At 43.7% G+C, this 102,278-nt stretch overlaps 1 protein-coding gene and 1 non-coding gene across 5 annotated transcripts; one reads left to right on the forward strand and one right to left on the reverse strand.

The window, feature by feature from the left end:
• Positions 1 to 6,195: 6,195 nt before the first annotated feature.
• Positions 6,196 to 89,577, forward strand: APLP2 (amyloid beta precursor like protein 2). 4 transcript variants are annotated; one of them, XM_044258206.1, is made up of 18 exons: positions 6,196 to 6,390; positions 51,447 to 51,620; positions 52,511 to 52,634; positions 65,109 to 65,221; positions 66,164 to 66,363; positions 66,700 to 66,914; positions 68,051 to 68,218; positions 71,466 to 71,596; positions 72,733 to 72,807; positions 74,196 to 74,354; positions 75,294 to 75,422; positions 78,976 to 79,075; positions 80,574 to 80,726; positions 82,213 to 82,248; positions 85,257 to 85,342; positions 86,246 to 86,320; positions 86,650 to 86,805; positions 88,040 to 89,577. In XM_044258206.1, exons 1-18 carry the CDS (start codon positions 6,286 to 6,288, stop codon positions 88,139 to 88,141), a joined length of 2,301 nt encoding a protein of 766 aa, XP_044114141.1. In that variant the 5' UTR covers positions 6,196 to 6,285; the 3' UTR covers positions 88,142 to 89,577. The 4 variants fall into 4 exon arrangements, with proteins under 4 accessions (XP_044114141.1, XP_044114142.1, XP_044114143.1 ...); XM_044258207.1 differs by lacking the exon at positions 82,213 to 82,248; XM_044258208.1 differs by lacking the exon at positions 68,051 to 68,218.
• On the reverse strand, positions 24,153 to 24,255 carry LOC122914808. The gene has a single exon (XR_006385882.1). It is a non-coding gene; the product is annotated as a U6 spliceosomal RNA (small nuclear RNA).
• Positions 89,578 to 102,278: the final 12,701 nt, after the last annotated feature.

Raw genomic sequence — 102,278 nt, forward strand, 5'->3', positions numbered from 1 at the left:
TAGCTCAGTATGTTAAGCATCTTCTTTCGGCTGGGGTCATCTGACCCAGCGTCCTGGGACTGAGTCCCTCACTGGGTTCCCCAGTCAGTGCAAAGTCTGCTTCTCCTTCTGCTCCCCTCTCAGCTCATGCTCTTTCTTCTCTCTTAGAATAAATAAATAAATTCTTTAAAAAAACAAAATGTCAGGGGAGTCCTGCTGACTCCTGGGGCCAATGACTTATCTCCTGCAGCTGTCTCCTTTCCAATCCTGCTGCATTTCTTGTAGTTCTGCCTCTATTTACTCTTTCCCCAATAGCACAATAGGCACCAAGTTGGCCTCCTTGCCTTTAGGCTCTAGCTTATTCCTTCTATGACCATCCTACTCAATTTGCCCGAGAGCCAACTCTACTTATATATTAATCCAAAGGCTTCTGTGGTTTCTCTTTTAGGTAAACCCATCTTACCTCTGCTGTTTTTTACAAACTCTGCTCTCTGATTAGTGAAATACTCACACATCCTCTTCATGTCTCGGGTTTTTCCTGAGCTGTGCCTTTGCTCACATGGTTCCTTCTATACTCTTGTTCTCTCCTGGTCCTGTATGTGCACATCCTGTGTCCATTCCAGGAAATCTCAGATATAACCTACTCTGTAAGCCTTGTCTGATGTCCCTAGTCAGATCTAACCAACTTCTTCCTTCTCTTCATTCCAGAAGAAAGACACGTTTTTCTCCTGTAGGTCATTTATGAGTTTCTATCGCTAAATGCATGCACATGTTTTATTGTCTCTTCTAGATTGTAAAGCTCATTTAATTCTGCATCCATTCAGCAAATATTTTTTGAATGCTTATTAATAGAAGTTCAAGTACTATGTTAGATGGTGGAGTTACAGAAATGAGGAGAACATAGTTCCTTCCCTCTAAGGACTCGTGATATAATTAAGATGACAGTAAAGAAAATAAATGATGAATATTGGGTTTACCAATTGTACGTCAGAGGTGTGTACAGAATATTCTGGGGAGCATAAAGGAGGTGCACAAACTGAGAAGAAGGGGAAGACCAAAAAACTTTCATGAACAGGTGATACTTGAACCAAATCGTAAATACTGAGTCAGTTATGGATGGGGTGGGGATTGTGTGTGTGTGGGGGGATGCATTCTGGATGTGACATATTTAAAGGCTATCAGTTTTGGCCAAGGACAAGACATATAACTGGTTCATATTTATTTTCAGTACTGCAACATCCCATCCTGTGTTGGACCGGGACTGCTCCATTATGAAATGTTCACCATTATGATTGTAATGAGAAAAACAAAGGCAATGTAGTGAGTTGTCTAAAAGTTCATTGTATCCAACTTCAAAATTTTTAATGTGACCATTCTTAGTTTTTTGTTATTAAATGTTCTTTTCTTGGGGTGCCCGAGTGTCTTGGTTTAGTGTCTGACTCTTGATTTCAGCTCGGATCATGATCTTGGGCTCATGGAATCCAGCCAGCGCTTCAGATTTTTTCTCCCTCTCCCTCTCCTTCCTCCTCTGCCCCTCCCTGCTTATGTGTTCTCTCTCTCTCTCTCTCACTTGCTCGCTAAATAAATAAATAATCTTTTTAGAGAAGTTTTTTTCCTTAATGAAACAGTGGTGATGATACAGAGTTGTATCTGGGGCTAGAAATCACAACCCCAAGATCAAGAGTCACATGCTTTACTGACTGAGCCAACCAGGTGCTCCATTTTAGTGTGTTTTTTTTTAAGATTTTTTAAAATTTTATTTTATTTTATTTTTTTAAGATTTTATTTATTTATTTGAGAGAGAGACAGTGAGAGAGAGCATGAGCGAGGAGAAGGTCAGAGAGAGAAGCAGACTCCCTGTGGAGCTGGGAGTCCGATGTGGGACTCGATCCTGGGACTCCGGGATCATGACCTGAGCCGAAGGCAGTCGTCCAACCAACTGAGCCACCCAGGCGTCCCTAAGATTTTTTTTTTTTTTTAATTTATTTGAGAGAGAGAGAGAATGAGAGAGAGAGCATGAGAGGGGAGAGGGCTGAGGGAGAAGCAAACTCCCTGCCAAGTAGAAAGCTGGATGTTGGGCTTGATCCTGGGATTCCAGGGTCATGACCTGAGCCAAAGGCAGTTGCTTAACCAACTGAGCCACCCAGGTGCCCCAAGATTTTACTTATTTGTTTGAGAGAAAGAGTGAGAGCACAAGCTGGGGGGAGAGGCATAGGGAGAGTGAGAAGCAGACTTCCCACTGAGCAGGGATCCTGATGTAGGGCTCCACACCAGGACCCTGGGATCACAACCTGAGTAGAAGGCTGACACTTCACCAACTGAACCACCCAGGCGCCCACCCAGGTTCTCTTAATCCCCTTCACTTATTTTACCCATCGCCCTACCCATCTCTTCTCTGGTAACCATCAGTTTATTCTCTATATTTAAGAGTCTGTTTTTTTTTATTGTCTCTTTTTTCTTTGTTTTGTTTCTTAAATTCTGCATATGAGGGAAATCCTATAATATTTGTCTTTCTCTGACTTATGTCACTTAGCATAGATCTACCCACGTTGTTGCAAACGGCAAGATTTCACATTTTATGGCTAAAATTCCACTGCGTGTGTATATGTGTGTGTGCATGCATATATACCATATCTTCATTCCTTCATCTATAGATGGACTTTTGGGCTGCTTCCACATTTTGGCTATTATAAATAATGCTTCAATAAACTTAGGGATGCATATATCTTTTTGAGTTAGTGTTTATAGGTAATACGTAGTGTATCTTAATTTAATGTTTTATTTGGAAAACACTGGCAATTTTAAATTACCTACTACACATAATTTAAAATTTTTTTTTTTTTTTTTTTTTACTAGTTCCAGTGATATTCAAGAGTCAAGCTCTCAAAAGTACTAGTGGATTCGGGGAGTCTGCTTCTCCCTCTGACCTTCTCCTCGCTCATGCTCTCTCTCACTGTCTCTCTATGTCAAATAAATAAATAAAATCTAAAAAAAAAAAAAAGTACTAGTGGATTACAATTCCCTGGAAAGCTTTAAGAAAAAAAAAAAGACTGATTTCCTTATGTCACTTAGGCTTAGTGATTCAGAATTTCTGAAGTAGGAGCTTAGGACTTTGCCTTTTTATAAATCTTCTTAGATGATTTGGAAAGCATCCTGATTTGGGAGCAACTGTTCTAGCCTGGCTTACCTCACCCTGAACAGGTGTGGGATAAATAAGTGTCAGATGAATGCAGTCACGATACTCATGGAAGTTTATACACTGAGGGACGTGAACTTTACTTTTTTCCACATCAGTGAAATGCACACATCTTAAGGGTACATGGAAGATACTTCTTTAAGCAAACATTTTTTTTTTTTTTTTTTTTTAACATTTTACTTTACCTCTACACCCAGTGTGGGACTTGAACTTAAAACAGCAAGATTCAGAGTCACAAGCTCCACCAACTGAGCCAGCCAGGCACTCCCAAGAATGTCTGATTCTTAAGAAGAGAGACACAAGAGGAGGTGGTTTTAGAGACTTTTCCTTTTGCGCACTAAGGGTAATAAAATGAAAACATAGCACTCCTCAAATAACTTGTCACTGACATGAGCAGGTTTAGGATGGAAAATTATTGCTTAAGAATTGTAGGACTAGGTATGCACCTAATAAAAAGAGGGTAGCATTTTAAAGTCAAAACCATTGACTTTGGGGCAATACACTCTTTTTTTTTTTTTTTAAAGATTTTATTTATTTATTTGACAGAGATCACAAGTAGGCAGAGGCAGGCAGAGAGAGAGGAGGAAGCAGGCTCCCTGCTGAGCAGAGAGCCCGATGCGGGCCTCGATCCCAGGACCCTGAGATCATGACCTGAGCCGAAGGCAGCGGCTTAACCCACTGAGCCACCCAGGCGCCCCAATACACTCTTTTTAATGATCCTTTGGTGACCGGAAAATGTAAACAAACTTCTTCCAGGACTTAATTTTGGATTGAAACTCCCTAAATCATTTTTCTTTATTTCCTGGTCCCATCCCATGCTATGAGAACTCAATCTTGAATATACAGTCCCAAGAGCGTGAAGAAGATCAAGCCCACTGTTCTGAATTCAGGTAATCTCATTTGCTTTTCTCTCAACATTTAAATTCATAGAAGTTTAGGGATCCTTCTGTGGGCAAGGAAACATACCCTAGAAGGACTAACTGACTCCCTGAGCCTGTTCCACAGAACTGGAACTTGCATAGTCACTTGATACTGTTTCCACACATACTTTCACAGAAACTTGCTCTTGGTAACATGTTGCTTCACACTGCTCTCACCTTTTAGGTGTAAATCTCTTCTTGCTTGTACCTCTTGTACATTCACTTTTCACTGAGTCACATAAATTGGTGAAGTGAGACAGGTTTGTAATATCCACACACGGCAGAGAAGAAAAGGGAGTCACCGGGTGGCTGAAATAACAGATGTTTCTTTTTGGGAGGCTGGGAAGTCTAAGATCATGGTGCCTGCTGATTTGGTTCCCGATGGAGGGCTCTCTCCTCTCCTCCTACTGCGGTATTACATGGGTGTCTCTCTGCCCATTCTTCTAAGGGCATTTATCCCATCATGAGGGCCCTCAGGACCCCATCCACCCTCAGGACCCCATCTAACCCTAATTACCTCCCAAAGGCCCCACCTCCTACTGCCATTACACTGGGGGTTAGGGCTTCAACATGTAGAAACTTTGTGGGAAGGACACAAATTGTTATAGCAACTGTTCCAAAACTGAGCCCAGAACCCAGCGTCATTGGTTTTAGTGTGGCTGCACAAACGTGTGTGGAGGTCTCTACTGCAGGAGGTCCCATACCTCAGTTCTTATCAGTGCCATAACTTGCTCCCCGTGGGAGCAAGTGGCCTAATGGAAAATAGCATTCAGAAGGTGACAATATTACATCCAGTGGAAGGAGAAAGAATGACAATGTTTTCAACAGGTAGGTATGGACAGAGGGCACTGCAGGCATACAAAGGGCTCTAAAATGAAAGGACGTGGGTTGTCTTTGGGAAATAGGGACAGACTCTGTTTAACCACCAAGAACTGGGCAGTCAGGCAATAAGGCTGGAAAATCCAGGGTACTTCTCACCCCTCCACTGTTTGTTCTGTGGACACTGTCTCTTTCTTTTTACTCTCTCTTTCCTAGGGTAGGGACCCTCTTCTCTATTATTTGGTTGAACCTAAAGGGACTAGCAAGGACTCTGCAAAGGGTGGTGTATAAATCACAGGGCTATTGAAAGGAAACAAAGCGAGACAGCGGCGAGACAGTGCCAGTTGTGAAATGAGGGCAGCAGAACGTTTTCCCAGTTGAAGTGGAAATGCCGTGGAGCAAGAAAGCGGAGAAGCAGGTCTTCTGCCAGTGATCTTAAACTGAGCAAGAAAGACAAACGATCTTACCCTAAAACACAGGAGGAAGGGCATCTGGGCTTTATGGTCAACGTGGTCCTTGCCCCACTGGGCTCCAGACAGAGGCAGCTATCCCTGGCTCTAGTAGCTGCTGGGAAGAAAGGGTAAGGATAAGGCCTAAGGAACAGAGGTCAAAAGCGTGGAAACACCGCCCATCACAGTCTCGGGGAAAGGGCAAACCCGGCTCTGGGCGAGCAGAGCTCTGACACTCGCACGCCTAGCGCAGGGGTCAGGAGAGGAGGAAAGCTCCCTCATTTAGCCGGTCGCCAGCCTCGGGGATGGCCTTCGGTTAACCTGCCTGGCCTCGGAACAACAACAAAATGTTTTAATTCTGTTTTTAATAAAACCATTTTCAGAACCTCAAAGAGGGCGGTACCCAAAGGAATCTGAAACAAACCCCGCAGGGCTAGGGGAGCTGGGCGTGTCCCCGAATCAGGAGGCTGCAGGCGGACACACCGGCGCAGCGCGGCCAGATAATCTCTTACGGTACGGGAGGCCAGTGCTATTCCCCAACCTCCGCGGAGCCGCTGGCCCCCACGCTCCCTGCGCACACCCCTCGCTACGCGGACGCGGGGTCCCAGGCGGGGGCGGGGCCGTTAGGGGCCGGAGGCGGGGCCTGGTGGGGCTCGCGGTTGGGGCGGGCGGGAGGTGCAGGCTCTTCTGTTCCTTGATTGGGCTTGGGTTGGACAAGGGGCGGTGTCTCGGAGAGGCTCTATGGGCCGGCATTGGGCTCCGAAAAAAGAGGGCGTGATCTTGTGAAGTCAGTTCCGGTTGGTGTAAAACCCCCGGGGCGGCGGCGAACAGGCTTCAGATGCTTCTGGGTTGCGGTGGGGAAGGGTTCTGAGTCCTCCGTGTGTGAGCTTGAGAGTCGAGCGCTAGAGCGACCCGGCGAGGGATGGCGGCCACCGGGACCGCGGCCGCCACGGCCACCGGCAAGCTCCTGGTCCTGCTGCTGCTCGGGCTCACGGCGCCTGCCGCGGCACTGGCCGGCTACATCGAGGTGGGGACCCGGCGAGCGCCGAAACGCAGTCTCCTTCGCCCGCTGTGCGAGCGCGGCCTGCGAGCGGACGGACTGGCGGACGGCGGGGTCCGGCCGGGCCGGGGGCGCGGCGTGGAGAGGGGGGAGTGGGGGTGGTCCGGCGCTGCGGCGGGTCTGGCGGCGCCTCCCCCGCCCGCCCCTGCTTGGCGCAGTGCTTAGCGCTGGAGGTCGAGCTGCCTCCGCCGCCGCAGAGGCCAAATGAAAGGCATCGGGGCTGCGGGGCGCGGGGGGCGGCGGGCAGCCTTGGCCGCCCCAGCCCCCATCCCGCCCGCGGCGCCGCCACCTCCTTTGGGGACCCTGCGCGGCTCAGACGCCCAGCCCGCCCTCCCCCGGGATACTGCGAGCCTCTGCGCCCTGCGGCCCCGGCGGCGGTCCTCAGCTCCGGACCTCGGTGCGGCGCGGCTCCCTCCGGGGGCGGCTCCGCGCAGACCTCGAGCTCCCGGGCTGCGGTGGGCAGCGCGCTCCCCGCCCCCGACGGCGGGGTTTCCCACCTGGAAGCAGCAGATGCAGCCTTTGTTGGCAGCGCGGGCTGGGCTGTGGGGATGCAGGCTTCCCGGGTTGGCGCTTGGAAAGTGCCGAGGTGCTGGGGCAAGCGCCGCTCTGGCTGCACCGGGAGAATGAATGCTCCTGCACCAAGCAGCGGGTGTGCCTTCTGCTTCCTGTGTGCCTTCCTCTCAAGAGATCCACCGCTCTGACATCAGGCCTTCGGGAGGAATTGTTAAATATAGCTATTTGCCTAAGTCTAATAAACAAGGGGAAACCCCTCTCTGGTGTTCGTGTTGCTCCCCTTTTCTTGTGGGTTCCAGCGAGGAGGAAGCGTACCGATGAATTTGGTGTAGGAACTCTTGCTTAATCATACTTTTTTTCGGTGTTAGGATTTAAGTAGCTGTTACGCATCTGACAGGCCCATAAACATCTTTTTGCTTCGAGGTGGTTAAGTGGCCTGGATTCGCGGCTGGTTCGCTGGAGCTAAGGCCGCTGGAAGGGGCAGAGTGGCCGGGGTCGGGGAGGGTTCTACCGCGCGGTCTGGACCCTGCCGCTCCATGAAAACCTTTTTCTGTTACTAAGAGAGACGTGGGACTTTATTTTTACTTGCCTTCTCGAAATAGTGCTTGAACTGTTGGACTGGAATGCGTAGTTTCGGGTGTAGTTATTTCTTTTTCCTCTTCACTATTTTTAAAGTTACAATGGATTTCTGCGGATTTAGCTAATTTCAGAGACAAGTGAGACTGGATTTGATTACATAGGCAGTGAGCGAGAAGTTTCTAGCAAAAACTCCGAGTTAGAATGTGTTCTACAGAATGTCCAGACATTTCCAGGATCAAATCTAATCAAGAACACACCTCCCCGATGGAACGGCTTAAAATGTTTGTATTCATCCTGCTTAAAGCTTTGTGATTCTTTGGAGGAAGGGGGGGAGGGAAGGAAGTTGTATTTTGAGTAGAGTTAATGTTTATATATACATGTTTTTAGATGACCATTATTTTAGTTTCCGCAAAATGGTTAGATTTGTGTCTGTGATTCCTGATAGGATGTTGCAAGCTAGATCAGCAGGATGGAAAAGAAGGAAAAAAAAAGGATTTTGTATGGAACATAGAACTTCTAGGTCAGGGTGTCAGAAACCATTTTGCACACTCTTTTACCTCACTCCCCAGGGGGATTCGTAATTTCAGGCACTAGTAGATTCACAATAAAGGATTCATCGGTTTTAAAGACTATTTTCCTTTCAAGTTTAAGCAGAACATTAACACTTGTATGTATGCCTGCAGAGAAAGAAAAACTAGCAATATCAGAATTAGTTGTAGATTGAATTTAGTTGTTACCCACTACATTGTTAAATTGCAGAGTCCGGTTAGACAGAAGGTAGGAATTAGACATTTCCCTAAAATGGTTTTTAAATGCTGTTTTGTGATTACTGTCCTTTCGAACTATATTTTTGACCACACTAAATTACCTTTCAGATCATTTTCCTTTTGTCAAATAGGCAAAATTCTATTTGTGTGTATAGCATTTCTTTTCATTTATTTGCTGTCAGGCAAAGGACTGCCTAAACCTTAATTTAGATGAGAATGGCCTAAATCAGGATGTCTTTGGGAAGGTCTTTATTGAGATTAGCCAAAGGGATTCTAGCCAAATCCCTGATCAAGTTGCTTGGCGCAGAATTATTGATTGTCGAATCTTTAGTGTTGCTTCGTGTTGACTGAATCAATCTCTTACACCTGTTTAAAAAGAAAAACCCACCTCTACTGAGGTCATTTCTTTTAAATCCAGGGTATGTTCTGTTGTGTGCATGCTCCCATTTGGGATTCTCAGACAGTATTTGTGCTGAAACTCTGCACTCTGTAACAATGGACATTGATGCTTCTGAGAGCCAGAACTCAGGTTCGTTTTGCTACATTTAAAAGGGGGCCATTTGACAGACAATTTTCAGAAATGACTACAGAGTATGACAATTGACTTAGAAGATAAAAAAGGTTTGGTTTGGTATTTCTGAGGGGTGGTATAGGGAATGTCTAATTATGACTTGGGAGATGCCAGAGCTTCTGACAGGATGATCAGTCATTATTTTATCATACTCTAAAGAATCTGTTGATAAGTATGAAAAACTAAGTCTTAGCAATCAGGTCCTTCTGTCATAGAGGGAATTTGTTTTGTCATCTAGAGCTGAGCCGTCTTACAGTGTAACCACATGTGGCTACTGACCTTGCAGTGTGGCTAGTGTGATTGAGGAAGGAGTTTTCCACTTTATTTAATTTTAATTTAAGTTGACATTTAAAACTGAAAGTTCAGGGATTGGAAAACTTTTAACTGTAAGTTGAAACAACTTGGTTATGTGGGTCTACTCATTTAATGAAGTCTAAACGCAGATCAGGTATTTCCTATGCAAACTTAACATCTAAATTGCGTTTTGGGTGCCTGGGTGGCTCAGTGGGTTAAGCTGCTGCTTTTGGCTCAGGTCATGATCTCAGGGTCCTGGGATCGAGGCCCGCATCGGGCTCTCTGCTCAGCAGGGAGCCTGCTTCCTCCCCTCTCTCTCTCTGCCTGCCTCTCTGCCTACTTGTGATCTCTCTCTGTCAAATAAATAAATAAATAATCTTTTTTTTTTATAAATAAATAATCTTAAAAAAAAAATAAACTGCGTTTTGCTGTAAGTGTAACATGCACACCAGATTGTAAAGACTTCAAATGAAAGAAATTGAGCAGTCGCATAAAAGTTTTTATATTGATTACATCAAAATGATAATTTTAAAACCTTGGCTAAATAAAATATGTTAAAATTAATTTTACCTGTTTCTTTAAAAATTTTCTTTTAAAGATTTTATTTATTTGACAGAGAGATCACAAGTAGGCAGAGAGGCACGCATAGAGAGAGGCGGGAAGCTCCCTGCCGAGCAGGGAGCCTGATTCAGCTCGACACTAGGACCCTGAGATTCTGACCTGAGCTGAAGGCAGAAGCCCAACCCACTGAGCCACCCAGGCGCCCCCTTTTAATTTTTTAAAAAAAGATTTTATTTATTAGAAAATGGTGTGAGGTCGGGGAGGGAGGGGCTGAAGGAGAAGGAGAAGCAGGCTCCTTGTTTGGGGGCTCCATCCCAGGACTCTGGGATTATGAATTGAGCGGAAGGCAGACACTTAACTGAGCCACCAGGGCTCCCTGTTTCTTTTAACTTTAATGCGGCCACCTGAAAACACAACATATATAGCTCATACTGTATTTCTTCTGGACAGTGTTAATGTCTTTTTTTTTTTTTTTTTAAAGATTCTATTTATTTATTTGACAGAGAGAGATCACAGTTAGGCAGAGAGGCAGGCAGGGAGTGGGGGGAAGCAGGCTCCCTGCTGAGGAGAGAGCCCGATGTGGGGATGTGGGGCTCAATCCCAGGACCCTGGGATCATGACCTGAGCTGAAGGCAGAGGCTGAGACACCCAGGCGCCCCTAATTTAATGTCTTGCTTTAAGTTGGTCCAGCATGCTCTTAAGTATTTTTTAGGACAGCTTTGACGACTGTTTTTTGTTACTTTTTTCAATTAAAAAATGTTATTTAGAAATAAGTTCAAGCTTAGAAAGGTAGCAAAAATCATACAAATGAGTCTCATACCCAGATTTACCCGTTGTTAATGTTTTTCCTGTTCAGCATTTGCTTTATCTTTCATTCTGTTATTATGTATTTTTTTTGAAGTATTTGAGTGAGTTGCATATATCCCGTCCCTTGATCCTTCACTGTGTATTTCCTAAGAACCAAGGACATTGTCTTACACATACCTTATTAGTACAGCTATCAATTTAAGGAAATTTAACATTGATACAATACTTTGATCAAATCTCCTGTCTGTATTCCAGTTGTCATTTGACCCACTAATGTTTTTTTTTTTTTAGCATTCAACAACATAGTTATTTTTAAAGCTGAAAAGCTTTAGAAGTCTTGGCAGTAAAATATGAAGGGTTATTAATGTTTTCCAAATATAAAAAACAGATTTTTGAAAAGGCTTTATTTATTATTTTAGAGGAGTATGGCATGGAGGGGAGAGGGAGAAACAGATAGCCTGCTGAGCTGGGAGCCCGTTGTGGGGTTCACTCTCACCACCTGCAGATCATGACCTGAGCCAAAATCAAGACTCAGAATTTGGTGGCTTAACCCATTGAGCCACCCAGGCACCCCTAAAAATCAGAGTTTTAACTTATATTGTTTTGACTTTGGGAAAATCAAAACTTAGACTTTTCAAGATTCTTTAATTATGTTAATCAATATTACTGAATTCTTGGGCTTCTGCACTTTTTTTTCTTAAAAGTTTTATTTTTAAGTAATGTCTACCCCCACCGTGGTGCTCAAATTGACAACCCTGCGATCAAGAGTCGCATGCTGTTCTGATTGAGCCAGCCAGGCACCCCATTCTGAATTTTCTTTTTAAAATAACAGAAAAAAGAAAAAAATATATGGTACACATGCATTATAAAAATTAAAAAAAACAGATAAAAATGAAAATAATCTCAAAACCTATTTTCCAGGGCAATCTCACTGTAAACATTTTGGTGGTATGTATCTTAGCAGATGTATCAAGTACCTATTTTTTTTTTTTTTTAAAGATTTTATTTATTTATTTGACAGAGATCACAAGCAGGCAGAGAGGCAGGCAGAGAGAGAGGGGAGGAAGCCGACTTCCTGCGGAGCAGAGAGCCCGATGCGGGGCTTGATCCCAGGACCCTGGGATCATGACCTGAGCAGAAGACAGAGGCTTTAACCCACTGAGCCACACAGGTGCCCCTCAAGTACCTATTTTTTATGAAACTGACGTATATTGGATATTGGAGGTGCTACCTAACAGTTACTATTTTGAATTGTCCTAAAATGAACTACTGAAAGAAAATGAAGTTTTCTGTGTGACAAAATGTAAGGATAAATCTTTGTACAGTAATTGTAGCTTCTATGGGAGGTTGTCATTTGAGAGAGAATTTGAAATTGTCTGTGATCCAATTTTCAAGAGTTTTTTAGTGAGATAAAGATTACCTTGATGCTTAATTAAATTTAGTATCATGTACCTTCATCTGTGGCTGTAGATGGAAAGTGAACCATATAGCCCCATTCAGATAGAAATAGGTTCCAGTCCCTACAACTACTAGTTGTAGTCCCACCTACAACTAATTATTATTTTTTTAAGATATATTTATTTGATACAGAGAGAGAGAAATCTCAAGTAGGCAGAAAGGCAGGCAGAGAGAGAGAAGGTGAACCAGGCTCCTCGCTGAGCAGAGAGCCCGATACGGGGCTCGATCCCAGGACCCTGAGACCATGACTTGAGCCCAAGGCAGAGGCTTAACCCACTGAGCCACCCAGGCGCCCCCAACTAATTATTTTTGCTTAGGGAATTTTTCTTACATAGGCCATCATGAAATTTCTAAAAATTTTTTAAATTTTTATTTTTTTAAAAATTTTTATTTATTTGACAGAGAGATAGCACAAGCAGGCAGAGCGTCAGGCAGAGGCAGAGGGAGAAGCAGACTCTCTTTGGAGCAGGGAACACAATGTGGGGGCTTGATCCCAGGACTCTGGGATCATGACATGAGCCAAAGGCAGAGGCTTTAACCCACTGAGCCACCCAGGGGCCCCTGTAATCTTTTTTTAAAATAAGACTTTTCATTTGTTATTTATCCTACTAGTGTTTGTTGAATCACTGTTGTGAGGTTGTTTTAGATGCTAAATGCTACAGTAGTAAAAACAGATATGCATAGTGCTCTTTACCAAATGCACTTGCCTGTGATTTCTAGACCCAACCCTCAGAGGATATCATTGAATACATCTGGGATTTTCAGTTTAAAATGTTCCCCAGGTGATGCTTGTGTGCAGGTACAGAAAAACAAAACTACAGCAAGCAAAAAACCCTAACAGAGCTTATTTGGGCACATTATCTTCAAAGTCTATACAAACAGCCTACTGAGGTAGGTATTATTATCCTCGCCTAAAAAAGGCCCTGCAGCAGGCCAGGGTATGAATCCATCTGTCCTCTTCTTAGTTTGTTGCTCTTTCTTTCCTCTGTGTCAGGGCGTTTCATAATGTTTCTCTTGCGGTTGCAGATTTCCTTTTTTAATCTTCCCCACTACCAAAAAATCTGATATAAGTATTTGCTTTAAAAGGAATTAGTTTCATAGAAGTTACAATGAATCATGAATCAGTATATACCAGTCTATTAACAGTGGTTATCTTTGGAGGATGTAATTGCAGGGGAGTTTGCCTTTCGGATTTTTAAAAAGTTTAATGCTTTTTCATATAATGTGCTAGTTCTCTCTCTCTCTCAAAATAGTAAGTTTGTTTAATCTTTGTATTTTGCAAAATTTAAGGAAAGGAAATTTGAAAAAGGCCCCTGTGTGTGTGTTGTGGATGGTGGGGGTGGGGGTGGGGAGGAGTCTAATGAGAATCAGGGTATGGGGATTATTTGGAAGAGAAAAGCCTGCCTTCACCAGATTTATAATCACTAGCCTAGTTGATAGGCAAACCATAGGACGAGGTTAACACTAATCACCATGACTGGGATAAGATTGTGGTCCAGAAAAAAGTTAATCGGCATTTATAGTGGGGCACCTGGGAGGCTGGTTAGTTGAGCAGCTCGGTGCAGCCTTTCCCGTGCTCCTTTCTCAGCTGAACACCTCTTGCAGTTGCAGATTGGATGGAATTCCAGAAGGCACGCTCCTGTATGATGTCCAGGGAAGAAAAAGAGACTGTTTTTTCTTGTATATCTCCCGAGCCTTAAGGTTGAAGAAATCTTTCTCAAAGCCCACCAGCACAATACCCCTCAAATCTCACTGGACAGAAGTATATCAGCTGCTTCTAGCTAATCCAGATGTCTGCAGGGGAATGGTGCTGTGGGTTGCATTCTGTTGGAAAAAAGTGCTGGTAGTTGGGTAGGTAGCACAGGCAAGGGCATTCTCTATTTGGGAGGTTATAGAATAGGTGGGCTGGCTGGAAGGAAAAAGAACTAATTCATTCTTACCTAATTATCTGCAAGTTAAATGTTTGCTGGCAAAATTGAGAAATCGAAGGAGCTTCACACAGGCCGTTGATTAGGATCTTGGCCCTTCATTTTGAGCGATATTGCTGTCTAGAACAGAATGGCTGGAATGAAGAATATGAAGAGTTTGACATGAAACATGAAGAACTGTAAGGGAGATACTTAGCCTGGAGAAGAAGAAAAGGTGGGATTTAGTGGCGGTGGCACTAACAATATGTTAGAATGTGTTAGACTATTTGATTGTTTGTTTCTGAAGGCTAAGTAGGAGACTGAAGCAGAGTTTCTCCGTGGAGAAATGAGGTGAATAAGAGTATAGGATGTTCTTTTATTTTACTTCCTTTAATTATGGATATTTCCGGGGCGCCTGGGTAGGTTAAAGTAGGTTAAAGCCTCTGCCGCGGGCTCAGGTCATGATCCCAGGGTCCTGGGATCGAGCCCCCATCCGGCTCTGCTCGGAGGAGAGCGTGCTTCCTCCTCTCTCTCTCCCTGCCTCTCTGCCAACTTGTGATCTTTCTCTGTCAAATAAATAAATAAAATCTTTAAAAAAAATTACGAATATTTCCAACATAGTATAGTAAAAATACAGATACTCCTCTATATACCACCCAGTTCTGTTAAGTTTTAACCCTTCCCATATTCGCTTTATCCTTTTTATTTATTTATTTTTTTTGAGTACTGAAGCATAGATATAGAAATAAAACATTACAGTAGAAAGGCCTCCTTTGAATGTTTTCCAGTCCCACTAACCTTCCTTTCCAGAAGTAACTCTTACCTTGAGTTGGGAATTGAGCATTCCCATTCATGTTTTCGTGCTGAGAGAGACCTCTTTCTTCTTTCTGGATTCCAAAGAAGTTTGTTCAGGCTCTTAGAGTGGTAATAAATATTTATCGATGCAGAGCATTAATTGTTTGAACATATTATGATTTAAAAGCTAAGATACTTGAAGTGGAAGTAGAGATAGCCAGATATTCATGAAGGTGCCAAGCAGGCATGGCACCATTGCAACCCTCCGTACATCAAAAGCCCTTGAGTATTTTTGAGCTTTTAGAAATTTATAGCTCAATGTGTTTTCATAAAGCACGTGCTTCCTATAACTATTGCCAGGGTTAAAAAAAAAAAAAATAGAACATTCCTACCCTAACCATCCCCTCTAACAATTATTAAACTGACCTTCGTGGTCATTATTTATTCTTTATAGTTTTACCATCCAACCATTTGTCCTTAACCACTGTAGTTTATCCTGTTTTCTAAATTTATATAAATGGAATCCTTCAGTATGTATTCTTAAGTATCTGGGCTCTCTCACTAATCATGGTGTTTTCCGTTTTTTTTTTTTTGGTAATCCCTATACCCCGTGTGGGGCTCAAACTCGTGACCCTGGGATCAAGAGCTGCTTGCGCTTCCATCTGAGTCAGTTAGGCACCTTTCTTTCACTAAATGTGTTTTTGAGAGTCATTGGTATTGTTGGGTGTGGCTGTGTAGTATATTACTGTGTTGGAAGAAACTGATTTGTTTTGCTGACGGACGTTTGGATTTCCAGGTTGAGGTTATTGGGATACTGTTGTTCTCTCTCGCTTGCCTTTTTACTCTCTTAATGATATCTCTGGAAGAAGTTTTTAATTTTAGGGTCTAACTTACCTCTTTCATGATGATGATGATGATGATGGATGCTTTTTGTGTGCTCTTTCAGAAGTCTTTTCTTACCCTGAGGACATAAAATTACTTTCCTTGATTGTCTGTTAGGAACTTCTTATTTTGCCTGGCACATTTAGAGCTACAGTTTACCTGGAACTGATTTTTGTGTAATAAGAAGCATGGTCTTTTTATTTTTATCTTTTCCATATGGGTATGTGGCCCATACCATATGGCTATCCAGCTTGCACCATTTATTGTCAAGGTCATCCTTTCCCTTCTGTTCTCCCATGGCACCTTTGTTGTTAATTAATATCTCTGTATGGGTGAATCTGTTTCTCGGCTCTCTTAATCATTGATATTGGTGTGTATCCTTACACCAAGTCTATACCCCCCCCTTTTTAAAAAGATATTTATTTATTTATTTGACAGAGGCATCACAAGTAGGCAGGGGATGGGGGAAGCGGGCTCCCCGCTGAGCAGAGAGTCTGACATGGGGCTCCATTCCAGGATCCTGAGATCATGAGCTGAAGGCAGAGGCCCAACCCATTGAGCCACCCAGGTGCCCCAAGTCTACACTTTCTTAATTACTGTACTTTATAATAAGGTTTTATATCTACTAGTAGAGTATGCCCTTCTACTTTTTTTTTTTTTTAAAGATTTTATTATTTATTTGACAGAGAGAGACCACAAGTAGGCAGAGAGGCAGGCAGAGAGAGAGGAGGAAGCAGGCTCCCTGCTGAGCAGAGAGCCCGATGCGGGACTCGATCTCAGAATCCTGAGATCATGACCTGAGCCGAAGGCAGCAGCTCAACCCACTGAGCCACCCAGGCGCCCAACTTTGGTTGTCTTTAATAGGGTTTGACTTTCTGTAATTATTTTCTTCCTAAATACATTTGCTGCATTTCACTGAAAACAGCTACTTTTGATTGGGATTGCATTTATTCTGTAGTTAATTGGGGAAAATTTTATTTATTTATTTATGTATTTTAAAATACTGAGTCTTCCAGGGTCGCCTGGGTGAGTGTCCAACTCTGATCTCAGAGTTGTGAGTTTGGGATCTGAGTTGGATTTGGTGCTGGGTGTGAAGCCTACTTTAAATAGTCTTCTAATCTAGAGACAGGGTGCATGCCTTTATTTAGGTCTTCCTTCATTGCCCTCGGTCATTTGTATAGCTTTCTGCCTAGAGATCTAGTACTATCTTGTCTTACGTTTATGCATAGGTATTTGATTATTTTTAATGCTGTTGTAAATTTATTGTTCTTTTGTGCTTGTGAAAACACAGTTGATATTTCCAAATTGTGCATCCAGAAGACATGCTAAACTTGTGCACTAATTACAATTTATCAGTAATTTTGGAAAATTTCTGAATATTCTACGGATTATGATAGTTTTGTTTTTTGCCTTCCAATTCTCACAGCTTTTATTTCTTTTTCTTGCTTTACTGCACTGGCTAAGACTCTAGGAAAATGTCTGAGAGATGTGGTAATAGCTGGTATCTCTGTTCAACTCCTGATTTCAAGGGGAAACTACATTTCACTGTTTCTATGATAATTGTAGGTTTCTTTGTAGATACCCTGTCCTTTATTAGAATAAGGAAGAGCTCTTTTATTCTGTCTGCTAAAGATTCTTTTCGTGACTGATTGTTGAATGTTCTTCACTGTTTCCCCAACTACTTAGGTGATCATATGATTTTTCTTTTTGATAGTATGAAATAGTAATTGATTTTTTAAATATGTAAGCAACTTCTGCATTCCTGAAATGAGCCAAACTTACTTATTTTTTGGATTTGGTTTGCTTAAATTTTGTTCAGGTTTTTTGCCTCTGTGCTCAAAAGTAGTTTTGGGGTGCCCAGGTGGCTCAGTTGATTGGACGGACTCTAGATTTTGGCTTAGTTCATACATGATCTCAAGGTTGTGAGATGAAGCCCAGCGTTGGGCTCCGTGCTCAGTGTAGTCTGCTTGAGATTTTCTCCTCCCCCTGCTTGCACTCTCTTTCTTGCTGTCCAAAATAAATGAAATCTTAAAAAATTATTAAAAATCATTTTAAAAAAGTCGGTTTGACTTGTAATTCTTCTCTCCCTCTTTTTAAAAAAAAAATTTGTCTGGTTTTGGTTTCAAAGTTTTAGGGCCTCAAAAGGACTTGGAGAGAGGAGATACTGCCTCTTTTTCTGTTCTCTGAAATATTTTACTTATGGCATTATTTTTCTTTAAATGTTTGGAAAACAGTTTGCCAGTAAAGCCATCTGGACTTTTCTTTGTGGTAAGATTTCTAATTATGCATTCAATTTATTTACTGATTGTAGGATTAGTCCTATCTTGTGTGAGTTTGGTTAAGTTTCCCTAGTAATCTATTTCATTAGATTTCTTTAATTGATATAGTTTGATCAAAGTTGTTTATAATATACTCTTTTTTTTTTTTTTTAAAGATTTTATTTATTTGTTTGACAGACAGAGATCACAAGTAGGCAGAGAGACAGGCAGAGAGAGAGAGAGAGGAGTTAGCAGGCTCCCCGCAGAACAGAGAGCCGCATGTGGGGCTCGATCCCAGGACCCTGGGATCATGACCTGAGCCGAAGGCAGAGGCTTTAACCCACTGAGCCACCCAGGCGCCCCTATAATATACTCTTAATGGTCTTTGTAATATGAGTAGAATCTGCAGTGATGTTACCTTTTTTCATTACTAACTTGGTTATTTTTTGTATTTTTGTTTTGTTGTAGTGGGTCTAACCAGGTGTTAAGTCTTTTTATCACCTTTGGGTTTTGTTGATCCTCTCTGTTGTCTGTTTATTTTACATTTTCTTTCTTTCTTTTTTTTTTTTTAAAGATTTTATGTTTAAGTTCTCTCTACATGGGGCTCAGACTCAGCAGTCCTGAGCTCAAGTGTCTGTGTGCCCTGCAGACTGAGCCAGCCTCCATTTTATTTCTGCTCATTGTAATTTTCTTCTTTCTACTTTCCAGAGGTTTAATTTATTCTAACAGTTTAATTTATTCTTTTTCTGACCACTTAAAATTTTTTTTGGCCTTTCTGCTTTTATATTAATTTAAAGCTATAAATTTTCCTCCAAACAGGGCTTTAGCTGCAGTGCACAAGGGATTTTTTTTTAGCTTTCTATTTAATTAATTAATTTTATTTTATTTTTAATTTTTAAGATTTTATTTATGTATTTGACAGAGAAACAACGAGAGAGGGAACCCAAGCAGCGGGAGTGGGGGAGGGAGAAGCAGACTCCCCACGAGCAGGGATCCCAGTGCAGGGCTTGATCCCAGGGCCCTAAGATCATGACCTGAGGCGAATGCAGATATTTAAGGACTAAGCCACCCAAGGTACCTCTGTTTTTGTTTTTTAAAATATTTTATTTGGGGGTGCCTGGTTGGCTCAGTGGGTTAAAGCCTTTGCCTTTAGCTCTGGTCCTGATCTCAGGATCCTGGGATCAAGCCTCATATCAGGCTCTCTGCTTGGCAGGGAGCCTGCTTCCTCCTCTCTCTCTGCCTACTTGTGATATCTGTCTGTCAAATAAATAAATAAAATCTTTAAAAAAAAATAAAAGATTTTTTTTATTTGAAAGAGAGAGAGAATGAGCAGGGGGAGGGGGGAGGGAAAGGAAGAAGCAGGCTCCCCGCTGAGCAGGGGGTACAACTCAGGGCGTGATTCCAGGACCCTGTGATCATGACCTCAGCCTAAGTCAGACACTTAACAATGACTGAGCCACCTGGTGCCCCAGCATGTAAGTTTTGATATGTTATGTTTTCATTATCATTCACTAGAAAAATTGGTTTTCCACTCTAATTCTGTTTTTTTCTCCCTGGGCTATTTAGAAGTACATTTGCTGGGGCACCTGGGTCGCTCAGTTGGTTAAGTGCCTGACTCTTGGCCTCAGCTCAGGTCTTGATCTCAGGGTTCAGTGTTCCAGCCCTGCATTTGGCTCCTTGGTGGGTTCCTCAGTGGGTATGGAGCCTACTTTAAAAAAAAAAAATAGTACATTTGTTAATTTTTTTTTTAGACTTCATTTCAGCTTGAGAGAGCTCACAGATCTCTCTCTGAGCATGAGAGAGAGAGAGAGATCACAAGCAGGGGGAGGGGTAGAGGGAAAAGCAGGCTCCCAGCTGAGCAGGGAGCCCCATGTGGGACTCCACCCCAGCACCCTGGGATCATGACCCGAGTGCTTAACTGAGCCACCCAAGTGCCCCCGTTTGTTAATTTCTAAATATAGGGATTTTTTCTGGTTGTCTTTTTGTTATTTCCAGTTTAACTGCATGGTGGTGAGAAAAGTAGTGTGTATGGTTTCAGTCCTTTGAAATTTGTTGAGACGTGTTCTATTACTGGTCTATGGTAAAATACTGATTATGTGAATGAAGAGAATGTATATTCTTCAGTTTTTACTTCTGATGTTTTATGTATGTGCTGATCCTGTTGTTTTTGTGTTGTTCAGATTTTTATCCTTAAAAGATTTTTATGATCATTTTTTCCCAGTTTTTGAGAAAAGTGTGTTAAAAATCTTTTTTTTTTTTTTAAACCTTTATTTATTTGACAGAGAAAGAGAGAAGAGAGCAAGCACAAGCAGGGGAGCCGAAGGGGGAGAAGGAGAAGCCGACTCCCTGCTGAGTAGGCAATCAGAAAAATTCCCTATATTTAGAAATTAACAAACAGGGGCACCTGGGTGGCTCAGTTAAGTTCTTGGGTCATGGTCAGGCTTGATCCCAGGACCCTGCAATCATGACCTGAGCTGAAGGCAGACACTTAACTGACTGAGCCACCCAGGCACCCTCTCCAGCTGTGATTTTGGGTAATTTTTTTTTCTTCCCGTAGTTTTGACAGTTTTTTGCTTTGTTTTGAGGCTGTTCGTAGGTGCATACAGATTTATTATTATTATCTTTTCCTGAAGAATTGAATCTCACAATTCTAGTTTCCCTTTTTATCTCCAGTACTTTTTTTGCCTTTACTAATATTTTATTTAATATTTCTATGTTTTATATGTGCTATGGTTTTTTCTTTTATTAACCTAGTACCTGTGTTTTCCTGGAGTGTTTAGTACATTTACATTTAATGTGGCTGTTGATATGCTTGAGTTCTCATCTACCTTCTTATTTAGTGCTTTTTGTTTGTTTTGCCAGTTCTGTCCCCCCCCCCCTTAGTTAATTCCTTTGGAATTTTTACTATTTGACTTCTCTTATTACTTTGGAACATATTTATAGTCTTTTATTACTGCTATAGGGGTTACTTTAGAAATTTCAGTATCTTTCACTTATTGGTGCCTTACGTTAATTGGTATTTTTATCCTCTTCCTGGACAATAGAAGACTTCAGAACACTTTTAACTCCATTTAACCCCATTTCATCTTTTCTTTTGCCATTGTTGTTATATATGTTAATTTCATTTTAAACCCCAGAAGATGTTATACAAACCATGTTCCATATTGTCAAATGAATTTAGGTCAGTGGCTGTTGACTCTGGAGGTGCACTGGTATTGTTTGGGGAACTTTTGCAGAACACAGATGGCTGGCTGCAGTTCAGACCAATGACATCTGGACCTCTGAATAGAGGGGGTCAAGCATTAGTATTTTCTAAAAACTCCTTAGGTAATTCAGTTTTGTGGTAAGATTGAGAGCCTCTAATTTAGTTTTCCATATTTATTGTTTTCATGATTTTGTTTATGCCTCTTGCATCTCTGACCTTTCTTGGGTAATTTTTTGTCTTCCAAAACATGTTAGAATTTTTTTAAGGGTAGGTTGGCTGTTGTCATATTCTTTTACCAAATACCTTTTTCACTATCTTTCTTGCAAGATAGGCTCATTGGAAATAGAATTTCTTTCATCATCTTTAAGTATTTAGTCCATTCCTGATACTTTGTTACCAATATCCCGATATTGAATGTTATCAATAACTGGAATTTGTTGTCAGTGTAATTATCTTCCTTTGAAAGTAACGTATTCCTAAGTCTCTACTTTTAAGCTTTTCTCTTTGAATCTGATTTTCAGCAATTTTGCTGTTCTATACTTAGAAGGAATTTTTTTTTTTTTAAAGATTTTATTTATTTATTTGACAGAGAGAAATCACAAGTAGATGGAGAGGCAGGCAGAGAGAGAGAGGGGAAGCAGGCTCCCTGCTGAGCAGAGAGCCCGATGCGGGACTCGATCCCAGGACCCTGAGATCATGACCTGAGCCGAAGGCAGCGGCTTAACCCACTGAGCCACCCAGGCGCCCCTAGAAGGAGTTTTTAAAAAAAATGTGTTCTCCTTGGAGCTCCTGGGTAGTTCAAATACCTGACTCTTGATTTTAGCCCAGGTCATGGTCTCTGGGTTGTGAGATTGAAACCTGCATCAGGCTCTGTTCTGGGTATGGACCCTACTTAATATTCTCTCTTGTCCTCTCCCTCTGCCCCTCCCCACTTGAGTGCTCTCTGTCTCTCAAAAAAAAAAAAAAAAGAAAAAAATTTAAAAAATTAAAAAAAAAGCTTCTTGAGTCTGTGGTTTGATGCCTTTCATCAGTTTTAGAAAATTCCCAGCCATTTTCTTTTAAAGCGTTTAAATATTGTTTCTGCCTGATTCTCTCCTTTCCTGTGGGACTCCAAAAACAAATACCTTAGATATCACTATGTCCACTGTGTCTCTCCAGGTCTCATTTGATAGATTTTCTTCTGGCTCATTTTTCTGCTTACTAATAATTTTTTCAGCTGTATCTGGTCTGCCTTGAAGCCCACCCATCAAGTTCTTAATTTCAGTTACTGTAGTTTCAGTTTTATAATTTAAAAAAACTTTAAAAAAGATTTTATTTATTTGCCAGAGAGAGAGTGAGAACACAAGCAGGGATAGTGGCAGGCAGAGGGAGAAAACCCCGCTGAGCATGGAGACTATTGGGGGACTCAGTCCTAGGATCCTGAGATCATGAGCTGAGCTGAAGGCAGGTGTGTAACCAACTGAATCATCCAGTACTGCATAATTAAAAATTGTTCTAATTGTTTCTAGATCATAGCTGAAATTCTCAGTTTTTGTTTCTGTGTCTTTGACCATGGAAAATACATAGATCTCTGTCTGATAATTCCAGTATCTTGGGGTCCCTGTTTTTTTTTTTTTTTTTTTTAAACTATGATCTATTTATTTTGGTTTTCATTCATGTCTCCTTTTTGTCAAATTAGTTTTGATTATGTGCCAGACACTTTATTTACACACATGCCCTATAGGCTAATTTGAGGCCTAAGCTAATGTTATACTGCAAGGAACATTCCATTCGCTTCTTCCTGAAGCTTGGGGATGGTAGCAGTCCAGGATCTCCTTTTCATTTCATGGATTTAGATTGTTAGAAGCTGAGCTGCAATCTCTGGGAAGGCCTGTCACCATTCTTGGTTTAGTCTGCTTTGTAGTATCAACTTCTAATTTTAGGCTCTCCAGGTATACTTCCCTTCCCCTGTTCCTCCAGCCCTGGACTCCAGTCCCTTTCCCTTTAGTCCTTCTGTGCATCAAAAGCACTACTTAGATACTCTCCTCAGAATCTTTCTGTTTCCTCAGAGAAGGAAAACTCTGCAAGCTGTGCCTGTCTGCCTGAGCCTTTATTCTCGTTAATTCTTTACTGTCTTTTTAGATCTCTGCTGCCTTTGAGCAGGTGATTTTCATATTTTGTACTGCTCTTCTGGTTGTCCTCATTAGGGTGGTTGGTATGAATTACCTAGTTGAGCATAACTGGAAGTTAATTCCCTTGAAATTAGATATTTCCTGGGAATTTAAGAGAGAACCTAAGTGAATTTACATAGTTAGGGAAGAACAGACAATCAGGAATAGAGTAGTAGATTCTAGTGATTGTTGGAGTAATAATAATGATCTGTTTATGGTGCAATTATTATGTATGTATAGTGTTTTAAAAAAATTTTTTTTTGACAGAGAAACTGAGAGAGGGACACAAGCAGGGGGAGTGGAATAGGGAGAAGCAGGCTTCCCATTGGGCAAGGAGCCGGATGTGGGGCTGGGTCCCTGGACCCTGAGATGATGACCTTAGCCAAAGGCAGACACTTAACCAACGGAGCCACCCAGGCGTCCCTCTGAATAGTGCTTTACATATATTCATTGAAACCTTGAAATGATCCCGAGAACGGGAACTGTGGTTATCCTTGTCTTACAGATTTAGGAACTGGGATGTGTTCAGGTAAAGTTACTTGACCAAGGTCATGACTCAGGAAGTGATGAACTGGTTCCCAAGTTTGTGCTGGCTGGTGGGACAGATGGCTTGGATCAGATCCCTGGGGAAAGGAAAGCCCAAGTTGGGAAAGCTCAAATGTCTCCAGAGAAGGTTATCAGATAGTCAACATTCATTTTTTTTTTTTTTTTAAAGATTTTATTTATTTATTTGAGAGAGAGAGACAGTGAGAGAGAGCATGAGCGAGGAGAAGGTCAGAGAGCAAAGCAGACTCCCCATGGAGCTGGGAGCCTGATGTGGGACTCGATCCCGGGACTCCAGGATCACGCCCTGAGCCGGAGGCAGTCGTCCCACCAACTGAGCCACCCAGGCGTCCCTCAACATTCATTTTTTAAAATTTGTTTATTTTTGTAAGGTTTTATTGTTATTCCCATTATCACACAGTATAATATTAGTTTCAGTGAAAATATGGAACGGTTCACAAATTTGTGTCATCCTGGTGCAGAGGCCGTGCTAATTCTCTCTATATTGTCCCAACTTTAGTGCATGTGTTGCCGAAGCAAGCTCCTGACAGCCAAAATTTAGGTAAAACATTATAGGAGATGATTCTTAGTAATCAGAAAGTCAAGGGAAACTGTCCTCAGGCTCGTAGTTTCTCCACCATCAAACCATTATCAGTAATTGTCCTAATGTTAGGTCTCGAATGTGTATGATCTGTCTCAGAAACCTATTTGTCAATTCTTAAAATCTTGAAAAATGTTTGAGGTTCTGGGGCACCTGGTTGGCTCAGTTGGAAGAACATGTGACTCTTGATCTTGCGGTCATGAGTTAAAGGCCCATGTTCGGTGTAGAGATTCCAAAAAAATAAACTATTAAAAAAAAAAAAGATTGAGGTTCTCAATTGACTCTTTACAAATGATTATTAAAAGTGATCCTTAGTGTGTGTATGTGTTAAAGAAAAAATTTTTCATTGTGAAAAATTTAGAAAAGACAGGTAAGGCAGAACAAATAAAAATAAAGAAATTAACCAATTAAAGAATTTACCAATTAGATAAATAACTTATTTTTCCCACTCTTGTTTTTTAAACATCTTAATTTTTAAAAAAGTAGATTCCCCTTTATATGTTTATAACCTGTTCCCCCCCCATTTCACGTATTGAGTAACTTTCCAGGGCGTTAAGTATTTTACATCACTTTTAGTTGAATCACCCTTCATGGTTTGGGGCTTTTGAACTCCCTGCATTTAAAAAAATTTTATTATTATTTTTAGCTGATGTTACTAAAAAGTAACATGATGTAAGATAGAGCAGAACATGCATTCTACATATTGGTGCATTTGGAAGGCAATTAAAGGAAAGGAGTTACAGTCACTTAGTGTTCAGTAAATGCCCCAGAACTCTCTCTGCTCGTGTCCTGGGGCCAGTACACTGAAGGGGACATTGCCTGGGCAGGGCCACCCTTCCAAGGCTTAGGAACTCTACAAGGGGGGAGTGGAGTAGGAGAAGGGTGCCAAGCAGACCAGCCTGTCACAGGGTCCTCTGTGCATTCTGGCAGCTAGACTTCACCACGGAGGTCCTGCCCTACGGGGGACAGTGTAGACCTGAAAACAGCAGAGGGCTTAGAGTGCTTGCTTTCTCTCTTTCTTTCTCTCTCTTTTCTTTCTTTCTTTCTTTTTAAATATTTAACTTATTAGAATCATTTGGAGGAGAGACAGAGAGAGAGGGAGAAGCAGGCTCCCCACTGAGCAGGGACCCTGATGGGGGACTCCCATTCCAGGATCCTGGAATCATGACCTGAGCTGAAGGCGGACGTTTAACCGATAAAGTCACCTGGACGCCCCCAGAGCATTTTCTTCATTGGGTGTGGCTCATCATGAAAGGGACGGCTGTCCATGTTGGGCTGGGACTTGGTACATCTGGTTTGGCCAGTCTTCACATCTAAGAAGTTGTTCATCCCAGCCACAGCTTGCTTTCGGGTGAGCTCCACCTGGAGTGCGCAGCTGCGGTACACGCCCTTGCTCACCTTGTTGAACTTGGCGAGGGTGAAGTTCAGCGTCTGCTGTACATCCTTCTCGTTGATGTGGTCAGCGTCCCATGGGGCTTCCACCATTGGAAACAGGCTCCTGCTCATACCAGGGCCAGAGTCAGGGCCAGGGTAGCCAGCAGGGTGCTCAGGGGCCCAGCCATGGTGTGCTCGGAGGTGGGTGAAGCTTAGAGGGGATTGATCCTGCAGCGGCCCTCCCTGCATTTTTAAATAAATATTTGAATATTTATATTTAATCCGCCCCCACAAGTTGCCTTCCATACCCTGAATACATAGTACTTAACGCTTACACTGCCGAAGAATACTGTTTACCAGTGGTTGGGTTATTTGCAGTATTGGCATTACAACTTGAATATATGATTGTATTTTGCCCTTATTTTATAAGAATGAGTGAAGAAAATGGGAAGCACAGTGCTTACTGTGTTGGTAAAAAGCGGATGGTATAATGTATTGGTACTTACTTGGTGCTTTCTGGAAAGTCTTTGAAGTTAGGTGAACATTCAGTGGGCTCAATTATGTTGGAAAGGTGAGGGAGTGTTTTTATGTATTAATCCTATTTAAAAAAAAAAAACATGTATTTGAGAGAGGGTGCATGTGCGAGAGAGTCAGGCGGGGGGTTAGGTGGGGGGAGTGCAGAGGAGGGCAGAGGAGGGATAGAGAGGGAGAAGTGGACTCCTCACAGAGCAGGGATGGGAGGCGGGGCTTGATCCCAGGACTCTGGGATCATGACCTGAACAGAAGGAAATGCTAAACCAACTGAGCCACGCAGGCACCCTTATTACGACTATTTTTTTTTATTTTAAGTAGCCTCCAGGCCCAGCCTGGTACTTGAACTCATGATCCTGAGACCAAGAGTCGCATGCTTCTATGACTGAGCCAGCTAGGCACCCCTATGATGGAATGTTTTTAGATTCTGGCATCAAGTTTTCAAGGATATTTTTTGTCCTGAAAGACTGGGAGTAATTGAGATTTGAATAAATCATTACTTTTCTAGTTGCAGAACCCCCAAATAATGTTCATATCTTTGAACTTGCCCACTTTTCCAAGAATTATATATAAAAGCAAGAATCTTCCTATTCTGTAAATTAGCTATAATTTATTGAATTCTTTCCTTTATAATTGGATATTCATATTTCTGTTTTTTTTCTAATATGCAGTGGATGTCGCCTTTTTTTTTTTAACCATTTTAGCTATATCTTAAGTTGACATTTAAAAGAACCTTTGTCATAACTTGTTCTAAATTTGAAGACTCTCCATGGGAATTGGTTTATTTGAAGTTCTTCATAGTCTTCATTAGCCCATATTTATTAAATTGCTATATGCAGGCACTGTGACATGACAGATAACACTATAGGTGAAAGCAGCATATAGTTACCAAAATGATAAATGAAAGAAGCCTTTTATGTTGTTGGAAAAATGATACTGCTTCTCCAGTCTTTTATTTATTTATTTAAAAGATTTTATTTATTTATTTGACAGAGAGAGAGATCACAAGTTGGCAGAGAGGCAGGCAGAGAGAGAGGGAGAAGCAGGCTCCCTGCCAAGCAGAGAGCCTGATGCGGGACTCGATCCTAGGACCCAGAGATCATGACCTGAGCCAAAGGCAGAGGCTTAACCCACTGAGCCACCCAGGCGCCCTTCCAGTCTTTTAAAATAGATGATTTTAGTCTAGTTTATCTTTTTTAAAAAACTTATTTCTAGGGCTTACTTCCAGATACGTTAAATATGTCAGCCTAAAGATACAGAAATTTCTCTGAACTGGACTATTGAAATTTCTTTTCCTTTTCCTCCCCCCTCCCTTTTTTTTTGGTAAGAGAGAGATTGTGCATTCATGTGTGTTGGTGGGGAAGGGTAGAGGGAGAGAGAAAATTAAGCAGGCTTTGCGCCCAGCATGGAGCCCGACATAGGGCTCCATCTCACAACCCTGAGATCATGACCAGAGCTGAAATCAAGAGCTGGATGCTTAATCAACTGAGCCACCCAAGTGCCCATACATTTTTTTTTTTTTTTTTGGTAATACATACATAACAAAATAGTTAAAGTGGTCAGTTTTAAGTGTATAGATCGGTGGCATTAAGTACATTCACAGTTCCCTGCAACCACCAGCATTGTCCATTTCCAGAACTTTTCAGCTTTGAAACAAATTCTGTACTCATTACACACTAACTCGCTGTCTCTCCCCCACCCGAAACCCCCCTGGAAACCTCTCTTATGAATTCTTATACATGGTCTTAGAAACATTATACTGTTTTCAAAGTAAATGTATCAGAATGGCATTCCTTTTTAAAGCTGAATAATATTCCATTGTGTGTATATATACCACATTCTGCTTATTCATTCATCTGTTGATGGTCATTTGGGATGTTTTTATTCTGGCTATTGTGAATACTGTTGCTGTGAACATGGGTATACTTGTATCGGAGTTCCTGTTTCAGTTCTTTTGGATATGTACTGAAAAGTGGAATTGCTGGCTCATATGGAAATTCTCTGTGGAGCTTTTTGGAAACTGAGCTGTTTTCCATAGTGGTTGCTCCATTTTAAATTCTCATCATCAACGTGCAAAGGTTCTAATTCCTCCACATTCTTGACACTGGTTGTTTCTGGTTTTTTGGATAATAGCTATCCTAATGGGTTTGAGATGGTATCTCATGGTGATTTTCATTTCCCTAAAGCTTAGTAATGTGGAGCATCTTTTCATGTTGGCCATTTTGTATATCTTTGGAGAAGTCTTTATTCAAGTCTTATGCATTTTTGAATTTGGCTTTTTGTTGTTGAGTTGTAGGAGTTCTTTATATGTTCTAAATATTCATCCCTTATCACATATGTGACTTGCGAATATTTTCTCCCATTCTTTGGGTTGTCTTTAGTCTCTTGATAGTGTCCTTTGTACAGAAGTTTTTTATTTTGATAAAGTCAGTTCAGCTGTTGTGTGTGTGTGTCTCTGTGTGTGTGTGTGTCTTTGTTTCTGGTGTCATTATCTAAGGGATCATTGCCAAATAAAACGTGAAGATTGCCCTTACGTTTTCTTTCTTTCTTTTTTTTTTTTTAAAGAGATTATTTATTTACAGAGATCACAAGTAGGCAGAGAGGCAGGCAGAGAGATGGGGGGGCAGGCTCCTTGCTGAGCAGAGAGCTTAATGCTGGGATCATGACCTGACCTGAAGGCAGAGGCTTTAACCTGCTGAACCACACTGGCGCCCCGCCCTTATGTTTTCTTATAAGATTTTTATCTTTTGGGGCGCCTGGGTGGCTCAGTCAGCTAAGTGTCTTACTTTGACTCAGCTAATAATTTCAGGGTTCTGCGATCGAGCCCCATGTCAGGCTCTACCCTCAGTTTTGTCTTTTTAGCTCTTGTGTTTAGGTCTTTGACCCATTTTTTTTTTTTTTAAAGATTTTATTTATTTATTTGACAGAGACAGATCACAAGTAGGCAGAGAGGCAGGCAGAGAGAGAGAGGAGGAAGCAGGCTCCCTGCCGAGCAGAGAGCCCGATGCGGGACTCGATCCCAGGACCCTGAGATCATGACCTGAGCCAAAGGCAGCGGCTTAACCCACTGAGCCACCCAGACGCCCTCTTTGACCCATTTTGAGTTCATTCTTGTTTGTGGTTTAAAGTAAGGATCCAGCTTCATTCTTTTGCAGGTGATTGTCCAGTTTTCCCATCAATATTTGTCAAAAAGCTGTCCTTTCCCTTTTGAATAGTTTTGGCACCCTTGTTAAAAATCATTTGGTTATATGTGCAGGCGTTTGTTTCTGAGTTCTCCATTCTGTATGTCCTTTTTTAATGCTAGTACCACACTGGTTTTATTACTAGAAGTCAGGAAGTTTAAATCTTCTAACTTTGGTCTTTTTTGAGAGAGTGAGGTTCCATATGAATTTTAAGATTTCTAAAAAAAATTTATGCAGAAAACACTTGAGAGTCTGATAGGGATTGCACTGACCTGGTAGATTACTTTGAGTAGTATTGTCATCTTAATATTAAGTCTTTAGGTCTCTAACATAAATTTCTGTAATCTGATTTTTTATAATCGACGTGGGATTAATTTTAGTTTGTACTATAACTTCTGGGTGTTAGGTGTTTGATGACTTTTAGGCTTCTGAAATTAACTGTCATCTCTACTAGCTGTGATTCCTGGTATCTAAGCACCAAATAGAGATGCAAAACCTGTGGTCAGCAGACAGCATGTGGCCTGGACTTCTGTTTTAATTGGCTGTCACCATGTTGGACTTCATTGTATTTTAAATTCAAATTGAACATCACCATTTCCAGGGCCCCTGGCTGGTTCAGCCAGTGGAGTATGTGACTCGATCTCAGGGTTGTGAGTTTGAGTCCCACATTGGGTGTAAAGAGCACTTGAAAATAAAATCACCAAAAAAAAAAAAAAAGAAAGAAAGAAAAGAAAAAATACTTCCAAATAACATGGATTTATATGTTAAAATTCCTTTCAGTTTTTGAGAAATTGGAAGATCAGGCAGCAGTGCTCAAGTAGCACCAGGCTTCCTTCAGATGGGAAGGAGACTGTGGTTTTCTTGAGGAGAGTTTAATATGGGTTGCCGTTTTTGTCCCTCATTCTTGTCTGCCACTATCACCTCTCTGTTCGTCCATAGGCAGAGAGTTTTCAACCCTTTTGAAAAGAGGAGAAAGAGAAAGTTGGATTGAAATTATCTCTTGGAATAAGTATTTATTGCTCATGGCATATTTTAAGTGACCTGAAAACTGCCTTTCATAACAGACTCTTTGATGGTCTGGTTGGACCTTGCCCTATCCCCACTCCCTTTGGAAGATGATTTATGCTTAATGCTATATAAATGTTTTTCCTTATAGCAGCTCCTTTTTTTTTTTTTTCTTTAATGTATGCACATAGTGTGGGGATCAAAGTCACGACCGAGATCAAGAGTTAACATGCTGTACTGACTGGGCGAGTCAGGCACCTCTTCTTATAGCAACTCTGAAGAAAAATGAGGCTTGGTTAGGTTCCTGAGAATCTACATTAATAAAATTCTGCTGAGCTATCATTATGAAAGATTAATTTTGTGAATTGATAAAAGTCATTGATAACTGATGATTGGTTAGTGTTATTTTTTAAAAATGTAAATAGTAATCAGAAGAGATAAAAATCAGGTTAAAATGTTTTAAGTATTGATTTTAAAAGATGCAAAACCTGATAAGCTCCTAGCCAAGTTAAGCCATTACATGTGGTTTTATTTATGTATATGTAATGAGTGAAGAAGTTGAACTTGTCACAGAATAATGGAAGTGAAAGCATATTGTAGCTCTAGTGGCAGACTGGATTTCATTAAAATATCCCTATGGTAATCTGATATTATGAGAGCAGCATTTATGTCTCCAAGAAGCTATAGGAAATGGAATATAAACTTCAAGTCCCATTTGAGGTAATGATGGTTGCTTCATATACATTATTATTTTTACTTTTATTAGAGATTTTATTTATTTATTTGAGAGCGAGAACAAGCGAGGAAGCAGGGAAATGGGCATAGTGAGAGGGAAAGAATCACAAGCAGACTGCACACGGAGCCTGATTCACGCTCGATCTTAAAACTCCAAAATCATGACTTGAGCCAAAACCAAGTCAGATGCTTAACCAACTGAGCCACACAGGTGCCCCTTATTAGAAGATAATATTATACCTATAGTATTTTTAGCATTCTTTTTACTTGGTAATTTGTGAGGATATATTTCATTGGATATCACATCAGTGCCATATCCAGTATGTGGGACAGTGTTTAATGGGAGCAAATGTTTGGAAGAAAGCAAAGAGATAAGTCATCAGAAGGTCAATAAGGTTGCATTATTTTATACTATCATAGGTTGAGTTCATTGTTGGCCAAGTAGATTATTCTGTTAAATATTACTGAGATTAACACAGGGCTTCTGTGATGTTGTGTAGACAGCTAGTAGCCTTACATACTTTTGGAAATGTTTGAATCCAGTTTTTTTCATAGGGCCAAAGAAGTTACTTTAACCTAATAGGAACACTTGCTTACATCCTGGCATTAAGTATTAGAGATGAGTTGCAAAAATTCTTTCATTGAGCTACTTAATAGCTGTTCCCAAGAGACAAGGAGAGTGAAAGGAGAGTCATTCTGATACATGCCAACCTGGATTGCTCAAATTTGGCTGAGGTACTAAGATACCAGATATTACTATACATAAATAGCTGCTTGACCTGCCAGTCCTTGAAGGGTTTAAGGTGAACTAGTTCTGATGACTTTGTAAGACTGTTTAGGAGAAAAACGAGAGATTTTTATAGACAAAGTATGTGTGCTATTCAAGTTCTCATATGTGCTGAAAATTACCTCTGTGCATAAATGCTGAGGAGATACTGTGTGGGGGTGGGTGTGTTATGGTGCGGGCACTGTGTTGGTAGAAATAATTTCCTTAGAGTGTTTGGGTTGACATCATTTTAGAGGCCAATCTACTAAGGACATATAAACACTTGTAGTAGAACTAGTGTTTCATACGGTGGTGTGGTTGTTGTTGCTCTCAAACTAGATTCAGTTTTCATTGGGTAAATTTTGAAGAACTGTTGAATTTGTGTATTCATACATATATATGTTTGTGTATACATAACATAGGTACACATATAAGATTGTGGCTTGTAGTGATACATTAAAGAATAAAGGCTTTTTACTATTTGGTGTGACTTTTTAACTATTTGGAAATACGTGAAATCAGTTTAGCAAGATGGTTGTCAATTTTTCATCCAAAATACAATAGTTTGGAAATTGCTGATGGTTGCCAAGCTGTCATCTGCCTTTTATGAATTTGCTTTTATGATGTGTTTGAATTAAAATTAAAATGGCACGTTATTATAAAGAGCAAGTAATTACGCTTCGTCTGGGCAATGTCTGTAAATCATCAAAGGAAAGAGGTTTTTTAGCCCAAGGAAAGGATGGTTTGATTGCTACAGGGAAAAAAAAAAGATTAGTTGGATTTTTTTTTTAAAGATTTTTATTTATTTATCAGAGAGAGAGAGGGGGAGAGAGCGAGCACAGGCATACAGAATGGCAGGCAGAGGCAGAGGGAGAAGCAGGCTCCCTGCTGAGCAAGGAGCCCGATGTGGGACTCGATCCCAGGACGCTGGGATCATGACCTGAGCCGAAGGCAGCTGCTTAACCAACTGAGCCACCCAGGCATCCCGATTAGTTGGATTTTTAAAAAAAATCAGCGCTCAGGGGAAGGCTAGAAGGGGTATGGAAATGCCCGAGTTTTCCGGAAAAGTTAGCTGAATTTAGAAGTAAGGAATAAATACACTAGGAATAAGGAAGGAATAGGTACGCTAAATATGTATCTTTGGAAAAATGCCTGCCTCCTTCCCCATATTGACTGACGCATACATGTGTAATGAATCATCCAGGTGTGTAAACTTGAAGGAAATACCCAAGTTTTTAGAGCCACAAAGGGTACTGTAGCTTGTTCCAGGGAAGTTTTCCAGGAAAAGATGTCATCTCTCTGTACTTCCGTAGATTTAAATATTTTAAGAAGCCTCAGCCACTCTTGCCCATGAAGGAAACACTCCAAAAGAACTTTTATGATTGAGATACTTAAGTTTATAATAGCACTTGTGTCTGCTCGTTTTTCTCTTATTTTCATAATTGTTCAGAAGTGGACTCCCAGTTTACAATATTACACCTGTAGAAACCAGGGGTACCATCACTGCCCCTTTTATTTCGGCTTAACTTTTTTTTTTTTAAGATTTTATTTATTTATATGACAGCGCGAGATCACAAGTAGGCTGAGAGGCAGGAAGAGAGAGAGAGAGAAAGAGAGGAAGGGAAGCAGGCTCCCTGCTGAGCAGAGAGCCCGATGCGGGGTTCCATCCCAGGACTCTGAGACCATGACCTGAGCCAAAGGCAGAGGCTTAAGCCACTGAGCCACCCAGGCGTCCAGGCTTAACTTTTAAAGATTTTTTTTTTTTTAAAATTTATTTGACAGAGAGAGATCACAAGTAGACAGAGAGGCAGGCAGAGAGAGAGGTAGAGGGAAGCAGGCTCCCCGCTGAGCAAAGAGCCCGATGCGGGACTCGATCCCAGGACCCTGAGATCATGACCCGAGCCGAAGGCAGCGGCTCAACCCACTGAGCAACCCAGGCACCCCAGGCTTAACTTTTAACTGTCATTTAGAAACCAGCCAGAAGTTGGGGACCTCTTATATGACATGACAAAGTTGAAGAAGCTTTCCTTCTTTATTAGGATCATTTTGTTTACAGAATTGTCTGCCCTACCAAGTGGAGCCTTTATGCATATGAGGACTTGTGACTTGTTCATTTTATTGTCTTTAGAGCCTGCTCCCTTGAAATGTTTACTGACTTAAAACAAAAATAACTGAATCAGCGATTCCTGTGGGACGTGAACATCGTATCATATATGCTCTATTCTGGTTATTTTTATAGTCTTTGGATGGCCCTTGGATTTTGTTCTGTGGTTGTCAGAAGCCTGGAAGAAGAGGGATTTGTTTGTTGATGTCTCAGTGACGGTTCCTTTCATAATTGTGGATCTAAGAAGCTTGGGGGATGAAGGAGAATGTCCACTCTTACTCCCACCCCCGCCCAGTTGGTTAAAATAAGAACTTTGGCTCTTGGCACTTAACCCACTTACATAACTTACTGAATCCTACACACACACACACACACACACACACCCTTGGCTTTTAATATTGAATCTCTTATAAGGAGAAATGTCTCAAGAAATGACTTCTTCCTATCTAATTCCTCTTCATTATTTTACTTGTAACCCTTGTCTCTTTTGAACTAGTCTAGCCTTTTCAGGGAAGCTTTGTGGCTCTTAACCCATTTAAGTCTTGACAACTTGAAGATTTCTGAAGGAACTCTCTGAGTACCTACCTCATTCTTCTGATCACTGGAAACTCTTGCTAGCCTTAGACTTCATGATGAAAGAAAGGAAAATGCATTTATATGGAATGAAAAAGGTCATTTGGGTCATACCTTCTAGCACAATGCTAACTGAACGTTGAGCACAGAACTGTCTCCCAGAAATAAATGCAAGGCATGTATATGTAGTTAAAATTGTTCTAGTTGACATTTAAAAAAAAAAATCATAAAATAGGTAGGGGAACCAGGCTGGCTTGTTCATAGAGCACGTGACTCTTGATCTCAGGGTTGTGAATTCAAACCCCATGTTGAATGTGGAGCCTACTTTAAAACAAAACAAAACAAAACTAGATGAAATTAGTTTGACCATTATATTTTATTTAACCCAGTATATCTGAGATATAATCATTTCAGTGTGTATAATCATGTTATAAAATCAACATGTAATAAAATTGAGTTATTTTGCATTTTAAAAATTTACACACTAAGTGTTTGAAGTTCTGCCTCTATTTATAGCCACATCTCAACTTGGATGGTACTCTTCATTGGAAATACTTGATTTTTATTTAGATTTCATGAAATTTACAGTTGGCAAAGTAGACATTCTCAAGTTGTTCCAGACATACACGTTTTCTAATAACTGGAGTTAAAAAAAAAAAAAAATCCTGTTCCTTTGATATTTGTGTCTTTGTTGACAAAACTGGTTCATGTTCTTTATTTTTTTTGAAAAATATTTATTTGAGCCTGAGTTGGTTAAGCAGTCATTTTCCGCTCAGGTCACAGTCTGGGAGTCCTAGGATCGAGTCCCCGTGTGGGGCTTCCTGCTCAGCATGGAGTCCGCTTCTACCTCCGCCTGCCCCTCCCCCTTCTGGTGCACATGTGCGTGTGTGCTCTCTCTCTCTCATTCTTTCTCTCTCAAATAAATAAATGAAATCTTAAAAAAAAAACAACAACTGTGTGTGAGTGGCAGAGGTTGTGGGGAGGAGCAGAGGGAGAGAGGGACAAGTGGACTCCATGCTAAGTGTGGAGCTCAACTCTGGGCTTGATCCCATGAGGTCAGTGACAGGAGCTGAAATCAAGAGTTGGGTGCTTAACTGATTGAGCAACCCAGGTGCCCTTAGAATCAGTGTCACCTTGAAACAGAAGTATGTAAATTCAGAACTATTATTTAAATAAATCCACTCATTCTTCTATCAGCTCAGTACTATTAATATCAACGCAGAGGAACATTGCAAATACTGAAAAGCAAGCCTAAATTTAATCCATATCAAACATCATTCTGCAGATTTTTCTTGTAGTTTTTGTAGCCAGTTCACATCACACTATGCTTTTAATTAAAGTCTTCTGCATATTCGTGTTACAAAGTGAGGAAATTATTAATTTGCATTGTAAAATATTTTAGTTTCAATATAAAATTTTTTTGTACTTATGTAGTAGCCAAGGCACAAACTTTCCTTTGAACACTCTATTCATATACAGTGTGATAGTGATGTGATTGTTTTAGGTTTGCTAGGGCCACCATCACAAAATACCATAGACTGGGTAGTTTACATGAAGAAATTTATTTTCTTGCATTTCTGGAGGCTGGAAGTCCAAGATCAGGGTGCCAGCAGGGTTGGTTTCTGCCTTTTCTCTGTGTCCTCACTTGGGCTTTCTTCTGTGTGCAGGAGGGAAAGATTGATTGATTTCTGGTGTATCTTCCTCTTCTTTTTTAAAAGATTTTATTTATTTGAGAGAGAGCGCACACATAAGCAGGAGGGAGATGGACAAGCAGACCCCCCGTTGAGTAGGAAGCCTGATGTGGGGCTCTATCCCAGGACCCTGAGATCATGACCTGAACTTAACCAACTGAGCCACCTGGTGCCTCTTCCTCCTTTTTAAATACAGTTGCCCCAGATGATCGTACCTATTCTCTGGGCTTAAAATTCTTTCAGCCTGTTATTAAATTGCAAATTCATGATTCCAGCTCACATTACCCTCTGGAGGTCCTGACCTGTATTTTTGTCTGGTAAGTATCTCCACTTTGGCCACTGTGGTGACGCTGGTGCCTTTTGAATACAGTGTATCCAGGTCTGAAGTCCACCCATCTCCAGCCCCCTCCTTCCAGCCCTTTTCAGTTCCTTTGGTTACTAGTTGCACTGCTTCCTAGTTGCCAAAATTAAAAAGTTGGCATTATTTTGATGCTTCTTTAATCTCTCTTATCCAAATCCTCTCGACATTTCTCTAGCCCCTTTCCTGCGCACTGCCCTGGTGTGTGTTCATCAGCCTTTCTCCTGGGGGAATGCAGTGGCATCCTAGCTGACCTCCTTATCTCTACCTAATCTTCCACATCACACCCTTCCACCTTCAAAAATACGCCTAGCAAGTCTTCCTCGAGTTGGAAGAGAGCCGGTGCCTAGTTTTTCTGGAGGAGAGGTTCTGAAGACTTGGCCCTTCCCCTCCCCCCAGAGCTGTTCTCTCCTGTGCCCTGCCCTGTACCTGTGTCGCTGTAGCTCTTCTCAGATTACACTGCACTCAGTTTCCACTTCCTCACCTCTCATTCATAATGCACGTGTTAGACTGTAGTTCTGGGTTTCTCTGTGCCTGGATCCTGTCTCTAAAAGACTGTTAGCTCCCCAGATGCGGATCTGGGGTCTTACTAGTTTGCCCAATGTACTCATTTGCTAGGGCTGCTGTAACAAGTCCCACAAACCGAGCGGCTGAAGGAAGAGCAATGTAGTGACTCTTCTGGAGGTTAGACGTCTGAGACCAAGTTGTTGGGAGGGTAAGATGGCGCTCCCTCTGAAAGTGCTTTTGAAAGGGTCTGTTCAGGCCTCTCTCCTAGCTTCTGGAGGTTCCATGACTTTTGGCAGCATGGCTTCAGTCACATGGCTTTCTGTGTGTGTGTGTGTGTGTGTGTGTGTGTGTCTGTCTGTCTGTCTTTACATTTCTGTTTTTATAAGGGCATCAGTCATATTGGATTAGGGGCCCACCATTCTCCAGTATGACCTCATCTTAATTACATCTGCCTGACCTGATTTCCGGATAACATCACATGTGGGGGTAGTGGGAGTTAGGACTTCAAATATGAGTTTGGTGGGGATATACTTCAACCAGTAGTATGTTGACTATAACATAATTCTAAAGTGATCCAGTGGAGTCATTTTTTTTTAAAGATATTATCTATTTGTCAGAGAGAGGAAGGCGCACACAAGCAGGGGGAGCAGCAGGCAGAGGGAGAAGCAGGCTCCCCACTGAGCAGGAAGCCCTATGTGGGACTCAGTGCCAGGACCCTGGGATCATGTCCTGAGCAGAAGGCAAATGCTTAACCCACTGAGCCATCCAGTCACCCCCAGTGAAATAATCTTTGAGTAAAAGTTCAGACTTTTATTTACTTAATGGGCATTATGTTTAAATAATCAAAAAAAGCTTATGATTTCATTGTTCATACTTATCTCTAGTTTTCAGGTACATCCATATTTGGCAGCTTTTGAATTGTTGCATCTCAAAAGATGCAAGTGGATGATTCTAGTTGTTCTGACTGTCCTGGTGAGAGAGAGAGAATGTGGCTTAGCTTTTGATGTATTTAATGTATGAATAAGCCAACAAGGACAAAGGAGTGGAAAGAAATTTCGAAGATGGAGAGCAGATGGACCCTGAGTAGCAGAGTTATTAGCAGACCAGAAGGAACTGAAATGTAAATGCAGGGGGAGAGACCAACTGAAAGCAAACTGATTTGCAGAGCAGGACTTGACTGAGGAACAGGAAGCGTCAGGGCTTCTGAGTGGGTGAGGGAAGGGGTTGAAACTAAGTGTGAATCAGCCCAGGAATACCCCTCTCACTGTGTCATTCTCCTTCCCACCCCCACACGGGGAGAGGACTTTTCCTGATTCTACCTGGGGACAGCAGGCCCAGCAGAAGATGAGAGGCTGAGAAGTGGCAGTCTCCTTAACTGGGCCACCAGTCTGCTGACAGCTAGGCTGGTGGGCACCAGGCAGTGAACTTGCTGCCTTCCGCTCTGGACAGGTAACTCATTGACTGGTCCTAACCACATACAGAAAACTTCTAGTCAGGAGCATCTGGGTGGTTCAGGCAGTTAGTTCAGTCAGAGCTAAAGCATCTGCCTGTAGTTCATGTCATGGTCCCAGGGTCCTGGGATCCAGCTCCCAGGTTGGGCTCCCCACTCAGCCGGAAGTCTGCTGTCCCTCTCCTTCTGTCTTTCCCCCAACCCCCTCCCACTTGTGTGCTCGCTTGCTCTCACGCCTTCTCTATAAATAAAGAATCTCTTTAAAAAACCCCAAACTTTCTAGCCAGCATTTTAGTGCCTCTTCCTAAATATTGAATCAGATGGCTTAGGAACACCAAGGAGTGCAGGAACGCCATGAACATGATCAAGAACAAAACAGATGAAGGGGGATAAAGCAACCTGAAGACAAGGCAGGGACAAATAACTTCCGATAAGTTCTTGATACTTACTTCAAGGAGGGGAGGGTATTCTTTCTGTGACATAATTTGTAGTAAAAGTAGGCAGAGAACGAGTAGGAGTTCTTGAAGATGAGAAACATTGACACCAGAAATTTGAAAATATAGTAGGAATCTTTCAGAGAGAACAGTGAGAACCTAGAAAGGAAAATTAAGAAAAGCAGGGGATTGATGTAGAGGCTCTGAGAAGCACGGAGTCGGAATTTCAGGAAGAGAACAGAGACGACATGTAGGACTGAGTGTGTCCAGGTTGACTTGGTTCGCAGAGAGCTCAGGTTGGGGCCAGAACCCCACTCACCAAAGGCACATTGTGTTGAAATGTCGGAAGAGCAGAGATTGGGAAGAATCTTAGAACTTACTTTCATACAGAAAGAAACAGCTGCACAGAAGATTCCAAATCAGATTTCCATTAGATTTATCAGCAGCAGTGCTGGAAGCTGGAAGATAGTAGCTTCATGCCTTAAATGTTGAGGGAAAATGGTGTCTGGCTTACATTTAGTTCTCATCCAGATTAGTGCTAAAGTGTGTATATAAAATAAAAACTTCATTTGAGACCCGTCGTGTTTGAAACTTCTGCCATGCACCCTTTCTTGGGCAGCTGTCAGAGTTCCAAGCCTCTAAGCTAGGCAGTAAGTCAAGACAGAGGAAAGGACGGAGTCAGGAACAGAAGGAAGGGGGAGGAAGTTTGTGATCCAAGCCCCAGGAATGGCAGCTGTGTGCAGGTCTAGAGAATAATCAGTGTCTCTGAAATAGGAAAATGACAGGCCTAGGGGAGGCCCGTCTTTAAGAGAAACGGAATGGAAACCACTGGATCACCTCTTGTGTCAGGCTGCCCTGAGGGAGCTTTGCAGACCTTTCTCACAGCCTCAGAGCCGGAGTGATGAGCCCCTGTGAAACCAAGCAAGTGAAAGAAACGGTGCAGTTGCTGTCTCTTAAGGGGGGAAATAGAGGCCCAAGAAAGGAACTGTAATCAAAGGACTTTTCTTTCCTATAATAGTGTAAGTAGGAGTATTGATTTGACCACCAGGGCAGGGGGATGTGAGTGCGTGAACATAGGGTATGGTGGTTTCTGAGTGAAGTCCCCCCACCTTTTTTTTTGAGAGAAAGGAGTGGGGAGGGGAGGGGCAGAGGGAGGGGCGGGGAGGCTCTCAACCAGGCTCTGCACTGAGCCTGGAGCCGGACCAGGGCTTGATCCCACCGCCCTGAGATCCTGACCAAAACCAAAATCAAGAATCTCATGCTTAACGGACTGAGCCACCCAGGTGCTCCTGAGAGACACCCTTTTTTACTAGGGAGTTACTAGGTAATGTCTGGACTGAAAAGGGTACAGGAATAAAGTGTGCTGGTCAGCATGTGGAGGTCAGTGGAGGAAAGGCTGGAAGTGCAGCCTCTCAGGAGTTTGGGCCCGTTGAGGTTGGGGGCTGCTCTTCTAGTACACGCCTTTGTTATGTGGCCTTTCAGCTTGTGTATGTGGATGTACTTAGCAAATTTTTTTTTGTTGTTTACAAATTGAAACTTTTGGGGGCGTCTGGCTGGCTCAGATCAGGAGTATGTGATCCCTGATCTCAGGGTCATGGGTTCAAGTCCCCACGTTGGGCACAGAGCTTACTTGGCGGGGGTGGGGGTGGGAAGGAAGCTTATTATACTGCATACGTTTTTTCTTTTCATTTAATTTATCATTATAGATCTTCTTCATTGGAACTTGTATATTGTTAATCGTTTAGAAATGGCTGAGAGATGGGCTGCCTGGGTGCCTTAGTTGGTTAAGCATCCAACTCTTGGTTTCGGCTCAGGTCATGACCTCAGCTTAGGGGCATGAGAGCGAGCCCTGCATTTGGCTCCTCTGTTGATCAAGGAGTGTGCTTGAGATTCTTAACCCCCCCCATTTCCCTCTCCTTCTGCCCCTCTCCCACTTGCATGTGTTCTCTTTCTCTAAAATAAATCTTAAAAAAAAAATGCTGAGTGATATCTGCTAATTAATACTAGTTTAAATGTCTTGGAAAAAAACCAAAAGTGTGCGGTTTCAAGTCAGTCACTTATTTGGCTCTGGATGACTACTTACTGTATCCTCGGTCCAGTTTCCAGATGTTTCCACATACCATGGGAAGAAAACCGTAGGAGGCCTTTCCCCTTGAGGACCTCACATTCTAGCAGAAGGGACCTGCCCGCAGGTGGCTTGGCAAGGGAGTTTAGATTGCTTGAGGGGAAGGGAAAACCACCAGTGGGGTGAGGACTGTCCTCAGGAAGGGCCTGCAGAGGGTGCACTTTTGAGAGGAGTCTTGATGGTTGAGAATGTGCCAGCTGGGGGAAGCACAGGGGACCGGAGTGCTTGAGGTGGAGAGCCCTGAGGCAGGAAAGGCCCTGCCGGGACCAGAAGGGTGGTGCTAGCCCGGAGCTGGGTGATGGAGCGGTTGAATCTCTCCTGGCACAGAGGAGTGATTGATGTATTCTGGCTTGTGCTGATTCAGAATGTTGGGGGATGGATCAGGCAGGGCAAGAGTGGACGCAGCTCCCCAGAGGCCCACCTGACAGGTGGCACAAAGTGGGGTCGTACTTCATGGTGGGGGTGCCTTCGTGTTCGTGTGTGTTCACACCCACACTTACTACGTCCTTTTTATTCGTTCTTTTTACTTGCACGGAGTTTCCCTTTCTCCTTGATGCAATTAGTTAGGAGTTCCAGTGGCTTGAACCCAGGAAGGTTAATTAATGGTCGAGGCAGTGAGCAGTAAACATACCGACCAGCAGCTCATACTAGCTTTATTACTTTATTTTTTTAAATTGCTGATAATTACAATAATGCACATGGGCACGGGTCCCAGACAGGAAGAATCATTGTCTGCAAGCACATCTGGTGTGAGCTGATAATCCAGTCTGTATTTACTTTTAAATTTAAATGCTACATAAATCATAGGAAAGATGCCTTTTTGACTTGCTTTGAACTTGGGGGGAGGGTGGAGCTCTTTTGTATTTTTGTTATTTTCACATTTGTTTTAATGGACATTAGAAGTTAAAGTAATCTGCTTCATCATGGCTGGTATCTGAGTATGGCTTGCACCTAGTAAACGTAGTAAAGTGGTTGGCAGAACAGCACATAAACAGTGCCATTCGTAATTTAAAATGTAATGTCCTCCCCCTCTGCTCTGTAGAAGTCATTTTGGCAAAATGTCTTATTTTCTGGTCTTAAACAGATATGGGTTACTCATCTAAGGATTGCTGCCCTTTATTGACTTTCAACATTACAGAACCTCAGAAATAAAGCACCAAGCCTTTGGTTTTCATGAAAAAGTAAAAAATTAAGAAATTTTTAGATTAAGCCATTAATTCTTAATAATACTATCAGCTTACTATTGCTATCATTTTATAAAAAATGTTAAAACAAAAGATAAAAATAATCATAGAATTCAGAGCACTCTTTCCTCAAGAGAAGACAGCAGTTCCATATCCTTATACATTCAGGTGCACGCACACACATGTGCACACCAGACCCTTATTTTTCTCATTTTTCAGGCCATTGAAAACTTGTCCAGAATCTTAATAGCCCTCTAATGAGTGTTAGGGAACCTCTACTTTAAAAGGCAAATAAAACCCATCTTACATATTAAGACATGAATGTTTTCAGTTGCATGGATTTGTTTTTGTTTTTGTTTTTAAGGATTGTAATTGATTTGAGAGCCAGCAAGAATAGGAGCCAGGGGGAGGGACATAGGGACAAGCAGACTCCCTGCTGAGCTGGCAGCCCATTGCGGGGCTCAATCCCAGGACTCCAAGATCATGACCTGAGCTCTTATCTTTCCTCGTTAACAGTACAGGAAGGGAGACCTAGTGGAATCAATTTCAGATCCCTGACATTAGCTATTCATGTTTGCGGTGGAAACTTCTGGAAGTCAGCGTTTTAGCCAAAGCTGACATGTGGATAGTTTCCCAACTTAGCTTTGGTAAAATCACTAAGTTGAGTATCTATTTTAGTGAAATAGAAATAGAATATTTTAAAGGAGATGCAATTTACTACATTAGGTACATGAGATAATTGAAAAATGCTAAAATAGTGCCTCATTTTTAATGGTTATGACTTAATACACTTGAAATAAACAGTATTATAAAAGCATTTGATTAGCCAGAGGAAGCATGTTTATAATTTCTGAGAATATTGCCGGCTCTGTGCTTGGGTAGCCTACAGAGCACTCCCTTACCCCACAGTCATTTGTATTGTTTCTTCTGTTGGTTTGGTTCTTTTTTGGTATTATTTCTATCATCCGTGAATTAGTAGGAATGATTTAGAATGGATGTTAATTATTAATATTTAATCAGTAGTACTTCCGGATGTTTGTTACTTAAAATCATTTCCCTCTTTTAAGGTTTAAGAAGCATATCCCTTACACATTCCCCTGACCCTGCACACGCTATTTATTTAGCACCCTCAGTGAAGAACCAACTAATGCTGGCCAGCGAGTTCAGAGGTTAAGCCCAAGTTCACACCCATTTAGATCATCTTATATTAATACTCGAGCCTGCTGGCTTTCTGGCCTCTGCAGTTAGCATGCCTTCAACATAGGACCGGAATATGGCCTGGCTCTGGAATCCTACAGATTCCTGTTCGTGAGGAAGCCGTCGTCTTCGTTTCCAAGCCGTGGTCCTTAGGCATCGGGAGTGTCAGGAAAGTAGAGTTTTGTCTGTTGTAGTGTTAACTGTGAACCAAAGTTCAAATACTGTGGGTGTCGTTTATTATAATACCCAAAATTTGGGTAGCACTGTATTTATGTTGCACAGAAGCGAAAACTAACACTGAGAGATGTTATTCCATGATGTTGGGTAGCTAGTAAGTTGAGGGGGAATATGCTCTCAATAATACAAATCCAGAGAAATAACTTTTACATCGTGCTGTTTTGATCACAGCAGTGTCTCAGTAGTAACTGCAGATTCATCTTGACCTGGCTTCCGTGCCAGCCGGAAGCTGGACCAGGGCCAGGAAGCCAGCAACTCCCGGTGATTTTCTTCTAAATGGTGGGGCGGTATTAAATTGTTCGTGTCAACCTGAATTCCCACAGAAGAAAATGTGGTGCATTACTGCAGCCTACTTGAAGTATGTCCAGATTTAATAGGCAAAGAAGGCCTGTGCAGTCTTTGAAGCCCATTTCATGCTGTCCTGGATTTGGGGAGGATGCCTAGTGCCAGGGGGACTTCAGGGGTTCTTCCCTGCACACTCGGAATTTCAGCCCCAGTGCTGCAGTGGTAGCTGGAGAGAACTGAATGTTGAGGAGCCACCAACAATAATGCGGTTACCCTCTGAGTGCTTGCTCTGTGGCAGGTACCAAGCTTCCTTGCTTCCGGGCAGTGTCTTCATTTAATCCCCAAACAAGCCGGAGAAGTGAAGGTATGTTAGCAGTCCCGTTTTCCAGATAAAGAAATTTAAAGCCTGATAACAATGGCCACCAATATTTGAAGAACTCTTTTCTATAGAACAAGGACTCTTTCCAGCACTTTGCATATCTTAACTCATTTACACATCAAGACAAGACTATGGTGAGCAGTTCTGTTGTCAGCTTCTTAGAGATGAGGAAACTGAGGGCCAGAGAAGTTAGGGGTCCTGCCAAAGGTGGCACAGCTCATCAGTGATGGGGCTGAAACGCAGTCATTGTCTGCCACATTGCCCTTGGGCACACCTCAGGCACTTCCCTGTGCGGTTGGGTGGAATGGGCTGAGGATGGATGGTTGGTCCAGGCATGTCTTCGTACCTTCTGAAATCAGTTTCTTATTGGAGTTCCTATTATGGGCAGTTGGAAAGAAACACAGGAGCCAGTGCAGAACCTGTACACTTGGGAATTTTAGATCCATAAATGCTATTCTTTTTTTTTAAACGTAAAATATTTTATGTCTTTATGTATTTTTCAATAACTTCCTTTATAGAAGGCTCTTTGTTCTCATCTCGGGGACACATAACAGACCTCTCTTGAATCTTGGGACTTGGATCCTTACCAACCAGTGTAATCCAGATGAACAAATTACTGTGTTCCTATAAAAAGCCTTGGAGACAGTCTAAACCATTTTAATCTTAGAAATGATACCTCATTTATACTTTAATATTTAAAGCTCTAATAAAGCAGAGATTATTTGTATAAATTACTGTCTATGAAAATAATACCTAACAGCTGGCATATGTCAGTGGAAGAATAATGGCTTTTTGCATTCAATTTTTTGCCCTAAACCTAATTCACCAGTTTCTAATTAGAATTAAGTCCAAATGTTAAAAAAAAAAACCAACCAAAAAACAGCTAAGGATTTTCAGTCGGTAATACAAACTGTCACTTTTAAGGACAGGTTTTCTCAGTTTGCTGCTAAAATTGGAAAATGCTTAATATGAATCCTGCTATTTTATTAAATAGTGGATTGAAATGTTTGAAGCTTGTTTTATATTGAAAGTTTCACTTCTTTACTGCTGATGAAGATATGCTAGAGGCTCCAAACTCCAGTCATCCTTTTGACAGTAACGAAAGTGGACTTTCATATGTATTAGGCTCTCTTCACCCACTGAAGAGATTTTATTATGTGTACACCTGGATTTTACTCTATTAGGATGTACGCTCGTGTGTTCAGAATAGTTTGTTTTTCAGGTATTGGCTACTCAGATCATAGCTTGCTAGTGGCCTAGCCTAGAAGTGTGTCTTCTCTTTGTGACAGATTGGAACCATGTAGCCAGAGACAAAATTCAGGCAGGTGATGAACAAGATTTTTTTTTAACAGTTTATTTATTTATTTGACAGACTGAGCTCACAAATAGGCAGAGAGGCAGGCAGATAGAGAGGAGGGAGCAGGCTCTCTGCTGAGCAGAGAGCTCCATCCCAGGACCCTGGGATCATGACCTGAGCTGAAGGCAGAGGCTTTAACCCACTGAGCCACCCAGGCATCCCATGAACAAGATTTTTAAAAACGCGAACCACTTTATTTTGAACTAACTTTAGAGTTTTCTCAAAGTTGCAGAAAGTCTAGAGTTCCCCCGTATGTACGCTTTTTGGACTTCCCCTAATCTTCACATCTGACACAATCGTGGTGCAATTGTTAAAACTGGGAAATTAACACTATTACACAATTACTAACTGACTCAGACCTTATCCATATAATTACTCCAGTTTTCTCACTAATGTCGCTTTCCTGTCCCAGGATCCTGTCTTGCTCTGGTGTTGAATTTACTTGTCATTTCTCCTTGGTCTTCCGAAATGGGAGAGCCCCGCCATTTTCCTCATCCGCTCTCTTACCAGCTAGCTTACTGCTGGTGAGGGAAGTGTCCCTGTGTCCACTGGGCAGTAATTTTTTTTTCCTTTTGTAGTCATAACAGTGTTTCAGGGATACCTTGAAACGATAACTTTTTAAAAACTTTGCTCAATTAAGTAAATCTTACGTGGAAGTTGGTGGACACAGATTTATGTCACTTTAACTTAGGAATCATGAAATGCCAGGCAGAACTTGAACAAACAGGAATGAATGTATAGGATCATGGCACCCTTTAAAGAATTGACTATCCTTTTGCTGACTTTTCCTTTACAAATGGAAGGTCTTTGATTACAATTGCTGTCGCCGCTGCGCAGGTGCTAACTAGATGTTACAAAGGCAAGCTTCAGTCAGTATCGATTCATACTGGGACTGTGTTAACAGGCTTTCCCAGGGCCGAGCTGGAGCGCTTGCCTGCTTGTAATGGGGCAACTTCCTGTCCGAGGAAACATGATTCACTCAGTAAGAGGGATAAAACCGCCCTCTTCAGAAGATGCTCCCTCTACAGCAGGCACTTCCCCAAACCCCAGAGCCAGATGAGATTCTGAGATGATTGCTTCAGTGAGGAAGGAAATAACGGGGCTTGCATTTCGCTCTGGACTAGGAATGCTGCTGCACGGGTCCTGAGCCCCTTAGTGAAAGGCGGTGGGGCTGAGGTGGGCCCAGGAGCTGCATCTCTTGAGATGATGATTAAAGGCCCTCATTTAAGTTAGGCTCAGATTTAGATTTACTTAAATTTATTTATAGCCTTAAGCCACACCAGGTTTTCAACCAAGTTACTAGAAGCACTTTTTACCAAGTTGAGTTTCTCTCCTTGTAAAGCTGAACTCTTTTCCCTGAACCAAATTAATAAAATGGAATTTCTTATTAAGAATGAATTATTAAGTTAAATGGAAGCACTGGGCTGGGAAGCAATTGATGCAATTTGTTTTCAAAGCCTTAAAAGTGCTGCAGTGTGCATAGATCACAAGGACTGGCTTAAGTGCCAAACGGGGCATTAATTTTCTTTCGTAGAGGATTCCAGGTTCACAGGATATCAGAAGTGCTGACTTGGCAGTGCAGTCCCATTTGTAACATGTTAGATCAGGAAACAGATTGATTTGTACATTGATGTAGTGGATCCACGCCCCATGTGTGCTTCAGAAAATGGAGGCACATTGAATAAGAGCGTTTTCAGAGGAAAGAAGTGCAAACATCAGGGAACAAAACCGATCTGCTGTAGTCTAGGTAAGGTTGGCATCTGTTTGATCGGTTGGTTCCTAGACATGGTCCACAGAGGCTTTTTATATTTCAGATGATACCTTCCTGAGAGTCTCTTATGACCACAAGGATTAATCTTTCTGAACTCAAAAGTGAATCACAGCCGCGTATTAGCTGTCTGGAGTGATGCCAGTTTTACTCTCCTTTCTTGGTGGTAACCGACGTGAGGGGCTGCTGCCGCTTCGCTGCCTCTTCCTGTTGCTTTAACCTCTGGCAGTTTCGACTCTCTTTAGGGAAGGCGATGCTGACCATCTCAGCACAAAGATCAAATGCACTCATCACTGATGTATTGACCTTCGTGGTTGACCCATAAACTGAACATTTATACAGTTGGAACTCTTGCGGTCTTTTAGCCAGCAGCCTTAGTGAGTAACATGTGGAACATAATCTTTGGTGCTGGTAAGTGGCTGCCGGCACACTTTGGACCACGCCACGTCTGTGGCTTGGGTGAGCTCACGTAACTAATAGACGCTGTTCCTTACAGCGTTTAAACATGATTTCATGTTTAGAATTTAAGAGGTTAGCCCTCCCTCCCCCAAGTTGTTCTGCCACACCCGAAATCCCATTTGTGTAATAGCTGCTTTTAATGTTAAAATATACAAGGCCAGGGGCTCCTGACTGACTCAATCAGTGGAGTGTGCGACTCTTGATCTCAGGGTTGTAGGTTCAAGCCTCATGCTGGGGGTAGAGATTACTTAAAATCTTAAAGGGATGCCTGGGTGGCTCAGTCATTTCAGTATCAGACTTTTGATTTCAACTCAGGTCATAATCTCAGAGTCATGAGATCGAGCCCTTTGTTAGCCTCTGCTCCGAGTATGGAACCTGCTTAAGACTGTCTCCCTCTGCCCCTTTAAAAAAGTCTTTTTAAAAATAAATAAAATATACAAAGCCATAGAGAGCCTTTAGGAATTCTTGTTCCACATCTTTTAGATTTAACTGTGATGGATTAATTATAGCAGATTTAGGAAATACTTTCCTTTTGGCCTATGCTTTGGCTTTTTTGCTTTTATTTTATCATCTCTCTCTCAGTTTTCTTTATTTCTGTCTGGGCTTTTGAAGTAGGAAGAAAAGAACTCAGGGAAACACTGGTTTTGGTTGATAAAAGTGTTCCTTGGGGTTTCCTTGACTTTTTCTCGGTATTAACACATTATGTATACCCATTTTCCTCCATATTGTAATCTAGCATTCTAGCCATAATCCTTCAATATGGCTCTCAAAAGCAGAACGGCCAATAGAAGAGGCATTTTGATACACGTATTGAACTCAGTGTGAGAATTAAACATACCTGTCTTGTGTGTCCTTACCCCTCTTAATGATTGGTTTGAATTAATACACCATTAGAGTATTGCCTATAAATAAATGTGTGTTCCTTTCCACAGGTATCCTTGAATGTTCTTTTTCTTTTTTCTAAAGATTTTATTTTTAAGTAATCTCTACACCCAGCATGGGGCCTGAACTCACAGCCCTGAGATCAGGAGTTGCTTGATTCTGCTGGCTGTGCCAGCCAGGCGCCCCTCTTCTCTTTTTCTTATCAGCCTATAGCTTTATATGCAGTTATCTGGAATCCTAAGATCTGCCTTCTCCTTTAATAAATGATTACTCGTCACAGTAGGGCTACAGTCAATTCCAATTGATAAAGTTGCTAATTGTTCTCTTCTTTGGATTTAATTGAGGTGTTTTTTTCAACCCTGATTGATCTTGGCAATATTTTCAACCCAAATTAGCTTTCTCCCAGTTACCCAACAAGTGTCTGTGCTTTCTTCTCTTGTCCTGGTCGAAAGTTGGCTTATTTTAATAAGCTCCTACGCTAAATGTGTGGAGGCTGGCGAATTTTCCCTGGAGATCGTAATGTATTTCAGAATCAGTCTCCTGATTGGAAGGACCATTAATGTCCATATCATCCATCAGCACAAATAAATGAGAGTTGCTTAGAAAGTGCATATTTTCTATATATTAAAAAAGTCAAAGCTACCCTTTCTGTTAATTGAAAAACCATTTTATGTTAATTGCTCATTTTAAAAAGAGCAACACAATAGACCATACAGTCTTTAACCCTATACACCAAGTTTTTATCATTTTATTTTCTTATGTTTTAAAGATTTCATTTATTAATTTGACAGAGACACCAGAGAGAGAGGGAACACAAGCAGGGGGAGCAGGGAGCCCAGTGTGGGCCTCGATCCCAGAACTCTGGGATCATGACCCAAGCAGAAGGCAGCTGCCTAACGACTGAGCCTCCCAGGTGCCCAGTTTTTAACATTTTAAAAAACTCTTTAATTTTGGGGCGCCTGGGTGGCTCAGTGGGTTGAGCCGCTGCCTTCGGCTCAGGTCATGATCTCGGGGTCCTGGGATCGAACCCCGCATCGGACTCTCTGCTCAGCAGGGAGCCTGCTTCCTCCTCTCTCTCCGCCTGCCTCTCTGCCTACTTGTGATCTCTCTCTGTCAAATAAATAAATAAAATCTTAAAAAAAAAAAAAACCTCTTTAATTTTTATTTTGAAAGAACATTTACATTAGGGGAGACTGCAAAACTCCATTGTGGATGTAGGCATCAGTATTGGCATAATTCTTGGTGCATCTGGGATGCCTGTTTTCTCTAGAAGAGGAGACTTTGTTAGGACCCTTACCTGTTATAATGCCTGAATGTTATTTCTCACCTGTAATTTGTGATCTGTTAGTGGCTATGATCTTTTCATTAAGAGGATACTAACCAAAGAAACATAATGGAATCATTGATTATTTTTATCTAATACAAGATAAAATTGTTCATGAAATCCTTTTTAGTGTTCTGCTTCCACAAATGATACTGTCCCTCACTGAGGGATGCAAGCCATGCTTGACCTCTTCCTCACCACCCCCCCCCCCCAAATGAATCTGTCGCCAAGTCTTGCCCCTTGTGCTGTCTCACCTCTCATATCTGTTTCTCTGCTGTACTGCCTTTAGTCCAAGGTACCATCTTCCCTCTCTCCCTCCTCCCTCTCCCCCTGCTCTCCCGAGTCTGCAACTCCAGCTTCCTGAGCCATCCCTTGCATATGCTTGTTCCCCTTCAATCTCTTTGCCATCCTGCAACCAGGAAAAAGTATTGCAGCTACATTTTGAATATACTAACTTTGTGCTTAAAACCTCCCAGCACCTCAGTGATAAAGACAGAAGTCCTTTTGTGGTTCACACACTGTGTAGGCTTGCCCCTGCGTGCCTCTCCGTCCTTCTACTTGCTGTCTGCCTCTGCTTTCTCTCCACATGGGAACCTCACAAGCACTGCTCTTCAGGAGGCTTCCCTGACCACCCCTGTACCCCACCCTAAGTTCAGTTGCCTTCCGGTCTGTGGCTTCAGTATTGGGTTCTTTTCCTTTGTAGGACATCTAGGAATGTGATCAAACTTTTCTTATGTGTGAGTATGGACTCTTGGGCTCGACTGTAAGCCCCATGAGAGCAGAGACCACAACTTTTTGCTCACTCTTGTGACCTAGGCATTTAGCATGTTGCTTTGCAAACTGGCAGCTGTTCAACAAAATTTTGTTGAGTGAGTGAATTACTGGAACTTTAGCCATTCTGCACTTTTGTGGCTTCCTAATCAAGGAATGGGAAGTAGATGAGCTCATATTAGTGCAGATCACGGTTGGGTTATAGGCTCCCAAGTTAGAAGTACCCAGGTGGGGAGTGGTGGTTAGATTTTCCATTGACCTTTTGCTTTGATCGTTTAAGTCCAACAGTTGTTTTTTCTGGCCTAACTCCTAGGAACATGATTTGTTTATGAAGATAAAAATAATAAATAATGAAATTTTAAAAGATCAGTTCTTGTCACACAAGCCATTGGATGACTGTGCCTTCGTGCCAGCTTTTTGGGAGTAAACATGGATATTTTCCCCCCTTCGGTAGGCTCTTGCAGCCAATGCCGGAACAGGATTTGCTGTCGCCGAGCCTCAAATTGCAATGTTTTGTGGGAAGTTAAATATGCATGTGAACATTCAGACTGGAAAATGGGAACCGGACCCAACAGGCACTAAGAGCTGCTTTGGAACAAAAGAAGAAGTTCTTCAGTACTGTCAGGAGGTAAGAGTGTTTCTGGAATGGGAAAGCGGCTTTTTTCTTCTGGGTCAAGCTTGAAACTCTACCTTAGAAGACCAACTTGCTGATGACAGAGCCCGGGCCTTTTATTTCTAAATATATATGATGGGACAGACTTGTCTCATGTGCGCTTCTAGCTCTTGGTTCTTTTGGGAGGGAAAATAGTACAGAGGCTGGGCGGGACCCATACAAGTAAAGCCTGGTTCTCTCTGCTTCCTACTTACTCCCAACAGTGAGGCCAGACATGTCAGCATGCCATGTGTATGCTAGTAAAGCCTGGTTCTCTTGGCTTTCCACTTGCTGATAGAAAGCCACAGTATTGGAAATGATAATCTCAGATCCGACTCAACTTACCTTTTGGGTCAAACCTTGACCTCGGAAGGGATGTGGGATGTTTTAGATTCTTACCAAGATTAGCATGGAGGGCCAGAGTTCAAGTATTATTCTCTAATTTCATCAGCAGACATGTCCATGGAAAATTGCCTTTTAATAGGTTTTTCTTCTCCACTATTTACGTGCATCCTACAAGTGGACTTGATACCTAATAGATTTATTTTGGGTTGAGAGCTTGCTGCTTTTACAAAAATAAATAAAAGATTTAATCCTTATTTAAACCTTAAATAAAGATTCCTTTTTATTATTTTTTTTTAGAGAACACATTAGAAGTGGTCAAAAATCAACCTGTCAAAAGGAAACTAATACTTAGAGTATTCTTTTATTGGATGAGTTCAGTTAGAACCAGGAGTAGGAGAGTGGAGGTTGAGATTTATAGAGCTTAATGATGACGTGACACCGGGCATCCTTACTTGCAAACGAATGTCCATTTATTATGGATCAAGTACATTTATTTTGTGTGTGTTTTCTTTTCTTTGCAGATGTATCCAGAGCTACAGATCACAAACGTGATGGAAGCAAATGAGCCTGTCAGTGTTGACAATTGGTGCCGGAGGGACAAAAAACAGTGCAAGACGCACATCGTGATCCCTTTCAAGTGTCTTGGTGAGTGTCGCTTAGATGCTTTTGGTTACAGGAACCTCCAGGAAGGCGACGTTGCTCATTTTTACATGTAATGTTCTCTGGCCTCACAGTGAAATTTCTACATTAGTTAAGAAGCCAAGGGCTGCAGGAGTGTATTGTGGGCCTCCTTTTTTGATTATTTACTGCTTTCTAGGGTAGATGGTTGATTTATCTTTGATGGTCATGAACTCTCCCATTGGTGGGCATCCTGTGTTTTAATGCTGGGCTTTTTGCACGGTGTGAGTCAGGGTGTTGTCCTGGGAGCAGCCCAGCTTTGCCTCACACTGATGTTTGAAATTCCTGTGTTCCAGTCGTAGTAGTGAGTTGTACTGAGTAGCCCAAGGAATGGAGGCTTCTCTTCCTCTTACTTCGTCCTACACACATTTGGCAAGGTACTGAGAGCCTGTATTGCTGGCGAGGCCAGACTTGTGGGAGTTTTCAGGAGAAGTGACTCAGCTCCCCATGCACACGATTAGGGAGGCCTGGGCTCTGCCCTGTGCTGCCTGCTGTTCTGAAGGGCCCATGACCACTGTGGAGTTGTCTGACCCTGTAGTTGGTGTAGTTGGAGCTAACTTGACTAAAACTGAGCAAGAAATTTTTATTCCCAGAAACAGTAGTTTCCAACGCTTGCCTAGTTACTGCCTGCCTAGTCCTAACCACGCGTCACTGAGGCATCCATACGTACTCACGTGTGTGTGTCGTCTGGGTGATTCAGGAGCAGACGTGGTCATAGAAGCTTAAAAGATCAAAGTAATTGATTTTTGATGATGCATGATAGGATTAATGTAGATACAGCATGAACGGGCATTCTGGGTAGTTCGTAGATGTATTTAATTTTAGCCATTAATTTAACTCCCTCTACTTCTTCCCTTCATTAAAGCCTTTCCTAAAATAGAATAAGTTGCTTTTCTCATTCTCACATGTATCAAAATAACAGGAAGAGTCCGCTAACAGGAAGAGTCCGCGCCTAAGTAACAGTGTTAAAAATTTGTAGCAGTTACTGTTTGAAAGTATCAGTAGAGGGGGAAAGAGGGACAGTGCCTGCGCTTACCACTGTTCACTTTAAAATGGAGGATCATGCAGTCTGGAGTGTGAGACCTAGAAACCTTTTGTGTGGTGTGGTTTTAAGGATGTTCTCCCATTCCATTTGGCTCTCAGAACTCTCCGGGAATGAAGTTTCATTCATTCTCTATAAAATTCATGAAACAGGAGTGTATTTTTGAGTATTTGTAGACAAGAGATAGAGAGTACTTGCTTTCGTTTCTTCCCTTTGCATTGTTCCCCCACTGTACCCCACCGGGACTTGGCAGCTGGTTGCCCCTCCTGCATGCTTTTTGTTGTGGCTCCACTCCTCACCCAGAGCTTTGGTCTGGAGATCTGGGAGACCTTGCTCTCCCCACATCCAGTCAGTTTTGAAGCCTGATTCGTACCTCTTCAGTATGGCTTCTCTGCCTGGTTCCCAGACTGCACACTTAGGCACCAAGAGCATTGGTGTAAACTCAGGGTGTGGGCATTGTGGGGTATTTTTGGTTTTCAAGGGATGCACCTCTCAGACATACCGTGAACTACTAGCTGGAGGTATTCACAGTTGCAGCATCCTATGGCTCCATTCCTTCAGTGACCTCCTGTCTTTCTGGACTGGTATCTTAGTGGTTCCTGAGTTGAAGAGCCAGGCTCACACTAACGTAACTGGAGGGGGAGGAGAAGGAAGCGTGCTGGAATTCAGGCAGTTGCAATGCTGGAGGAGTTTTGTGGTGCCCAGCAAGCACTAAGGGCATGAGGACTTAATAAGTAGTTGGACCTAACTACTTAGCTTTTGGGTGTTCTTTTGGCCTGGAAGTGCTATGAAAACATTACCGAGACACGCAGGGTGCTGTGACTTGAAAGTTGGGAATGTCTGGCTTATATCCTTTTCCTCCCATCGGATTCCTGCCCGTTCGTCCTTACTTGCCTGGATGGTGACAGCGGCCTCCTTGGGTGCTTCTCTGTTCTGTTACCTAGTCTGTTGCCCTCTGACCTCAAATGAGATTGAGTTGTTTTTCTTGTACCTAAAAGCCTTTAGTAGCTCTTCTTCCCCTATAAGATAGATTGGTTTAAGCTCCCTAGCTTAGTTAAAAACTCCATGATGTGGCCTTTGCTCAGGCCTTCTAGGTTGTCTGCCACCCCTGCTCTGCATGCCGCTCCTCGTCACCGTGGCATTCACATGCACGCACCATCCAACTTTCATTGCTGGAATGCCTTTGCTCTACTTCCTTTGCTTGGGAAGTTCTCCCTTCAAGGCTTATTACTTAAGGGGCTGCCTCCCTCGTATTTATTTTATTTTTAAATATTTATTTATTTGAGAGAGAGAGAGAGACAGACACACACGCACACACACGAGCCAATACACGGGTGGAGGGAAGTCAGAGGAAGAGGGAGAATCTTAAGCAGATACTCGCCTGAGCACAGAACCCAACGGGGCATTGGGGGTTGGGGGTTGGCGCTTGATCTCATGATGCCATGATCGTGACTCGAGCAGAAATCAAGAGTCAGACACTCAGCTGACTGAGCCGCCCAGGTGAGGGGCTTCCCTTTAACGAAAACTTTTCATCCTGGTTATATTTTCTGTCCAGATACGTGGATTTCTGAAATTCTTCCATTGTTGCCATTGCATCTGTCACCCTGTACAGTGATGATCTGTTTCAGGATCTTTCTCCAACTTTGCTGTAAACACTGTGAAACTAGGGACCTGCTTTCATCCTCTTTGTCCTCTAGTACAGTGACCGTGTCTAGAACAGAGGATACACTTTTTAATGATAATTAGAAGACAAGACTGGGGCGCCTGGGTGGCTCAGTGGGTTGGGCCGCTGCCTTCGGCTCAGGTCATGATCTCGGGGTCCTGGGATAGAGTCCCACATCGGGCTCTCTGCTCAGCGGGGAGCCTGCTTCCCTCTCTCTCTCTCTGCCTGCCTCTCCGTCTACTTGTGATTTCTCTCTGTCAAATAAATAAATAAAATCTTAAAAAATAAAAAAGAATAATTTAAAAATAATCTCAAGTTTATGAAATGCTTAGAAAATTGTACAAAGAGTCCTATATACTCTTTCCTCAGATTTTCCGACTATTACCATTTGACTGATACGGTAAAATTAACTCTATTTACTCCCCCAACACCCTCAACCCTTGCCCTCCGTTGCTGGGTTTTTGCATTTGAGTCATTTAAGTGATGTCTTTTTATTCCTTAGTACCTCAGTGTAGATTTTCTAGAAACAAGGACATTCTCCTATGTAACCATATCATCAAAATCAGGAAATTATCATTGATCTAAATCTAATCTACAGACCTTATTCAAGTTTCACCTTTTATCCAGTAATGTCAGGATCTAATTCAAGATCACACATTGCATTTAGTCTCTCTTTGTCTTTTATAACCTTGGCATTTTTTAAGAGTACAAATTACTTTGTGGAAATGCTTTGCATTTTGGGTTTGTCTTATGATCCTTTTATTCATTTTTTTAAAAAAGTAGGCTCCATGCCTAACACGGGTTGAACTCATGACCCTGAGATTGAGAGTCAGACATTTAACTGACTGAGTCAGGCAGGCGCCTCTTACAATTCTTTTGATTTCTGTATTTTTGAGGAGGCTACGCCAGATGCGTCATTCGTGCTGCATGATACTAGGAGTTACAGGTTGTCCATGGTAACTTTATCACCTGGTTCAGATGTTGTCTGCATTCACTGATTTCCTTACGAACTCATTGTCCAGATTTGACACAAAGATGATCCAGGCTGATCCTATGCTTTCCTGCTTCTACCCCTGGAGTGTGCCTTTTCTCCAGGATGCCCTGGTTTCTTTCAGTGGAGAATGTATTTAGAAACAGGTCTGGGCATTATGAGTACTAGGATATTGTTGCTTCTAGGCCCACTCAGCACACAGAGTTAAGAAATACATGTGTATATACATATACACGTACACATAAATCCATAGTTCTATAGCTACATGTGTATATTAGAAATATTAGCTCATATTGATGCCTCCAGTTCCGTTATCCTCAGTATATATATGTACTCAGCACCTCCTATAAATAATCAGTCTTTGCTTTTTTTGATAGAAAGAGAAGGAAAGGCAGGGAGGGGTGGAGGCAGAAGCAGAGGCAAAGGGAGAGAGAATCCTGGGGATCGGGCTCCATGCCCAGTGCAGAGCTTGATGTGGGGCTCGTTCTCACGACCCTGAGATCATGACCTGAGCTGAAATCAGGAGTCAGACGTTCAACAGGCTGAGCCACCCATGCTCCCCAGTCAGTCTCTGCTTTAAAAAAATACCAAGTTTGTTGAGCTGTAATTCACATTCTATATAACTCACCCATTTAAAAGTCTATAGTTTAATGATTTATAGTATATTCAGGGAGTTACACAACCATACAGAATTCTTTTAACATACGGGCTGTACTAAATATGGATGCAGTAGAAAGTAAGAGTTCTTTACATTTTATTCACCAGAAGAACCACAGTAACTCTTCCTGTGCATAGTAAGATGAATACCACATGTTGGAACAAAGTGATGGTAGAAGTATGGTTAGCTTCGGCCCTGAGACCCCCTTGAAGATAATACTAGCTAATGGGGCACCTGGATGGCTCAGTCACTAGAGCATGCAGCTCTTGATCTCGGGGTTGTGAGTTTGATTCCCATGTTAGGTGTAGAGCTTCCTTTAAAAGATAACAGTAAAAAAGAGAATTACTGCCTGGCAGACCTCAAGTGTTCATGTAACTCAGCTCTGCCCCCCCCTTTTTAAGATTTTATTTATTTATATGACAGAGAGAGATCACAAGTAGGCAGAGAGGCAGGCAGAGAGAGAGAGAGAGAGAGAGAGGAGGAAGCAGGCTCCCTGCTGAGCAGAGAGCCCGACTCGGAACTCGATCCCAGGACCCTGAGATCATGACCCAAGCCGAAGGCAGCGGCCTAACCCACTGAGCCACCCAGGCGCCCCAGCTCTGCCCTCTTTTGATGCTTAAGGACCCATCAGTGTGACCTGTTTGAGTTCAGTCTCTCGCTTCTCAAAATGACCTTGTATCTTAGGTTACTACTACTCATTGACTCCTGTTCGTCTCTAAAAATGTACATAAATGATAGATAGGTAGGTAGGTAGATAAGATGATCCAAGTAGGGCGGAGTTTGTGATGTGTGAAGAAGCCAAACTGCTGGTATTTTGGGGGAAGGAGTTAGTCATCCCTGACATTTCTATGTAGGCTGGCTCCTGTACCAAAAGAAGAGAGCTTTGTGAGCCCATGACTGTTTTTGTTTTGGGTTATTTATGGATTGCGATCTGGACAGAGAGTGTGACAGTGATGACTGCCAAAGCTAGTTCTCATTCTCAGAGGCTTTGGGGTGCTGCCTTCGGCAGCTGCACCTCGGGGTCTTACTGTCGCCACAGGCATCTGTTAGCAGCTCGTTTTCTACCTTTGAATTCACGACAGCCCATCCACAGTTCACCCCGTCCCCACTGTGGGCGGGCCCTGGAGTGTTTCTGCTCATGAGAATTACCCTGGGTGTCTCTCTCTCTCTCTCTTTTTAAAAAGCTTTTATTTATTCAACAGAGAGACAGACAGCGAGAGAGGGAACACAAGCAGGGGAGGTAGGAGAGGGAGACGCAGGCTTCCCGCTGAGCAGGGAGCACGATGCGGGGCTTGATCCCAGGACCCTGGGATCATGACCTGAGCAGAAGGCAGATGCTTAACAGCTAAGCCATGCAGCCATCCCTTATCCTGGGTCTTTAACCTCAGAGCCCTGTTTACTTCTGAGACATCTGCTAGTCTAGGTGGCCACTGGACCTCACAGAAATTTGCATTCGATGGTCAGGTCAATTCTCTTGGCTCCATCTCATGTCAGAAGGCTTCCCCCACCGCCTGGTTTGAGCTTCCCGGACCGTATAACAGACACGGGTCTTCTACCTGCAGCTGGAGAGTACTTTTGCAGTAGGTTTAAAAAAAAAAAAAAAGTGAGTGTTGGTGTTGAGGGCTTTCCCAAGTGGGTACATGACCTTTGTTCTTTTTAAAAGGAATTTAAGCAACTCTGGAAAAGCTCTAAAACCTGATGGCTGTCATGGCCCTGCTTACGGGGGAGACGGTCTGAGAGAGAGACAGAATCATAGGATCATAGGGCGTGGGTGGAGGTTGGAGCTAGATCATGAGTGCAGCTTAAAGGAAATCATAAGTTCATTAGGCTTTGTTAAATTGCCATTTTCATTGATCAGCTTCTTAAATAGTGAAAACAATACATCCTTCTGTGTCCAGTGATTTGGAAAATTGTGGCCATTGTCTATAACAGCCTGTCTGATTAAATTGAGGATTATTATAAACGGTAAAATTCTAAACTGAGACCAAACCATTTTCAGTGTTCTTCTATAAAACAGAGTAATCCGATTGCCCAAGTCTGGTTTTGTTTTTGTTTTTGTTTTTTCTTAGAAGCTTCTGATGAATGTAGCAAATGCCAAAAAGTACCAGGGAAGTAACAGAACTGATGTTGGGGTTGAAATGGGTTCCTCTTTAGTTTTCTTGTTTAAAAAGCTTATTTTCATTCATTCTTTTTTTTTTTTTTTTAAAGATTTTATTTATTTATTTGAGAGAGAGAGAGTGAGAGAGAACATAAGTGGAGGGGAAGGGCAGGGGGAGAAGCAGACTCCCCGCTGAGCAGTGAGCCTGATGCGAACTCAATCCTGGCCCCCCAGGATCGTGACTTGAGCTGAAGGCAGATGCTTAACTGACTGAGCCACCCACCCAGCCCCCAAAAGCTTATTTTCAATAGAAGAAAGTAGAGGAAGCAAAAATACTAATTTCCATTTTTTTGCACCATGATTAATAGTTTGGTGTGTATATAAGACTTTTCTTGGGGCACCTGGGTGGCTCAGTGGGTTAGGCCTCTGCCTTTGCTCAGTTCATGATCTCAGGGTCCTGGGAGGGAGCCCCACATCCGGAATCTCTGCTCAGCGAGGAGCCTGCTGCCTACTTGTGATCTCTCTCTCTTTCTGTCAAATAAATAAAATCTTTAAAAGAAAAAAAGACTTCTTTTTGGACACACATGGAAATATGTGTGCTTTTTTTTATTTATTTTCTTTTTTTTAAAAAAGATTTTATTTATTTATTTGTCAGAGAGAGAGGGAGAGAGAGCGAGCACAGGCAGACAGAGAGGCAGGCAGAGGCAGAAGGAGAAGCAGCAGGTCATGATCTCAGCGTCCTGGGATCGAGTCCCACATCGGGCTCCTTGCTCGGCGGGAAATATGTGTGCTTTTAAGTGCATTTTTTTTCCCTAAATGGGGTCATACTACATGTGCTCTTTTGTTATTGCTTCTTTTTAAGGTTGGCATTTGAACATCTATTATGTACTACTCTTAGGGAGTTATATATCTTTGAATAAAAGACAAACTTGACCTTAAGGAATTAACCAGGCTGAAGGAAGAGTGGTAGAGATATGAGGTGTGTTTCCTGCTTTATTTGTTTAATGATTTTTATTTTTATTTATTTTTTTCTTTTTAAGTAGGTTCTATGCCCAGTGTGGAGCCCAACATAGGGCTTGAACTCACTACCCTGAGATAGAAACCTGAGCCAAGATCAAGACTCTGATTCTTTTCCTCCCCCGCCACCCCGCCCCAAGAGTCTGATTCTTAACCGACTGAGCCACTCAGGCACCCCTATTTCTTTAATGATTTTTCAAATTACTTAATCACCACCATGGAAGTTTTTCCATGTTACATATAGACACAAACCTGTGACCTTATGGTACGCCATTGTATATAGCTACCATCATTGAACTAATTCCCTACTGATGGGCATTTAAGTTGGTTCCAATTTTTTTTTTTTTTAAAGATTTTATTTATTTATTTGACAGAGAGAGATCACAAGTAGGTAGAGAGGCAGGCAGAGACAGAGGGGAGGAAGCAGGCTCCCTGCTGAGCAGAGAGCCTGATTCGGGGCTCGATCCCAGGACCCTGAGACCATGACCTGAGCCGAAAGTAGAGGCTTTAACCCACTGAGCCACCCAGGTGCCCCCCAGTTTTTGATATTAACAACAACGCAGTAAATATCTTTGTTGACTTACTTAATTTTATTTCCTTAGAGTATGTTGTTAGAATTGTATTCGTTGACTCAAAGAGTATTCTTTTTTTTTTTTTTTTTTAATTTTTATTGTTACATTTTAGTTTCTTATCAGATTCAGTGATGTTCTCTTCTGGTTTTCAGAGGTCAGACAGATTGATTCAGTCATGGAATAGCTAAGGATTGGAGGCATTTAATTTTACAGTATAGCATGGAGTTAATTATTAAGTCACTGGCATTTTGAAAGTTTTCATTTTAAACTTAATTCTGAAATACAGTATTTGAAGCACACAGAAAAGATAACACAATATGATGGTCACTCAGTACTCATACTGATTCAAGTTCTTCAACATTGTGCCAGGTTTGCTTGAAATGTTCCAAGGCCCCATCCTTCCTTCCGTTTCCTCCCTTCTTCCCTCCCTTGCTCTTGAGGTAACCACTGCCCCGTTGTTGGCATGTTATTCTCACATGTTTTTGAGAGGTAGGGAAGAACCCAAGTTCAAGTAGCTTCTTTATGTTTTTACTAATTTAAAAATTTTAACTCCAGGGGCACCTGGGTGGCTCAGTGGGTTAAGCTCCTGCCTTTGGCTCAGGTCATGATCTCAGGGTCCTGGGATCTAGTCCCACATTGGGCTCTCTGCTGAGCAGGGAGCCTGTTTCCCCATCTTTCTCTGCCTGCCTCTTTGCCTACTTGTGATCTCTGTCTGTTGAATAAATAAATAAAATCTTAAAAAATTTTTTTAACTCCAGTGTAGTTAACGTACATTATTGTTAGTTACAGATATATAATATTAGTGATTCAGTAATTCTCTGCATTACTCAGCACTTATCATGATAGCCATATTCTTTAATCCCCATCACCTGTTTTTCCTACCTCCCCCACCTTCCATCTGTCTCGCATGTTTTTATACTTCTATATATGTATGTATCTACAGACCATTTGTTTTTGTGTTTGCAAACTTCCATGAGTGGTATAATTCTCTACTTGACCTCTTACAGCTTTTACTTTACATCGTTTTGGGGTGTGTCTGAGGTGTGATATAAGTAGATTTCATTCATTTTTAACCTGATATATAGTATTCCATTGTATTCTTTAAACTCGGTTTATTGTTTTTAATAGACTGCATATCTAGTAATAAAATTGCTGTTTTAAATTTTTTTCTGATGTTGCATTTGTACACAAAATTGTGGTTTTACAAATTACAGATTTCTGTATAATAACTATAGGTATATGTATAGTTTGCTAATGTGCTCTGCATATTACATTATGTCATCCTCACAGCTCGGTAAGGAAATTGAGGCACAGAAGGATTAAGTAAGTTGCCTAAGACCACTCTGCTAGTAACAATAGTGCTGAAATTGACCCCCAGCATTTAACCCTGTGCACACTGCCTTTGAATATACTCTTTTGTTGCCTTTTTCATATATTAAATATAAAAATTGCCACATCAATACAGGGTCATCACATTAAAACAATATGAGTTGGATGGTGGTTGGATGTCATAGTTTAAGTGATTTCTGACTTGGTCGAGTGTCACGATTGTTTCTCCTCATTTACACATGGGGATTTTGTTTTTTTTTTTCCCAATTTATTTATTTTCAGAAAAACAGTATTCATTATTTTTTCAGGGATTTTGTTTTTTTAAAGCATTGATTGTGCCTGGTTGATTGAAAAAATTTATGTACATGTTCTACCACCTTAGAGCCTTTAGGGCGTCAAGGCAACACTGTCTAACTTACTACTTTGTGTTCCTGCGTTAGTGTCAGATGGAGCTATTTGGCCCCCCAGTTCCCTTGTGCTAATAATAGTGTGAAATGTCATTACCCTGTGGAAGGCTGTTTTATGTGGGGAGGCGCGTTTACTGCTCCAGCTTGTAATGTCAGAGCACACCTCCCCCCTTAAAGTAGATCAAGGATTCCTTTCACTTGCCACTTGGGTCATGGAAGGATTGACTTCTGTAGTGCCCAGAGACAGAGGCCTGGAGGGAGCGGTCCTGGAGGACCAGGCCACAGTGACAAACCTAGTGGGTCTACATAGACTTTCCACCAGTTCAAAGCCCTGAGACCTTTCTCAGGCCAGATTACTTTCCTGTTCACTTCCTCTTTCAAAAAAAAAAAAGAAAACCTCAGAGGTTAGCAGCCTGCTTCCTTTCTCCTGCCCCTACTTACTGCATCTCTTCCTCTTCCTGAGCTGAGCACACACCTCTCTCCCTCTCTTTGTTTTCCTCCTCTGAGAACTGGTGTGGAGCATATTGGTGATGGATCAAAATCTCTGTAATGTTTGTTCAGTGAAAATCACTGAGTCCCACCTTAGGCTTAATGAATCAGTCTCTGGGTGATGATCCAGTGATACATGAATATTTTTTTTTTAAAGTAAGTTCTACACACCACATGGGCACATAGATCCCAAAATCAAGAGTCCTCACATGTTCTACTGACGGGAGCCAGCTAGGTGCCCCCATGATAGATGTATTTTTAGCCTTTTCTTATGGAAATTACAAACATGTCCAAACATAGAGAATAATACTGTTAACCCTTACATACCCGTGGTCCAGCTGTGTAACGATCATCATTTTGTGAGTCACTCTCCCATTGTCTGTGGGCCCACTCCTACCCACCCTTGCTAATTTGGAAACATATCACAGATAGTACTTTTTTTCCTGTAAATATGTCAGTGTGTATTTCTGAAAGATCACGTTCTGTTTTTTCAACAGCTATGTGTATTTTCCTTCCAGCTTTGTATTTTAAAAAATATATATTTATTTTATTTTATTTATTTATGTGAGACAGAGTGAGTCCACAAGCAGGGGGAGCGGCATAAGAAGAGGGAGAAGCAGGCTCCCCACTGATCAGGAAGCCTGCCTTGGGGCTTGATCCCAGGATGCTGGGATCATGACCTGAGCCGAAGGCAGACACTTTACCAACTGAGGCAACCAGGCGTTCCCCAGATTTAATATTTTTTAAAAGTTTCAGACCTATAGGAAAAGATGTAACAGTGCATGCCTTTATACCCTTTACCCTTTCCGATTCTGCTTTATCTGTCCACTCTGTGTGCGTGTGTGTGTGTGTGTGTATGTACATGTGCACATGCACATCTTATCTAACTTTTTGTTTGTTGTTATTATACCCTTTGAAAGTAAGTTGGGACATAATGACAGTTCACGTCTAAATATTCACTTTTTTTTCTCCTAAGAGCAGGGCCTTTCTCCTGTATAACTACAACATAAAAATCATACCTTGGATATTTTCTCTCTAAATGTCCAAATAATGTCCTTTATAGCATTCCTTTAAAAAGAATAAAACATTACATTTGATCAACAGTTCCCCAGTTCCTTCTTTTAAAAAAGTCTTTCATGACTTGATATTTTTTCAGTTTAGGTCATTTGTTTAAATAGATCTCTGAATTTGAATTTGTCTTATTGTTTTATCATGATTAGACTCATGACATATTTTTGGCAGAAAGACTGTATAGTGATATTTTCTTCTTAGCATGTCACATTTGTCATCTTGTCATTGTCATTGACAAGCCTCATGTTAGGCTGGTCACCTGGTGAAAAAGTAGCATCTGCCAGAGTTTTCCATCGTAGAAGCACCCATCCCCTTCCATCGAGCAGTCCTTCCTGATTGACTTGTGACAAGGCGCTATTACAGTTCACTTGCACAGTGCTTTGTCTTAGAGCTGTGTGTCTCTAGGTACACAAAGGGCTATAGTAAGAGTCATCCGTACTTCCGAAGAACACCCCGAGTTTCTTGGCATTTTGTTATTTTGTTATTAGAACTGGGGCGCCTGGGTGGCGCAGTCAGTTACGCATCCAGCTCTTGGTTTCGACTCAGGTCATAATCTCAGGGCAGTGGGATTGGGCTGTGTGCTCAGCACAGAGTCTGCTTGAGAGTCTCTCTCTCTCCCTTGGCCCCTCCCGCCATCCTCTGTAAAATAAATGAACAAATCTTACCAAAACAAAAAACAATAAAAACCCAAAACTTAATGTGAGCAGAATTAGGGAATAAGAGACTAGGAATATGAATGCATGTGAACTCAGAGGACTATCTGTGTGTGTCTGAGGTCATGGAATGGTGGGGATGGGGGTCCTATTCCTGCTCTACCCATCATGTGTTGCATTAGCCCTGCAGCTGGACTGTAAGGGATTTTAGAGTTTGGAAAGACTCAGGAAAGTCCCAAGGACCATGACTGTAACAGAATGTTGAGCTCTTGTGGCTTCTTGCCTGGATCTATAATGTCCAGTTGACCTTGGAAGATGAGAGAGGCCCATCAGCTTTTTTATACATTTGAGATTGCTCCTGCCCCAGTACAGAACTGTCCTAGTCTTCAGTGAGGGTCCTTGCTAGCTCGAATCATCAGATTTGCCTGTAACAAAGCTTTCTCTCTTCTAGTGGGTGAATTCGTAAGTGATGTTCTACTAGTTCCAGAAAAGTGCCAGTTTTTCCACAAAGAGCGGATGGAGGTGTGCGAGAATCACCAGCATTGGCACACTGTAGTCAAAGAGGTAAGAGAATGGATCCTGTATTGTTTTTCTGGTTAAGAGACAAAGTAGCATTTTCCTCCAAACCTCATGATTTCAAGTTAATTTTATTTTCCCTTTATCTCTTCAAAATGTAAGGTTACTTGTATCTTCTAAATTAAAAATATTTGGGAGGGAATTTTCATGGGAAAATACAGTGTTGACTGACCAACCCCTCAAGGATGTTAAAAAGCAAGGATGCTGTCAGTTGGGTTCCTAAGGACGCCATCCCAACCATAGGAATTTAGAGTAGAAATAGCCAGTTATATAGAAAACCCTGTCTCGACATATATACCAATAGGATTAGATGCCATTTCATTCTTCTGGGATGAGAAATAGCCTTTCTTATACTTGCCTTCTGTAGTTAAGAGGGATCACTAGTCAGTTTCTTTGGCCACATTCTGACACCATGCCCTCACGGCAAGGAATATAAATTATCGCTGACCACATTCAGCCAGCATTGATAATTACTAGAAGAATTCCCTTTTCCTTAATTTTTTCTAACTTTGGTCTTTAATTGTTCCTGGCTCAGATGATGTTTCCCATTGCCCGTTAAGCAAAATTTGTAAATCTTCTTAAAATAATGGCATCACAACTTGTTGACAGAAAATTGATATGTCCATGAGAGAAAGCATTACATAGTGATTTTTAAAAATTATTTTATTAATTTATTTGACACAGAGCATAGGTAGGCAGAGAAGCAGACAGAGGAAGAGGGAGAAGCAGGCTCCCTGCTAAGCAATGTGGGACTCTATTCCAGGACCCTAAGATCATGACCTGAGCCAAAGGCAGCCTTTTAACTGACTGAGCCACCCGGACACCCTACATAGTGATTTGATAGGCATTTCTTTTAGATAAAGCTAATGACTGGGGACTACTTGATCAAATGTATTAATGTTCTCTTATGGACCTGTGGGTTTCCTTTAGGCCTGTCTGACTCAGGGAATGACTTTATATCGCTACGGCATGTTGCTGCCTTGTGGGGTAGACCAGTTTCACGGCACTGAGTATGTGTGCTGCCCTCAGACAAAGATGATTGAATCTACTGTGTCAAAGGAAGAGGAGGAAGAGGAGGAGGAGGAAGAAGAGGAGGAGGATGAAGAGGAAGACTATGATATTTACAAGAGGTAAACTGTTGTCTTGCACCCGTGAAATGGTTTTTCTGGTGGCCGGGGCCTGCCAGTGCCCGCCTCTGGATAAAGTGGGCAGCCCCTTGTTCCACAGGAGTCGAGCCAGGCGGCATTTTGTTCTAGTAGAACTTGCTGCAGGTTAATGCAGTCCCTGCCCACCAGGTCCGCCCTTTTGCTGGTGTAGCTGGGCTAAGGGTTGCAGTGGCCCAGTGAGCTGTGAGTGGAGCTTATTTCCTGCCTCTGTTTTTGTGTTTTAGAATAGGGAGGAGAATCACTGTTGTGCTGTGCATATAGGAATTGGTATTAACCTTCCTTTTCTGTTGTGACCTTTAGTGAATTTCCTACCGAAGCAGATTTGGAGGGCTTCACAGAAGCAGCTGTGGATGAGGACGAGGACGATGAGGATGAGGAGGAAGGGGAGGAAGTGGTGGAAGACCGTGATTATTACTACGACACCTTTAAAGGAGATGACTACAATGAGGAGAGCCCAACTGAACCCAGCAGCGATGGGACAATTTCAGAAAAGGAAATTACTCACGACGTTAAAGGTAACCTGATACAAAGTTGTGGCATTAAAATCCATTTGGTAATTCTTGCTTACGATTTTGGACTGCATTCATCACAGGTAAGTTACAGGAGAGGTGCTGCTCCTGGGCGCTATGTCAGATGGGCTCTCCAGCACCCTGGTGGCGCCGTGTTACCACTGGCGGCCAGGCCCCTGAGGGGTCTGACAGTTGACACACCCAGGGAGGGACCTGAAATTGAATCAGAAACTCTCATTGGTGTTGTAAGGACCTAACTAGAAAAGAAGGACCAGACCAGAGAATCAGGGAGACAAGGTGGTTTATGCTTGGGCAGCGTTCTTCCACATGCAGCCCGAAATGTTCTCTTCCCGAGGGAGGCCCCCTCTTCAGTGTTCTAAAGCCCCGGCCTTCTAGAATGGAAGTGACTTCTTGGTTCTTGTGTTCCCATCTGTAGGCTGCCAAATTTGTCCACTATTAAGATGTCTGTGACGGGGAGGGTGGAGTTTAACGACCTACTGGTGAAGGGTGTTCATCTTGCCAATTCCCGAAAAAAAGGTTGTGTCCATTCTAGACCTGTTGACATGCAGGCTCCTGCTGAGTGTATATTTGAAGCCATTAGACTCTGAAGAATTATCTAGGACTCCGTGTGGGGGAAATACTGAAAAAGTCTAAAAGTTTATGATTTACCTTGGAGAACATAAAAATGCCCACGCATGCTTCCTGGGTGCCTGAGAAGCGTTTCCTGTGGTGGTCACCACTAAAGCAGCCTTTGTCCCTGCACTCTCCTTTGGTCCTTGACCCCAGCATGATGGACAAGTCAGGCAGACGGCTCTGCTTGCCAGATCAGAACTGTGAGGCTCCCAGAGCAGTGAGCCTCAGAATCCCCCCGTGTTGGTCTAGACTCCAGACAGTGGGAGAAATGTTTTCAGTTCCTGCTTGCCTGCACTCCATCAGAACGGGGGGACGACTGCATCCCCCTGAACGACAGGCTGGAATTGGTGAGCTAGCTGGCCAGGGCAGTGAGGTCCCAGCGGGGCTCGGCATCCGTGGAGGCTCCGCGTCCGTGGGGGCTCGGCGTGGCCGTCACCGGCCTGTAGCAGTTGGGTAGCGCGTGAAGCCGCTGCCTCTGTCCTGCTGACCTTCTGACCGTTTCCACACAGCTGTCTGCTCGCAGGAGGCGATGACGGGGCCCTGCCGGGCCGTGATGCCCCGTTGGTACTTCGACCTCTCCAAGGGAAAGTGCGTGCGCTTTATATATGGCGGCTGCGGAGGCAACAGGAACAATTTTGAGTCTGAGGATTATTGTATGGCTGTGTGTAAAGCGATGAGTAAGTCTCGGTGCACGGGCTCCGTGCCGTGGCCCTGTCTGTCCGGCGTTCTGTCTCTCTCCCGGCCGTCCTCGTGACTGCGTCTGTGTGGTGCTCCCGCCGACACAGGTGTTTGCTGTCGTTGTTCCTCCCCTCCTCTTTGTGCTTTCTAGATCTAGGCTTTGCTCTCCTGTTGGCAGCCGTGAGCCCAGTTCTGTGTGTCCCATGCTCACCGTGGGTCTGGTGGTGGTGGTGGCGGTGGCTGGTGGCTGGCTGGTGGCGTGTCCCCTCCCCGGCCCAGTGGGAAAGCCCGGGGGCTTGTTTTCGCATCCTGCCTTGTCCTCTGTGGGCTCCCGGCGCACGTCTGTGTTGGTTGGGGATGGCAGCCTTGACCGTGGCTGGCTGTGGTGGAGAGGCACAGAATGGTCAGCACAGCGGCCCTGAGTTCTGCCCGTTCTTGTTCCTGGGCTTCTCACTCTTATTCTTGTCTTGGGGCTACCCTGTCGCCCACCCCCATGGTGCTGGCTGAGGGGGTGCCTGCTCTTTAGAGAAGTGACCCTAGGGTTACTTTTTTTTGAGAGTCCAGAATATCGAGATGTCTTGCTAATTTATGCATTCTAGGGAGCGAGCTCTGCAGTTGCATGGTAGCCTCTCTTTCTCCAGGGTTTTGGCAGCGCTGGATCATGCAGACCGTTAGGAAGTGAAAGAATTTTAGCTCTTGTGTCCTTTGGTCACAGATGACGTTCAGTGGTTTGTTCAGCTGGGCTGGGTTCACTTAGACATGGGTAGTAGAACTTAACGCTTTTCTCTGTGGTGAGTCCCTTCCCTTTCTCAGGCCCCTGTTGTCTTACCTCGCAGTGCTAGCTAGTCCATGTGTGTGGAAAATCCTCGCTCAGGCTAAACACTCATTTCTGATCCTGGAACTCGTTAGAGTAAGGAGTTGCTGGTCCTTTCTGGTTTTTGCTTTAAAGATGTTGGGCTGTAGCTTCTGATGGATTTTCATTCAGATACCTTCATGTTCCTCTCTCCTCCCCCACCGAAAGCTGTTTTATTTTTATTTTTTTTTAAAGATTTTATTTATTTATTTGACAGAGAGAGATCACAAGTAGGCAGAGAGAGAGGAGGAAGCAGGCTCCCTGCTGAGCAGAGAGCTGATGCGGGACTCAATCCCAGGACCCTGAGATCATGACCTGAGCCGAAGGCAGCGGCTTAACCCGCTGAGCCACCCAGGCACCCCGAAAGCTGTTTTAAATCTTAACATGATATGGTATGCTTTTAGCACCTCCACTCCAGCTGCTGCTCTGTAGAAAAGCTGTTTTTATTAGAAATAATTGAAAGTGTGGAAACAATATGAGTCCTTAGGGAACTTTGGTGACAGAAACTTCTTTGTTCAGGAAAGACAGATTATTGTTATACTTCCTGCTTTGTAAAATTACTTAAACTAAGGTGCAACAACCCTTTATTTGGGGGTGAATCCCGAGGAATTGGGTCGTTAAAGATCTCCCTGAATGCAGAGAGACAGTTGTTCCCAGAGGATCACGTAGATAGTGCTGGCAGCTGTGATGGAATGGCTGTCCTCTACAGCATTCCTGGCTCTGCAGTCTACAGAATTGTAGTTTCCCGGCGGTTACGGTAGGGAAGACTTGCCACAGAGAAGCTTGGTGTTCATAGATCCGTGGGGTCCCCGGTTGAGTGCTTTGAGAGCCTAGAAGCATCACTGTGCCGCTGGTCAAGTGTGTGCCCCTCCCCGGAGGGGTCAGAGGTGGGCAAATGTGCTGGTTTCTTAAGCTGGTTGTTTTCACATGGACAGAAGGACATGGTTGTAGGTCTGGGTTCCAGTAGAGCTCTGGGGCTGCTCTGCCTTTACCTTTTTGTTCCAGAGGGTGGAGGCAGCTTGAGTTTTATATTCTCTTTATCCAGCCCAATGATAGGAACCGAAGACTGTCTCCAACACATAAGCCTTTAAGCTACAGACGTGCGTTGCTGAAGGCAGTGTGCTTGTTGGCACCGGTGGACTTCAGGGCTTTGAAATTCTCCCAGCTGAGCTTTGGAGTATCACGGGGAAGGCAGCTTGTGAAGCTGTGTATTCTAATTTGGTTAATTTGAAAATTGGCTATGGTGATCGTCTTTAAACTTTATGTAGGAGCCAGACATTCTTGACAAAATTTTAGTCGCAGCTTTTAGGTTTAAAGCTGAGGGAAAGATGCTTTGGCGGCAGAACTTTGGAGTGGCTGACTGATTTGTAGTTGCATTTGTCAGTTACAGTTATTTCAGTGTTGTGTTACAGCTACACAGTTCTGGAAGTAAGGTGACTTGATTTCTGAATTGAAATTCATTGGGTTTGGTATTGGCTCTCCACTTAGCTCTAATATTATACAGCAAGTTGTGCTAGCAAGTTCTTTGTCCTTCTGCCCTGGCTTGGGAAATTGGGAGTGAACTGGGCTAGTCCCAGTTTTTGTATTTCTTAAGGGGTCAGGCAGGTAGGTAAACTTGCCATCTCAGACCTTTCCTCCATTGTGCTGCTCACTCTTCACTTGCCTGGGGCCAGTGAGCCCTTAATGCTTGCCCAGCAGGGAGTGTGTTTTCTAACGGTTTGCTCTTGGGCGGTGACCTAGTAAGGCCAGTGAGTGCCATGGGTTGAAACACCCCAAGTATCTTCACACTATGTGGTGCGTCCTTGTCAAATACAGCAACTTAGTGTCGTCCCTCTTATCCCCGGTGTTGGGGATGGGGCTAAGACCTCTTCAGTCCTATTTGTAACTAAAACATTAGAGCTAAGCCGCTTGGACTTCCTCTACGCAGTCTCTGTGCAAACACCATTTTGTGCAGGCACCAAAGTTCCTTTCAGAAGGGAGAATTTGGGGAAGGTGCCTTTGCAGGTCTGATACCTGCCCTTGTCTCTGGCCAGGAGCCATCAGTGGCAGCAGTAAATGATTAGAGTTTAGCTTTTATGATTTCAGGAACTGTGGGAAGGTATTGAGGATTTCTTTTTCTTCCCCTGAAGTCCTTAAGTAGGTGCCTGGCTGGTGCCAGAGATAGCAGGGGGCACGGACTGGCCTGGTGGCCGAATGTCACGTGAGGAAGATGGAGCATTGTGATCTGACCAAGTGGAGTCTTGGCAGACAGGAGCACCATGTCCCGGGAGCACGGTGCAAGGCCAGCTAGCTGCTCGTGCAGGTGCTCTGCTCGGCCTTCTTCCTAGAGCCCAAAGCGCTTTCCGTGGTGGGCCTGACCCCCAAAGGGAACCCCTCTTGTCATTTCTTTTCAGTTCCCCCAACTCCTCTGCCAACCAATGATGTCGATGTGTATTTCGAGACCTCTGCAGATGACAATGAGCATGCCCGCTTCCAGAAGGCTAAGGAGCAGCTGGAAATACGGCACCGCAACCGGATGGACAGGGTAAAGCTTGGCGCTTCCCTTAGGCTCCTGGTGTTTGGTGTTGGGTAGTAGGGTTTTCATCATTGAAGAAAAGGGACACCATCCCCCCCAGATTGTCATGCTTTGTTAGGATAGGTAAAGTGTGAGAGGTTAGCGGGGCCCTCTCTGGGCAAGCCCAGCACCTGCCCCCCGATAATATAATTACTCTGAGTGCATATCGTGTTCAGACTGTGTGGAGCACTTCCTATAACCATTACATCCTTGTTATTTTTCTTTGCTGTGAACTAGCTTTTAAAAGTTTTTTTTATTTTAAGGAGGGAAACTATTTAACTGTTGTAAATAGAAAGCTAGTGTCTTCCCATTAGAACAGGTAGCTGTAAAAATAGATGAGGGCAAACCTGAATTAACACACTGTAGCTAGGTGCTGTTGCCTGCTGAAGCTTCTGAGTCTCAGGATGCTTTTTTCTTTTTTTTTTTTAAAGATTTTATCTATCTATTTGGCAGCAAGAGAGGAGAGAGGGAGAGAGAGCATGTGCGCGCGCACAAGTAAGGGGAGCAGCAGAGGGAGAGGGAGAAGCGGGTTCCCCACTGAGCAAGAAGCCTGAGTGAGGCACCCAGGTGCCCCTCAGGATGCTTTCTCAAAAGAGCTGTAAGTGTTAGAGCAACATGGTGTGCCGTAGTGCAGATCTCTCCTGGAGTTACTTAGGAAGACTGAAAGAAAATTGAAAAGAATTTCTTGTTAGGTCTGAATACTGCCTAAAAGCTCACACATCACCTGTGCTGGGCTTATACTTCGGGAAATGTTTGTCGTTTTCTTTTATCCACAACTGTTCTGAGAAGTAGGTATAAAACATGGTGCTCACCCCCATTATTTTACATTTGTGAGGAGGCTAAGGCACAAAGACTTTTAAATAACTCGCCTGGGGTTATCTAGAACAGGGAGGTCATGGAGTTGAGGCTCTGTTTGGGGATGGTCATGGTCTGGGAGCTTCTGAGACAGTAATTCTGTGAACAAGCTTGAACAGCCCTGAGCTCGTGAGGGGTCATATGGTGCAGTTTCCTATATTAGATTTCGGGGCCTGGCGGTGGTGTTAGAAAATGGGGGGATTGTTTGAGAGATGATTCTCTGGTGATAGTGGCTTTGACCTTTGTTCTAGGTAAAGAAGGAGTGGGAAGAGGCTGAGCTTCAGGCCAAGAACCTCCCGAAAGCAGAGAGGCAGACTCTCATTCAGGTAGGATGCGTTCTCTAGGGACAGAGCCTGCAGCCTGGCCCTTTGAAACCCAGTCAGAGCCAGACGCCCTGGAGTTTGACACTGTCTCTCAGTTGAGAGCTTCTGTTACAGGGACGTTTTAAGTGGCCTTTTTTTTTTTTTTCTTCTCACCTCCAAACTGGCATTCTCTAGAACTGATCACCTGTAGTAGAAGCAAAGCAAACCAACCAGAACGCACCTAATTCATGCCAGGAAGCAACCTTAGCTGCCTCTGTTTGTTAATTCTGCTCTCCTGGCAAAAATCCTCGGTCATCTTCATTCTTAGGCTGTGACTTGTTTTTCAGCAGTACTGAATTCTTTTTTTTTTTCCCTCTCTCTCTCAAAGATTTATTTATTTGAAAGAGAGTGCGTGTGTGTGCATGAGCATGAGTGTGTGTGAGTTGGGGGAGGGGCAGAGGGAATTTCCCTCCTTCCAGAGCACAAGGGTGGGTGCGTGGGTAGGGGCTCGATCTCAAGACCAGTGAGATTGTGACCTGAGCCAATACCAAGAGTCTGACACTGAGCTGGATGAGCCACTCAGGCGCCCCCTGAGTTCTGTTTTTGCACACTTCTTCAAAATTCAAAAGGCAGACAATAAGACACTCTGAGGTACCAGTCCATCTTCTGACTTTGCAAGAATGTAACATTAGAGTCTTAGCAGCAGCTGGGTGCCCCTTGAATAGAGGAGAGTGTTGCTAGGAATAGCAGGTTGCATTTTAAATCAGTTTGTGTTTATGATTCACTGAAGTCTAGCGTCTCGCGATGTTAAGACTTTATTGAGACACCATTTCTTTTTTTATCAATCACTCTGAAAATCTGAGAGTGTTGATTTCTACATAGTCAATGCATCCTGTGCAGAGAAATTTAGTTCCACGGCCTTCAAACTTTACCTTCAAGCCTGGCCAGGTACTCCACAGATAACTTGCCCTTCATTCAGGACTTTGATGTGAATGACTCAGCATAATTTACCATGCTGTTGGGATATGTTTCAAACTCTAGCTCCCATTGGTCTGTGTCTCAGGATTTGGAAGTTGGGCACCTTGGCCATAGAGTGGAAAGGACAGCATTCCTCCTCTTGCAGGGCACATTGAGAAAGCCCACACTGGACTTGCAACACTGGTAATGACAGCGACGGAAGTGCTGATTTGGACTCTGATGCTCAGATCGAACATGTTCTCATTGGATAAGGATGTGATTTTTCTGACAGCATTCAGAGTGTACTTGGATCTTACCCTTGCTCCACTCCTCTGACCCTGTTACCGACTTGCACAGGCTCTGGGCGAGGAGAAGAGCAATGGGGGCTCAGGCTATTTGCTTAGACTTCCTCCAGGCGCCATGAATTACATGCCATTCCTGCTTTCTTGGTTTAGCACTTCCAAGCTATGGTGAAAGCCTTGGAGAAAGAGGCAGCCAGCGAAAAGCAGCAGCTGGTGGAAACCCACCTGGCTCGAGTGGAAGCCATGCTGAATGACCGCCGCCGAATGGCTCTGGAGAATTACCTCGCCGCCTTGCAGTCCGACCCACCGCGGGTGAGTGGTGTGCAGAGCCCGGTACTGACGAGTGCTGTCCTCGGTTTTGCCGGCTCTAGTGTAGGCCACATGTAGAACCGACGGATGATGATGCACGGGTCAGCAAAATGATCACATTTCTATGATGAGTTCTGGCGAGGCTGGAGGAGGTAAGGAAAGCGGAGCAGGGAGAAAGAGGTGTCAGGTTCTAGTATGTGCTTCGGTCACCGGAGCACCACACTTTCTGCTTGCGTGTGCCGCTTGTGATACAGAAGTGTCTGACCTCACGATACTGGTTGGTAGTTACTCAGTTATTGAATTTTGTAGTAGCTTTACTTTCAAAGAATAAAAACCTGCCTTTCAAAGCCTTGGCACTTAATCTGTTCTAAATAAGATTATGAACAAAGGGGTAAAAGAACTTTTTTCAAAGCCTTTGGTGCTAGTGGCCTCCTGCTTCTTTATCTCTTAACTCTAATGTTAATTTATCTCTTAAATTAATGTTAACTTAATCTCTTAACTCCCCTTGCTTTGGGGGGATGGAAAGTAAGATATTGGTATCCTTCTTCCTTTTTTTTTTTTTTTTTTTTTTTTTTTTAAAGTTGGTATCCTTAAGTGAGCAAGTAGAGTCTTTCTGGGTGACACAGGGGCTGCTGACCTTGTAATTAAGGTGTCAGACGCTTAACCCAGTAAAGAGGAGAGATTGAGTGGGAGAGTGGGCTAGAGATTCTGGAAAACACTGTTGGTTAAGGAGCCAGTATAACTTTGGAACTTAGTTTTTGGTACTTTCTGTGGAAAGGTAGTTTCTTGCTACTGGGTAAGCTGAAAGCTTTAAAAAGCACAGCTTTCATTCTCATGCTTGACTGGACTTTACATTCTTAGGTGAGTGTTTTTAAGCTTTGCTTTCCTGCCTATTTTCATTCTTTAGTGTCTGGGTCTTTAAACTACTGTTCTCTCTTGCAGCCTCATCGCATTCTCCAGGCCTTGCGGCGTTACGTCCGTGCCGAGAACAAAGATCGCCTGCATACCATCCGTCATTACCAGCATGTGTTGGCTGTTGACCCAGAAAAGGCAGCCCAGATGAAATCCCAGGTACAACTAGACAGAGTAGAAATTGCGGTGGGAGCATCTCTAGTGGGGAGACTGCTTTGATCAGTGGTCGGTGGTGCTGATAGTAAAAACCCCTTTTCCGTACTTCTTTTAGGTTATTTCTACTTAAAAGAGTTTCTGGAAGTTTAGGAATGCATGATTATATTGAAGGGCTAAGTCAGTTTTTCAGTCTTTTTTATACCTGTTTATTTCTGATTTTGGGTACCACCAAAATGAGTATTTGAATACATACAGATATATACATATCTGAATGATACATAGTTTGCATATATCCATTCATTATCCATTCATCTGAATGAATGGATATATGCAACTGTATCAAGTAATTCTAAAAAATTGTTTTGTTTGTTTTGTACATGAGTTTTAGTTGAGACAGACAGTGGTACATTCCTTGCTTTTGTTCCATGCGGGGCGCAGCTTTCCTTTACAGTGATCTGGAGAGATTTGTTTCTGGATCCTCTTAATTTCAGTATCATCCGTTAACTTGAGTTTTACTTGCATTTTACTTGACTTCTTCTTGTGTTTGTAGAAAAGAAGCCTGGCCTACAAGCCTGCTGGCTTCCCTATAAACCAGCAAGTCTAATAGTTGAGCCTGTTGGTTTTCCTAGAGGGCCTTGTCATGACACAACTGATCGTATTTAATTTCCTCCCGTATTTTATTTTATTTTATTTTTTAAAAGATTTTATTTATTTATTTGACAGAGAGAGATCACAAGTAGGCAGAGAGGCAGGCAGAGAGAGAGGAGGAAGCAGGCTCCCTGCTGAGCAGAGAGCCCGATGCTGGACTCGATCCCAGGACCCTGAGATCATGACCTGAGCCGAAGGCAGCGGCTTAACCACTAAGCCACCCAGGCACCCTCCTCCCGTATTTTAAATTGAGTGCTGTGCTGACTGCCCAGTGTCCATGGGATGCACTTAGCTGCGGGGACTTGCCCATCTCCCCAGAGACTCGCCTCCCAGCCTCTTGCCGAGTGTGTATTATGGTTGCAAGGCAGTCAGCCCAGAAGTCTTGCAACTGCGGTGGCTGCTCCCTTGGTTCAGATGTTGGAGAGCCTGCTGTCCACATGCCAGACCCTGTGCTAGCATCTGACCTTATAGAGTGGAATCCCGCGTGTACCCTTGAGCAACTCACCATCAGTGTAGTATTAATTACAGTAGCCGTGAAGATGAAGAACTACCTTTACACATACAGAGTTAACCCAGAAGCCAGATGTTTGGGGGAACGAGAAAGAGTGGAGAATGTGGACAGGGATGGCTCTGGGGACCCCAGGAGGCATCTGGCATGGACCTGGAGCTCAAGGCTTTGCTTTGAGCTGGTTGGAGTAAGAGAGAAGGCAGAAGGCCAAGTCCTAGAGTAGCTTCCAGGAAGTATAGGTGGAACAATGCATCCACCTTGACAGGGGCTAGATTTCAGGTCTGCTTGGTTTTTTTGAAAACATAAACAAAAAACATGACTTTTTTTTCCTTCAGATTTTTTTCTGTGGGGAAACTAGATTATCATGCAGTATATGGCATGAGAGTAGAAGGAAAGGAGAGACCTTGATCAGCATATTAACAACTAGGGAAGGAGTTGTCCGCCGGCAGGCTCACAGTGCCACAGCAGATGGCGTGGGGATGCTCTCCCTTCTTAGCAGATCCCGGGGAAAACCCGGCTCTTCCTCTGTGGTATTTGCTCTGTGCTCTAAGCCCTTATTAGTTCTAGTAGAACTTGGCTGCTGAACTACACGAACTTTTGCATGTTCCCTGTCATCTACACTTGAGAAAACGCTGAATCCCTTCAGCCAGGCATGCATGTTCAGTCTGCGCTGTGAACAGTCTGGTTCTCCTACCCCACATGCTGTAGCTCAGGGCTCACCGGGAAGATACGGGTGTCCTGTATTCCACGCTGTTGCTCTTGTTTCTCCTGGGGGCATAAGAACCGTCCTCAGTCAAATGGCTCTGTAATTCATGGGAAGTTTAACAGCATCCACAGCTCGCAAAGACTGTGGGCGGTGCATTTTCACTTTGCATTTGCATTTTCTAAGGCACTTACTCTTGTGCTTTCCCATCAATTTACTTGATTGAAAGAATGACAAATATAAAATTAAATTGCTTTCATCCCTGCTTTTAAAGGTCAGAGAGACATCAATCTACAATAAAAGCATCTTTCCATTTAATTTTTTTTTCCATGTTGACCATACTAATGGCTTCAAGCCCACTAATTAAGCCATAGGCTTAGAGCGCCGTCTTTAGGACGAGCATGGTAACTGCAAGTGTAACCATCCTGAATTAGCTTCTGTGAGCTACGGCGACATGAAGCCTCACTGTGGCCTTCTGGTGGATGTTAGCCAAGGTTACCTTTCATGTCCACCCTAAGAAAAGCTTTAAGAGTAAATGACCATTTTTTATGGCTTTTTCCTTTTTTTAAAAACATGAACAATCTAGAACTGTTGTAAGTAAGTCTTTATCACTCCCTAAAATCATGTTTACTTGTACCTTGGCATAAATTTTAGAAGGACTAACTAATTCAGTTAAATGTGAATAAACTTGTTCTGTTCTTCACCATGATAATCATTTCAAGCAATTACTTCACTAAGCAAATCCATGAGTGGCCCCCTCTCCATGGAGATCTCCTTTCCAGCTCATGATTTCATTCTCTTTTTACTCTATCCAGTCAGACCAGTGGTAAGAATGGACTCCCTCCATCTGTCACTCAGCAAAACCTTACTGAATATCTGGCATTGTATAATTTAGGGTGCTCTTTACTCTCGATTAGTACAGTTACTAAGTGCCTTGTATAAAAATCAAATCAGTAACTGCTAGTGGAAATTTTAAAATATATTTTCTTTTAACTCCAAGCATTCTCTGGATAAATTCTCAGATCGTCAAGGGGTATTACATACAGTCTAAACATACTCTTCTACAGCAGTGTGCCGCCCCCAATTTGAGGCTTCACTCTCTATAGTCTTAGTTACCTACAGTCAGCTGCAGCCCAGAAGCGAATTACCCCCCACCCCCGCCGCCCCTTATCCTCAGGAGGTCAGTAGGAGCCTAACTTTATGTCACAGGGCCTCTGTCATTCCCCTCATGTCACCTCACATAGCATTTTCTCACATCATCACAAGAAGAAGGGTAACAGTGCAAGAAGGTATTTTGAGAGAGAGACCACATTAAATCAAAATCTTTTATTATAGTATGATTGTTCTTTTTTATTGTTGGTTATTTTTATTGTGCCTAGTTTATAAATTGAGTTTTGTTCTAGGTATGTATGCGTTGGAAGAAAACCCAGTGTACATGGGGGTCGGTACTGTCTGCAGTTTCAGGCGTCCAGTGGAGGTCTTGGAACATAGGCCCCGCAGATAAGGGGGGGACTGTTGTACTGTAGGGGTCAGTAAGTCAGGGTGGGGTTGGGTACATTTCATCTGGCCAGCTGCTTTGCTGGGCTTGTGGAGTATATACGTTTTCAGCCGATCTTTGAGGAAGTGAGCATCTGCCTAGTTTGCTCTGGGACTGGCTCTGTTGGTAACAAGGCCCCTCTGCCGTTCTGTGCCTCCAGGTGATGACACATCTCCATGTGATTGAAGAAAGAAGGAACCAGAGCCTCTCTCTGCTCTACAAAGTACCTTATGTAGCCCAAGAAATCCAAGAGGAAATTGGTGGGTGTTGGGTTTGTCTCAAGGTCCAGTGGGACTTCCGGCTGGGGCTCAGGGTTGTCAGCAGTGCAAGATGAGAGAAATCAGGGCATCCAGGGCTGGGAAGCCAGGCATTAGCCACCAGGGTTTAAGTCTCAAATTCACTAGAGCTTACGTGGCAAGGTCAGGGAGTAACCCGGGACAGATGCACTGGCTGGGAGCCACAGAGCCTTGAGTTTCTTGACCTTGACTCTGTGACCGGAAGAAAAACTCCAAGGTGTGAAATTGCCGGGGACCTGGGGAACTTCCTGTTGCCCTTTTCCTCCTTAATTGCTGATGCAGTTAAGGCACCTGCTTTACACACATTCTCACTTCCCACCCTCTTCCTGCTCTTCATCTTCTTCGTTTATTTGGCAAACACATTGTCTGCTGTGCGTCACAGACAGCAGTCGGTCTGTCCAGGAGGTCATGTTACAGTAGAGGAGTCAGGAAAACAAGACAGGGGGTGCCATGTGGTGGGTAGAACAGAGTAGAGCAGCGGAGAGTAGCTGGGTCGTCGGGGAGGCTGTGTCAGCACAGTAGCCTGGGATCCACGTGATGAGAAGGAGCCTCCCGCGCAAAGATCACGAGGGGCAGGACACGGTGAGCGGAGGAATGACTCCTGCAGCTTCCTGAAGCTTTAGTCAGGCGGACACATTTGAGTAGATCGGTGTGGCTGGAACACTGAGGGAGGAAGGGGGCTAAGGAAGTTAGCAGAGGCCAATTTGCAGAGATTTTAGCAAACTCAAGGAGTGTGGGTTTTATTCTAGGATAACAGCCTTTAGAGGGTTTTAAACTAGGGAGTGACTAGATCTGTATTATGCTTTAAAAAAGAACAGGAATTAAAAAAAAAAATTCATTGGCTGCTGCGTGGTATTAAAATGACAAACCTGCCAGGAAGCCATTGTAAACATCCAGGCGAGAAACACAGTGTGATAGTCGTGGAGGAAATGATGGGTCTGTAGGGCACGTGGCAGAGGAGGGGTGAGCCTGCTGTGCTGCTGGGCAGAGGGACAGGAAACACTGAGGGCAGGGCCCAGGCTTCCACTGTCCGCAGCAGCGTGGACGGTGGCGCCCCTTTACTGAGGAAAAGCGTTCTCTTTCTACAAGAGAAAATAGAAGTCACTGCTGGACATAAGTGCGGGTGTAAGGGAGGCTGTCCGGTGAGCCAGAGGACAGGGCAGTAAATTGGAGGTACAGGTTTGGGGGTCCTGGCCTATGGATGCATCAGATCTCTGCTGTGGGAAGAGACCATTGAGCCCCAGAGTGAGTTCCTAGAGGAGAGGGGCCTGCTGGGGATGGGGGCCCTGGGCTCCTGGTGCTGGGGTTCTGCAGTGGTACGGAATCAGAGTTGTAGGTAGGAGGGAGTCATCTGCTGCCTTGTGAGCTGGCGAGATGCTCCCTTCAGCAGAATGGCCAGCTTAGCCTCGTCACACTGGCGGTATTTCTGAAAGCCACTCGCTGCCGTGTCTGTCTTTGTCAGACGAGCTGCTTCAGGAGCAGCGGGCCGACATGGACCAGTTCACTGCCTCCATCTCCGAGACCCCCGTGGACGTCCGGGTGAGCTCCGAAGAGAGCGAGGAGATCCCGCCGTTCCATCCCTTCCATCCCTTCCCATCCTTACCTGAGAACGAAGGTATGTATGATCGCACGATTGGCGGCCCAGTTGCTGGTGGGGCTGGCCTGGGCAGGGTGTGGCACCCAGTTAGAAAGTTGAAGGGAGCATTTTAGAACCTGCTGGGACAGCTGGGCAGGAGGGTAAAGGAAACTGGATTCCCCAAGCGTCTGCTGTGTGCAGGCACCGTGCTGGGGGCCTTCAGGTGGTTGGCTTCAGGATCCCCATGAGGTTAGTAGTAGCTCTCCCACTTCATAGATGGTTTGTGTGAAACCCTCTCTTTCTCCTGGTCCTGTCAGCTGCCACCAGAGTGTGTGACTCCTTGCACGTGGACCTCACTCTGCTGCTGAAATAGCACTTCCGTGTTATGTGAGGTCATCAGCTTTTCATAACAAGTGGTGGGGGGGCAGGCCGTGGAGAGGCCACAGAGGAGGCTTGACTTGTTCAAGGTGACACCTCTGGTATTGGGGGCGGAGGGGGGTGTGTTGGGCGGGATCAGAAGTCCTGTCGCTGTGACTCCCGGTCTGGCATGCTTCCTTCTATTCCCTTGCTGGTTCTCAGTGTCTGAAAGGATCTTTAAAAGCTGTGGGTCTGCACCAGAAATAAACAAGCTGCTGAGCCAGGTGCCCTGAGACCAGGGTGTGGAATCAGTTTCTATTTATTTGTCTGCTGCGCTAACTGCTAATGGGGGTGACAGGGAAAATCGTGGCCACAACCCTAGAGTCCTTATCATACCCCCGGTGCCTGGGACTGTCTTCATTTGGGCATTCTAGGATGTAAAGTTAAGTGTCTGCCCGGGGTCATGTAGCTTGTAGGGGGAGTGTAAGGATCTGAGCCCCTGCAGTCCTGGATGTGGTCAGCTGCCTGTGGTCAGATAGAGCGGTGCAGGCCAGACGCCTGCTGAACGGGGACCATGGGGAGCATCCAGCTTGGCCTTCAGACCTTAATTGAATGCCTTCTGAACCAGTTACTGCAGAAGGACCAGTTCAGTGTGAGTGACCTTGAGGTACTCAGAATCTGAGAAAGGAGCCAGATACATAAAGAGATACCACTTCGTTCCTAAACCCTACCATTCCCAACGCCGGACTTCCGTGGGCCTGTAGGTAGGCCGTGCTCACACACTTTGTTCCGGGCCAGGTCATCTCGCACAGGTCTGAACTAGGACCTTATCCCCTTGTCAGAAAACCATGGTTGATACTGACTTTACTATTTCCTCAGAAAAATAAAGTGTGGGCTCAGCTGAAGAATTTGGGACTCTGCCAGAAAATTTCCCCCCAAAGACCCAAGGCAGACCTGTTCTTTCCCTCCTGCCTTCCAGTCCATATGCGGCAGCTCTTACCTGCTGGTTTGTGTGCGGGGTATTTCGGGCCTATCTTTAAGGAAGCTTACTTTCTGTTCATGTTACAGAGAAATTCTCAGATAGGAATTTTGAAAGAAGCCATTTTCTTTCTTAATCTCCTTTTTGTGCTATTTTTTTTTTTATTTTTATTGTTTTCCTTTCTGCTAGACACTCAGCCGGAGTTGTACCACTCAGTGAAAAAAGGTTGGTCTGTCAAAGCTGTTTACCTTTAAAGACCTCATTCCTCTTCACTTCCCCCATGTGTCGGGAGTTTCATTTTCTGTGTCATCCCATCACCTGAGATCTTCCCACCTCATTTCTTCAGGCGTGGCTGGGAGTGGAGCCAGATAGCCCTGCGTCCCCCGCGTAGAATCCAGTGTCATGGTGTTGGTGATAAGCTGCCATCCTAAACTTCCCTTCTGGATGCCCAGAGAATACAGATGTTTCTGTGAAACATTTTCATCTGGGTAGCTTTTTAAATGCATATACAATTTAAACAGGTTGGCTGGAATTGCTCCTATATTTGAAAATAACGCTGAGTGCGCCTGGCTGGCTCAGTCAGTAGAGCCTGTGACTCTCCGATCTTGAGGTTGGGAGTTCGAGCCCCACATTGGGTGTAGAGTTTACTTTAAAAAAGAATCTTTTTAAATAATTAAAATGTGCTTGGTTTAGGGGCAGGTAGACAGTTGTTTTCTTTTACCTCTTCCCCCCACCCAGCCCCCCCATTCTGCTGCTCCCACTACATCTTTCCCTTCCTTTTCACCGTACTTGGCCCTTTGTTGATGCCCACTTGTCTCCTGTCCGGAGTTGTAGCCATCCTCAAAAGCTTAGAAGCCGGTGGACGGAACAGGTTGTGACAAGTGAATTCTTGCTGCGCAGTAGTGAGCGTCCAAACTTCAGAACGTACTAGGACTCCGTAGGCACCACTCTGAGGGCCTCACGTGCTTGCCCTCACTTACTGCACTGAGCATACCTCATGGTCGGGTTTTAGCGCTCTCTGACAGGTTGGGTGGTAGAAAAATCCCCAGGCTGGAGGATTTGCTCAGACTCATGACTTTGAGAAATGGAGGAATTCAGATTTGAACCCAGCTCCTTCGTCTTCAAAGCCCACGCATTTCTGTTCCATAAAGTGTTGCCGAATTTCCCCAGGTTGTTGGGTAGTCTGCCGTCCTAGGGTCAGTGTGTTCTTAGGGTGTGTTTTATGAGCCCTGTCTGCTGGCTCTGGCAGACTGGTTGGACTGAGCAGTGTTCTCGAGGAATTTGATGTTGTGGTTTTTGCCACAGCTTTTCCTCAGAACATGAGAGTGCAATTCAAATATAAGTTCAAAATCACTTATATGTAAATACCTGATTTGGTTCTACTTGAATATGCCTCTTCTTGGAGATGACTGTGTTTGTTCCCTTTCTTCTGAACAGTACATCCTAGATATTTGTAGCTAGAGATGAATTTCCTAGTTTACCTGGCTTTCGTCCTCATACTTCAGTTGTTATTAGCTGGAATAATTTGAACATGAGTTTTTGTTCTCTTAATGTCAATTATTTATCCCTTCTAGAAAATCAAAGTGGTTTTGGTCAGTGTTTAAGAAAACCTGTGGGTTATGCCACCAGAGGAATTTGAGAATGGTCTAGACTAGTAGTAGGACTTGAAATTAGTTGGTTCAGTGCCATGTTACTTTTCAAATAGGATCTTGCTCTGTGACCTTTAAAATCTGGTGGAGGAGAGAAGCGGGAGTGACAGAAGGATTAGAGTTTACTAGGCTTACTAGGCAGCATCCTTGCTGAGACAGCACCTCTCCAGATTCGTCTTTCTCAAGTAGTAGGCGGGCAGTAATACCGTTCCAGTGGCATTTTGAGACTACAAAAACCAGCCCTGATTTAACACACCCTAGAATCGAGTTGTGAAATTCCTCTTTGAAGTGAAAGCTTTAGGAAAAACCGGCATTATTTTTGGCTGCCTTCTCATGAGTGAAGACAGTAGCGAGCCTGCGTGATCGGCGCCCAGGGTAGCTATTACTCATCACCCCGCAGCAAGAGCGAGTGCGGTTGTGAGCTGGAAGGCTTGGCTGCGGCTGGGCCCAGGGTCACTGTCCACAAGCCCAGGGACAGCAGTGCTTGGCACGTCCTCTGGTGTGAGTCGTCCTCACATGCACGTTGCCCCCTTAGAATGCTGGGTGTGCTGGCAGGGGGAGCTCTCTGTAGAAGGCTCAGATCACAGGCATTCATGCACAATGGTGGATCTTACTATTCACGAGAAACTGGAAGGATGACGAGGAGTCCGTGCTTTTTGGAGCTGGAAATAAGGAGGGTGCTCGTCCGTTCTTCTGTGCCTGGGTTTGTGCTGGCTTGTCACGCCACATCTTCACATACTGTCGTTTGGGGTGCCACGCACAGGTGACATTGGCTCAGGCGATGTCTGACCTTGACAAGAGGAGTGTGGCCAGTCTTGCTCCATATACAGAAAGGTACCTTCCACCCTCGTGTTTAGAATTCTCCCTGTCTGTGGAATGCTTCCTTCCTGTTCCTTCTCTGATCCCCACTGAAGATGTGACATCTGTGACCTAAGCCCTCAGAGGGCGACAGGCTAGTGGGAGACACAGAGGAGGACAAATGAGGATAAACAAGGATTTTAAGTGCCGCAAGCTGGGAATGTCTCCCAAGAGGAGCTGCAGCTCGGAGGACAAACAGGAAGTGTTTGAGGTCAGGCAAGGAGGGTATCTCAGGCGGAAAGAATTGCCTGTGGAATAAAATAGGACGCTCGAGGCAGACGTGCAGATTCATTGCTGGTGCGATGGTGCCTTCGTGCAGAGGGAGCCCAGGGTATGGAAGTACCGGGTTGTGGGATAACAGGCGCTTGGTAATCTCACGTGAGGGTTAGAATGCCTTCACTCCACTTCTGTTTTCATTACAATAAGCATTCTCTTCTGAAGGCTGGCATTCCACTTTTTCCAAGCTGGATATAAGTAAGCACTCTCCTCCTCCATTATATCCATCGGTCCTCTGAAAAATGCCTGTACCGTTCATCCTTACAGAGCACAGTGCATCCCCACAGCTGGGAATGAAGTAGCATATCATGTAGCCGGGGTGGGCATGGAGGTGGGGAGGTGATAGCGAGGGCTCCCCCGCCCTCAGGAGGGGGTCTGCTGCTACTGTGATGTTGGCACGAGGCCAGCCCAGCCTGGGAAACACTCTGCTGTGATCTCTCCCCAACACAGGATCTGGAGTGGGAGAGCAGGACGGAGGACTGATCGGTGCTGAGGAGAAAGTGATTAACAGTAAGAATAAAGTGGATGAAAATATGGTGAGCCATTACTCCCTTCTGCCCTGCCCCGTTTGTAATTTTGAGACTAATCAGCGTGAGTGGCATTGTTCTCGACGCTTCCCAGATGAACCTCCGTGTGTTCCTTTTCCGTGTGGTAGAAGTTGGGTCGGCTCCAGCTGCTCCCACAAATTGGTTGTGGTGTTGAGCATCTGGGTGGGTATGAGAAGGGATAAAGAATCACTTTTCAGCAATAGCTCATCTGTTGCTATAGACTTGCACCTCTCAAATACGAGAGGCCGTTTTCGAGTGAGTATAGAGATTTAGTAACTTGACATTGGAATATAGTCGACATTCACTCTTCTGTTGCTTTAGGTTTGTATCTACTGTTACTATTCTATGAGCACTTTCTGGATTATTCTCAACCGAGTTCAATATTTAAACATGCTTTCTTGGTAGTCTGTCCTGAAATGTCTCTGCCTTCACCTAAAGGGAAATGCAGGGGAAGGTCCCCGAGGAGGCGGCTGTGATGCAGTAACCTTGTGTCCGCACTTGCTTCTGCCTTGAGGGGTTTGGGGAGTGGGTTTAGAAGGTGACGAACTGGGGCACCTGGGTGGCTCAGTGGGTTAAGCCGCTGCCTTCTGCTCAGGTCATGATCTCAGGGTCCTGGGATCGAGTCCCGCATCGGGCTCTCTGCTCAGCAGGGAGCCTGCTTCCCTCTCTCTCTCTGCCTGCCTCTCCATCTACTTGTGATTTCTGTCTGTCAAATAAATAAATAAAATCTTTAAAAAAAAAAAAAAAAGAAGGTGACGAACTGCTTGGTTAGTGGGTGTCCTCAGGCTCTGCTTCCCTCCACCAGATAATACATGGAGTGGAAAAGAAGCGGTTCCATTTGTATTAAATGTCCGCGTTCACCCAGTTGCTGACCTCTTCATACCGTTTCAGGTCATCGACGAGACTTTGGACGTTAAGGAAATGATCTTCAATGCTGAGAGGGTTGGCGGCTTGGAGGCAGAGCCGGTACGTGTTCAGCTGCAGACCCCAACGCCAGGAGTTCGCTCTTTCCATTTCAAGGGAAAAATGGAGAGATGCCTGGCGTTTCAAGCTTTCAAAGGCCCCCATCCCCATTTTTCCATACTTTGGGCTAAGAAAGCTAAAATTAGGATCTCCATGGAGATTGGGAAAAGTGGGAGTTCTCTTTATGGGGATGGTTACTTGGAAGGCGGGACCTTGGCGCTCCCTTAGTTTTCAGAGTCACGACTCTCCAGGAGCTTGACCCTCCTGGAGTGCATGTCTCCCGCCGTGCAGAGTCACCGAGACCTTGTCGCACGTCTGTTCGGTTACTGTAGGAATCTGTGGGGCCCCTGCGAGAGGACTTCAGTCTGAGCAGCAGCGCCCTCATTGGGCTGTTGGTCATCGCGGTGGCCATTGCCACGGTCATCGTCATCAGCCTGGTGATGCTGAGGAAGAGACAGTACGGCACCATCAGCCATGGGATCGTGGAGGTGAGCAGCAGGCCTTTCTGTGCCCCGAGCTGGTGATGGTTGGCTCTGTGCTGTCAGGGAGGTTTATGGAATTCAAACATCTCAATTTCATAGGTTAAATTAGTTACTTGGTTATCAGGTCAAGTCTTGGAAGTTTGCCCCAACTGAATTATGTTGTCCCTATCACATTTTAACATTAATTTGGGCCTTTGACTGTGAACGTGAGGAAACCATAAAAGAGTGTTTTCTGGTGCAGAGGGTGAAAACTTTTTTCAGATGATTTCCTTAGTGTTTCATTCTTTGTGATATATTTAGGTATTTGAGAATAAAGACTGCCGATACCCTTCTTTAATTTTTGTTTTTGTTGTTGATTTGGGTTTTTTTGAGGAGCAAACCAAGTATATGACAGATAAGGCAACAGTGGCAATCGTGAGTAAATGTTCAAAGTATGAAATAAATAGTATTTTTATTTTCATTTTTTAAAAAGATTTTATTTATTTATTTGACAACGGGAGAAAGAGAGCATGGAGAGCGGCAGGCAGAGGGAGAGGGAGAGGGAGAAGCAGAGTCCCCTCCCCCCCAACCTAACTGACTAAGCCACCCAGGCTCAGTCCCAATAGTCTTTTTTTTTAAGTGGGGGGGAGAAAGCAACAGGAAATTCAGAGCCAGAGCAGAGCGTTTCAGTTCCGTCTTCTGGTGATTCATAATTAGAACTGCTTGCAACTCATTTTGAGGTGAGTGATGGGAATGTCCAAATTTCTTGGTTCCAGAAAATGAATACAATAAGTAAGGAATGTGATGTGCTCTGGAAAATCAGTCCAGACGTGTGTCTTAGTTTCACCCCCTGCTGGATACTTGCCTAATAGTAGAATTTCTGAGCTAGAAAAGACCCTAGAGATCACGTGGTCCCAGTCCTTATTTTACAGGGATTGCTCCCCAAGACTGTCCCGAACAGTTGGCGGCACAGCTGAGACTTGGTTGGCGCTGTGCCACTAGGAAATTCAGTTCACTCTTTTCTTTAGCTCAGACTCGGCTTTTAGGACAGGTTTCAGCAGCCTCTTTGACCCCCTTCTTTTCCTCCTCCTCCTCCTCCTGTGTCCTTGCCACCAGCTCTGGTTCGCTGTGCGCAGTGGCCGTTGGACACCAGGTAGATTTTGGTTCCCGGTGGACCGCACAGCACACAGCTCCCATCTCCGGTCACCTGTGCGGTTCTCTGCTGGGGCAGTGCAGTGATCTTCCATCTTTGTTCTTCCAGGTTGACCCCATGCTCACGCCAGAAGAGCGCCACCTGAACAAGATGCAGAACCATGGCTACGAAAACCCCACCTACAAATACCTAGAGCAGATGCAGATCTAAGCGGGAGGAAGCGCGGCGCCGGTCGGAGCGGGCGCTGCAGGTGGGCCAGGAGAGGGAGGCCCGACGTTTGGGAGCAACTCCTGCCCAGCAGTTGCTCCCAGAGGATTCCAGCTTCCATTCGGACCTCCTGGATCATTAAGACTATAAAATACTACTGTAGAATCACAATTTCCATTCTTTTAAATGGGTGAAAAATGTTAATATAACTATATGATATATAAACCTTAAATGAAATGAAAAAAAAATCTATTGCAGATATTTGACTGATGTAGTTTTCTTTTTTTAAATTAATCAGAAATCCCACTTCTATTGTATTGTCTCACATATGCTCTCTGTAAATGGACAATATTGGTTTTCAGTGATAGACTGTCTGTGCAGGCTGTCCCAGTTGCATTGTATAAATCACTGTTTAAGGCTCATTCACTGTCCTGGTTTTTCTTAGGGGAAAAAAAAAGAAGAAGAAGAAACTAAGGCAGTATCCCCTTTTTCAATGAAATAGCTTCCAGAAAGTTGTCCAGAAACTAAACGTGATCGGGAACCGTCATTGACCATTCAAGCACATCATGAGACCCTCGCAAAATCGTGTCAGAGGACCAGGTTCTTGGAAGTCTGGTTTTCCCAGTTCTGGGCAACTTGGTGTCACCCAGGAGGCTGAAAGCATTTGGTTTGGCGGCTTTTAGGGAGCTTACTGTATACAGATTAGGGCAGCCAATACTGCTTTCCTTCTAAATCCAGTTCTTCCGCGGAAATTAGCCTGTAGTTTGTATAGGACGTTCTTCCACTGTCTGCCGTTGACTGACCGTAGCTTTTTACTACTCACTTCCCTTTGCAGTCACGTCCACACGTGCTGTCTTTTCCTCTTTGGACATACCCCCCCACCCCCCCACCCCCACCGAGGCACTGAGCCTCATCCCTCCCCATTATACCCTGACTTCCCTGGCCGCCCCCTCCTGGCAGCTGCCTCTCAGCTGCTCAGAGAAGACTGCAGTACTGGGTGGCCCTCCCCGCTCCCCCCATCCCACCCCGGGAGAGAGGTGTGGGGCTGGCTTTATGTGCAAGGAGCATATTCCACATTGTACACAAAATGCTCTGTAGACACTGTGGAAAGCTTTGGAGATTTTGTTTCCTTCACCTGAGTCTTTGTGATGCTTGTATAGTTGATGATGCTCACAGTTTTTCTTTTTTTTCCTGTTTTTTCTTTCTTCTCCTTTTTTATTTTAGTCTGGAGGTTCTGGTAACCTGTGGTATATTTTTTTTCTATTTCCCTGTGACCGTTTTTTTGTTTTTTAGGGTTTTTTTTCCCTTTCTTCCCCCCTCCTCCCTTATCCATGTATGTGTCTTCCCACTATGCACAGATAAACTTCACCTGCAAACTCCTTAATCTGATTTGTGGAGAATGTACAGTTGAAACACATCAATAAATACTTTAACTTCCACCAAGAGTCCTTGTTTTCATTGGCATGGTGTTAATCCATGGTGATCGCGGTAGCCATTCTGCCCTTCCTAGAAGGTTCCAAGCTCTGCCACAGGGACAGAAATCTGGCCACTCAAGCAATTTGGCTCTTAGGCTTGAATTCCATTTTTTCATTTATAAAAACTAAGGGAGGGGTTCCTGGCAGGCTCAGTCAGTAGAGTGAGTGACTCTTGATGTCAGTGTGGTGAACCCCAAGTTGAGTGTAGAGATTATGAAAACTAGGATGCCTGTGTGGCTCAGTCATGTCTTCGTGTCTGCCTTCAGCTCAGGTCATGATCCCAAGGTCCTGTGATCAAGTCCCACATCAGGCTCCTTGCCCAGCAGGGAGCCTGCTTCTCCCTCTGCCTGCTCTGCCTGTTCTGCCTGTAGTTGTCTGTGCTTCTGCTGACAAATAGATAAATAAAAATCTTTTTTAAAAAATCTTTATTAAAAAATGAAAACCTGGGCACCTGGGTGGCACAGTGGGTTAAGCTGCTGCCTTCGGCTCAGGTCATGATCTCAGGGTCCTGGGATCGAGTTCTGCATGGGGCTCTTTGCTCAGCAGGGAGCCTGCTTCCTCCTCTCTCTCTCTCTGCCTGCCTCTCTGCCTATTTGTGATCTCTCTCTATCAAATAAATAGTAAAATCTTTAGGGGAAAAAAAAAATGAAAACCAAACCAAAACATAAAATTAGCATTTTATGTTTTCTAAAATGCTAATTTGATTGGACTTCTCTGGTTTTTTTCTTCAAAATTTCCTATGTAGTTTCAGTCTATAATCTGAGGGCTTGCTTTGCTTTTATCTTGCAGCCTTTTTGGTAAATTTTTTAAGTAAAATTTCAGAAGAGCTGCTTGCTTTAGTTTACTATTTCTCTTAACATCCCTTTTCACAAAGGCAAGTCTGAGTTTACACATGACACTTTAATTTACTATTGACAAAAAAAAAAATTACTATTGACTTCCTGTTACTTCCTGTAAATGTGTAGCAATCATTTATTTGATCATGGTTAGTTTAAAAAGTAAGAGGAAAAGTTAGCTGAGCGTTTTGCCCAACAAAATTGAATTTGGGTTACTGATATTTATTAATATGAGATTTCTTTTTGAAACTGGAAACAATGAGTCGGGTTTGTGGCTGGATTTTCAGAGGTGTTTTCCAGCCTTGACTTCTGTTTCTTTAATGACCTGCCACTAGGAGGTGCTGTTTTCTCACTGAAGGGGTTTTTTTCTCTGACCTCTGCCTACAGAGCTTTGTGTCTGGGGGTGGTTTTCACTGGTGTTTTAAGTATTTTTAGTGTCTGGCTACGTGTGAGAGTAAACTCAGGGGCTAATGTTAGAGTCCACCCTAGGTGAGCATAATGCTGGTTTACATGCATAGTGCAGTGAAGGTAACATTGCATGTATGTCTGTAAACATTCGTGTGTACATATATATGATGCATGCATCTTGCTTAGGATGCTCGAATATAATGACCGTGTATCTTAAAAACCTGGGGCCAGGAAGCACCGTGGGACGTTGAACAGGCTGCTGCTTTGTAACCATCTGCACTTCCTGTCTGCCTCTTCCTCCTCCATTGACTACTCAGATTGCTACCAGGAAAACCGAAACTTCTAATTCTTTTTTTTTTTATCCCCTAAAGGTTTTATTTATTTATTTATTTAAAAGATTTTATTTATTTATTTGACAGAGAGAGATCACAAGTAGGCAGAGAGGCAGGCAGAGAGAGAGAGAGGAGGAAGCAGGCTCCCTGCCGAGCAGAGAGCCCGATGTGGGACTCATTCCCAGGACCCTGAGATCATGACCTGAGCTGAAGGCAGCGGCTTAACCCACTGAGCCACCCAGGTGCCCAAGGTTTTATTTATTTGAGAGAGAGGGAGAGTAAGCATGAGAAGGGGGAAGGTCAGAGGGAACAGCAGACTCCTTGCTGAGTAAAGGGGGGGATGGGGGACTCGATCCCAGGACTGCAGGATCATGAAATGAGCCGAAGGCAGTTACCCATCCAACCAACTGAGCCACCCCAAAACTTCTTTATTTTTTTTTTAAATATTTTATTTATTTATTTGACAGACAGATATCACAAGTAGGCAGAGAGGCAGGCAGAGAGAGAGGAGGAAGCAGGCTCCCTGCCAAGCTGAGAGCCCGATGCGGGACTCGATCCCAGGACCCTGAGATCATGACCTGAGCTGAAGGCAGAGGCTTAACCCACTGAGCCACCCAGGCACCCCGAACTTTTAATTCTTAAAGCAAGCTTCTGGCAGAGTGATCTCCAAAATATTGTCACTTGACCTTCTGCAGTATCAGCTGGAAAATGTAGATGGAGCATTCCTTATCTGGTTCCAGATCGAACAGACCAGTTTCATTTATTTTTGGGCCTGCCATCTGCTAGCCGCTCTACAGACAGCCTCCTTTAATTGTCTTAACCTTTATAGTGCAGGTATTCTTATCTTGGAGAGAGCTGAGGTCTTTCGGCTGCTAAGGGATGGAGCAGAGATCCAAGCTCAGTGCCGTTAACAGTAATTCGCTCGCTCGCTGTGCGTTGGTCCTGGAGGACAGTGGTCCCTGGGGTCACCCCACAGGCTGGTGCCAGTCGACTAGGACCCATCCAGCTGGTCAGCTAGTGAGACTTTGATCCATTGCCATCACTCCTGTTGACGATGGGCCCCGGGGAGCTTGGGGCGGGTGAAATGGCAGTGTTTCCCTTTACACATCCGTTGCCCAAACAGGGTAGGTAAAGAGACAGGTGGGTTAAACTCAAATGTGCTGGCAATGAGCTCGAATACCTCCCTCATCTTGGACTGACACAGATCTCCAGATAGAGTAGCTAGAAAGAGTCTGTTTTCTCATTTTGAAAGGAAACGCCCATGGCAGTGAGGCGTGTGTCCAGCCTGGACTGTCCAGCCGGCCTCACCCTCGCCAGCTCCACTCTGCTCCCTGGTGGCCCCGGCTTCTGTTTGGGGATGGAGAGAAACTTACTCATAGCCTGGTTTCTGCCTTGGTGACTCAGCTCTGCCTTCTGAGGAATGTGGCCCTGCCCACCTTGTCGGCCTCCGGTGCCAGCAGCTCCCAGCTGACTTTGGTCCTATTTCCCTGTCTGCGCTGGTACAAATCAGAACCCAGCAGTCGAGTTCAGAGCCAGCGCAGGTGTCCTGGCCGCCGCCTCTGGTTTCACCTGCTGTCACACCGATACCCTTACACTGGGAGACACTGATTAGGAGGCCACGAGTCTCTCAGACTGGGGGGAAGCCCAGAGGCTCCCTCTCAAGCAACCTACTGTCACACCTCACTCATTAGAAGTGATAGACATGGAGAAAATGGACAGAAGGAACTAGAAAGGCCCTCATGGCATCTCTCATTTCACAGCTGAATCATGACCACAAGGTCACAGTGCTCTTTAGTGCAGAACCAAGTCTGTGGTACGTGCAGCAGGTTCTTTCCTCTGGGACAAAAAGTAAAGTGGTTCCTCTAAAATAAGAGCATCTTGGGGCACCTGGGTGGCTCAGTGGGTTAAAGCCTCTGCCTTCGGCTCAGGTCATGATCCCAGGGTCCTGGGATCGAGCCCCACATCAGGCCCTCTGCTCAGCTGGGAGCCTGCTTCCCTCTCTCTCTCTGCTTGCCTCTCTGTCTGCTTGTGATCTCTGTCAAATAAAAATAAATAAATAAATAAATAATAATAATAAAAAGATAATTATTAAAAAAAAAATAAGAACATCTTGGGCGCCTGGGTGGCTTGGCTGGTTGGGCGACTCCTTCAGCTCAGGTCATGATCCTGGAGTCCTGGGATCGAGTCCCGCATCAGGCTCCCTGCTCAGCAAGGAGTCTGCTTCTCCCTCTGACTTTCTCTCCTCTCATCCTCTCTCTCTGTCTCTCTGTCAAATAAATAAATAAAATCTTAAAAAAATAATAAAATAAGAGCATAGAGCCTTGGGGTACTCTGTCTGGAGACACTTATGTCTAGAACTTCTTAAAAATTGGAGGTTATTATTGGGAAACCACTGTGGGAAGCCAAGATGTGCAGAGGATGGGACAAGAGATATAATCAATTCACAAATACTTGTTTCTGGATCCTTGAAATGGACAAGGCACGGCTTGGAGCATCTTCAGAAATTCTTTGGCTAAATTAACCCAGGTCCAAATGAACTTAAGATACTGAAGTCGGTCACAACCGTTGGTTAGAACACCAACATCCATCCGGAACACATTTTTGATGGGTGCCCTATATGTATAGTTATTTTAAAATTAGATATATATAAAGTCATAAACAGAAACTTGGAAAGCATTAAAAAAAGACAGAATTATTTTTTCCAAGTGTTATTTAATAGCGCCTCTTGGGTCCAGGAAATACTACAAGCTTCGGTGCAAGCGAAGTGATCACTTTCATTCTCTTGCCACCAAAGTCCACAGTTGATTCAGGTTTCCTTGGTTTTTACCGATGTCCTTTTTCTGTCTCATGATACCATGTCCTGTTTAATTGTGTGTGTGTGTGTGTGTGTGTGTGTGTTTAAGCTCCTCTCGACTATGACAGTTTTGCAGACTTCCCTTATCTTTGACGATTTTGACCATTTTGAGGAGTGCCGGTCAGGTATTTTGTAGGATACCCCTCCACTGGGGGTTTGTCTGATGTTTCTCTCATGGTAAGACCCTGGGGTTCTGTGTTATGGGGGAGGAACACCAAAGTGCCATGCTCGTCACACCATGTCAAGGGTACATACCGTCCCCATGACTTATGACTTACTACATTGCTCACCCGGCTGGGGCAGGCTCTGTCAGTATCTCTGCTGAGAAGTTACTCTCACCAACCCCCATTCCCTTGTTGGAAGGACGTCACTACGTGCCACCCACAGTTAAGGAGGGGAGAGTTATGCTCCTCTATATTTATTTTTAAATTGTGTTTTAACACTTAGAAGTAGAGCAGTTACAAGTCTGGCTCAAGGTCTATTTGTTGCATCATTTAATAGCTATCAAAGCTGAAAGAGTTCTTTTCTTCTTTAAAGATTTCATTTATTTTTGAGAGAAAGCCTGAGCAGAGGGGCAGAGAGAGGAAAAAGCAGACTCGCTGCTGAGCAGGGAGCCTGGTGGGAGGCTCGATCCCAGGACCCAGAGGTCAGGACCTAGGACCTGAGCTGAAGGCAGACACCTGACTGATGGAGTCACCCAGGTACCCCAAGAGTTCTTGATCAGTTGTGATGGTTTTATGGGTATATAAGTTGGACATATGCACAAGCGTGAACACTTTTAATGGGTGAAGTTGATTGTCAATTAACCTCAATAAAGCTGTTTAAAAAAGCAAAAAGCCAAGAGACACCTCATACAGTCTGGAATGAGAAGTGTGCCCTTTGACTCTGCCTCTTACAGCACCGTCGATCTGTCAATTCTGTTTCCGAGTTTAGGTACAGATATAGGTCTTTAAGGGGAGACATCACTGTCCACAACAAAATAACCTACTGATGGAAATTTCTCTAGATTTTTTTGTTCTCAAATTTCTCCATAGCATGAGCTTCTTTAGAAAAAGCAAATCAGGGGGTGCCTAGCTGGCTCAGTCAAACGGCATGTGATGCTTGGTCTCAGGGTCATGGGCTCGAGCCCCATGATGGTCCAAGAGCTTACTTTAAAAAAGAAAGAAAGAAAAAAAAAAATTGGAACAGGTGTTTTTAGCTTTAGAAACTTACCAACAAACTGAAACATCTTTAAGTTCAACAACTTTTTTTTTTTTTTTTTAAGTTCAACAACTTTTTAAGTACTTTGTTGCAAGACGAATCTCTGCGTGGGACAAAATGTTTTCTTGGTCACTTCTAATCCTATTTTAAAATATTGCAAAGATGCTTCCATATTTTAAATGTTCCTGATTTTATCAAAATAACTACATTGAAGACATTTCATAACATACTGTGCATTTAAGGTTTTCACGTGGGCTAGCTCCAGAAATTTATCTGGATATATTTCTTTATTCTAACCAAAGAAGCCAATCCAATAGCATTATATTTTCTGAGATTTTTCATAATCCATTTTCCCCATAAAACACAGATAAAATGTAAGAGGCAACTATAATGCTACATGTGGGAATTCTGAAGTCCAAACTGGCTGGTTCTTCTCGTAATGTGGCCACCTACTAGCTAGGGACTTTGAGAAAGTTATCTAACTGCTCTGTGCCTTGGTTTCCCCATCAGAAAAAATGGGTATAGTGATGGTCCTTACCACATTGGGTTAGGAGTGAGTGACCACAGGAAAAGCTCTGAAACATGGACCAGTGCCCAGGGCAGAGCAAGTGCTCAGTGAATGTTAGGTATTGTTAAAGTATAAAAGCTACCTTTTTTTTTTCTTTTTTTAGAGAGAGGGATTGAGGGGATGGGGCGAGGGAGAGAGAGAATCTTAAGCAGACTCCACGTCCAGCTAGGAGCCCAATGCAGGGCTCAGCCTCATGGCGCTGAGATCATGACCTAAGTAAAAATCAAGAGTTGGACGCTTAACCGACTGAGCCACCCAGGTTCTCCGAGAGCTATCTTTCTAAATTTATTTTTTTATCTATACCCAACATAGGGCTTAAACTCACAGCCCTGAGATCAAGAGTAGCGTGTGCTCTTCTCTTTGAGGTAGACAGGCTCCCCAGGTATTATTATGTTATTGAAACCTAAAACACACCTTGAAAATATATCTTCTCCGGGACATAGGGCCCACTCAAGAGACAGTACTTGTGTACTTCATGATTAAAACAACTGGCAAAGGATGTCTGGGTGGCTCAGTCATTTAGCATCTGCCTTCAGCTCCATCACAGTCCCAGGGTCCTGGGATCAAGTCCCGCTTCAGGTTCCTTGCTCAGCAGGGAGCCTCCTTCTCCCTCTGTCCCCTCTCCCCCTGCTTGTGTGTGCGCTCTCTCTCTCTGGCAAATAAATAAAATCTTTTAAAAAAATAAAATAAAACAACTGGTAAACACTATGCCATAAACTGGGTTGTGATAGAAACATCTGTACTTCCATCCAAAGCTTCCATACACTAACATTGTTTTTTTGCTCGTTTCTTCAAGTCTGTGAATCTTCCAACAGCATTTACTGATAGAAGAATGGATTATAGTGTTGCCTGCTGTTTTCTTTGTATTATTTCAGCCATTTTGAAAAAGTGATTCTGTAGTGTCTTTGCTGTAATTAAGAACCTCAGGCTGTACATTTATCATTCCTTAATGAAATTTTGTAAATTACTAAATTGAGTATTGCATGACTTTAAGCACTAAAAAGAATGCAGTGGCTTGTATTCATGTAGTGGATATTGATTGATTGATTGATTGATTGATTGCAGGGCCTGAGCCCATGACCCTGAGATCAAGACCTGAGCTGAGAGGGATGCCTGAGTGGCTCAGTGGGTTAAAGCCTCTGCCAGGGTCCTGGGCTCTCTGCTCAGCAGGGAGCCTACTTCCGCTTCTCTCTCTCTCTCTCTGCCTGCCTCTCTGCCTACTTGTAATCTCTGTCTGTCAAATAAATAAATAAAATCTAAAAAAAAAAAAAAAAAAAAAAGAGCTGAGGTCAAGAGTTAGCATCCAACGAACTGCGCCACCTAGGACATTTAATTTTTAAGTCTCATTAATCACACTGGCCTCACAATATTTGTTAACACCTCAAGGCCCAACACACTTAGAGTGAGGAGTATCTTTATTAGTAGATGTAAATCCATGATCTCGATGATTTAGAACCTTTCAACCAACTTCTTAATTGATGATACCTGTAACCATCAGGCCATTGTGGCCATTGAAGAGTTTGTCTTGGGAGTAGAAATGTCAACGTGGACATTTTCTTGTTCTGTACCTGAAGTACTGGTATTTTACTTAATTGCAGTGAAGATAATATTTTGCAAGAATCTCTAAAGCCACATGCACATATGCTTACATTAGTTGATTAAAACTCGAGTTCCTTTAAGTAGACCCATGAGCACTGAACTCAGAATGTAAGCACATGAGTCAGGGTACTTTGATTTTTCGAAAAAGCCCGTGGAGGCCCCATGCAGCGGTGTGGGTCAGGGAGTAGTAGGCTGGGGCATAGCTCCACACACCAGATGGAAGAAGGGGTGAACTTGGATGTGTGGGTGATAAGGACAGGGCAGGGGAAGTCAGACAGAAGAAAGTGCTCAATGGTGCTGTCTAGACAGAAGTAGTAGCCTGGGGTGAATAAAATGCCTTTCAGAAAGGCTCGGAGGGCACATTCCAGACGACCAGCTCAGAACACCTGCAACGGCCTAGTTCATAGACAGCAGGGTATCTTTTGAGCAGCCCTCCTTTATTTGGAGGATTTCCACGTTTAAAGTCCTGCCTGCCCAAGACAAGAAACAGAACTCGACTTTTCAGCTGGTTTGTAGGTAGGACCCAGATCTAACTAGGGACTGCCAATGAGATGCACTCACAGGAGACTTATTCAAGAAGGAACAAAGAAAGGACACAGGTCACTCTCTGGCTTGAGTAACAGCAGAGGCAGGCAGCTCTGGGGCACCAGAGGGTGTGGGGGGTACTGGCCTGCAGGATGAGTCTCACTGGGACAGAGCTATAGCGCTATCTCCCCGGACCCAGTGGGAGTTGGGGGGCTTCCTTGTGTGGTGACTGGCCTAGTTCCTGGCTGTCTCCTTTCCTCTTGCCTCTCTGGCCCTCCCAGAGATCCTATGAACTCACTAAGAATCTTTTAATAATTGCCTCTTTTTATTTTCTCTCAAATTAGTTAGGGTATAATGTTGTTCGTAAATTGGCAAGCTGACAAAAACTCCATTAAAAACAAAGTCACTGAACTCTAATGAGAAAAATTGTACTTGTGACCTTCATTGAACAACGAAGATCGGGCAAAAGAAAAAAAGTGACATGGGAATGAGGACTCAGTGTGGGGGAAAAATACAGACACAAGAATAAGTTCTGTCGATACCTGGTGGTCCTAAATTTGCATTGGAAATATCCAGATAAATTTGTTGAGCATTTTATCTCTTTATTTATTTATTTTTTTAAAAAAGTTATTTATTTATTTATTTATTTATTTGACAGAGATCACAAGTAGGCAGAGAGGCAGGCAGAGAGAGAGGAGAAAGCAGGCTCCCCACCGAGCAGAGAGCCTGATGCGGCGCTCGATCCCAGGACCCTGGGATCATGACCTGAGCCGACGGCAGAGGCTTTAACCCACTGAGCCACCCAGGCGCCCCTTATCCCTTTTTTTTTAAATTTAATTTGATTTTTTGGGTATTTTATTTCTTTAAAAAACTCCCAGCTTTGTCCATCACCAAAAGCCCCAGAAGCAGTGACCAACTTAGTAGTCATAAATATTCCTTGAGTCCCGGCGATTGTCTTGAAATACCATTTCTCACTAAAAAGGACAGTAGGATGTCTTGAAGAAATGGCCGATTGCCTGTCTGCGCAGGGAATGAGTATATAAGAAGAACCTGGAACTCTTACCAAAAAGCAAATAAATGATCAAAGATGAGTAGAATTGAGTCAGAAGTCCCAGCCAATTAGAGAGGCTCCCACTCGGGGCACCTGGGTGGCTCAGTCGGTTAAGTGTCTGACTCTCAGTCTCAGCTAAGTCTTGATCTCAGGGTCCTGAGTTCCGGCCCCATGGTGGGCTCGTGCTGGGCATGGAGATGACTTAAAAAAAAAAAAAGAGGCTCCTGCTCCTCAAAGAGAGGACAATGTGAACATCACTAAGCATAAAAATGACAATGAACCAAAACATAATACACATATTTAAACATCCAAGAATTCACAATAACACAAAAACAAGCCAACAAACACCAATTGTTCCTTTTAGAAGATGTTAGGGAATTAACTATTTTGAAAACTGCCAAATAAAGGGAAAGATTCGGGCCTTTATTCTTCCTTTCCAGTACAAATGTTACCCCCCCCCCGCCCCGGGTCACCGCGTTGATGGAAAATTTCGCCCTACAGAGGTACTTCAGTCAGTAAATAAACAAGGCATGATAACCTGAAACGTTACTCTCCACGTTTCCTGAATTTAGAATCTAAGCATGAAGCTGGAAATACAAGACACCGGCCAGATGGAAACATACCACCATGTATGAAGCAATCTTCCCTTCAAAACAGAAAAAAAAATCATACTTGAGAAAGCGGTGCCTGGGTGGCTCAGTCGTTATAGTATGTGACTCTTTGTCTCAGGGTCGTGAGTTCAAGTCCCACACCAGGCCTAGAGCTTGCCTAAAATAAATAAATAAATAATAAATAAAACTTGCTGTTCTGCTAGGAAAGGAGTGTCTCGTGTTGCTTCCTGGCTTCCTAGAACATCACCACTTATCTGATGAGCCCATAAACGCCCTGACACAGGAAGCACTGGGTGCTATCATTTGAATGCAAATTGCATGCAGTGCCTTTAATGCCGCTCCAGATTAAGAGGAAGAGATGCCGGCTGAGACCCTTCTCTACAATCACTGTGTCAGGTCGCCTTCCTGAGAGCGTGTTGTATGTGACAGAGCGACGAGTGTAACCCTGTGTTGTTACAGTAAACCCATTAGGTCTAATTCTCATAAAATCATGATATATGAGGTAAATACTCTTACTCTTTTTTTTTTAATTTTTAAAAGATTTTATTTATTTATTTGACAGACAGAGATCTAAGTAGGCAGAAAGGCAGGCAGAGAGAGAGGAGGAAGCAGGCTCCCCACTGAGCAGAGAACCCGATGTGGGTCTTGATCCCAGGACCCTGAGATCATGACCTGAGCTGAAGGCAGAGGCTTAACCCACTGAGCCACCGAGGCGCCCCAATACTCTTATTCTCAAACTGTACATGAAGAAACCCAAGAACAGAAGCTGGAGCAAGGGCTCGATACCCTGACATTCCCATCAGCTTCACGGATGGTCCTTGCTCATTCCGTCCTGCAACGACATTTAAAGAGCTCTTCCGGGGACCGGGACAACCAAATGGCCCCTAATGCAAGCTCTGGTGTTGGTGTACAGATTTCGGGAGAACTGAGGAAGAAGAGATTAATACGCCTGGAGAAAGTTTCACAGAGTGATAATTCAGATGAATTTGGATTTCTGCAGGAGAAGGAGAAAAAGTGGGGTGCGGTGAAGTGGTCGTGCGGGGAGAAGGCAGAATCACCCATTGGCTACTAAAAACTCGTATTTAGAAAGTGCGTTTCTGGGCGCCTGGGTGGCTCAGTGGGTTAAGCCGCTGCCTCCGGCTCAGGTCATGATCTCAGGGTCCTGGGATCGAGTCCCGCATCGGGCTCTCTGCTCAGCAGGGAGCCTGCTTCCCTCTCTCTCTCTCTGCCTGCCTCTCCATCTACTTGTGATTTCTCTCTGTCAAATAAATAAATAAAATCTTAAAAAAAAAAAAAGAAAGAAAGTGCGTTTCCACCTTCCACAGGGAATGGCTAGAGCCGCAGCAGCATGAAACCCAAGGTGGCAGTAGGTGCCAATCAACCCCGTTGTTCCAGAAGATGTGGCTACATTGACGGATTATGGCTCCGTAGCTGGTTCACCCCGCTCTACCCTGTTTATGCCAAACCTCCCCCATGCCCCACACTCCTTGTCTGCAAACTTCTCCTGGCAGGGGTGGGATTGGCCTGCAGGCCTGGCACAGTCTGCTTCAGTGGCGCTTTCCCCCCTGTGCTTGCCATCTTGGACCAGAACAGCGCTCTGTGATTTTAAACTGGGGCTGGGCTGGGTCTACCGGATGTGGCCCCACTGTCTCCCATGGTATCACCAGCTGAAACCTGTTTTCTGGCCTGTGGTCAGGTCCACACTTGTACAAGCTCTAAGTGGCTCTGGCCCCAAGGACAGTGGGGTAATTGGAAAGGTGGCGGCGGGGGGTAGGGGGTGTCCCAGGGACATGGAACTGACTTCCCCAGCAGACAGGGTCCTGGGGTCAGTATGAGAAAGACTGACCCATGACATGGCTGGCAGCTTTGGAGTGGGACTGTCTGGGGCGAGCTGGGAGATGATGAAGTCTGTGTGAGTTGGTCATTGAGACTGACGAATGACCCTGGTCTCCAACTGAGTCTGAGTCTGGATTTACCCCTTCAGAGTGTGAGAACCTGGCTATATCCTCTGCGTGTCTCAGGGTTGTGAGTTGCCTGCTCTTGGCTTTCTTTCCTTATAATTTGGGAATAAAAACACTTATCTCACTTAGTATAATTTTATGAGGATTGGTTTAATGTAAATGGACGTGACAGTGACCACAGAGAAGGGTCTCGGTCTGCATGGCCTCCTCGTAATCTGGAATCAGAGTCAATGCCTTGCGTGTGTATTGTGTTCAGTGGTACCTTCCCCATGGGCCTTCTGTTGGGCAAGGCACTTCTTAGCTCCAGGAGCTAAGAGAGGATGCTCTATGAACCTCGGAGGTGAGATGAAACACTCCTTTTGCAATGGAAGAGCAGAGTTTAGCTCCATGCATGCTGTCTCACTTCTCTTGCCTCGGATCTGGCTCGCTATCAATCACCCACACTAACTGAAGCCTGTTGCGTCATTAGTAACCCCAGCGCCTACAAAAAACCGTTGGTGACCATGTCCTGATATGCAGGAAATTATTCTTGATATCTTCTAGGTAGCTTTGGAATGTGTTCTACGGACAGTGGCAGACTTATTTCCCATTTATTAAATTGCCCCGAGCGATAGTGCTGGTACAATCTGAGCTCAGAGACTCAAAGGTGAGTAAGACCCTGACAGAAATGCCAAGGAAAGGTGATGCATTCCATGAAAAAGGTCCAAGGAGACCCAGTCC

Source organism: Neovison vison, chromosome 7 (assembly GCF_020171115.1).
Source record: "Neovison vison isolate M4711 chromosome 7, ASM_NN_V1, whole genome shotgun sequence".
NCBI lineage: Eukaryota > Metazoa > Chordata > Mammalia > Carnivora > Mustelidae > Neogale > Neogale vison.

What these genes read in the sequence shown, in the direction of transcription:
- APLP2 (XM_044258206.1), top strand. Translation starts at nt 6,286, where the DNA reads ATGGCGGCCACCGGGACCGCGGCCGCCACGGCCACCGGCAAGCTCCTG. An exon ending in GGCTGTGTGTAAAGCGATGA is followed by an intron (nt 68,219 to 71,465) that starts GTAAGTCTCGGT and finishes ATTTCTTTTCAG; the next exon opens with TTCCCCCAACTCCTCTGCCA. An exon ending in AGAAATCCAAGAGGAAATTG is followed by an intron (nt 79,076 to 80,573) that starts GTGGGTGTTGGG and finishes TGTCTTTGTCAG; the next exon opens with ACGAGCTGCTTCAGGAGCAG.